Source organism: Thamnophis elegans, unplaced genomic scaffold, assembly GCF_009769535.1.
Source record: "Thamnophis elegans isolate rThaEle1 unplaced genomic scaffold, rThaEle1.pri scaffold_46_arrow_ctg1, whole genome shotgun sequence".
In the NCBI taxonomy this organism is placed as follows: Eukaryota; Metazoa; Chordata; class Lepidosauria; order Squamata; family Colubridae; genus Thamnophis; species Thamnophis elegans.
The window spans coordinates 1,180,417-1,324,595 of NW_022473897.1; the positions used below are offsets into that span (position 1 = coordinate 1,180,417).

General features: G+C 46.8%; 1 protein-coding gene across 1 annotated transcript; it reads right to left on the reverse strand.

The window, feature by feature from the left end:
• Positions 1 to 27,436: 27,436 nt before the first annotated feature.
• LOC116523571 (histone-lysine N-methyltransferase EZH2-like) lies at positions 27,437 to 120,902 on the reverse strand. Its single transcript, XM_032238675.1, has 6 exons — positions 120,786 to 120,902; positions 105,161 to 105,289; positions 103,362 to 103,478; positions 46,681 to 46,801; positions 28,399 to 28,563; positions 27,437 to 27,441 (listed from the first exon to the last, which is right to left on the reverse strand). The coding sequence occupies exons 1-6, from the start codon at positions 120,900 to 120,902 to the stop codon at positions 27,437 to 27,439; spliced, it is 654 nt and encodes a 217-aa protein (XP_032094566.1).
• Between the last annotated feature and the right edge of the window lie 23,277 nt (positions 120,903 to 144,179).

Sequence of the window (144,179 nt, forward strand, 5' to 3'; positions counted from 1 at the left end):
GCGGAAGTTTATCTGAAGATTTCTCACTGAAAACTCCCCTCAGGTCCCAATACACTTTTGGAATCTTCTCCTCTCCTTCAATCCTCTCCTGACCTCTGGCGGCCAAAACGGGGCTGCAGTCAGCAGGCTCTGGGGAAACGCCCTCCCCATCTGGAGGTGTGTTTGTGCGAATGCGCAGCCATCCCTCCCTCCAATTTATGCGAGGGTTCCATTTTCGAAGCCAGGGGAGGCCTAAAATGAGGGGTCTGTCCATTCCAGGAGCCACAATAAAAGAGATTAATTCTATGTGGGTGCCCATTTTCATTTCTAGAGGTTCAGTATAGAAATGGGCTGGGCCACCCCCTGCTATGGAACCATCTATTTGGCAAAAGACAATAGGGGTTTTCAAAGTTTTCAATTTGAGGCCTAGTTTCTCCACCATTGCAGGATTGATCATGCAGCGGGAACAGCCCGAGTCAAGGAGGGCGGGAAGCTGCTCTGACACCCCATCGGGCGGTACCCTTAATTCTATTGGGATCAGCATGGGGCCTTTGTTTGAACTCACCCAACGAGGCGAGGCGTCATCATCAGAGTCATCAGAGGAGCTGGTGGAGGCGTCAGCTTCTCCCTCCACGTTCTGCATGAACCGCGGGGGAGGGGGGGATGGTGTCAGCAGCGAAAGCAGCCTCTTTCTTCTTCTTGTCTGGGCCCTTGTTTGTTTTCCCTTCCCTCTTGGCAGGGGCTGGGGCGGTCGTGGGGAGCTTAGCGCGACACTCTGGAGTGCGGTGGCCCTCCCTCCCGCAACGGAAACAAGTGATTGTTTTGGCTTTGCTTGTAGAGGGTCCCTTTCCTTCATCCCTGATTCGGAAAGGGGGCTTTCGAGTTGGTGGGGGTGATTTCTCAGCTTTTTCTCTCTCTCTTTCATCTCTTGCACGTTGCAGTCTATTCAAATCAAGCTCAATGTCTGCTGCATTTTCATACCAAGCAGTAACGCGCTTGGGAAGGTGACGATTAACACACTGTTGATAAATGTCCTCATTTAATCCTAACGCAAATTGGTCCAGAAGTAATTGGAGAATCCAGGATTCAAGAGACCTGGTAATCTTGATAGATTTTAATAATTTTATTTTTTATTACATAGACAACATCACATAACAATAGAAAAAAAAAACAAAGGGAAAAGGAAAGGAAAAAAAAACAAAAAACCCATCATCCCATACAATATGTCATTTGATCACAGGTGCATCCCTACTACGTTTCCCCCCATACACACATCCCGTATCTCTCTGTTGTATATTTAATGGACACCACAATAACCTAGGGTTTAAAAAAAAAGGGGGGGGGGAAGACAAAAAAGAAAAAAAAAACATCATCACATACAGCATGTCGTTTGGTTACAAGTGTTTTAACATCTGCATCTTCAAATAATATTTACCGTCTCAAATATTTCATCTAATATAACTAAAAGCCTCATTTTCATTCTACAATATATATTCAGTTAACATTAGCATTATTATTCCCCAGAAAGTATATTTATATTTATTGTTAACCTTGCATTTCACACCTTCAAACAGAGATCTTATTCCTTCATTTTTCAACAAAGCATCGCTGCCTATATATACTAGTTTTCATTTGTTCCCCTATTAGAATTGCTTATCAGCAGCGAAATATCATTATAATAAGTTCTTAACCTTATACATTATATCCCCAGACCTTATATTAATACTTCATTGTGTCATTATTAGATTATTTCACAGCATAATTATATCATCATTTACTTTCTTCAATTAAGGCATAAGTATATCATTTTTCATTTCCAAAGTTTTTTTCCCCCCCTAGCCACCGATAAAACAAATCCCATATCTTATAAAATTGTTCATCCTCTTGCTCTCTAATTTCAAATGTCAATTTATTCATTTCAGCACAGTCCATTATTTTTCGGATAACTTCTTCCTGTTTTGGTATTGTTTCATTTTTCCAGTTTTTTGCAAATACAATTCTGGCTGCTGTTAACACATTGTCGGCACCTCTCCATTAGATAATTAGGAAAGAAAGACCACGAGACTCCATGTGTGGAAATCAAGTGTACTTTTACTAATTATAAACGATTAAAGGTATAGCGAAGCGAAATCTGAATATTTAGGCGCGAAAGCGATTGATATATAGAATAGCCCATTCCCCTCCCCTTGGCATCACAGTTACAGTCCAATCATAATTCTCTCAAGTGTCAGGTGCGAGATAACTTCAAAAGGCATCATGAAAATTGAAAGCATGCACAACTGGATGACGAAATATGAAGACAGGATTCAAAAAATTGAAGATAAAATCCAAGAAGGAGAGAAGAAAACCGAGAAGCTAGAGAACAGACTAAGTGATGTTGAAAGAGAGAGTAGTGGAATATTAAGATGGGAGATGGATAGGTCTGAATTTTTCTTAAGATTTCAAAACATAGAAGAAAAAGGAGAGAACTTAGTTCAGGTAATATCAAAGATTCTGATAGATGTACTGGAGACATCTCAGGAAAAAATAATAGAAATGATAGACGAAAGCTTTTGAGTATATACAAGATATGCAATGAGAAATGCTCTTCCAAGGGAAGTGCATGTAAGATTTACTAAGAAAACAACCAAATCACAAATCTTACAGAAAATGAGAGATAGAAAATTAGAATATAAAGGCAAGGACATTGTAGTTCTCAAACAAATTCCAAGAGAGGTGAGAGAGAGGAGAAGAGAATACCAATTTCTGACCAAAGTATTGATAAAAAAAGATGTTAATTACAGATGGCTCATACCGGAAGGTTTACTATGTACATGGCAAGGACAAAGACACAGGATAGATACAATCGAGAAGGCAGAAGCTTTTTACGCAGAATACTTTAGAGAAATGGCTGAGAAAACTGGGAAAGATGACTCGGTGGCGCAACTACTGGAACTACCCACAACCGCGACCGAAAAAATAGAAGGAGCAGTAGGTGGAATTCAGAAAGAAGAAGGTGCGGCGGGGGATGGAAGCTGTAAAGAAAAACGAGAACCCAGATCTACTAGAACGATAAACCCTGTATATAAAGTATAAACATGAAAGAAAGAAAAATGACTACAATTAACATTAATGGACTTAATTTGGTAACTAAAAGAAAGAAAACATTTCATAAATTAGAGAAGTTACAACTTGACATAATTTGCCTACAAGAAGTACATATCCAAAAGAAATATGAACATTTATTAATTCAACCAAAGCTTGGGAAAATGTTCTCAGCACTGGCGAACTGCAAGAAAAGAGGAGTGATCTTCTATATTAAAGGCAACATTCCAGCAAAATTAATCTATGCAGAGGAAGAGGGAAGAATTCTGATGGTGGAAATTATGGATACTAAAAAAACACTCCTAATTGGAATCTACGCTCCTAATGAAAAACAAGACGAATTCTACAAAAAATTACATAAAAATTTTTGGACTTAGACTATGTTGATATTTGTATGATGGGAGTTTAATGGCATTGTGAATCAAAATATGGACTATAAAACACACAAAACAAAAAAATTAAATAGAAAGCTTCTGCCGAAATCCTTCTTTAGGATGATAGATGAAGTAAATCTAAAAGATATATGGAGAGAAAGAAATGCTAAAAAAGAACAATACACTTTTTACTACAATAGACACTTATCATTTTCTAGAATAGATATGATATGGGCCTCAGCAGAGTTGAGCTGTAATATAAAAGAAATTGCGATTGGAGCAAGTACCTGGGCGGACCACAATCCAATTTCAATTAAATGGAAAGGCCAAAGGGCAAGATCTAGATGGACATTAAATAATACTATATTGAAAGAAAAAGATTTTGTACAAAAAATGGAAAAAGAGCTAGTCCTTTTCTTTAAAGAAAATAGGAAAGAAGATACATCACTCCAGAATCTTTGGGACACAATGAAGGCTGTTATTAGAGGTTTGATAATAGACTATACAAGGAAGAGAAACTTAAAGAAAAGACAAATGCATAAAGCTTTAGATAATGATTACAAAATACTTGAAAGAGAACTACAGAGAGTGCCACAAAAAAAAGATGTCAAAATAAAAATGGACATAATTAAACATAAAATGGACCTACTGGAAAAGGAAGCACTGGCACAAAAAATTAGAGGTGCTAAACAGAATTACTTTGAAAATGCGAACAAACCAGGCAGGTGGTTGGCATATAAGATGAAAAAAGAGAGAGAAACAAAGAAAATATTCCAATTAAGAGATAAACAAGGACAAATTCAGTATGGAAATATTGAGAAAAAAAGTATTATACAAGACTACTATGCTAAGCTCTATGAACAAGAGAAGGTGGAGGAGGGACGAGTCAAAAAGTACTTACAAGATGCTAATCTTCCCCAGATTTCAGATGAAATCAGAACAATGCTAGAAAGTAAAATAACAATGATGGAGCTAACAGATGCACTTAAAAAACAAAACAGTGGGAAAGCCCCAGGACCAGATGGACTACCTGTGGAATTTTACAGAACATTTGAAGAAACATTGACCCCTCCACTCCTACAAGTCATGAATGAATTGATGTTTGAGAGCAAAATACCGAAGTCATGGTCAGAAGCGTATATCACATTACTACCTAAGGAAGAGACCGATTTAACACAAATTAAGAATTATAGACCAATTTCTTTACTAAATTCAGATTACAAGCTATTTGCATTTATACTAGCTGAGAGACTTAAAAAATATTTAAGTGGCTTCATCCATTCAGATCAAAATGGCTTCTTACCTAAGAGACAAATTAAAGAGAACATGAGAATGATTTTGAATACTTTGGAATATTATGAGGCCCACCCCGAAAAACAAATGGCATTGATGTTTCTCGATGCGCAGAAGGCTTTTGACAATGTGAATTGGCAATTTATGTTTTTGCAACTGGAGCAGATGAATTTTGGTAAGAAATTTACTCAAACTATACGAATGATATATCAGAAACAAGCAGCAAAGATAATGGTAAATGGAGAATTAACAGATCCTATTGAAATAAAGAGAAGTACGAGGCAAGGTTGCCCATTATCACCACTACTCTTTGTCTTAACATTAGAGGTCCTAAACAGAAAGATCAGAGAAGAAGAAGAAATAAGAGGAATGAAAATTAAGGGAGAAGAGTATAAGCTACAAGCGTTTGCAGATGATCTAGTTTTTATCCTTGAAGATCCACTAGAAACAGCACCCAAACTGCTAGAAAGAATAGAGGAATATGGAAAAGTAGCAGGCTTGAAAATAAACAAAGATAAAACAAAGATTATGACAAAGAATATCCCAGCAACACAAAAGAAAGAGTTGTCAGAAACTTTGCAGATTCAAACTACAAGTAAGGTTAAATATTTGGGGATATACTTATCACCTAGATGTAGCACTCTTAAGAAGGACAACTATACTAGACTAAAACAACAAATAGCGACTGAGCTGATGAAATGGGAAAATCTGCACTTATCAATGATGGGAAGAATCTCTACAATTAAAATGAACATTTTACCTAGAATTCTATACCTGTTTCAGACAATCCCAATCAGATTGGGTAAGGATTTTTTTCAAGATTTAAATAAAATAGTTTTGAAGTTTATTTGGCAAGGGAAAAAAGCTAGAATAAAACTTAAATTGCTACAAGATGCTAGATCTAGAGGAGGATTTGGTCTACCTGATTGGGAGTTATATTATCAAGCAACAAACTTGATGTGGATTAAGGAGTGGATATCATTAAAAAACTCTATTGAATGTAGAAGGTAATGATTTATTGTTGGGATGGCATGCTTTCTTATGGTATAAGGGAACTAAAGCACATGGTTAGTTTCTGAAGAGAAGGCGTGGGAGGAGTAACACGTGGTATTACCAAAGCCTTCTTGCCTATTGGAGACTGAGGTATTAATCTTTTGGAGCCACACCTCCGTACCTCCTCCTACTCTCCAGTTTACCTCAGTCTGAAGCCTGAAAAGGAGTGTTTTTCCTTCTCTCCGGGGGGTAATCCAGAGCTGGGCCTGCCGGCAACTGCTTCAGAGTATCAGCAAAGGGCTTAAGGAGCAGATCCAGCCCCTGAGAGCAGAATCCGACCTTGCAGCCGGCTATAGGAGGAGGAGGTGGTGTGCATCTAACTGTGAGGAATGGCAGAGGCGACCAGGAGCAAGGGCACCAGGCCCAAGGCCCCAGGGGGTAAGGATCCCGGCGAGGGAACTTTCAGAGGTTTTTCCCCAGCACCCAGGGGGAGATCCCCACTGAGGAGGGATAAGGCCAGGGCCCCCAAACAGGCAGCCCCCAGGAAGGAGGCCAGAAACACCAGGGCCTCGGCCAGGGAATTCAGGGCGACCATCAGCCCTTCCCCTTCCAGGTCTCGTTCCTCTTGCAGGGCCCCAGCCCGGGTGGAGGCCCGGGCAGCATCTCCAGCCTCTCCAGGGGGCTCCTTTAGAAGGCATAGCTCTTTATCGCCCCCCCTTTTGCCTGCTCCCCCTGCGGACTCCAGAGCGGATCCCTTTGGGCGCAGAACCACCAGCCCAACCAGGCCTCGCCTGGCTCCACTTTCTCCAGAGCCCAGGGAATATCCCCAGCCTCCAGAACTACAGCCTGCTCTACCTGACTTAACTAACAGTTTCCAGGACATGCTAGCCAGGGCTCTGGCCCAGGTAATGGCTTCTAGCTTAGGTCAGCAACCTCAAGGTTCCAGGAGCAGGGCCCCACAGGATCCCCCTAGAATCCAGCAGGAACGTCCCAGCACCTCAGCTGCCAGGGAAGCCAGGTCTCCCTCCCCTTCCACGGCTAGCGAGGCCTCCGACCTAGAGGAAGGAGAATTAAAAGAGGTGGGGTTCTCAGAAGATGAGGATCCCCAGACAGAGGATGATTCCACCGTGGCAGGGTTTTTTCCCCCTTCCTTATTTAGCTCCTTACTTCGCAAGGCAGCGGCCACAGCCGATCTGGATCCTCTCCCGGATCCCAAACCGGCAGCAGAATCATCGGACAAGGGTAAGAGCAAAAAGAAAAAGGGGCCCTTCCATAGACCCCCCGTGGCCAAGGAGGAGATTCCCACTCCGGAGATGTTCATGGAAGTGCTTAAATCGCAGTGGGTAAAACCAGGGTCCTTTCCCACCCCAGGTGGAAATGAAAGAAAATTTTATAATCTTAATCAGACTTTTGCCCAGGCTCTCCAGGTACCGGAGGTGGACAACCCAGTGGCCACTCTGGCTTCATCCACAACAGTGGTTGCAGGAGACACTGCCAATTGCCTCAAACCCGAGGACAAGAAGGCAGACATTGTCCTGCGCAAAACCTTTCAAGCTATCACCTGGGCTATCAGGGCGGCTGCCTCCGCCTCTTTCTTTAACAGGTCCACAGTCCTATGGTTGGAGCAGCTGAGGGACAGGACTCCGGCCTCAGATGTGCGCCTGCTACAAGACATATCCAAGATGCTGGCGGCAACGCAGTTCTCAGCAGACGCCACGCTGGATGCGGTAAAGTATGCGGCCCGAGCTATGTCTTCCTCAGTTGCTTCTAGGCGCATGCTCTGGCTACGTCACTGGCAGGCGGAATCCCGGATGAAGTGGCACCTAACGGGCGCAGACTACACCGGGGAGAAGCTATTCGGGACGGCACTGGATCCTCTCCTCGTAGAGGATAAAAACAAGCGGAAGGTGCTCCCAACAACAACTAGGCGATCGGACTTCCGCCACACGCCATACCCCAGGAGGACCCCGTACCGACCACCCGACGGGGACAACCAGAATCAGAGGTACCAGACCCCTAGATTCCACAGGCAAGGGGATAGACAGTTCCAGAGGGACAGATTCAGGGGCCAGCAGCAGGGCAAGCGGCCCTTTCGAGGGGGAGGCGGTCGCCCCTTCCGCAGATTCAGGTAATCCGGGCCCGGATTTTCCCATCGGCGGTCGCCTCTCCCTGTTTGCGGATGCCTGGGAACGTGTCACCTCGGATGAGTGGGTTCTCCAGTCAGTAAGGCTCGGGCTTCACCTGGAGTTTCGTTCTCTTCCCCCCAGCAGATTCCGCACTTTCGCCCCCTCCAGGGACCCGGCCAAGCGGGCCCTTAAGGCCAAAGCCATTAAACATCTACTTGACATCAGGGCCATTGAAAGAGTCCCAGAAGGGGAGGAGGGATCCGGGTTCTACTCGAACCTCTTCTTAGTCCCTAAGAGCTCAGGGGGATGGAGGGCCATCCTGGACCTTAAGCTCCTGAATTCCAGGGTGGTATACCGCAAATTTAAAATGGCCTCCCTAAAATCCATTCTGGAGGGCATTCGACCGGGCGACTTCCTTGCCTCTATCGACCTCACAGAGGCATACTTACACATCAGGATTGCCCCGGAACACCGTAAATTCCTCAGGTTCTCACATGAGGGGCAACATTTCCAATACAGGGCCCTTCCCTTTGGGCTGGCTTCAGCCCCCAGGACTTTCACCAAGATCCTGGCGGCGGCAGCCGGTCACCTACGCTCACTCCCAGTCCGTCTGTTTTGTTATTTGGATGACATCCTCGTCTTAGCCAGGTCTCCCGGCTTGGCTGAACGAGACCTGAAAATCACCATAGACACCCTGAGGGCCCTGGGGTTCTCCATCAACTTGGAGAAGAGCCACCTGGTCCCTTCCACCAGGCTCCTTCACTTAGGGTCCATTATCGATTCGGTAGCTGGGGAGGTCTTCCTGTCCCAAGATCGCAAGGACAGCATCGTTAAGATGATTCTTGAGATTCGCAAGTTACGCTCTGTCCCTGTAGTTCTTCTTTCCAGGCTCCTGGGGAAGTTCATCTCGTGCATAGGAATCGTACCGTGGGCCCGACTGCACGCCAGGGAGCTCCAGTGGTTCCTGCTACCTCACCAGAGAGCCGGGACGAGTGATGCTACCTTCAGGATCAGAGTGTCCCCCCAGGTACGGCTATCCCTCCGTTGGTGGCTCTCCCCAGCACTGAACAGAGGATGCCTCTTCAGAGAACCGACGAGGAGGATCCTCACCACAGACGCAAGTCTCTTTGGCTGGGGGGCCCACCTGGAAAATCAGATCACCCAGGGCCGCTGGACCCCGCCAGATCTGCGAAACAACATCAACTGGCTGGAGCTCAGAGCCATCCATCTGGCCCTTCGACACTTCAAGGACTCGGTAGCCGGTCAACACATCCTGGTTCTGACTGACAACGTAGCGGCCAAGGCGCACGTGAACCGACAGGGCGGCACCCACTCCAGGGCCCTTCGCGACGAAGCCCTGCGGTTGGGGAACTGGGCAGAGAGGTACCTTCAGTCCATAAAAGCCGAACACATCTCCGGAATGGACAACCATCAAGCAGACTGGCTCAGCAGGGAGACGGTTGACAACGGAGAGTGGCAGCTCCATCCCTCGATCTTCTGTCAGATCTGCGAGAGGTTCGGTCATCCGACGGTGGACCTCTTCGCGACCCCGCAGAACGCCCAGCTGCCAGAGTTCGTTTTGAGGTTTCCGACCAGGGGAGCCATGGACACGGACGCCCTTCGTTGCAGATGGCCACCAGGTCTTCTTTATGCCTTTCCCCCCCTTCCCCTCATTCCCGGGGTCCTGAGGAGGGTGGTGGCGGAGGGAGCGGAGATGATAATGATGGCTCTCTTCTGGCCTCGTCGCCCCTGGTTGGCAGACCTCGTGGATCTGTCCACAGCCCTCTACTGGAGGATCCCAGCGGGGGTGCTGGCCCTCCGCCAGGGGTCTCTGGAGCATCCGAACCCGGAGTGGCTTCATCTGACCGCCTGGCGATTGAGCGGGAACAATTAAGGGAGGCCCAATATTCCGAAAAGGTCATCAGAACTGTGGAGGCATCCAGGAGACAGTCCACCACGCGCATCTACAATGCGTCTTGGGTGGCCTTTGTGGACTGGTGCCAAGCTAAGGGTCTCCGTCCAGCTGCCGCCTCAGTTCCACAGGTCCTGGACTTCCTCCAGGAGGGACACAAAAAGGGTCTAGCCACTAGCACGCTCAGGCGACAGGTCTCTGCCCTATCCACAGTCCTAGGGGGGGTGAATGCCCCTCCCTTGTCCCAACATCCGGTCCTAAAGCGCTTCCTCAAGGGGGCAGTGAATCTGAAACCCTCAGTGGTCCATCGATTCCCCACCTGGGACCTTCCCACGGTCCTTCAGGCCCTCACCGAGGCCCCGTTTGAGCCCCTGAGAGAGGTCTCCCTTCAGCTCCTAACCCTCAAGGTCGTCTTCCTGGTCGCCATCACCTCGGCCAGGAGGGTCTCCGAAATCAACGCCCTCTCTAGCAGGGCGGATCTCTGCACCTTCTTAGATAACCGGGTCATCCTCAGACTGGACCCCGCTTTCATGCCCAAGGTTAATTCCCCCTTCCACAGGGCTCTCGAGATTATTCTCCCGGACTTCTGTCCTCACCCCTCAGGTGACAGGGAGAAATCCTGGCACAAGCTGGATGTCAAGAGAGCCTTGCGCATATACCTGAAGCGCACGGCCTCCTTTAGACGCTCGGAGGCTCTGTTTGTGTCTTATCAGCCTTCCTCCCGGGGAGCCAAGGTCTCTCCGGCCACCATCAGTAGATGGATTAGGGCGGCCATCTCACAGGCCTACAGGGCCCAAGGACTTCCGGTTCCTGAAGGTATCATGGCTCATTCCACTAGAAGTGCAGCCACCTCTGCAGCCTGGTCCACCCAGGCCCCCATAGAGGAGATCTGCCGGGCGGCCGCCTGGGCTTCTCCTTCCCCCTTCATTAAACACTATAGACTGGACGCCTTCGGCAGGAGGGTTCTGCAGGGGGTTCTGGACTCCCCGGGGGGCTCAGGCCCAATGAATCCCTCCCAGGACATCTAGCTTTGGTATGTCCCACGTGTTACTCCTCCCATGCCTTCTCTTCGGAAACTGGCAGTTGGACTTGCCTGAACTGCATGTTTCGAAGAGTGGCGTGGGAGGAGTCACTTCCCTCCCGTTCTGGGCGCCCTGCGCCTAGGGGGGCCTGAGCAAGTCCAGGTTCAGCGTTAGCAATTAGGAAGGATATGTGTTGGCTGTTCTTTGTTTGTCCTTCCTTTTCAGTGTCTGCTACGATACATCGGTAAACTGGAGAGTAGGAGGAAGTACGGAGGTGTGGCTCCAAAAGATTAATACCTCAGTCTCCAATAGGCAAGAAGGCTTTGGTAATACCACGCGTTACTCCTCCCACGCCACTCTTCGAAACATGCAGTTCAGGTAAGTCCAACTGCCATTTTAGAAGACATTATATAAGGGAGGCGTTGTTATTAAACTGGGAAAAGGTAAAAAGATTACACTACTTAAAAATTCCAGTCTGGATATCAACAATTGAAGCATTTTCATATCCAATAATATATAAAAAGGAACAGTTAGATATGTTGAATTATTGAATGCAGAGGGTGAACTCAAATCTATTCAAGAGTTGAAACAAGAAGGGATAGAAATGAACTGGTATTCATATGTACAGATAAAATCTAGATATAATGAAGATAGAAAAACTAAAGGTTTTTACAATAAAATGACTGAGTTAGACAAAATTTTAACAGGTACTGATGAAAAAGTAATTAAAAAACTATATGGATATTTATTGGAGGTTAAATTGCAAGAAGAACAAGTTAAAGAAACTATGATAGCTTGGGGGGGGGGGGGAATTTAGGTATGGGATTGACTTAGAGAATTGGCAGAAATTGTGGTCCCAAAATTATAAAATGACAATGTCTACTGCATATAGAGAAAACTTGTATAAGATGTTTTACAGGTGGCATTTACCCCCAACTAGAATTGCAAGAATGTTCAAGAATAAATCAGAAAAGTGTTGGAAATTTCATCAGATACTGGGTTCATATTACCACATGTGGTGGACTTGCACTGAAGCTAAAAGATACTGGACTAAAATCCACATGTGGTTGGAGAAAATGACACACAAACAAATAGACTTTAAACCAGAGGTCTTTTTATTGGGGATCATACCAGAAATCTACAACAAAGACTTAAAATATCTGATTGTAAATGTGTTAACAGCAGCCAGAATTGTATTTGCAAAAAACTGGAAAAATGAAACAATACCAAAACAGGAAGAAGTTATCCGAAAAATAATGGACTGTGCTGAAATGAGTAAATTGACACTTGAAATTAGAGAACAAGAGGACGAGCAATTTTATAAGATATGGGATTTGTTTTATCGGTGGCTAGAGGAAAAAAAACAAACTTGGAAATGAAAAACGATATACTTATGCTTTAATTGAAGAAGTTAAATGATGATACAATTATGCTGTGAAATAAACTAACAATGATACAGTGGAAAATGAATATATATGAATTGAATATTTTAGAATCTTTTGCTTTAAAAAGGATAAGGATAATAATGATTTTATGTATAATTAATAGAGGACTGGTGATATAATGTACAATGTTAAGAACGTATTATAATGATATCCTGTTGCTGATAAATAATTTTAATAAGGGAATAATTGAAAATTGGTATATATATGTAGTGACTATTTAGGACGTTTTGTTGAAAAATGAAGGAATAAGACCTCTGTTTGAAAGTATGAAGTATAAGGATAATAATGAACATAAGTATACTTTCTGGGAAAAAATAATACTAATGGTAACTGAATATATATTGTAGAATGAAAGTGAAGCATTTAGTTATACTAGATGAAAAGTCTGAGATGGTAAATATTATTTGAGAATATGGATGTTAATTTTTTTTTTTTTAGTCATTTTATTGACATTTATAGGCCGCCCTTTTCCCTAAGGGGACTCAGGGCGGCTTACATTTCATAGGAGGGGGGGTGTGAGACAGGACACAAAAGAAATGTGAATAAAAGAAAATAACCAATAAAACACAACATTCATTCGACATTCGGGCGGGGCAAAATTAGGGACTTATCCCCAGGCCTGACGGGATAGCCAGATCTTGAGGGCTATGCGGAAGGTCTGGATGGTGGTGAGGGTGCGAATCTCCACGGGGAGATCGTTCCAAAGCATCGGAGCTGCAACCGAGAAGGCTCTCCTCCGCGTAGTCGCCAGTCGGCACTGACTGGCGGATGGAATTCGAAGGAGGCCTACTCTATGCGATCTGATGGGACGAAGGGAGGTAATTGGCAGGAGGCGGTCTCTCAAATAGTCAGATCCACTACCATGAAGGGCTTTATGAATGGTGAGTAGCACCTTGAAGCGCACCCGGAGATCAACAGGTAGCCAGCGCAGCTCACGGAGGATCGGTGTTATGTGGGTGAACCGCGGTGCGCCCACAATCACTCGCGCGGCTGTGTTCTGGACTAGCTGAAGTCGCCGGATGCTCTTCAAGGGCAGCCCCATGTAGAGCACATTGCAGTATTCCAGCCTAGAGATCACAAGGGCTCGAGTGACTGTTGCGAGAGCCTCCCGGTTCAGGTAGGGCCGCAACTGGCGTACCAGGCGAACCTGGGCAAATGCCCCCCTGGTCACAGCTGACAAATGATGGTCAAAAGTCAGCTGTGGGTCCAGGAGGACTCCCAAGTTGCGGACCCTGTCTGAGGGGTATAAATTTTGACCCCCCAGCCTGATTGATGGAACGTTGGCCAAATTGTTGGGAGGGAAACACAACAGCCACTCGGTCTTGTCTGGGTTGAGTACCAGTTTGTTAGCTCTCATCCAGTCCTTAACGGCCTCAAGACCCCGGTTCATCACGTCCACCGCTTCATTGAGTTGGCACGGGACGGACAGCTACAGCTGTGTATCGTCCGCGTATTGATGGTATTTTATCCCGTGCCTCCGAATGATCTCGCCCAGCGGTTTCATGTATATGTTGAATAGTAGGGGGGATAAGACCGAACCCTGCGGCACCCCATAAGTTAGGGGCCTCGGGGACGATCTCTGCCCCCCCACCAACACCGACTGCGACCTGTCCGAGAGGTAGGAGGAGAACCACAGCAGAACAGTGCCTCCCACTCCCACCTCCCGCAGTCGTCGCAGAAGGATACCATGGTCGATGGTATCGAAAGCCGCTGAGAGGTCGAGGAGAACCAGGATGGACGCATGGCCTCCATCTCTGGCTCTCCAGAGATCATCGGTCAATGCGACCAAAGCGGTTTCTGTGCTGTAACCGGGCCTGAAGCCGGACTGGAAGGGGTCAAGATAGTTAGCTTCCTCCGGTAGCCAAAATACCGGTAACCAAACGACATGCTGTATGTGATGATGGTTTTTTTCTTTTTGTGTTTTTTTTCCTCTCCTTTTGGGTGTTTTTTTATTATTATTGTTGTGTGTATTAAATATATATAGAACAGAGAGATACAAAGTGTGTGTGTGTGTGTGGGGAAATATAGTTAGGATAGATTAGCACAGGTAATGGAATAAGAAATGATACTAAATTATAACCTATTAAATGAAATAATAAATGTATAAGAATGATAAATGTTAAAACACCTGTAACCAAACGACATGCTTTATGTGATGATGTTTTTTTTTCTTTTTTGTGTTTTGTTTCCTTTTTGTTTTTGTTTTCTTTTTTGTTGTTGTGTGTACATGTTGTCTATGTAATAAAAATAAAAATAAAATTTATATTAAAAAAAAGACAAAATCAAAATGGTTGAAGTATTGAGCCCATCGGACTTGTTTGGGTGATAGTTTCCGTGGGGTCCTAAGTGCCTCCAGATATTTGTGGTCGGTCCAGACTTCGAACAGTTTCTGGCTCCCTTCCAAGAGGTGTCTCCAGGTTAGCAGTGCCCATCTCACTGCGAAAGCGTCCTTTTCCCATGCGGCCCATTGTCTTTCTGTGTCTGTGAGCTTGTGGGAGGTGTAGGCACAGGGTTGTAAGTTTCCTTGGTTGTTTCTTTGGAGTAGCACCGCTCCCACTGCCACATCGCTGGTGTCTGCCTGGATCACAAAAGGTTGCTCGGGGTCAGGATGCTTCAGCACTGGCTCCTTTGCAAACATTTCTTTTAGTGTCTCGAATGCCTCTTGGCAGGTTAGGTCCCATGATAGGGGTTGTCCAGGACGAGGTTTCATTCGTGGGCTCCCTGTCTTCAGGAGGTCTGTTAGGGGTTTGGCAATCTTCGCAAAGGAGGGGATGAATTGCCTGTAGAAGTTTGTGAACCCTAGGAAGCTTTGTAGCTGTCTGCAGGTGCGAGAGGGATGCCAGCTTAGGACGGCTTGCACTTTTGCTGGGTCCATCTCTATTCCCAGGTAGTCTAACCATGCATGGTGGAATTCGCATTTTGATACCTTGACGTATAGGTTGACTGCCAGAAGTTTTTCCAGTACTTGGCGGACCAGTGGTACGTGGTCGTCCATGGTCTTCGTGTAGATGAGGATGTTCTCTAGGTAGACAAGGACCCCCTTGTGCTCATGCAGCACCTCATTTATTAACTGCATGAATACCACTGGGGCCCCCTGCAGCCCGAAAGGCATCACTTTCAATTGAAAGCTCCCTAGGGGTCAGTTTAACGCTGTTTTCCACTCATCTCCCTCTCTGATACGTACTCGGTAGTATGCTTCTCTGAGGTGTAGTTTGGTGAAGACTTTTCCCTTGGCCAGATGAGACAGCATGTCCTTCATGAGGGGGAGAGTGTATAGGTTGTGTACAGGTTGTGTATGCACACCCCATTTATCCCTCGAAAGTCCACACACAATCTCATGGTTCCATCTTTTTTTTCTTTGAAGAGGCCTGGTGCCGCGACCCGTGGCTTGGCTGGCTCAATGAACTCCCTTGCTAGGTTTTTGTCTATGTATTTGTGCATCTCTTGCATTTCCCGGGGCGTCATGGCGTACGGTTTGGGCTTGGGTAGTTTTGCCTCGGGGATGATTTCGATGGCACAGTCTGTCTCCCAGTGGGGAGGGAGAACATCGCACTCGGCCTTGCTGAATACTTCTTCAAGGTCCTAATATTCTATTGGAATCAGTTTGGCCTCTGGGGTTTTGTCGGATGTGGTTGCCAGTTGTTCTTGTGGGTTCTCTTGGGGGGTTTCCAGCATGGGTGGTGTTTCTGCTGCTGATGTAGGAGTGGTGGAGGGCCCCTTGATATCCTAAGGGTACCCCCTTGCCACCAGATGGTTGGTCCCCACTTGTCTAGCCAGGAAAGTCCCAGTATGACTGCGTCTGTCATTTTAGGGGCTATTATGAATCGAATTACTTCCGCTAGTTCTAGCCTCTCTGGTTCAGTTAGGTGGGTGGCATAGGCTCCTCCCATTAGGGACTCGTTGACCTACTCGAACCAGATTGGGTGGGCCAGTCTTTTTGCCTTGATCCCCACTTTCAGGACTGTGGTTAGGTTGATCAAGCTGTGGGGCTGTGAGGCGTATTGGAAAAAGGAAAGGGTGAATTGATTCACTCACCATTGGGTCATTTTCTCCCTCGTCCTCGCTGTCATATGATTTGGGCAATTGGTTGTCGTTGCCTGGGGTTCCATCACTTTCGCCTGAGGTCCAAGGGCCCTTTGCACCCTGGAGGGCTTTCCTGGACATGTTGGTGGTCCGTTTGGGCCCTCGTTCTGGTCATGCCCTGGGTGGTGGGTCTGGCCTTGGTTTTGGGGCTGGGGTTGGGCATGCAGCTGCCATGTGGCCCATCCCCCCACATCTGTAGCATTTTAGTGGACTTCGAGGGAGGGCTGGTCTCAGAGCCTGCTGTGGTGCTGTGGTTCCCCGCTGGCTGGGTGGTTTCAGGTCTGGTTGACCTCTCTCTTGTGTGTCTGGTTGCTTTGTCATGTCGTTGCTGCGCAGCCTGCTGTTGACTTTTGTTGCTACTCGGAACCACTCAGAGAGTTGATTTGGGATGTCGCAGTATGCAGTTACCTGGGCAATTTGCTTGTCCAGGCTTCTTCTGAAAAAATGCACCAGCAGCCTCTCTGGTAAAGTGGGTAGCCTTCCTATGACCCTCCTAAATTCACGGATGTGCTCTTTGATGGGGCGGCCTCTCTGCTTTAGGTTGCTGAGTTCCTCTTCCGCATATGAGTCCTCCTCCACCTCCTCAAATCTGGCCTCTAGAAGTTGCAGGAAGTCATCTATGTCTTGCAGTTGGGGGGCTCTCCTCTTGTGGAGGGTGGCTAGCCATTCCCTTGCTTCTCCCTCTAGACCCTGTGCGATGGTATTCACCATGGCTTTGGGGGATGGGTAGAGGTGTCCATAGCATTCTAGGTGGATATCAGCTGAATCAAGGAATAGGGCTAGCTGGTCTGAGTCTCCCTCAATATTTCCCCTGAATTGGGGTGGGTCATTCAGCCCTAATCCCCCAGCCTCCTGTCGGCCTTGGAATGCTTGCGCCTGATATGGCTGGTCATCTTCTTCACCCCTAGTTTGGAGAGAGGGAGGGGGTTGTCTGCTCTTGGCAGCCTGCCTGCTGCGTGGGAGAGGCACTGGTTGCCATTTTGGGCTTCTTCTCCTTCTATCAGGAGGGGGAGGGGGGCTGCGCTCCAGTCTGCATCTCTTCCCTTCAACAGGATCAGATGTCCCTCCCCTCCCTTTTGGGTGGCATGATGGCCCCTCATCATGAAGGGTGGCCTGGTCAAACTCCTCCCACAATTGATCAGGGATTCCATCTGGGGCTTTGGGAGCCTGGCTTGTTTCCAGTCCCACCTCCAGTTCACCCTTGCCAGCTTGCTTGACACCCTTCCCTGTATCTGAGGACTAGAGCAAAGGGATTTCCACCAGTACTTATCTTCTCTTGCTTCAGCTTCTGAGAAAGGCATCACTGCTTGGCATTACTGCATACCTCCAGCTGCAATCAATCTCCTGTTGCCTGATTTTCCCTCCAAGCAGCCCAAACATTGGGGGAGTGCTTGGAGAGCCCGGGCTTCAGGAAACCCAGAATTTTTTTTTTATTTTAAAAGTCAGTTTTGGCTCTCTGTGAAGTTCCCAGAAGACGACCTAATTAATTTACGAGCCTCCAGACAAAGTTCAAAAGAAATCCAATCATTTATTAGGATCAACATTCTGGCGTGGACTCCTGTGGAGCCAAAACTGCTTTCGCTTAATTGCGTTTGAACTTTACCCCTGAACTTTACCCCCTCCCTTCTGTCCTGCGTCATAATTCATATTCTCCAACTAGGCTGTAGACATGAGATCTGACTCTGGCCAAAGGCATGTATGTAATTTCCCCTTCCATGCCAGCCTGATAATAGTCATGGCAACACTTTAGAAGTTGACAACATTACTTGACCACAAGGCTGTGATATGTGTGAAAACCACAGACAGTTCATGTTTGTTTGTTCGTTCAATTTCTATATTATTTATTACATACTGTATATACCCACCCATACAGGAGCACAGTGGCTCATGTGGTTAGGATGCTGGGCTGACAACTGGTACGTTCACATTCAAGACCCAGTTGCTGAAAGCAGGTGACTGTGAGTAGATAGATGGGTACCACTCAGAGGTGAGTTGCTCCCAGTTCGGAATGGTTTGGGCGAACTGGTAGTGGTAATTGAGCATGGGTTACCAAACCGGTAGTGACGGCTGGCTGGCCATGCCCCCGAACTGGCCTGCGGTGGCAGGAGAGGGCAGTGGCGGCGGGAAATGTCCAGGCTTAGTTTGGATCTGGCCAAGGAGCCCCTCGGCTTCATCAAATTCCTGCAATGGGTAAGTTGAGCGGTGGTGATGGAAAGCGCCCAGACAAGCAGGGCCCAGGCGGGCTGTGGAGCACGGAGCCAGGAAAAACCATAAGTTTCCTAGAAGGAATCGAAGCATTCAACTTTGCAGCATGGAGGCCACGCCAGTGTTTATAAGTCCAGCAGGTAAGGGGGGGGGGAGAACAACGGGAAGGAAATGGGGGGGGGGATAGGAAAAAATGCAGACAGAGGTGCTGGACTGTGCAAGCAGGGCGGGAGGAAGGAGGAATGTCCACCCGATCCTGGCTCGGGACAAGAGGGGAAGGAGGAACCAGATGCAACTGGTACCTCTTCCTCTTGCAAGTTTGCCTTGGCTGGACTGAGCTCTTGCTCGCTTTTGCTGCTGTTCATTGTCTCTGCTGCCGGCCCAAAATGCCCTCTTCGCCTTGCCCCTCCACGGCACGTCTAGGCTGAGGGGTCACAAACAGGCAGGCACGGCGAGGGAGGCACGGCGAGGGAGGGGGAAAGCAGCGAGGCTCACCCACTGGCTACCACCAGCTGCCCTCAGCAGCATGCAGAGGGTTCTGGTGCCCTCACCCCACTCCGGCTTCTTCCTATTGTATTCCAGTTTTGTGCCTTTGGGTGGAGGGAAGTGGGCCCTGTGCGGCATCCTGGCTCTGTGTTCTGCAGCCCGCCTGGGCCCTGCTTGGCTGGACGCCTCCCGTCACCACCACTCAGCTTACCCATTGCAAGAATTTGATAAAGCCGAGGAGATCCTCTGCAACACCTGCACCTGGGGATGTTTTGGGGGGGTTGCAGACGGTTCCTCCTCCCCCCTGCCCTTGTCCCGAGCCAGGATCGGGTGAACTTTCCTCACTCCCGCCCTGCTTGCACAGTCCTGTGCCTCCGCCTGCATTTTTTCCTATCTCCCACCCTTTCCTTCCCGTTGTTCTCTTTCCCCCCCTCCACTTGCCCACCAGATTTATAAACAAAGGCGTGGCCTCCGGGCTGCAAAGTTGAATGCTTCTATTCCTTTTAGGAAACGTATGTTTTTTCCACACCCTAAATCCTCCAGCAGTCTATTTTTGAGAGTTTTTCCCCTCCCCCCCCTCCATCAGGAGTCCCAAAAATTTTCACCACTGTTTTGGTGGGCGTAGCTTGGTGGTGGTGGTGGTGGGTCATGTGACTGTGTGTGAGTGACGTCAAGTTGGCCATGCCCACTTAGTCACATGCCCCCCACCTGGCCACGCCCACAGAACCGGTAGTAAAAAAAATTAGAACCCATCACTGGTACCACTTTGGTGGGCTATTTAATGGGGAAATGAAAGGAGCCCTTAACTGGACATTCCCTGGGCAACGGTGACATCACCATTCAATCTTTTCAACACGGAAGCGCTTTTGTGCTCCCAACAAAACTGTAGTAGTACTAGCCACTCATCTCAATCCAATTGACTCCTTTCCCACCAACCTTGACTACCAAGGCAATTATAACTTATAAAACTAGGTGCATTTTATAAAGCACTGAGTTTAATCCCCAGTAGAGTTTTGAACCACATAAAATCTATACTAATTACAACAGCTGCAGTGTAGAGTACCAATAATGATGAAACCAGTTGTATACTGCCTCCTGGTGGTCAAGTAATGCATAAGAAACCAATAATCCCATGTTTTCAGATCAAAGTTCTCTTTGATGAGTTTCAGACATGAATTCATTCTTATTAATCAATCTAAATTAGCATTAGTTTTTCCCTACCTCAGAAATTAGAGAAGGATGTTTTAGAATGCTACACTTTAAAAAAAATATAGAACAAAAAAGCTATTAGGAAGAAGCTGCTGGTTATTTGGTGTATGTTAAGAAATGCACTGAAGAGAGTGGGAAACTAGAAACACACTGAGAGTCAACAAAGAAATAATGACCAATGGAGCTGATATGAAGAAAAGCTGTAACTGACCATAGCACGGAAAGGAGAATCAGCTTTTTAGCTATAGTGTAAGGTAGCAAGTTGACAGTGATGATATCCCGTACCCAAACTAAAGTTATTGCTTTTCAATGGTAAACATTTCTGGTAAAGCATCTTTTACTCAGTATTTAACCCTGGATTAAAATGTTGATGTGGGATGTATCACAAAAGCCTGGGTGAGAGAAAACAATGACTCCATATTTCCCAGCAATGACTGCTGTGTTACTGTATGGTACAATAGGTTAGGTGGAGAGGTAAAGTGATTGTGGTCTATAGGAATTCCAACATGCTGACCTGCTAGATAAACACAATATTCAGACCCTTTTGCACCTCCCTCTCTTACATGCCCTATGAAACAGGGTCCTCTAAATATAACACCTTTTATTATTTTTAGAAAGTTTCTTTTCAACATATTGGATCAAGGAGGTGCAGTTTTTAGAATGCAGTATTGCATTCTATTCAGATCACTGCCAGGAGTTCAAATCTCACCGGATCAAGGTTGACTCAGACTTCCATCTTTCCGAGGTCGATAAAATGAGGACCCAGATTGTTCGGGTCAATCAGCTGATGTTGTAAAGCACCAAGAGAGTGCTGTAAAGCAGCGTTTCCCAACTTTTCTGGGTTGGCAGCGCTGCGCAGGGGGACATGGGAAAGAGGGGATGGTTTTGTGTGAGAGGCAGGCACACGTGCGCTCGCACAGCTTCATTTGTGCGAGCAGTATGCATGTGGGCCACTGGCGCGAGTGGGGCTGTGAGTGCCAGCTGCTGGAATGAGTGGGACTGTGAGTGCCTTGTGGTGGCCCAAATGGGGCTGCGAGCACCAGTGCCCGCTGCTTGCCCAAGTCGGGCTGTGTGCACATGTGCCAGCTTGCCACTCACGTGGCCTGTTTGCAAATAGGCCGCAGCCCGGTAGTGGGCTGTGGCCCACAGGTTGGGGCCCCCTGCTGTAAAGCACTATGAAGGGATATATAAATCTAAGTACTATTGTTCTTGCTAAAAAATAATCATAGAAATATAGATGCAGTAAATGCAATGTTAGCATTATTTTATTTACACTGATATTACTACTGAGCCTCCTACTTTTGGACTATGTCCACCTGCCCTTTGTTTTTCTAACAGCCAGACATGCTATTATGTTTCTCTTGTCTATGAGAGTACCAACTCCCCCATTATTCCAGCTTGTACTAGCTACACACATGCATCAGGGAACATATTCATTTAGGTACTCCCTTCATGGAGACATGGTGACTTCTGCTGATATTCATATAGCTTTCTGTTGTGGCCCAGCAGGATCCGGTTGAACTGCTGATGGACACGGATAGTGAGGAACCATATGAGTCTGCCATGGAAGATGTGGAGGATTCTGTGCAGGGTTCAGACTCAGAGCAGGGCCCAGAGAGGCTGGTTGGCCACCAGGAGGCACCTGAGGCATGGAGCAGTGGAGAAGATCAAAGGCAGTTTGTCCCTGATGCTCGATTGAGAAGGGCTGAGAAACGCAAGCAGCAACTCCGTAGGCAGTCTCATAGATGATAATTACGCACAGGTGGTTGTGGATGGGCCCCTCCCAAGAGGGTTTATAAGTGAGGCGTTGGGAGGGGACATTTGCAGGAAACAACCGTTCGAACTAGTATTGAATAAATCTGTCTGTATTCTAGCCGTGTCGTGTGGATTATCTGCGTTGCTCCATTTGAACTTTCTGGGTTGCTGCCAACCTATTATCTTGAACGTGAGTTGCCTGGGCCCTCAGCCAAAGGATTTCTTATCGCATTAATTAAATAGTGGCAAACAGCCAAGCCTGTGTTCTGGTTTATTCACAGGCTGGGGGGTGGGTGGGTGTCAGAACACTTTCTTGGCAACAATACAGAAGTAGTTTATCATTAGCTTCTTGAGATTTTTTTTCAATTTACTAGACTTGTTCTGACATACCTTGGGAATCTCCCATCCAAGTATTAAACAAGCTGTCCCTGCTTAGCTTTTTGAGATCAGCCACGATCCCCACTGTACTGCTATGTATTGGTCTGTCCAGCTTTAAGTAGTTTTGAAATAATGATAACCATATCATAATATTGTGTTGTCCATGAGTAATGTTTCACAAACATTAATCATCACTCAATGTTATAATAATCAAAAGGTGATGCTTGTTGGCATTCAACTTAAAACAAAAACAAAAACCTCAAAACATTACATAACTGAAAGTAGGTATTTTGATCAGGGTGGATACAAATCGATGCTTTTTTAAATTTAAATCGGATTTTTTAAATCAAATTTATTTTAATAAGATGCTTTGGGAGTAAAAATCTATCTAAAGATAATTTTCTATTTAAGATACATTAATAATGCAGTTTATTCAGCATGAAATGGAGCTTAGTTATGTGTTCTGACCCCCCCGGCCTGTGAATACACCAGAACACAGGCTTGGCTGTTTGCCACTGTGCAATTACTGAGATAACGGATCCTTTGGCTGAGGGCCCAGGCAACTCACGTTCAATACAGTAGTTCTGCAGCAACCCAGATAATTCAAACGAAGCAAAACAGATAATCCAAACGAACCAACACGACTAGAATACACGGATAGATTTTATTAACTACTAATTCGAACGGTTGTTTCCTGCAAATGTCCCCTCCCAACGCCTCGCCTATAATCTCTCTTGGGAGGGGCCAATCACCAACCACCTGTGCTTAATCATCTTCTGTGAGTCTCCCTACGGAGTCGATGCTTCCGTTTCTCAGCCCTTCTCAATCGAGCATCAGGGACAAACTACCTTTGATCCTCCCCACTGCTCCATGCCTCAGGTGCCTCCTGGTGGCCAACCAGCCTAGAACCAGTAACTGAGTGAGCATTTAAAAACAAGATTTAAAAAAGCAAATGGGACAAGCACTGTCTCCAGCTCATTTTCTCGCAAACACTGTCAATATGTGGTACCAGGGTCAAACCTTAAGTGCTGAAGAAGAGGAGTTAGCCATGTTACGGGTATCCAGCAATCATCCATCTCTATAATGAACTTCAGATCTAAGGGGGAACCATTCAAGAAATATGTTTGCTGGATTCACCAATTGGCATCACAGAGGGACGGATATGGGATAGCAAAGCTCCAGAGCATCGCAAAACCCAGCTGATACCTCCTTGCCAGGGGACTCTACAGCAGTGATGGCGAACCTTTTAGGGACCAAGTTCCCAAACTGCAACCTAAAACCCACTTATTTATTACAAAGTGACTACATGGCAATTTAACCTGAATAATGAGGTTTTGTGAGGAATTTCAATCACTCTTTCACAACTTGACTTCTCCTTGGTGGCACTGGATTTCTTTAACAGCACAACTCAGGAATGATGGGAGGGTCGTGCAGTAGCCTCTGGAGGGCCATCACATCCTTATTCCTCCTTCCTTCTTTCCTTCCCTCCCCCCTCCTCTGATTTCACCTTCCTTCCTTTAATCCTGTATATTATGGTTCATTATTGTTAGTATTTATTAAAGAATGCTGTGTAGCTTAGAAACTCTCAGCAATAATAACAGCAGCTGTTGTTTGTGGCCGAAGCTATCCTGGGCTTTTCCACACACACACACACACAGACACACACACATACCTATTTTTATTCCACTTTCCCTGGGTCCTTGGGAAAGGAATGGCATCTTTTCCCCATCCCCATCTTTAATAAACCCTAACCCCCCTCGCAGCCCTTTAGCTTACTATTGTCCCACATTGCTTCCCCCTCCCCTTAAAACGAGGCTAGAGAAAAAGGCCAGGAGAGAATCTAAGGGGGAGGGGAGAAGAGACCCAGGCAGATCCCTCTCTGAATAGCCTGCCGCCCAGAATTCAACTGATTTCCTCTCTGATCCTCCAACGGACAGACCCCACCCTCCTTTTTGGACTCTGGACCACCGGCCCTTTATTTTCCCCATTTATTGGGGAAAATTTGTTTTTTATTGGGTCTTCACCCCGCCGCATGACAAAAGAAAAGCCAGCTGGGCTTCTCCTCCTGTTCCCTCCCCCCACCCCCACTCAATCCCACTTCGGGACAGAGGAGCGTGCACTGGAAATGCATGTTGGGGCGACATGGGAGCACGCATTCTGACCCTCCAGTGCACAACTCTCCATACTCCACTCTCCACCCGGCTTGCTGAGGAGGGGGGGAGCAGCCATGATGCCTCTGCTGCCCGCCCCCCCCCAGTCATCACTGCCTGGCTTCCTCAAACGCGCAGCACGTTTCAAAGGCAGCAGCTTGCGCCTGGAGGTGCTGATCAGGGTCCCGCTGCAAGAACTGGGCCAGGCCTCTCCACTGTCTGACTTGCCAATGGGGGCACTTCTGTTGGGTCAGCCACCACCCTCCCAGGGTTTTGTGCTCAGCCAGGGGAAGGGAGCACTTTCCCATGCTGCCCCCTTCTTTCTCTTGGCCAGGCTGATGAGGGAGGAGGAAGGCCAGGCATGGGGGATGGCCCCCACCCTGCAAGACCTGCCCCTGCTGTTCTCTCCCAGTCCGCTTTGCTGGCGGCAACAGCAAATGTACCACGATGAAGGCGGAATGCTGTTGCCATGTAAAGGCAAGTGCAGGGGCACTTCGCTCCCACTCTAAGGCTCCACCCATCACCACCGCCATGACAGCTCTTTCATCCCTCTGCTGCAACAGTGTGACAGGGAGCTACAGCAGAGGGGTGAAAGAGTCACATGGGTCGCATTGTGGCTCCATGTCATAATGGGGACCCTGCCTCCCTCATTCTGAAGCACGTGAGTGAAAAAGTTCACTCAATCAATTCCAAGTTTGTGAGATCGTTTTCTTTCACGAGAAGTTGGAATTGATTGAGTGAAACACAATGGAGCAACGTGATTGGAGCTCGGATGGGGCAATGGTGTGCATGCCCACAGAGAGGGTTCTGCATGCCACGTCTGGCACGCGTGCCATACGTTTGCCATCATGGCCCTACGGGGTCAAAGCCACCCTGGAGGGATTGTGAAGAAAGGCGGGATGCTTTGTAGATTGCGAGGAAACAATTTCCTCGCTCGATCAAAAGAAACCCTCCTGATTGGCAGTAGAGATGACGGCCATTTTTGCAAGACCAAACCTGTGACAACCGGGATAAGAAGATTATGAGCTGGAGTGGTTTGTAGACAGAGGATTGGAACTGGGTGAGATGACTTTCAACTTCTATAGTAGAGATTTAAACCGAAATAAAAAAACTCTTTTGAAAAAATATTCTCCAAAACGCTGACAAAGCGGCGATTTAACACACGGAGAAAGATTACAGACCCAAAAGGGAGATACTGTTAATGGAGGACTATGAAGCTTTAAAATATAGACAACCCAGGCTGGAACTTGTAGTAGTGTGAAAAGCGACTTAATTTGCAGATAACACTGTTTGATTAATGGACGAAATTGTATAAAGAAAAGGAATCTCCCCCACCTTGATCTGTTTGACAGTCAGCTGTTTTTTGCTTTGTTTAATGCTGGAACTTAGAGCGGGGGTGCCACCTACTACTGAAAGAAGATATTATACTAGTACACGGTGGGAAACTACCTTGACAAATGAGAATTAATTGATAACACAAGAAAAACAAAAAGGAAAAGAAAGGAAATAGTGAAAAACAAACAACACCTGCAAGACCTTTTATTTTGGTTCCATATCTACTGGCGTTTTGGCTGCTTGGAAGTATTTAGTGAGCCTTTTGAAGATTTTTGAGGCAAGGTGGACTATAATTAACAAGAAACATCCTTGAAACTGAATGTTTGATTTTGTGGATTAAAGACATTTGGGGAAATCTGGTGGGCCAATTTGGATTATTAATACTATTTGATAGAATACTTAACCAGGCAAAAGAAGAAAAATAAAACAAGACTTAAAATTTTGAATAATTTAGAGGGTGTAAATTTGAAAATCTTAAGGTCTATAAATTTAGAGGATTTGGAGGAACAGTCTCGGGACTGAGTAAACTTTATTAATATTGTCGGTTTTGGTGCTTCTGGGCAATTGGGATATTGGAATTTTGGTGGAATATTGAGCAACTATCAGCCTATTAAATTATTATAAAATGTTTCAACAGGGGAAAACAATTGTAGTCTATAAAGAAATATTATTGATGTTTCAATGTATTCAGGAAGATATGACAAAGAATCATAGGGAGATGATGGAACTGACGCAGGGAATAGAGGTGATACTAGAAAACCCCCAGCAAATGACAATAAAAGATGAACAAAAAATTCAGAAAATAGAGGAGAAACCAGAAGGAGTTGAGGAAAGAATAGAGGAGATAAACCAAAAAATGATACAAGCAGATAAAGATATGGAAGAGATAGTAATAATTGTTAAAACGAAACAGACAGATTACTCTTTAAGAGTTCAAAATATAGAAGAGAATAAAGAGAAAGATCTCCCAAAAATAATGAAAGAATTATGGATGGGTACTCTAGAGATCCAACAGTAAGAGATAGGTGTTGAGGCAGATGAAATATTTAGATTAAATAAATGTGATGTAAGGAATTACAAGATCCCAAGGGAGAAGCATGAAAGAATTACCAAAAATTCAATGAGTTGAAATTCTAAAAAGGGCAAGAGATGATGGATAGACATAGAATACTTCTTAATATGATGGTTATTTTATTAAGAGTTAGAAAAGAGGTAGAAAGTAGAAATTGGGAAAAGAGTATTATGCATATTAATATATAATAGAATACATTATAATTACCATGTATATGCAAATGTTAAAAGTTGAAAGATTATGATTACGATTCTAAATATTATTATTATTAGCATTGTGTATAAATTATAATGACCCAGACAATACACTGTTCGCTAAGCACTTATGGATGTTAGAGAAAAAACTATAAATAAAATTATATTAAAAAAAAGAAATATATGTTTGCTAATTAGATTTTAAAGAAAGTTTCACCAGTGAACTGGTGGAAGTCACTTAAGCACTAGGATTCAGAAAGTGTTGAAGTAATGATTTCACTTTTAACCACAGTGGCCTCTTCTGCTGGCGTTGAAAGAATATTCTCTTCCTTTGGACTTGTTCACTCTAAATTGAGAAATTTTTGGGGGCATGATAAAGTAGGAAAGCTTGTTTTTCTTTTCCAGATCATGAACAAACAAAAGAACGAAGATGAAAATGGGTGAGCTGCAGAAGACCGTGTTTGAAGGTTTTTTTTTAAAGTGGACCCAGTTGATATATTCAGTTTAAGTTATTTTGTTTGCTTTTTCAAAGATATTTTGTTTATGCACTTCAGTTTGCTAAACATTGAGGTTTAAGCAAATACAAGAATATGTAATATAATGTTATTGTTTCAATTAAATAAAAGAATTTGAGTAGTTCTCCAACTATGTGAGATTAACCTATTAACCTAAAATTGGTTCTGATATCGCTGTTTTACTAACCTGACAGCTTATTATTCTAAGCAGGAAACCTTCATTTTGTTTGCAAATAATAATATTAAAGATTCTAACTACCAGCAAGAACGAATCCTTACATTTGAAGTTTGAAGTTTTATTTTATTTATATGCCGCCCTATTCCCTATAGGGACTCAGGGCGGCGAACAACTCAAACGGGAAAGGGAACATACAAATACAAAACAGGCATTTAAAATAACCAACAACCACACCTGTCGAGAGGGGAAGGGAGCTCATCAATTTAAAGAGTACCTGTCATTTCATATCCATCATGGCAGCACCTGTTAGCAGGCATCCACTCACCTGCTGCCCACAACGTCCTTCACCTTGTTGTGTCACTGCCGCATCACCAGCCATCCCATTAAAGTGAATGGGACTGTTGATGAGTCAACAGCGGGTCAGAGGAGGAGCCGCTGCAGAAGAGAGATGACAGCTGCTCTTTAAAAATTATGATTTAAATCGAGTTGAATTAAATCAAGCCTTTTTACTAGTGATTTAAATGATTTAAATTGTGATTTAAATCAACTTGATTTAAATCAAATCCACCCTGATTTCGATCATCAGACTTTGCTTGTGATGCCAGCATACCACAAAGATCTCTAAATCCTACTAACATATCCATTTTGTTGGTCTCCTGAGTTTTCTGTTTTTCACTCCTCCCATCAAAATTGTCACCATCATCATCATCTTCACTGTACTGGCCAAGTGCATTGACTAGCTCCACAAATATTTCATCATTGATAAATCCACACTCTGAAAATTAAGCATAAATGAACACCAGATGAGGTACATATTTATTACAAAGCTGTGTATAACTGAGGAAATGTAGTCTACCATACAGTAAAGAAAAAGCAATTTCTTAAGCCTGAAGCAAAATAAACTTAAATAACATGAACCTTACAACACAGAGATCTACAAATATCCATGTATAAATAAATCTATTAGTGAAGAGAGTAATCCTCACCAGTACTTTTTCCATTTTGTAGTTACTATTTTTCAATTCTATTTATTTATTCTATTGTTTTATTTTATTGTTAACTAAGAATTGAAAGATCTATGCAAAATTCAGGCCTAGACAACAGCCTAAAATTCTTTCTATTAAGGAAACTTAAGGCTTATTTGAATACTAGTTATAAACATAATATTCAGTAAAGTATCATTGCATTAAAACTCAGTGTCAAAAAGTGGCATCAGTACAAGCAAGTGGATTTCCTGTATTTGGCAGAAAGAACTATCCATCTGTAAAGAGAGGATACAAAAATGGAATCACAAACAATGGCAATCACATTATTTGATGCAAAGAACGTTTTCTCAGAAACAATGCATGATATTATAATTGGGTGAGGAGAGATTGAACCCTAGGTTCCTGCAGTGTGGGGTGTCTCAGGGCTTACGTTTCTCACCTCTCCTTTCTACGATCTACTTGGAACTGCTGGGTGAGAGCATCCGAAGGGGTGGGGGTGGGGGTGGGGTGTAACAGTACCCTCAGTATGCTGAGGAGACTGTTACAAGCATGCTCCCAGGTTCAGCTTATGGTCACTCACTCAACCCTGGAAAATAGCCACACTCAAATTACTTTCAACCAAAGCAAAACTTTACTGGTTACAATATGTACAGTATATATGGTGGTTAAGTGTAGATGGGTGTGTGTGCGGGTATGTGTGCATGTGCGCGCCAGGAAGATGATCTCTGGCACGTGCATGTGCCAGCCACCTGGTCTTTTGGTTTCTGGTGTGCATGCGTGCGCGAAGACCATGTGGTCGGCATGCCGGAACCCAGAAGAGCAAGGGGAGCAGAGCTGCCAGCCAGGACGGGCAGGACGGGGCTTCCCTTCCTCCCCGCCTGAATGGGCTTCTTCCGCGGCTCCAGCCCTCCAGACCGCTGCCTGGCCAGCTCGGGCACATGGGCCAGAATTTGCTGGCTGGGTGGCTGCCCACCCCGTCCACTGCTCCTGCCACTGTGAGGGGGCGGCAGCTGTTCTCACACTGCTGCTCCCAGCTGGGATGCTGGAGCAGCCAGGAGGAAAAGGAGCCGCCGTTGGGGAGGCGAGCTGACCCAGGAGGGCCGGAGGAGAGCACAGCATGGAGACGCCACTGAGGGGTAAGAGGCGCTCCGGCCGAGAAGCGACTGGGAGGGGGGGCTGCGCTGGTGTATGTAATTTATCATAAAATTCCCCCTGGTTAGTATTTGGTGCATAGATAACTGCCAATAAAATCCGTTTTTGTCTTATTTTTATTTCAATTAATAGAATTCTCCCTTCATCGTCTTCGTAAATTTGTCTCAGTTGTAACCAATCTTTCACATAAACTGCTACCCCTCTCTCTCTCTCTCTCTTTTTTTTTTTTTGATGCAAGAGCTGAATAAAGGTTCCCTAATTTAGGTGCTTCTAAAATGTGTCCTTGCTGTCTTCTAATATGTACTTCTTGCAGACACGTAATGTCCATATTTTGCTTCTGAAGTTTGGATAGAACTTGCCTCTTTTTAGCCAGAGAGTTTAAACCATTTATATTGATCAAAATTAATTTGATTTCCTCTTCCATATTATTTTTTACTAATAGTCCTCATTCCTTTCCTTAGACTTATTTCTTATTGTGTCCTCAACCTTGCCCCCTCTCTTTCCTGTTGTTCTCTTTCGGTCCTCTCTCGTACTTCTGTTTCCGAACTTAGTACCTTCTTATCTATCTCCTGAAAGGATCCTTTTAGACAAGATTCCTGGATATCCACCCTGCTTACATGCCTGCTTCATCTTTAGGTATAGCAGCTTCAGTCTAGTCCAGGGGTTTGCAACCTTAAAAACTCAAAGAGCCACGTGGGCCTATTTCCCACAGAAACCAAAACACGGGGAGCCACAAAACCTGGGTGGGCGTGGCCAACTCAAATGTCACTCACTCCCACCCAGTCACATGACCCCCCAGCCACACCTACCCAGGTTTTGTGGCTCTCCATGTTTTCTATGGGAAATAGGTATCTCCCTCTCTCTCCCTCCCTCTCAAATTTCTCCGTCTATCTCCCTTTCTCTCATCTCACTTTCTCTCTCATCTCTTGCTCTCTTTCTCTATGTCCCTCTCCCTCTCATCTTTCTTTTATCTTTCTTTTTCTCAATGTCCCTCTCTATCACCCTTTCTCTCCCCCTCTCATTCCTCTCTTTTCCCTTTCTCTCTCTTCATTTCCCTCCCTCATGTTTCTTTTTCTGTCTCCCTCTCCCTCCCTCCCTCCCTCGATCTCATCTCTCTCTTTTTCTCTCTTTCTTTCTCCCCCTCTCTGTCTCTGTCTCTGTGTGTGTGTGTATCTCTTGCTCTCTCTCGCTCCCTGTCTCTGTGTCCCTTCTCACTCTCTCCGAAAGCCCTGCGTGCTCTCCTTGGGGCTTTTCATTACCCATTTTTCTTTCTTCCTTTTGGAAATCCAGGCTGGGTGAGAAATTTAGTCATTTAGTCATTTATTTGACATTTATAGGCCGCCCTTTTCCCTGAGGGGACTCAGGGCGGCTTACAATTAATAGGAAGGGGGTGCAAGACAAAACACAAGAAAAAAAAATGTGTGAATAAAAAAAATAAACCAGTAAAACACAACATTCATTCAGCATTCGGGTGGGGCGAGGTTAGGGTCTTATACCCAGGCCTGACGGGATAGCCAGATCTTGAGGGCTGTGCGGAAGGTCTGGACGGTGGTGAGGGTGCGAATCTCCACGGGGAGATCGTTCCAAAGCGTCGGAGCTGCAACTGAGAAGGCTCTCCTCCGCGTAGTCGCCAGTTGGCACTGACTGGCGGATGGAATTCGGAGGAGGCCTACTCTATGCGATCTGATGGGACGAAGGGAGGTAATTGGCAGAAGGCGGTCTCTCAAATAGTCAGATCCACTACCATGGAGGGCTTTATGAATGGTGAGTAGCACCTTGAAGCGCACCCGGAGATCAACAGGTAGCCAGCGCAGCTCACGGAGGATCGGTGTTATGTGGGCGAACCGTGGTGCGCCCACGATCACTCGTGCGGCCGCATTCTGGACTAGCTGAAGTCGCCGGATGCTCTTCAAGGGCAGCCCCATGTAGAGCACATTGCAGTATTCCAGCCTGGAGATCACAAGGGCTCGAGTGACTGTTGTGAGGGCCTCCCGATTCAGGTAGGGCCGCAACTGGCGTACCAGGCGAACCTGGGCAAATGCCCCCCTGGTCACAGCTGACAAATGATGGTCAAAAGTCAGCTGTGGGTCCAGGAGGACTCCCAAGTTGCGGACCCTGTCTGAGGGGTATAAATTTTGACCCCCCAGCCTGAGTGATGGGACGTTGGCCAAATTGTTGGGAGGGAAACACAACAGCCACTCGGTCTTGTCTGGGTTGAGTACCAGTTTGTTAGCTCTCATCCAGTCCTGCGGCTTCCCTCCTCCTCCCCCTCCTTCTCCTCTTGCGACCCCCCTGGCCAGTGAGGGTGCGCATGAGAGGAGAAGGGAGGAGGAGGAGGGGGAGGAGGAGAGACGCCTCCACTGTGGGTTCGCTCATTCCTCACCCAGCAGAGGACCTCCCGTCTAGTCTCACAATACCTACTGTTTCCCTGAAAATAAGACCTACCCAGAAAATAAGCCACTGCATGATTTTACATGCTGCTCACAATGAGCCCTAACCCCAAAATAAGCCCTTGTTAAGAACATCATCAGCGGGAGGTGGGACGGTGGGTGTGGCCAGCTGTCGCTCACATTGGAGGGGGTGCCAGTGGGGGGATGAAGATTTCTTCACATACACCCTTACATTCTTTTCTCAATTACCACTTGGCTCTTTCAGCACTTGCAGAAGGGACTGAAAGGGAAGAAGCCATCTGTTCTTCTCTGGATTGATTTAAGAAGCCTGACCTTCTGAAATCTGCCACCTGGCTGACCCCAAGTCCTGGCTGCTTGGCTTCTTCCCTTTCAGTCAAATCAAAGGGTAATTTTATGAATGAGGTGTGAATGATGTGACTGTTGCTGTATGTGCCCACTTTTTAACCCCTATTGTTGTTGTAATTTTTTCTGTGTTTTAAATTGTTAGTGGGGAGTGAATGGTTCTGTGATTGTGTATGTCTGAGTAGGCTGGGACCTTATCCAGGTACCCCCTGTGCTGAGTGCTCTGCAGAAGTATCAGGGGGGCCTGGGTCAATCCCAGCCTCAGGATGTTTGATTCGAAGGGCCTGCCGGAGCACGCAGGGGTTATGGGGGTGGGTAGGGGGACCACGGACACGGGAGTGGGCCGGAGCATTACGGTCTTAACAGGGAGGGGCAGATACGGCGGGGACTTTAGGGCAGGCCATTACCGGGGAAGGAGGGCTTGCTACGTTACAGAGATCCCTCCTTCCGGCCCTACGAGTCCCACTCCAAGGCCAGATGGTGTGAGTAACCAGGACCCTGGTCTCAGGCTGCTGTCGCTAAATGCCAGGTCTGTAGTTCATAAGGCTCCTCTCGTTCGGGACTTAATTTTAGACGAGAGGGCAGACCTGGCATGTATTACTGAAACCTGGCTGGGCCCGGAGGGAGGAGTCCCCCTCGTAGAGATGTGCCCAGAGGGTTTTCAGGTGCTTCATCAGCCGCGGGCCCAGGGAAGGGGTGGGTGTGTGGCCATTGTCATCCGAGAGTCTTTAGCACCTCGTAGGATCCCTGCTCCGGAGCTTGTCGGGTGTGAGTCCCTGCTGGTGAAGTTGGACCTCAAGGGTCAAGTGGGTTTGCTGCTAACGTACCTGCCTCCCAACAGCGTTGCAGCAGCCCTCCCCTCGCTCCTCGAGTCGGTAGCCGAGCTGGCAGTTGAGTTCCCCAGGCTTATGGTTCTGGGGGATTTCAATTTGCCTTCGCTCGGTGAACACTCTGATGGAGCGCAGGAGTTCATGGCATCCATGACAGCCATGGGCTTGACCCAAGTAATTCGGGGCCCAACCCACTTGGCGGGTCACATGCTCGACATCGTATTTCTCTTGGAGCAGTGGAGTTGTGATCTTGGTCTGAGGGGTAGTGAGACCTTACCCTTGTCGTGGTCAGACCACTACCTACTGAGGCTTGACTTTCGGAGACCAAACCCCCACTGTAGGGAGGAGGAACCGACCAGGTGGTTCCGCCCCAGGTGACTTATGGACCCCTTGGGGTTCCAGATGGAGCTTGGGGTTATTCCTGATACTCTCGCCCGCAGTCCGGCGGAGACTCTGGTTGCCGCTTGGAACTCGGCAGCGACGGAGTCTCTTAACCGGATTGCGCCTCTACAGCCGCTCCGAGGCAGTTGATCCAGGAGGGACCCTTGGTTTACCGAGGAACTCCGGGAGATGAAGTGCCGAAAGAGACGCCTAGAGCACCAATGGAGATCCAGTAAATCCGCATCGAACCGAGCACTTTTAACATCCTGCATCAGAGAGTACATCCGGGCAATCAGGACGTCAAAAAGAACTTATATTGCCACTCTGATTGCTTCCGCTGAGTCGCGCCCAGCCGCCCTGTTTAGGATAACCCGTTCCCTCCTAAATAGGAGGGATACGGGTGATACTTTGCAGGGCAGGGCTGAGGACTACGTCCAGTTTCTCGCGGATAAAGTTGCTCGGCTTCGGGCGGACCTGGACTCCAATCTTGCAGAACCAGCTGAGGCACTAGGGGATAATCTTGTAGGTCATCGCTGGATTGATTTTCAAGCTGTTACCCCTGAGGACGTGGACAAGGCCATGAGAGCTGTAGGTGCCTCCACATGTGTACTGGACCCGTGCCCCTCCTGGCTGGTTGTTAACAGCAGGGAGGTGACTCGGGGCTGGATCCAGGTGGTTGTTGCCGCCTCCCTGTGGGAGGGGGTCTTTCCCCCCACTTTAAAGGCGGCGGTGGTGAGACCCCTCCTGAAGAAACCATCCTTGGATCCAGCCGTTCTCAACAACTATCGTCCAGTCTCCAACCTCCCATTTGTAGGGAAGGTTGTCAAGAAGGTGGTGGCCTTTCAGCTCCAGCGGTCCTTGGAGGAAGCCAGTTATCTTGATCCATTCCAGTCAGGCTTCAGGCCTGGCTACAGCACAGAAACTGCTTTGGTCGCATTGACCAATGATCTCTGGAGAGCCAGGGATGGAGGCACTGTCTTACGGTGGTTCTCCTCTTACCTCTCGGACAGGTCGCAGTCGGTGTTAGTTGGAGGGCAGAGATCGACCCCTAGGCCCCTAACATATGTGGTGCCGCAGGGCTCAGTCCTGTCCCCCCTTCTTTTTAATATCTACATGAAACCGCTGGGCGAGATCATCCGACGGCACGGGATAAAAGACCACCAGTATGCGGACGATACACAGTTGTATCTGTCCGCCCCGTGCCAACTCAATGAAGCGATGGACGTGATGAGCCAGGGCCTTGAGGCTGTTAGAGACTGGATGGGGGTTAACAAGCTTGTACTCAATCCAGATAAGACCGAGTGGCTGCTGTGCTTCCCTCCCACAAATTGGCCAAGTGTTCCATCTCTCAGGCTGGGGGGTCAAATAATACGCCCCTCAGATAGGGTCCGCAACTTGGGAGTCCTCCTGGACCCACAGCTGACTTTTGAACACCATTTGTCAGGTGTGACCAGGGGGGCATTTGCCCAGGTTCGCCTGGTGCACCAGTTGCGTCCCTACCTGAACCGGGAGGCTCTCACAACAGTCACTCATGCCCTTGTGACCTCTAGGCTGGAGTACTGCAATGTGCTCTACATGGGGCTGCCCTTGAAGAGTATTCGGAGACTTCAACTGGTGCAGAATGCAGCCGCGCGAGCGATCGTGGGTGCACCTCGTTTCACCCACATAACACCTATCCTCCGCGAGCTGCACTGGCTGCCTGTTGATCTCCGGGTGCGCTTCAAGGTGCTAGTTGTCACCTACAAAGCCCTTCATGGTATTGGATCTGGGTACTTGAGAGACCGCCTACTGCCAATTACCTCCACTAGGCCAATAAGATCCCATAGATTAGGCCTCCTCCGAATTCCATCGGCCGGCCAATGTCGGCTGGCAACTACCCGGAGGAGAGCCTTCTCGGTGGCTGCTCCGACCCTCTGGAACGAACTCCCCGTGGGGATTCGTACCCTCACCACCCTCCAGACCTTCCGCGCAGCCCTTAAAACCTGGCTGTTCTGACAGGCCTGGGGCTAGAGACCTCAACCCCGCTCGAATAGTATGATTGTTGCGTTTTAATGATGTATTGTTTTTTATGTTTGTAACTTGTTTGTCTTCCCTCCCCCTGAATTCAAAGACATGGAGAAGGGAGGTTCTCTAGGCAGCTCAGGCATGGAAACAAATTCCATGTCACTGGTAATCTGGAAAACCGTTAATCCCGTGCTGCTATGCACCGCATCGTTGTACGCCACTTCAGCGAAAGGTAGCAAGTCTGACCAGTTGTCTTGCTGATAGTCCACATAACACCGGATGTATTGTCCACCAACGCATTGGCTCTCTCTGCTGCACAGTTCATGCTGGGATGAACCTCTGAGCTCAGTTCTTGTGTGGACCCAATGGATCTCAGGACCTCTGTCCAGAACTTGGCTGTGAACTGGACTCCGCGGTCTAAAATGATCCTCTTGGGCAATTCGTGGAGGCAATAAATGTGTTTCACAAACATTTTTGCTAATTCCTTTGCAGACGGTAACCCTGAGCAAGCGATGAAGTGTGCCTGCTTGGAAACCAAATCAATAACTGTCCAGATTACTCTGTTCCCACTGGTCTGGGAGGTCCATTGCGACCTCTTCCCATGGTCAGTTAGGACCTGCCATTCGTTGTAGTAGTCCAGGGGACTTCTCCGGCAGTGGTTTCATCATTGCGCAAGTAGCACAGCTTTTTCAATAATCTTCCACCTCCGATTCCATCTTTAGCCACCAAAATTGACGCCTGGCGAGGTGGAGCATTTTTAGGAATCCAAAGTGGCCTCATAGTTCCGCCTCATGGCTTTGCTGTAGAACTTCCAGCCTCAACCCCGCGGGGACGTACAGTTTGGACCCCTTCCAGGCTAAACCATTTTCCATTGTTAGGATTTCCTGGTTGTTGTTGAGACACTGGTCTGTTGGGAACGCCAATTTCATAGCTGTCATCAGCTTATCCTGGCTTCCATTAGTGTCATACTGCGGTTTTGTCGACAAAACATCCCCCAACAAGGTTTTTGGTACTTGTTGGACCCCTGGGGTTTTTGTCTCTGCTGCAGGTGCTGCAGGTTTCGGGCTCTTGGATTCAATCATCCCTAGCTGGCCCTTTTCCTCCACCGGTGGTAGCGGCCCAAACACAATCATCAATTTCCTACCACCATCTTCCCACTTTATCATAGGCTTCCACTTGTCAAGCCATGCAAGACCCAAGATTATTTTTTCCGGCATCTCTGGAGCCACAATGAATCGGAGAAACTCATAGTGGCGGCCCACTTGTAACTTCACCAGTTCAGTTACTAGTGTGGCTTCGGCCCCTCAAATTAGCGTTCCATCTACCTGCTCAACCCGAATGGGACAGGCTAGAGGTCTTGTGCTTATGCCTAGTTGCTTGACAATTGATAAGCTGATTAAGCATCGAGTGCAACTGGTCTCCATAACTGCTTCAACTTCCCCTTCCATCCCCCGTCTCAGGTACTTGGAGGTTGACTTGGAAGACGAAGGGGCGGATGGGTGCATTCACCAATGGGTCATCTTCAGCATTTTCCTCCTCCGAGGCCTTCCCATTGGTAGGACTCTTTGTCACCTTAAGTTGGGGATCCTCTTCCAGAGGTTGTTGGCCCAGATGACTCTTCTGTGGTGGCATCTGGGGCCTTCTCTTTATCGCCATGGTGATTGGTACACACGTTTGTTCTTCGGCATTTTCCTCCTCTGAGGCCTCCTCATTGGTAGGACTCTTCGTCACCTTAAGTTGGGGATCCTCTTCCAGAGGTTGTTTGCCCTTTTCCTCCTCCGAGGCCTCTCCCTTGGTAGGACTCTTCATCACCTTAAGTTGTGGATCCTCTTCCAGAGGTTGTTGGCCCAGATGAGTCTTTTCTGGTGGCATTTGGGACCTTCTCTTTACCGCCATGGCGGTTGGTGCGCACGTTTGTGGCATTGGGGCTGGAGCCAAACACTCTGATGCTTTGTGGCCAAGTTGACAGCACTGAATTTCCCATTTTGATAGGGATTCTGTCTTCAACTCAGTTGCAGGGTATTGGTTCATTTCATTTATCGCTATTTGGAAAAAGTCAAAATCTCCACTCCAGTTTTTTTTTTCCTTGGCTGGGGGGAAGGAGGGGGAGCATGCACTCATGTTTAGTTGTCCAAAATGGTCTGGGAAGCCCATCAGAGATGACTGCGTGAGGGTGGCTGGGATCTCCATTCATCAGATCTTCTGGCCATCCTCTAGTCCCGTGTCATCTCAGCTTCTTATCTCAAAAGGCTTTCTCATAATTGTTCGCTGATATTTTACACTGACCAGGTCAGTCAGCGTTGGGAATCAGCACCCCTCACCAGCCCCCGTTCCGGGGTGCTGGTGATTTATTTTGAAGGGAGAATTGGGATAATGTCAGCGTTCCAAGTATCATGTAGAATTAAATCAGAGTCCAAGGCAAAATGATCCTTAAAGTTCCAATTTAATAAATCAGACATCTTAGCACATCTGTGGAATCCCAAATCTGGAAGTTACATCAGATTCCCACCCAGTTGAAAGTTCATGATCTTGTCACCACACCCACAAATCCATCACATGGTCCAATCTTCTTCTTCCATGCTGGCATCTCCACCCAGCTGCTTCCGGTCACTTGCCGAGGTGCGGAGACAAAAGATGACCTTGGGCTTCTAGAAAAGAATGACAACAACACATTCCACAATTCTACTCCTTTCTATTCCCCACTCCAAAATACTACACTAATAAAACAGCATAATGAAATAAGAGAGAGTGTGGCAGGCCAAAGATCCTAAAAGGGATATAACTGCAGGCCTGACATGGCGTCTACCTCACACCTGTGACTGGTCTGCTGCCGCCTCACCTTCCACCCAGTCTGCCAAGTCCTGGCTGCTACCCAGCAGCCTCCACTACCTCCCACTGGAGCTACGCCACGTACCCCAAAGGCTGAACCCTGCCCTGCGCAGCTTCAGTGGGTGGCTGGCAGGTGGAGGGAAGCAGCTCCACCCCCCCCCCCCAAACACCTGCCTTGTTTCATGCTATGGCGGCGGCAGCAGCCCGCCAGACGAGCCAGGAGGAAGGTGAGGCAGCAGCAGAGCAGCCGCAGGTCAGGGGCAACACAACAGCCACCTCATACAGCTGGCATGAGAGCTGCAGCGCCCACCAGAGAGAGAGCCTGAAGAGAGCCAGGCTCAGTATAGCCGTACCTCAGTAGCTGTAGCAACGACTAGGCGTGTAGGCCAGCATTCAGCAACCCAAAGGCGGCAGCGGGCAAGGAGTGATGGGTGGTGTGGTTCCACCAGCAGCTGGCAAAGAGGCCCTAGAAGGCTGGTTGAGGAGGGGTTTTGTGCAAGTCGTAGATCTGGGACGACATGCCCCACACCAGGCAAGAGCAGCTCAGCAGCACTGCCAGGAGGATAAAGAACCCCCGTGAGACGAGCAGCAACATGGGCAGCCACTCGGTGACTAGCACAGTGCCCGCCACAGTGTGCCAGCAGGCAGGGCAGGCAGAGGCTGGGGTGCGCTGAGAATTTGGGGTGTTGCAGCTGCAGGCAAACAGATGGTGTAATGGAAAGGGCAGGGCCAATGGTAGCAGCGCTCCCACTCCCGTCGGCCCCCGCACTTGCCGCCTTCTGTACATCAAAAAAAAAAAAACTTCTCCTGAAAATAAATGCTAGTGCTTATTTTGAAGCCCCCCCCCCCCCCAATATAGCACCTGATCTTATTTGTGGGGAAACATGGTAGCTGTTGTGGCCCAGCAGGAGCCGTTGGAGCTGCAAACAGACTCCGACAGCGAGGGGCCCTATGAGTTGGCTCTGGAAGATGTGGAGGACCCTGGACAGGGTTCAGACTCTGAGCAGGGACCAGAGAGGCTGGTTGGCCACAAGGAGGAGCCTGAGGCGTGGAGCAGCAGTGAAAGCCAAAGGGAGTTGGTCCCGGACACCAGGCAAAGGCGGGCTCCTCCCAAGAGAGTATATAAGGAGAGACTTTGGGAGGAGGCTGTTTACCAACGCTGGAGAAGCTCTCGTGTGTATTTCTTATCTTGGAAGTCTGGATTGCTGCCAAAGTCTTGTTGGTGTGTTAATTTACTGTAAATAAATTGTCTAGCAGTAATCTTGTCTTGGAGTGTCTTGGCGTACGGCGTGGTGGTGGTGGTCAGAACAGATTGAATCCTGCCCCAAACAAACAAAGCTCCATTAAGCTACAATGGAGCAATTACGTGCTGAGAATGCCCAGCTGGCACAACAGATTGCTCTGCTGGTTGGTCAGGTAGCTCAGCTGCAGGGGCCTGCTATTCCCCCCCCCCCCAGCCACGGAGGAAATGTCCAGTGGCTGTGCCAGACAAGTTTGACGGCAGACAAGCTATGTTTCCAGCATTCTTGGGACAATGCCAGCTGTTTATCAGCTTGAGAGCGGAGGACTTTCCCACCGACCAGGCTAAGGTGGGCTTTATTATTAGCTTGCTCTCAGGCACAGCAGCTCGTTGGGCTACTCCGTTGATATCCCAGGCTAGCCCTCTGCTGGATGATTTCGGGGGCTTTTGTCATCATACATCACCTCTGGCTGATGTATGATGATCCCATTAAGGGGGAAACAGCCATCAGACTACTCAAATCGCTGCAGCAAGGGCCGTGGCTCCTTGCAGGCTTATGTCAGCGAATTCCGGCTGCTTAGTCAGGATTCAGCCTGGAATGAGCCAGCCCTCATGGACACTTTTCAGGACGGGCAGTCGGATGACCTGCAGGATGAGCTGGTGTGGGTGGACAGGCCACCGATGTTCAACGTGTTGGTCCACTTGTGCCTCCGGATAGACGCTCGGTTGCAGAGACGGGGGCCCCGCCGCGCACCCCTGGAGACCAGTAGGGTGCCGGTCCCTCAGGAGACTACAGTTGCACGGGAGGAGCCCATGGAGTTGGGAGCCGCCAAACCGCGCTTGCCGCGCACAGAGATGGACAGACGGCGTGCAGAGGGGTTGTGTTTCTACTGTGGGGATCCTAGACACCTGGCTTTGGTTTGCCCCAAAAAGAGTAGAGGGGCTGCGAGGTCTGAGACCTCCCCTCGGCTACAAAACAACGTGTCAGGAAATGGGCGGGGCCCGATCTGAGGGGGACTTTAGGTCGGGCGCACGCCAAAACAGAGGTGGATGGGCCTCCACGGCACATGATCTTAGCAGCACACATCCTCTTGTCAGGTAGTCTGCAGGGAATTCCGGCCCATGCCTTGGTTGGTTCTGGGGCTACCACGAACTTTATGGATGCAGCGTTTGCTACAAAGTATGACGTCCCTCTGTGTCCGGTGGACCCACCGATGCAGGTCGAGACCATAGACGGCCGGGTGCTTCTGTCTGTACCTATCAAGGCTGCCATGCAGCCCTTGGGCCTGGTCCTCGGGGAGCACAAGGAGGCCATCCAATTTTATGTTGCTTCGGACCTGCATGTCCCTGTGGTCCTGGGCTTGGCTTGGCTGCAGGCGCACAACCCTCAGATTTACTGGTCTCAGAACCTGATCACGTTCCCATCCCTGCAATGTGTCGACCACACCCGTCACGTCTGTGCAGGCCAGGTGCTCAGTTCGCCCAGGGTGGCCATGCCGCCGGATTTAGTGGAGTTCGTGGACGTCTTCAGTGAGCAGAAGGCAGATCAACTGCCACCGCACCGGCCTTATGACTGTCCCATCGACTTGGTACCGGATGCGAAGCTCCCTACGGGTTGCCTGTACTCCATGTCCGAGCCAGAGTTGGCCGCATTGCGGGACTTTCTAGACAAGAACCTTGCCCAGGGTTTTATCCGTCCCTCGTCTTCACCACTGTCTGCCCCGGTTTTGTTTGTTAAAAAGAAGACCGGGGATCTGAGACTTTGTTGCGATTACCGTCGCCTGAATGCCATCACGGTGCGTAACCGTTACCCGCTATCCCTGATTCCTGAGTTGTTGGAGTGGCTCCGGGAGGCGACGGTGTTCACGAAACTGGACTTGCATGGGGATTATAACCTGGTTTAAGTCAGGGTCGGGGACGAATGGAAGACGGCCTTTGGCACCCGGTACGGACATTTCGAGTACACGGTCATGCCGTTTGGGTTGACCAATGCCCCAGCAGTCTTCCAGCACTTCATGAATGATATCTTTCGGGACCTCTTGGATCAGTTTGTCGTCATTTACCTGGACGACATCTTGATCTACTCGACGTCTCGGAAGGATCATCAGCAACATTTACGCCTGGTCTTGCAACGACTCCATGAGCATCATTTGTTCGCAAAGCTGGAGAAGTGTCAGTTCTGGCAGACTACCATTGAGTTCCTGGGGCACCGTATCTCCCCTGAAGGAATTGCGATGAAGCTGGGCAAGGTGGAGGCGTTGTGCAGTTGGCAACCTCCTCAGAGTATGAAGGATGTTCAGAGACTCCTCGGGTTTGCCAACTATTACCGGACCTTCATCCCCAGCTTTGCTTTCCTGACCTCGCCCCTCACTCAGCTCCTGCAGAATAAAGTGCCGTTTCGCTGGGGGCCCACGGAGCAGCAGGCATTTGTGGCCCTGAAGCATGCCTTCATGAAGGAGCCGATCCTGAAGCACCCTGATCCCCATCATCCATTTGTGGTGGAGGTGGACGCGTCTGACATCGGGGTGGGTGCGGTGTTACTGCAGGCTCACACCCCTGATGGTACCCTTTTCCCTTGCGCCTATTACTCATGGAAACTCAATCCTTCTGAGCGCAATTACACCATCTGGGAGAAGGAGATGCTGGCTATCAAGGTGTCATTTGAGGCCTGGAGGCATTACCTGGAGGGGGCCAGGGGCCAGGCATCAACTTGAGGTACGGATGGACCATAGGAATCTAGAGTTCCTGACAACGGCACGCAAGTTGAACCAGCGCCAGATCTGGTGGTCTCTGTTCTTTGCCCGGTTCAATTTCAAAGTGACTTACATTCCTAGTGCACAAAATCAAAGGGCGGATGTCCTGTCCAGGAAACCGGAGTACTCTGACCCTGCAGACTCGCTTCCACCCCGGACCGTTCTACCAGTCAAATCCTTCACTGCAGTTCACGAGCCCGTGGACTTACGGTCTCTGATATGGGAGGCGCAGCAGGGCGACGAGTGGGTGGAGCAACGGAGGGCAGAGGTAGGGCTGGCCTCCCCATGGACCTTCGACGATGACCTTTTGAGGTACCGGGACTGGCTCTATGTGCCCGCAGGGCCCCTCCGTGGACTTGTTTTCTCCCAGTGTCATGACAATCCAGCGGCGGGACATTTTGGCCTTTTCAAGACTTTGAACCTGGTCTCCCATACTTTCTGGTGGCCCCGCTTATGACACGACGTGCAGATGTACGTCACTTTGTGTGTACAGTGTCGACAGGCCAAGCCAGCGATGGGAGCTCCTCCAGGCTTGTTGCAGCCATTGCCAACCCCGGACAGACCCTGGGGAGCCATGTCCATGGACTTTCTGACGGAACTGCCTCCATCTTTGGGGTTTACCATGGTTCTCGTGGTAGTGGACATGCTCACCAAGATGGCATATTTCGTCCCCTGTTGCAGATTGCCGACAGCCCGTGCCACTGCCCGCATGTTCATCCAGCACGTCTTCTGGCTGCACGGCCTACCCGACCGGGTGGTGTCGGACCGTGGGACGCAATTCATGGCCCAGTTCTGGAAAGGGCTGATAGAGGCTCTAGACGTCCAGGTTTGTCCTCGGCGCACCACCCCAAGACCGATGGGGGTATGTAGAAGGTGATTGGGATCTTGGAACAGTACCTGCGCTGCTTCGTGAATCAGCAGCAGAACAACAGGGTGGAGTACCTGGCCGTGGCGGAGTTTGCGTATAACAACTCGCAACATACCTCCAAATGGACAATGCCCTTCATGGCTAACATCGGGTATCACCCTTGCTTTTTCCCTCTTACCCCAGTGGACTCCCCGGTCCCCGCAGCGCATGACTTCCTCTCGGAGCTCCAGGCGGTCCACCAAGTGGTACGCCGCTATTTAAATCAAGCAAAGGAGGACTACAAGAGGGTGGCCAATAGGTCTCGGCGTGCGGTGCCGGAGTTGGCTGTGGGAGATCGCTGTCCACGCGGCATCTTCCATCCCACCGGCTGCCTAAAAAGTTGGACCACTGTTATCTTGGGCCGTTCCCCGTGGAGGCCATCATCAACCCGGTGGCCTATCGCCTGACCCTACCACACTCAATGAGGGTGCACCCGGTGTTCCATCGCTCGCTCCTGATCCCTGAGCGGTCAGTTTGCCCTCTCCACCAACCGTCTCCCCCTCAGCTGTCACCGCATGAGGTGGAGACGCGGCTACTGCACGAAGTGGCCCGGATCTGAGAGTCGAGATGACTAAAGGGCCGTTTCCAGTACTTGGTAGACTGGAAGGAAGAGGGGTTGGACGGGGGGACCTGGACCGATGCGATGGATGTGCATACCCCTGCTTTGGTGCGAGCCTATCATGCGCAATATCCCTTGAGGCCGCAGCCCAAGTGTCAAACCTGGGGGAAGGGCCCTGCGGTGAGGGATAGTGTGGTGGCCCAGCAGGAGCCGTCGGAGCTGCAAACAGACTCCGACAGCGAGGGGCCCTATGAGTCGGCTCTGGAAGATGTGGAGGACCCTGGACAGGGTTCAGACTCCGAGCAGGGACCAGAGTTGTTGGTTGGCCACCAGGAGGCGCCTGAGGTGTGCAGCAGCGTTGAAAGCCAAAGGGAGTTGGTCCCGGATGCCAGGCAAAGGCGGGCAGATATACGCAGAGAGCAACTACGTGGATACAGAAGATAATTGGACCCAGGTGATTGTAATATATAAGGAGAGACTTTGGAACGAGGCTGTTTGCAGGATTCAACTAATATACCAACGCTGGAGAAGCTCTCATGTGTATTTCTTATCTTGGAAGTCTGGATTGGTGCCAAAGTCTTGTCGGTGTGTTAATTTACTGTAAATAAATTGTCTAGCAGAAATCTTGTCTTGGAATGCCTCGGCGTACGGGGGGGGGGGGGGCAGAACAGGTAGCTATACCTCTCTACCTCTGGATGGGCAAATGATGCTGTTGCTGTGTTGTCCAAGTGCCTGGAGCCTGAAAGGGTGTGGATGGGGATGAATCAACTTTGGGTCAACCCTGGCAAGACTATGATGGTCCCTTCAGAAGTCTTCACCTCTCTGGTTGCCAGCTCAGAGGAGGATGAGCTGGTCCCAGGAATATTGGGGGGGGGGGAGGTGGCAGCATGTCCGAAGGCAGCTGGTGGCCCTGAACCAAGTGCAACGGAGCAGTCGCAGGGTGAATAACTGGACAAGCAGGTGGCTGAGCATGGGATGGTTGAGACACAGCTGCAGCAGGACAACCCTGAGGCCTTGGGCAGAGAGAATGTGGAGCTGCAGCCAGCCAGCGCAGATGAGGAGGAATTGCCTCTCCTCTGCCTGATCCGAGAGTATGTAGAGCGGAGAAGAGGCAGGAGCAACGGAGGTCAGGCCAGTCCCTTAAGCAAGAACAACCCTTGACTCCATTCGGTGTGAAAGGTTTACTTTACTAAAGGCCAAGTGGATTACAGTATAGCAAAGCCAGAACTGAGGTTTGCACGCAAAACTTTTCACAGTTAACTTTTCCCCCTTTGTCACTTCCCATTGTTGATCTCTCATTGCCCAATCATATTCAAATAAAAAATTTTGGGAACAGTTTCTTCAACTGTAGACTGGGCGGTGTGGAGGTGCATGCCTTTCCCAGCTGGCAGCTTGAGAATGTGAAGCACAGGTGTAAGATGGCAGTTCTCATAGTATTTTTTCTATGGCTGATCCTACCTTGTGGAACACTCTCCTACCAGTGATTCAACAGGCCCCCACCTTTCTATCCTTTTTGAAGGCCATTAAAAGCTAGCTTCTTATGGAGGTGCTGGGATAGGATTGTCTAAGTATAGTATGGAAGGTGGGCAACTGAGCCTACTGTGGGACATTTCAAGGGGACAATTAAGGCAATGTTTTTGCTTTATTGTTTTACTGTTTTTACGGTCCTATGATTGTTTGGAGCGGCACTGTGGCGCTTAGTGGTGAAGACACTTGCCTCCCACTCGGAAGGTTCAGAGTTCAATCCTAGGTAGCAGCAGATGTTTTTCTCCTAGGGCACAAAGAAAAAATATCTGCTGTGAACTCCACATGGTGTCAGGAAGGGCATCTGGCCAGTAAATGCTCAGTTCCATCCAGTCACCTTGAATTAAGGGATTACAGCAGTGGTGGGTTTCAAAAATTTTTTGAACCTACTCTGTGGGTATGGCCTCCTTTGTGGGAGTGGCTTGCCGGCCATGTGACCTGGTGGGAGTGGCTTGCTGGCCATGTGTTTTCTTTCTCTCTCTCTCTCTCTCTCTCTCTCTCTCCTTCCTTTTGTCTCTCTGTCCCTTTTTCCTTTTTTTCTTTCATCTCTCACTTTTTCTTTCTTTTTTATTTTTTTTCTTTCTTTCTTTCTTCCTTTCTTTCTCTTTCTCTTTCTCTCTCTCTGTGTGTGTGTGTGTGTGTGTGTGTGTGTGTGTGTGTGTGAGTGGTGGGTTTCAAAAATTTTTGGAACCTCTTCTGTAGATGTGGCCTGCTTTCTGGGTCCACTGGTGGAACCTCTTCTAACCGGTTCGGTAGATTTGACGAACCGGTTCTACTGAACTGGTACGAACTGGTAGGAACCCACCTCTGGATTACAGGGTCGTAAAAAGGAGGGGTTTTTGTGAGTGACCTAGAGTTGCTTAAGATGGGCAGCTGTATAAATCTTTTAAATAAATGATAAATAAATTATATTTAACAGACAGACCATATCAACTATCTGAAGCAAATGCTTTAGAAAAAGGCACATAACTTACCTCTATCTCCATGTACCTTTCCATCATAGTTTTTTATTAGTTCTTCAATAAATGTTCCATCCTGATCAAGCACTTCATCACCCATATAAGGAATGTTATGTAAAACTGTCTCATCCTCTACCTAAAAAAAAATAGAAGTATGACAAAGTAAAATATTTTGTGCTTCTGTGAACAAAGGTAACATCTCTTACACAGTAGCACAAAGGCAAATAATAGGACAAACTACACAGTCATTGATATCTCAGCTGGTCTGCAGAAAAATTGCATCACAGATTGAACAAAGGTCAGTTGCCAGCGGTTGGACAGATAAAAGGCAGTGTACTATGGTCTTCTGATTAAACAGAGAACAAGGGTCAAAAATTGCTTTGAAACCAAAAGGCCAAGAAAAGAATATCAACTTGATCAGTATTAGATATAAATACTTGGGACTTCAGAATTAATTTTCCTCCTCCATTCCAAAGTTTGCACTCAATTTCTTTTATGTGTATATTTTAAATTGCTTGATGGCAAGGTTTTTCTCTCTTTAACATTTCAGCTGCTCTGAGAGACAACTGTTGTCTGAAAAGCAAGATAAGTAAACAGCAAATAAATCATACACAAAAAACAAAATGATACCCTATCCTACAAACTACTATTGACAACAAAATGCCACATGCTAATCCATATTTCTTATCAGTGTGGCAGTTGTCATATGCTCAAGGATCTCTCTCTCTCTCCCCCTTCCTCTCTCAGAAAGGCTGCTGACCCTAAAAACAAAACAATTCAACATAATCCCCTATATATTTATGACGGTTGCAGTGTCCCAGGGTCATGTGATCATCTTTTGTGACCTTCTGACAAACAAAGTCAATGGGGAAGCCAGATTCACTTAACAACCATGTTACTAACTGCAGTGATTCACTTAACAATGGTGGCAAGAAAGGTCATAAAATGGGCAAAACTCACTTACCGTATTTGTCGGAGTATAAGACGCACCTTTTTCCATCAAAAAAGAGGCTGAAAATCTGGGTGTGTCTCATACACTGAATACAGCATTTTTTGCCTCCCGAAACCCCACCCCCTTCACTAAAATGGCCATGCATAGCCTTTAGGAGGCTTCCAGAGTGCTCCTGGGGGCTGGAGAGGGCATAAATGAGCAAAAAACGGGCTGTTTTTTTGCTCAATTTCCCCCCCCCCCAGCCCCCAGGAACACTCTATAAGCCTCCTAAAGGCTATGCATGCTCTTTTTTTTGACAAAAAATGGGCCCATTTTTGTAAAAAAACGGGCCATTTTTTGCTCATTTTTGGCCCTCCCAACCCCCCAGGAGCACTCTACAAGCCTCCTAAAGGCTATTCATGCTATTCAAATGGGCTGTTTTGGGGATGTCTGCAGAGTGCAAAAACTTTTTTTTTTAATTTGCCTCTTCAAAATCTTGGTGCGTCATATAGTCCGAAAAATACGGTAACTGTCTCACATAGCATATGGGGTTCAATTGTGGTCGTAAGTCGAGGACTATCTGCAATTGCTATTAGAAACTAAGATAAACCTGTGAATGTCAGAGTTTTCTAAATGTATGCACTAACAACCTATGTGTTGTGGCACCAGCAGGAGCCGTTGGAGCTGCCACCAGACTCCAATGGCGAGGGGTCTTATGAGTCGGCCCTGGAGGAGGTGGAGGACCCTGGAGAAAGTTCCGACTCCGAGCAGGGCGCAGAGAGACTGGTTGGCCACCAGGTGGCGCCTGAGCCTTGGATCAGTGGGGAGGAGACAAGAATGAGTGATCCAGAAAACACCTGTGAGTTGTTCTGGGATGCACGCCGTTGAAGGGCTACTCGGCATCAAGAACAACTGATGCTCATTAGGATCCTCTCCTGATTATAAAAGAGACTGCTTGTGCCACGCCTTTCTGCAGAAGTCAATGTTAACGATTAACAAGTAACAAACTTGGCAGGCTGGATTGCTGCCAGAGTTTGTTTGCATTACTGCCAAGTTTTGTAGGACTTGTTGCCGGAATGCTTATCTCTTTGTTTATGTGGCTTGCAGCCAATGAGAGTCTGGACTGATTAAAAGAAACATTCTCATTAACGATGGTTTCGGCGTTCGTTCCTGGATGGAGAAGGGGGGGTCAGAACAGATTGACTTCTGCCCAAGACAAACCTCCATTTAGCTACAATGGAGCAACTCCGTGCTGAGAATGCTCAGTTGGCTCAACAGCTTGCTTTGCTGACTGGTCAAGTCTCTCAGCTTCTGGGACTTGCTAACCACCCCACCACCACCCAGCCAAGGAGGAAGTGTCCAGTGGCTACACCAGACAAGTTTGATGGCAATCAAGCTATGTTTGCAGCGTTCCTGGGACAATGCCAGTTGTTTATCAGCTTGAGAGCGGAGGACTTTCCCACCGACCGGACGAAGGTGGGATTTATCATTAGCTTGCTCTCAGGCACAGCTGCCCATTGGGCTACTCCGTTGCTATCTCAGTCTAGCCCTCTGCTGGATGATTTCCAGGGCTTTTGTAATCATCTCTGGCTGATGTTTGAGGATCCTATTAAGGAAGAAACAGCCACCAGATGACTCAGGGCACTGCAGTAGGGCAATGGCTCCTTGCAGGATTATGTCAGCGAATTCCGGCTGCTTAGTCAGGACTCTGCTTGGAATGAGCCAGCCCTTATGGATACTTTTCAGGACGGACTGTCCGATGACTTACAGGATGAACTGGTGAGGTTGGACAGGCCACCGACATTCAACGCGTTGGTCCACTTGTGCCTCCAGATAGATGCCCGGCTGCAGAGGCGGAGGCCTCGCCGTGCATCCCAGGAGAGCACTAGTGTGCCGGTTCCTCAGGAGACTGCAGTTGCCAGGGTGAAGCCCATGGAGTTGGGTGCTGCCACACCCCGAGTGGCACTCACGGTGATGGACAGACGGCACGCGAGGGGGTTGTGTTTTTCTTGTGGGGCTCTTGGACACTTAGCTACAGCTTGCCCTAAGAAGAGTAGGGGGAGACCAACCCCTCAGCTCCAGAGCCACGTGTCAGGACTAGGGCCGGGCCCAATCCACAGGAAACGGTGGGTCGGGTGCAGTCCGAAACAGAGGTGGACGGGCCACCGCGGCACATGGTTCTAGCAGCACACATCCTCTTGTCGGGTAGTCTGCAGGGAATTTCGCTCCATGCCTTGATTGATTCCGGGGCTACCACGAACTTAATGGATGCGGCGTTTGTTAACGCGTACAACGTCCCTCTGTGTCCGGTGGACCCACCAATGCCGGTCGAGACTATTGACGGACGGTTGCTTCTGTCTGGGCCTATCAAGGGCGCCACGCAACCTTTGCGATTGATCCGCAGGGAGCATGAGGAGGCCATCCAATTTTACGTGACTTTGGGCCTGCATTTCCCCGTGGTCTTGGGCTTGGCTTGGCTGCGGATGCACGATCCTCAGATCTACTGGTCGCAATCTACTGGTCACGTTCCTGTCCCTGCAATGCGTCGACCACATCCGGCAGGTCTGTGCGGCCCAGGTACCCAGCCCGCCCAAGTTGCAAGTGCCACCGGATTTAGCGGAATTTGCGGATGTCTTCAGTGAACAGGAGGCGGATCAACTGCCACCGCATCGGCCTTATGACTGTCCCATCAACCTGATGCGAAGCTCCCTACGGGTCGTCTATACTCCATGTCTGAGCCGGAGTTGGCCGCGTTGCGGGACTTTCTTGATAAAAACCTTGCCCGGGGGTTTATCCGGCCTTTGTCCTCGCCCTTGTCTGCCCCAGTTTTGTTCGTGAAAAAGAAGACCGGGTATCTGAGACTTTGTTGCGATTACCGGCGCCTGAATGCCATCACGGTACGTAACCGGTACCCACTGCCCCTGATTTCTGAGTTGTTGGAGCGGCTCCGGGAGGCAACGGTATTCACGAAGTTGGATTTGCGTGGCGTCTACAACCTGGTGCGAGTCAGGGCGGGGGACGAATGGAAGACGGCCTTTGGCACCCGGTACAGACATTTCGAGTACACGGTCATGCCATACTTCCAGCATTTTATGAACAATATCTTATGGGACCTGTTGGATCAGTTTGTCGTCATTTACCTGGACAACATCTTGATCTACTCGAAGTCCTGGAAGGATCATCAACGTCATTTGCGTCTGGTCTTGCAGCAACTCCGAGAACATCATTTCTTCGCAAAGCTGGAGAAGTGTCAGTTTTGGCAGACTACCATCGAGTTCCTGGGGCACCGTATCTCCCCTGAAGGAATTGAGATGGAGCTGGGCAAGGTGGACACGATGCGTAGTTGGCAACCTCCTCGACGTATGAAGGATGTGCAGAGACTTCTTGGGTTTGCCAACTACTACCAGACCTTCAGCCCCAGCTTTGCTTCCTTGACCGCGCCCCTCACTCGGCTCCTGGAAAAGAAAGTGCCGTTTCACTGGGGTGCCACAGAGCAGCGAGCGTTCGTGGCCCTGAAGCAGGCTTTTACGAAGTAGCCGATCTTGAAGCACCCTGATCCCCATCGTCCATTTGTCGTGGAGGAGGACACGTCTGACTTCACAGTGGGTGCGGTGTTACTGCAGGCTCACGCCCCTGATGGTACCCTTTTCCCTTGCGCTTACTACTCGCGGAAACTCAATCCTTCTGAGCGCAATTACACCATATGGGAGAAGGAGTTGTTGGCTATCAAGGTGGCGTTCGAGGCCTGGAGTCATCACCTGGAGGGGGCCAGGCATGAGGTCGCGGTCCGGATGGATCATCGGAATTTGGAGTTTCTGACCACGGCACATAAGCTGAACCAACGCCAGATCCGGTTGTCTCTGTTCTTTGCCCAGTTCAACTTTAAGGTGACTTACATCCCTAGTGGGTTGAATCAAAGGGCGGATGCCCTGTCTAGAAAACCAAAGTATTCGGACCCTGCGGACTCGCTTCCACCCCGGACTGTTCTACCTGTCGAATCCTTCACTGCAGTTCATAAACCTGTGGACGTACGGTCTCTGATACGGGAGGCGCAGAGGGGCGACGAGTGGGTGGAGCAAAGAAAGGCGGAAGTAGAGCCGGCTTCCCCGTGGACCTTTGATGAGGACCTTTTGAAGTATCGGGACCGGCTCTATGTGCCCGCAGGGCCCATCAATGGACTGGTTCTCTCCCAGTGTCATGACACTCCAGCAGCAGGACATTTTGGTCTTTTCAAGACATTGCACCTGGTCTCCCGTACATTCTGGTGGCCCCGCTTACGAGACGATGTGCAGAAGTAGGTGATGTCATGCGTCCAGTGTCGACAGGCCAAGTCAGCAACAGGGGCTCCTCCAGGGTTATTGCAGCCCTTGCCGACCCCGGACAAACCCTGGGGAGCCTTGTACATGGACGTCTTGACCGAGTTGCCTCCATCGTCAGGGTTTACCACGGTCCTCGTTGTGGTGGACATGCTCACCAAGATGACGCATTTCATCCTCTGTCGGAAATTGCTGACAGCCCGCGCCACAGCCCGCATGTTCATCCAACACGTGGTCCGCTTGCACGGCCAACCTGACCGGGTCGTGTCGGACCGTGGGACACAATTCAGGGCCCAGTTTTGGAAAGGGCTGATGGAAGCTCTAGATATACAAGTATGTTTGTCCTTGGCGCACCATCCCGAAACTGATGGGGGTATGGAAAAGGTGATTGGGATTCTAGAACAGTACCTGCGCTGTTTTGTGAATCAGCAGCAGAACAACTGGGCGGAGTACCTGGCCGTGGCGGAGTTTGCATTCAACAACTCCCAGCATACCTCCACATGGACGACGCCCTTCATGGCTAATTTCGGGTACCACCCTCGTTTTTTTCCTCTCACCCTGGTGGACTCCCCAGTCCCCGCAGCACAGGACTTCCTCTCTGAGCTCCAGGCGATCCACCAAGTGGTGCGCCGCTATCGGAACCAGGTGAAGGAAGATTACAAAAGGGTGGCAGATAAGTCTCGGCGTGCGGTGCCGGAGTTGGCTGTAGGAGATTGCGTGTGGCTGTCCACACAGCATCTTTCATCCCAACGGCCAGCTAAGAAGTTAGACCACCGGTATCTTGGACCGTTCCCTGTGGAGGCCGTCATCAACCCGGTGGCTTATCCCCTGATCCTCCCATGCTCGATGCGAGTGCACCTGGTGTTCCATCACTCTTTCTTGATCCCTGAACAATCGGCTTGTCCTCTCTGCCGACCCTTTTCCCCTCAACCACTGTCGCGTGCAGTGGACACGCGGCCATCGCACGAAGTGGCCCGGATCCGTGACTCTAGATGGCTCAAGGGACGGTTCCAGTATTTGGTAGACTGAGCGGACGAGGGGTCGGACGGGGGGAACCTGGACCGATGCAACAGCCGTGCATGCCCTTGCCCTGGTGCGCACCTATCATACAGACAACCCCTCCCGGCCGCATCCCAAGCGTCAGACCCGGGGGAAGGGCCCTGCGGTGAGGGATAGTGGTGTGGCCCGGCAGGAGCCATTGGAGCTGCCACCAGACTCCAACGGCGAGGGGTCTTATGAGTCGGCCCTGGAGGAGGTGGAGGACCCTGGACAGAGTTCCGACTCCGAGCAGGGCGCAGAGAGACTGGTTGGCCACCAGGTGGCACCTGAGCCTTGGATCAGTGGGGAGGAGACAAGAATGAGTGTTCCAGAAAACACCTGTGAGTTGTTCCGGGATGCACGCCATCGAAGGGCTACTTGGCGTCAAGAACAACTGCGTAATCACCAATGGTGATTACGCTCAGCTGATGCTCATTAGGATCCTCTCCTGATTATAAAAGAGACTGCTTGTGCCATGCCTTTCTGCAGAAGTCAACCTTAACAATTAACAAGAAACAAACTTGGCAGGCTAGATTGCTGCCAGAGTTTGTAGGACTTGTTGCCGGAGTGCTTATCTCTTTGTTTATGTGGCTTGCAGCCAACGAGAGTCTGGGCTGATTAAAAGAAACATTCTCATTTACGTTGGTTTTGGCGTTCATTCCTGGACAGAGAAGGAGGGGGGGTCAGAACACCTATGTATCCAAAGGACTAGAACAGTTGCTGATATTTAAGAAGCCCCACAGCAAACACTGATAAGAGATATATGTCAGCCCTGGAGGCCATCTTTTACTTTGGATCTTCAGGGCTGCCACACTTGGTGGAAGGGTATGCTGTGGGAAACAGGAGGGTGGTGGTGGATGGAGACAGGATGAGAAGGATAGCCTAACAACATTCTTTTCCCTGGGAGTCAAGGATGTTCAGCCTGGACCTGGAAAGCCATGACTGGGAAGCAACTCCAGTTGGAATAGGGATGAGATTGGACCATGTGATGGACATGTGGGCGCAGGGGAAGGGACTTTGATTTTCATTTGGGTGGGGAAAACCCGAGGACCTTTCAAATTCAGGTTTTTCCCGATGTGCCAATATGAAATCTCTAATAAAAAGGAACTCTGAGGAAAATGCCTGCCGTGGAGTCTTACTCCTGTTGGGGGTGTTACTTGGAACCCTGACATTAAGCCGAATCTGCTTTTAAGAAATCTATCCAGCTCCCTGCTCCGTGGGGGGCTGTCCGGGATCATGAGTCCCGGGCGCTGGCCTGATTGCTGGATGGGGTAAAGACTCAGGAAATATGGAGGAGAAGACAGCAAACATAGAAGAAGCTACAGGGACTAGCTCAGAGGTCATCCTCGAAACCATCTACTCCCCCGCAAAGAGCGTGATGGCAGCAGTGGAGGCCACAGAGGCTGAGTGTCAGCGAGGCACCTGGCCCAAAGATCTGGTGCCCTGGAAGATCGCTTATCTGGATCCTTCCCAATGGGGCGAAGCCGCGGGGGTCACACTGTCTATGGAGTTGGCGGTCAGGGCGATGCTCCAGGAGCCTTGGATTGCAACAACCAGAGCAGAGCGCACCAGGGTCTTCAAGTGGAGAACGATGAGACCTCCTGAGCCCAGCGATTCTAGGGAATGGGGTCTCCTGCTGCCATCGCAGAGCTAGTCACTAGCGGGTCTTCTGGAACTGTTTGACCAACTCAGCATGGGCAGCATCGCCCAGCACCCCCCAAGTGGCCAGCCCGCCTGGGACCTGGCCCAACCCATGTTCACTTTCCCAGACCAAGGAGTCACAACCATCCCAAGGGGAGCATTGGCTTTGTTTCACTTGGCACAAAGCAAGTTGTGCCTTAGCCTCCCTCGCTGGGTTCGGACCACTGGGATGACAGCTCCTGCAGGAATCGCCACTGTGCAGCAGCAAGGGCCTCTGGGCCAATCCAGCCTGGGATTGCGGGGGGGACTGTTGGGGCTGCAGAGACCTTACACCCCTCCTTGCCAGCTGGCTGTCAGACTGCCTCTCGCCGATCAAATCCCCCCTGGCTGGGCCTTTTACCCCAGCCAGGGGTAGGTGCAGTACCAGTGAATGCCAGCTCCAGCCCCACAACCCATGCAAGCCCCACAGCCTGCACCACCAGCCGCCCCTTCCCCACAGTTCAGAGTGACATTTGATGGAACCCTGGGGAAGCTGACCAATTTCCTGAACCGGATTTGGTCCCACCTCAACCGCTATGGGGACCAGTACCAAACTGATGAGGACATAGTTTTGGCAATTGCTGACAACATGATGGAGGGAGAAGCAGCAGAGTGGATAGCCCAATTACATGATGGAGCCCCAGAACTAAAAACCACTGACAAGTTTGTGCAACTGATCCGGGTCCGATTTGAAGATACGGCCCACAGAGAGGAAGCTGAAGCTCAAATCAAAAGCTTGAAGCAGGCGGGCCAACCCCCAAAACAATTTGTCTGGTAATTCCGAAGGTTGGCTGGAAAATTGAGAGACTGACCTGAACACCTTTTCGTCTACCACTTCAAAGAGGCACTGAACCAGGACCTCAGGCAAGCTTGTGGTTACAGTGGTGTCACGGACCGCATACAGGACTGGTACTGGATGGCCATACCCATGGACCTAGAGATCCACCTGCACTGGAAGCCCACCCCAGAGAAACCAGCTAAGAGGGCTCTGAGTTGCCAAACCCCTGCAAAGCTGGCTGAAGTGCCACAACCGGCACCACCAGGAATGACCAAGTGCTTCCAATGTGGCCAACACTGCCACCGGGCATCTGAGTGCCTGGCTCCAGCCCCGGTCCCTCAACTGCAGACTCCATCGGCGCCCTGGGGAAGGAAAACCCCAAGGAAACCGCCAGACAAGGGAAATGCGAGTTGACAGGAAGGATCGCTCAACAAGCCGTTGAGGTTCCTCCCATTTCTGCAGGGAGACGGAGAGGTCATCATAGCTACCCGCTGCACCAGGTGTCTAATCAGCCTCCCAACTGTCCAACAGTTAGGGATAAGCACGAAACCCCTGCTGCACCCCATACGCTTTGAGCCAGTAGATGGAACATTAATAAGCAGAGCCCCAGCCACTTTAGTCACGGACTTCGTTAGACTAGAGATGGGATACCACCGGGAGTTCATACGTTTCATAGTAGCCCCCCAAAATGACTAAATCGATCATACTAGGTCTCACTTGGCTGGACAAGTGGGGCCCGACCATCATGTGGGAAGATGGCTACCAAAAGCTAAAAATAGGCATTGGCCCACTGCCGCCAATTTCTCCAAATAAATGCCAACAGGCAACGACCTGTGGCAGCCCTAGCCGGCTCGAAAATGCTGCAGCTGCCACAGATGGCCTCCCCAGCTGTCCCCAGGTGCCCCGGGAATATCAGGATTTGATGGCCGCCTTTTGTGAGAGCAACTGCAACTTCCTCCCCCCTCCTTCTCACCCTATTGACTGTGCGATTGAGTTCGTACCAGGAACCAAGTTGGCAAAGCCCAAAATGTATTCTATGACCCCTAAGGAAATGACTGAATTGAGAAAATACATCAACGCCAACCTAGCTAGGGGCTTCATTCAACCTGCCAAATCCAAAGTGGTGGCCCTGGTGCTGTTCAAAGAAAAAAAAGATGACGGGATGAGGCTTTGCATGGATTTTTGCAGAATTAATGCCGTGTGCATGGAGAACACCTACCCCCTCCCCTTAATGAAAGATATGCTAAGCCATTTAGCAAAGGGCAAGGTGTTCACCAAGCTGGACCTAAGAGAAGCCTATTACCAGGTACAGATTAAGGAAGGAGATGAATGGAAGACAGTATTCAACTGCCCACTGGTCAGCTTCCAATTTAAGGTCACACAGTTTGGGCTCCAGCCCCCCCCCTTTCATGCAGCTAATCAACGAGGTGCTGCATGAACATCTGTACAAGGGGGTCCTAGTCTACCTGATTGACATATTTAGTGAGACACTGGAAGAACACGTTAAACTAGTGCAGCAGAAATGCTGAAAAAACTCCTAGCTGTGAAGCTCTATGCGAAGCTTTCTAAATGTGAATTCCATAAGACCTCCCTAAACTACCTGGGCTACTGAGTGTCAAATGAAGGGATTGAGATGGATCCAGGGAAAGTGGTGCTGGACTGGCAACCCTCACACACCTGTAAGCAACTCCAGAGCTTCCTGGGGTTCACAAACTTCTATAGGCAATTCATTCCAGCTTTTGCAGAAATAGCCTTAACCCTGATGGAGCTCCTGAAAACAGCCCCCCCCCCCCTCACGAAACCACATCCAACCCAACCGCTGCAGGCTACAGTGCCAAAAAGCATTTGAAAAATTAAAGAGACTCTTCGCTGAGGAGCTGATTTTCCAGCACCCTGATCCTGAGCGACAGTTCATTGTTCAAGCTGACACCAGAGACGTAACTGTGGCAGTGGTGCTTTACCAGAAGGACCCACAAGGTTGGCTCTTGCCCTGTGCGTATGTGTCCAAAAAACTCATTGACACCAAGAGGCAGTGGGCAATATGGGAGGAGGCTTACACAGTCCACTGGGCTCTCCTTTCCTGGAGGCACTTCTTAGAAGGTAGTTAAGTGCCTTTCGAGGTCTGGACTGATCATAAAAACCTCAAGGCCATAAAGACCGCCCGAAAGCTCTCCCCCAAACAAGTCCACTTGGCGCAGTACTTCCAACGATTCAACTTTGAGCTGAAATGCATCACAGGGGGGAAAAACCTGCTAGCAGATGCACTATCCAGAAAACCACAATTCAATAGTCAGAGGGAGGGAGTAGTCCATACGATCATCCCCCCCCTTCTCAACAAGTGGCACAAGTCACCACCAGGAGCCAAACCAAATGCCAAAATGACCTCAGAGCAGAGCAACTAACAGCCGTGCTAAATTGGTTTAAAGTGGTTTAATGAAAACCGGGACATCCTGACTAAGAGAGAGGAACTAGCTTGGAAAGGGTCCAAACTATACATCCCCACCAGCTTGAGGCTGCAATTCTTGCAGCGCAGCCCTGACTCCTGACTGGCTGGTCACTTCGGTTTCCTAAAAACCGTACACTTAGCCCGGAGGCAATTCTGGTGGCTGAAGATGAAAGCCGATGTGGAGGACTATATAAAACATTGTGCTACCTGCGCCACTATGAAGATGAGGCCAGGAAAATCTCCTGGGCTTCTCCAACACATAGCTAACCCCAGCTGGCCCTGGGAGGAGATCGCTATGGACTTTATAGTCGAGCTCCCAGACAGCAGGGGAAATACAGTCATCTGGACTGTGATTGACTTATTCTCTAAGCAGGTCCACTTTACTGCCTACTCCGGGTTACCCTCGGCCAGGAAACTGGCCAAAAAGTTCATCAAGCAGATCTACCAACTGTCAACTCGCAAAGTCTGCTTGAGTTGCCATGAGCAGAAGGGAGGAGCACATTCCACGCATACCTTCTTCCAGGGGTGGATCTCAGATTACTTGTGAGGTGTGGATTTTTACAGCTGACTGGAGTGCCTTGTTGGATAATGTGATTTATGACACAGATTGAGGGGAGGGGGGAAACAGGGGCAAAGTTCAGCCGTAACTCATGTGCAGCAGAGCTAACCTCACTTGAGTAGATGCCAGACATCTACTAATAATAAATAACTGGCTTTCTTTTGAAACTTGGCTCGAGACTCATGAGTTAACTGGGGCATCTGTCGGAACCTTGACAGTGACTGCATGGAGTGCCCCAGCAGGTAATCTCAGACCGAGGCATTCAGTTCACCACTAAATTCTGGAAAGAATTCCTGAAATCCATCGGGTTGACTCAGGGACTTAGCTCAGCTTTTCATCTGAGCACAAACGGAGCCACGGAATGTCCAAACGCCATTGTAGAGCAGTACATAAGATGCTATGTGGATTACCAACAAGAAATAACAATAGCAATAGCAGTTAGACTTATATACCGCTTCATAGGGCTTTCAGCCCTCTCTAAGCGGTTTACAGAGTCAGCATATTGCCCCCAACAATAATCCGGGTCCTCATTTTACCCACCTCGGAAGGATGGAAGGCTGAGTCAACCCTGAGCCGGTGTCAGATGCTACTTCATTTAATAATCAGGAAAGAAACCACTCAACTCCATTTGCTTGAAATTAAGTGTACTTTTACTAATTACAAACAAATAGTAGCGAAGCAAAGCTGAATTTGGTTAATTAGGCACAAAAGCAAAGAATATCATGTATAGTTCAATCCCCTCCCCTTGGCACCCCAGTCCATAGCCCAATTATAATTCACCCAACTGTCAGGTGGGAAATATCTTCAGAAAACATCACCAGGATGGAATGCTGGACAGTTAACCTTGGTGGGAAACTCCCTTCCTCCGCATGCGCAATGAGATAGTCAGGCCAGCGTCTAGAATCTTCCTCCAGCACATAATGATTCCCTTCCCAAATACCATGCCCCCCCTCCCCGTTTCAACGGCAGCCGAAGCAGCAGCAAAGCAGAAGCTGACATCTGGCCCTCCTCCAGAAAAGGGCGGTCAGACCTGCAGAAACGAAAAGAACACAAACAAACAGACAGACAACAAGACACGAAAGAGAGAAAGGGGAAGGGAGAAAAAAAAACAACAAAAAAAGGAAAATTAGCAGACTGTCCAAGAATCAGGGCTTGTCAGGATAGGCAGAGTAGAACTTGCGGAGCAGACGAGGAGCTCGAACATGGGACTTGTCAACCCATTCAGCGTGAGATGGGGGAAAATGCTTCCAAGCCACCAGGTACTGGACACGGTTCCACTGCTTACGAGAGTCCAAAATCTCACGGATCTCGAAATGCTGCTCCCCCTCTATCAAAAGTGGGGCAGGTGGAGGAGGAAGAGGTGCTCTCAAGGAAGAAGTGAGTTGAGGCTTCAGGAGATTAACATGAAAAACAGGGTAAACTCGGTTGAGATGCTTAGGTAACTGGAGATGGACGGAGACAGGGTTGATGATCTTGACAATTGGAAACAGGCCAACATACTTGGGGCCCAACTTCTTCGACTTCTGCGTCATTTGAAGAAATCTAGTGGATAAATAAACTTGATCACCAACCTTATATTCATGGGGTTTAGTCCGTTTCTTATCAGTCTGTTTCTTATGAGCGCGGTGCGCAGCATCTAGAGTCTGTAGTGCCAAAGGCCAGATGTCCCGAAGGCGATCACTCCACTCGGACAGCAAAGATACTTGCGGCTACTCGCGAGGAATCTCAGGAATGGGCACAAAATCCTGGCCGTACACCACACGAAAAGGGGTAAAGCCAGTGCTGCTGTGCACGGAATTGTTGTAAGCCACCTCAGCGTGAGGCAACAATTCCACCCAATCATCTTGTTGGTAGTTGATGAAACAACGTAAATATTGCTCCAGCACAGAATTAGTCCTCTCGCAGGCCCCATTAGTTTGAGGGTGGTGGGAGGAGCTTAATCCATGGGCGGAGCCAATCCGCTTCAGGAATTCTTTCCAGAATAGGGAGGTGAACTGAACACCCCGTCCGAAATGATGTGGTCGGGTACCCCATGTAAGCAATATATATGTGAGATGAACATCTTAGCGAGAGATTTAGCGGAAGGGATCTTAGAGTAAGGGATGAAATGAACTTGCTTGGAGAATAAGTCAGTAACAACCCAGATTACTGTGTTTCCTTGACTTTCTGGAAGTTCCACAATGAACTCCATGGAGATCTCCTTCCACGGGGCTACTGGGTGGACCACCGCCTGGAGCAACCCCTGGGGCTTACCCGGAGGGCGTTTAGCCGCAGCACAAACTGGACAACTACCTACATAAGCCTCAATGTCTTTTTTCAGTGATGGCCACCAAAATTGCCTCTTAACAAGGTGCAGGGTCTTAACGAACCCAAAGTGTCCAGCCATCCGGGAGTCATGAGCCCGTTGAAGTACAATGGTCCTAATGCGCACAGGGATGTATAACTTTGCTCCAATCCAAGCCAATCCATCTTTTATAGTGCATTCATCCATGTGTTGCTGGAACCAGTCATCCTCAGTAAGGGCCTTTTTTAGGTTAGATAGAAAGTCCTCAGTGACTTCCAATTTGGAAGTTGTTTGACTTCTAGTAACAACAGGAGCAGCTAGGCTCTTTGTGGGAATGACAGGCTGGACCACACTGAGCTTTGAACAGTTGTACTGAGGGAGTCTGGACAAAGCATCAGCCATAAAATGTTTCCCACCCGGAATGTATTTCAAGGTAAAATTGAATCTATTGAAATGCTGAGCCCAGTGCATCTGCTTAGGAGAAAGTTTTCTGGGGGTTCTCAATGCCTCCAAGTTTTTATGGTCAGTCCACACCTCGAAAGGGTGCTTGGCGCCCTCTAGAAAATGGCACCAGGTTGATAAAGCCCAACAAACAGCAAAAGCCTCTTTCGCCCAAATAGCCCAACGTCTTTCTGTGTCGGTCAGTTTGCGAGAGGTGTAAGCGCAGGGTTGTAATTTACCTTGGCTATTTGCTTGAAGTAGTACAGCTCCCACTGCGACATCACTGGCGTCAGCCTGGACCACAAAAGGTGTGTCCATGTCAGGGTGCTTGAGGACCGGTTCCTTCGCAAAGAGGCGTTTCAACTTCTCGAAAGCAGCTTGACAATCCATAGTCCAGTCCAACGGTTTGCTAGGTTTAGGCTTAGCCCCACCTTTCGATTTAAGGAGGTTAGTTATAGGGAGAGCTATCTTAGTGAAGGAGGGAATAAATTGACGATAGAATTTAGCAAATCCCAAAAATCTCTGTAATTGCTTACATGTACGTGGGGCCTCCCACTCGGTGACAGCCCTGACCTTAGCGGGGTCAATTTCTATCCCCTTGTGGGAGATCCGATAGCCCAGGTAATCAACTTTTTCCTGATGAAATTCGCACTTGGACAACTTGGCGTACAGTTCTGCCGCTCGGAGTTTCTTCAGAACCATGCGAAGAAGCTTCACGTGTTCTTCACGTGTTTCCGTGTAAATAAGGATATCGTCTAAATAGACCATTACGCCTTTGTAAAGATGGTCATGTAAAACCTCATTAATCAATTGCATGAAGACTGCTGGCGCCCCCTGGAGGCCAAATGGCATTACTCAAAATTGGAAGCAACCAAGGGGGCAGTTGAAAGCAGTTTTCCATTCGTCCCCCTCTTTAATTCTGACCCTATAGTACGCTTCCCTTAGGTCCAATTTAGTGAAAATCCGGCCCTTCCCCAGTTGGGCCAGCATGTCCTTCATCAGTGGTAAGGGGTAGAGGTTCTGAGCAGAGATGCAGTTTAAGTTTTTGAAATTAATACATAATCTGAAGGAGCCATCTTTCTTTTCTCTGAACAATACTGGAGCCGCTACCTTGGCTCTTGCTGGTTCAATGAATCCCCTTTCCAAGTTTTTATCAATGAATTTCCTCATTTCCTCCATCTCTCTAGGGGTCATTGAATATATTTGGGGCTTTGGAAGCTTTACTCCAGGTAAAATATCAATGGTGCAATCTGTGGGTCTGTGACGGGGTAATTTATCAGAAGATTTTTCACTAAAAACATCCTTGAGGTCCCAATATTCCCTTGGAACTCTTTCCTCTCCCTCAATTTTCTCCTGCCCCCTGGCTGCCAGTGTGGTGGTAGTAGTATCAGAGTCTGGAGCTTCAACTTCCCCTCAGGGGGTGTGGCTGTCCGAATTCACAACCACCCCTCTCTCCAGTTAATGCGTGGGTTCCATCTACGGAGCCAGGGGAGTCCTAAAATAAGGGGACGGTCCATCCCAGGCGCTACAATAAAAGTTATTATTTCTTGGTGGGTACCCATCCTCATTTCTATGGGTTCAGTGGAAAAATGAGCAGGACCGCCCCCCGCAATAGAGCCATCTATTTGGCAAAAAGCAATAGGGATTTTTAAAGTTTTTAGTTTCAAGCCCAGCTTCTCAACCATTTCAGGGCTTATCATGCAACGGGAACACCCAGAATCTAATAGAGCCATAAGTTTTTCTTTTGCGCCAGAAGAGGGCACTCTAAGCTCGAATGGAATAAGCATGGGGCCAGAGTGCGAACTTACCCAGTGATGAGAATCCTCATAATCACTGTCGTCAGACAAGCTGGGACTTCCATTTCCCCCCTCCTCTGGCTCGAAGCGTCGAGAAACATCTTCGCCAGCAAAGGCGGCCTCCTTTCTCTTGCCTGGAGGCTTCTCAGGTTTCCTCTCCCTCCGGTGGGGTGGAGCAGAGTGGGTCAGCTTCACTCGGCAATTTACAGCACGATGCCCCTCCTTTCCACAGCGGAAACAAGCAGAGGGCTTGGGCTTGCCTGAAAAACCTCCCCTACCCCCTTTTTCACTCCTTGGGAGGGTTTTTTTAGGGGGGGTGGAGGGGATTTCTCAACTTCTCCCTCATCCATGCAACAAAGCCTGGTTAAGTCCAGCTCAATATCTGCAGCACTCTCATACCAAGGCTCCAAACGGTGGGGAATGCGCCTGTTTATGCATTGTTGGTAAACATCTTTATTCAAGCCATCAGCGAATCAATCCAACAAGGCCTCTTCCGACCTCATATAGGCCGACAACTCCCGGAATTCCTGCACATATTCAGGCACAGTTTTCTTTCCCTGTCTGAGGGTCGTGAATTTTAATCTAGCTCGACGCTCGGTCAGGGGGTCGTCAAACCTTCTCCTCATTGCTGCCATAAAGTCATCAAAATTCCTCAAGAGAGGGGAGTTACTATTATGTAATCCGACCATTCAGTCGGCTGCTTTCTTCTCCAAGGCCATTAACACTATTCTCACTTTAGATTCATCAGTAACCAAATCAGGCCCATATATTTCCATATAATTCCAGACCTGAATAATAAACAACCCGAGGCCACTGGGTTCTCCATCATATTTTACGCTTAAGGGTGGGACCTTAGCCATTCAGCGTCGCCTGCCCCCCCCCCCCCCGCTCTCTGAAAGTCTCTAGTTGCAGGGGGGGAGGTCGGTGCTGGGTTTTCTTGCGCACATCCCCCTTCGGCCCCTCCAGTCTCCCTTAAGCTATGCAGCGGGTACCTTTTTTCCAGTTCCTCTGCTGGTTCCCTTTCCACAGCTCTCTCTCGAATCCGGCGTTCACTCCATGCCTCTTCGAGGAGTCTCATGGCTTGGGACATTTTGTAGTCTTCCTATCCAGAGCCACTCCAGTCAGCAGATGGGGTTTTTCTTGGCCTCCTTCTCGTGACTCCAGTTTGTAATTCCTCAGGCTCCTCTTTCTGTCCCACACCCCAAGTCCATCTGGGTCGAACAGCAGGTTCCTCCACTCTCAGGTCAGCTAGCATTTCTGTTGAAGATGGTGCTGCCGTTGCACCCATGTCTTCTTCCTGGTCGCTTTCATGTAAAGACATTTTTCTTTTCCTTCTATGAGGGCACCCCCCTCGGAAGCTGTTCGCTCCGGATTGGGTGCGAGGTGAGATTCAGCTTATTGTCAGATGCTACTTCATTTAATAATCAGGAAAGAAACCACTCAACTCCATTTGCTTGAAATTAAGTGTACTTTTACTAATTACAAACAAATAGTAGCGAAGCAAAGCTGAATCTGGTTAATTAGGTGCGAAAGCAAAGAATATCATGTATAGTTCAATCCCCTCCCCTTGGCACCCCAGTCCATAGTCCAATTATAATTCACCCAACTGTCAGGTGGGAGATATCTTCAAAAAACATCACTAGGATGGAATGCTGGACAGTTAACCTTGGCGGGAAACTCCATTCCTCCGCATGCGCAATGAGATGGTCAGGCCAGCATCTAGAATCTTCTTCCAGCACATAATGATTCCCTTCCCAAATACCATGCCCCCACTCCCCGTTTCAATAGCAGCCGAAGCAGCAGCAAAGCAGAGGCTGACAGCCGGTGAGATTTGAACAGCTGAACTGCAGAACTGCAGAAAACTGGGCAGACCTGCTGCCTTTCGCGGAAGTGGCTCACAACAACGCAGTGCATAGCAGCACTGGACTAACCCCCTTTCAAGTCATAAGCAGCATGGAATTTGTTCCCATGCCTGAGTTGCCAAAACAGCCTGCCTCCTCCATGACTCTAGCCAAATGGACGGAGTCACTCAAGAGATGTTGGGAAAACACCAAGAAAGCACTAGTGGAGGCAGCAGAAACATACAAAAAACAAGCAGATAAATGCCAATCCCTTCAACCCCCCACTTTTAAGTGGGAGATCGTGTTTACCTGTCCACCATATACATTAAATTGAAATTGCCCAGCAGAAAGCTAGGACCTAAGTTCTTAGGACCATTTTCAATAGTGAAAGTAATTAACCCAGTAACAGTTCAACTTAACCTCCCACGCCTATTAGGGAAAGTGTATCCAGTCTTCCACAGCAGTTTGCTGAAGCCTGCTGTTAGTTTGAGACTGAGACCACGGGACTGCCCAGCGCCTAAACCAATGGAAGTACAAGGGGAAACCCATTATGAGGTTAAGAAAATTTTGGAGCTTAAATTGCATAGGGGTCGTTTGCAGTATTTGGTCCATTGGAAAGGATACCCTTTGTCTGAAGCTACAGTACCTGGGTTAAGAGCTGGGATGTGAAGGCAGATAGGCTAATAAAAGAATTCCATGATAAATTCCCCCTAATAAGCCAAAGGGTCCTCCTTGGGGGGGGGAGGCGGTTAGGGAGTGACTGACATATGAAATTATAACAGTGCTAAATGAAGGAACTTATGACCCATGACCAAAGTTATAGCCGTTGCAACACCCCCGTGGAAAAGTCATTGCAACCTGGGCACTTGGCAACCTGTTGGCATTTATGACCGGTTGCCAAGTGCCCCATGATAATGTGGTACCCATTTGCAATCTTCTCTGCTGGCTTCCCCAGAAAGTCAATGGGAAGCCAACAGGGAAGGTTACAAGCTGCTGCCACCTGCTGAGAGGACTCCCTCTAGACTCTGGGGGTTATTTGAAAATGGTCTGTGGCAAAATCAAAGCAGGATTTTCAGCAATGGAGAATTTTCAGCCGCAAAGTGGAGAAAATTCAGAAGCCTCTTGACTCTGAGGCTGAAAGTCCAAGCAGCTTATGAGGCTCTTGCACACCCTTACTGACCCTCCCATGTACCTCCTCCCTCTTTCCAGTACCCGGCAGCGCCTGGGGCTTGAACGTCCTGCTGACTTTCCCATTGACTTGATTGTGGGAAGCCAACAGGAAGTTACCTCACCTAATGACCGTGGCATTCACTTAATAATGGCAACCAAGACTACCTGCATTGCTGTCACTAAGCAAAGTAGTCACATTTTACAACTGCATCACTTAGCATCAGAAAATTCCCATCCCAATTGTGGGTATAAGTCGAGGACTATCTGTAATTACAAAACTATGTCAAAAAAAGGGACAACCAGTAATTTTACAGCCTAATGACTGAAAAAGGACAGTGTTCATCTTAATCCCAAAGAAGAGTGACACACACATCTGCTCAACTACTACACAATAGTTCTGATACGACATGCTAGCAAAACGTTGAAAATCATACAATATCAACTGGGCCCAATCATGGAAAGAGAGCCATTTATGGAACTTGCTGGTTTTGGAAGAAAAAGAGGCACTTAAGACTACACTGTAAATATTCAGTGGATCATGGAACAAGCGCATGAAATTCAAATTAATATTTATGCTTCATTGGCTTTAGCAAAGCCTTTGATTGCACTGAACATGAAAAATTATGGGAAAAAAACTGAAAGAAATGGCCATTCCACAGCAGGTAATTATTTAATAAAATCACTGTATAACTAAGCCACTACCAGGAATACTAGAAACATGTTTCAAGAGTGGAACAGGTGTGCAGTGGGGCTGTATTCTATCATCACTTCTACTTAATTTAATATATACAGTGTTGATAAATCTTATAGAGAGGCAGGGGTAGTTATTGTAAGACATATCTTAGATGAACTGGAAATTGGAATGACGATTGGTGGCAGAAATATTAACAGTCTATGATATGCAGATAACACCACTCTATTGTCACAAAATGAAGAGGCTATAAAACAACTTATCCCAAAAGTGAAAGCAGAAAGGGAAAAGGCTGGATTGCATTTAAATATCACTTAAGCAATGACAACGGGAAGCGGCGACAGAAAGATAAAAATCAGCAACAAAAAACTGAGTTAGTCCAGGACTTTATTTTCTTCTGTTTTAAAACTGATCAAACAGGAGACACTGGACCTGAAATTAAAAGTAGAATATCACTGGGGTGCAGTGCAATGACTAGCATAGAAATTAGAATTTTTTTATATATAGCTGCCTAAATTTGTGAAACTTGGAAAATGACAAAAGCAGGTGACCTGAACCCTAAGTTCTTTTTAGTTATGGGTTTGGAAACAATTCCTGCACATACGTTGAAAAGCAAAATTATGAACAAGGACATTTTAGACTGCATCAAAATATGGTTTAAACCATGGATGTCCAACATTTTGGCTTGCCTGAGACACACTGAGTGAAGAGGAATTGTCTTGGACTGCACATAAAATATATAAGGAATCACTGCACAGTCAGCCAGATGTTCAAACAGGATTTTTAATTTTTCTCCTCCTATTGAGTCTCTCCCAAGGACCTGAGATAGGCAGATGTTGTTTGATGGTGTTAGACCAGGGGTGTCAAACTCACGTTGTCACGGTGGCATCATGTGATGTATTGGGACTTCCTCACCTTCACTAAACCAGGTGGGGGCGTGGCCAGTGTGTTCATCATTCATCATTCATCATTCATCATTTATTAAATTTATAGGCCGCCCAATCCCGGAGGATTCCGGGCGGCTTACAATGAAAGAAGAAAAAGAAAAAAGAAAAAAAATAAGTAAAAAAAAATAGTTTAAAATACACAACACACATACATTCTAATCGGGGCTGGACCTTAACACTAAGGTCAACAGCCCCAGGCCTGCCGGAACAGCCAGGTTTTAATGGCTTTCCTGAAGGCCATGAGAGTGGGTAAGGTCCGGACCTCTGGGGGTAGCTGATTCCACAGGGTCAGAGCAGCCACAGAGAAGGCTCTCCTCCGGGGGCCCGCCAGCCGACACTGACCGGCTGACGGTATCCGAAGGAGGCCCACCCTGTGGGATCTTATCGGCCGTTGGGAGGTGTATGGCAGTAGGCGGTCTCGCAGATAGGCTTTTCCTAAGCCATGTAGGGCTTTAAAGGTAATAACCAAAACCTTGAATTGCGTCCGGAGACCAATTGGCAGCCAGTGCAGCTCGTGGAGGACAGGTGTAATATGGGTATATCTCGGTACACCCAATATTGCTCATGCGGCTGCATTCTGGACTAGCTGTAGTCTCCGAACGCTTTTCAAGGGTAGCACCATGTAGAGCGCATTGCAATAATCGAGACTTGAGGTGACAAGGGCCTGAGTGACCATCTGAAGTGCCCCCCTGTCCAAGTAGGGCCGCAATTGGTGTACCAGGCAAACCTGGGCAAAGGCCCCCCTGGTCACAGCCAACAGATGGTGTTCAAGTGTCAGCTGCGAATCCAGGAGGACCCCCAAATTGCGAGCCTTCTCTGAGGGGTGTAACTTTTCACCCCCCAGGATCAAGGACGGACTGTCTGAACTGTCCCTCGGGGGCAACATCCAAAGCCACTCGGTCTTGTCGGGATTGAGTACCAATTTGTTCATCCCCATCCAGATCCTGACAGCTTCCAGGCATCGGCACATCACATCCGCCGCTACACTGAGCTGGCATGGGGCAGATAGATACAATTGAGTATCATCTGCATATTGATGGTACTTTATCCCGTGCCGTCGTATGATCTCACCCAGCAGCTTCATGTAGATGTTGAATAGGAGAGGGGACAGGACCGAGCCCTGCGGCACCCCACATTTGAGGGGCCTGGAGGTCGACCTCTGTCCCCCGACCAACACCGACTGCGACCTACCAGAGAGGTAAGAGGAGAACCACCGTAGAACGGTGCCTCCCACTCCCACCTCCTCCAGACGTCGCAGAAGGATACCATGGTCGATGGTATCAAAAGCCGCTGAGAGGTCAAGAAGCACCAGGACAGAGGAATGCCCTCTATCCCTGGCCCGCCAGAGATCATCGATCAGTGCGACCAAAGCAGTTTCAGTGCTGTACCCAGGCCTGAAACCAGACTGAAAGGAATCCAGATAATCCGCTTCATTCAAGGTCCATTGGAGTTGAAGCGCCACCACCTTCTCAACAACCTTCCCCAGAAAAGGAAGGTTGGAGACAGGACGGTAGTTTTTCAGGACGGCTGGATCCAGGGAAGGCTTCTTGAGGAGGGGTCTCACCACCGCTTCCTTTAGTGGTTGCAGGAAAGACCCCTCCTGCAAAGATGCGTTGTTAATCGCCTGGAGCCAGCCTCGTGTCACCTCCCTGCTGGTCGAGACCAGCCAGGAGGGGCACAGGTCCAGTAAGCAGGTGGAGGCGCTCATCGCTCCCATGGCCTTGTCCACTTCCTCAGGGGTGACAAACTCGAACTCATCCCAGGAAGTCCGACTTAGACCTACCCTCGGCATCTCGGCTGGTATTGCCCAAGCGGAATCAAGGTCTGTCCGAAACTGAGTGATTTTATCCGACAGAAACTGAACAAATTCCTCAGCTCTTCCCTGCAGGGGTTCCCCCACCCCCTCACCTTTCAGGAGGGAGAGGGTCACCCTGAACAGGGCGGCTGGGCGGGATTCTGCGGACACAATAAGAGCGGAAAAATGCGTGCATTTTGCCACCCGTATCGCCACTAGGTAAGTCCTAATAAAGGCTCTTAGTAGTGTTCGATCAGATTCAGAGTTACTTGTCCTCCAACGTCGCTCTAGGCGTCTCTTTTGGCACTTCATCTCCCGGAGTTCCTCGGTAAACCAAGGTGCCCTCCTGGATCCACTGCCACGGAGAGGCCTCAAAGGCGCAATCCAGTCCAGTGCCTCAGTCGCCGCAACATTCCAGGCAGCGACTAAGGATTCGGTCAGATTGCGGGCAAGGAAGTCAGGTATCTCTCCAAGCTCCCTCTGAAATCCCATCGGGTCCACCTGGCGCCTGGGGCGGAACCACTTAATCGGCTCCACCTCCCTGCAATGAGGGAGTAGTGTCCTGAAGTCAAACCTCAGCAAGGAGTGATCTGACCATGACAAGGGTGAGGTCTCTATTCCCCTTAATTCCAGATCACATCTCCACTGCCCCGAGAGAAACACAAGGTCGAGTGTATGTCCAGCTCTATGAGTTGGACCCTGAAGTACTTGGGTCAAGTTCATGGTTGTCATGGAGGCCATGAACTCCTGTGCCCCCTCAGAGTGTTCACCGAGAGATGGTAGATTAAAGTCCCCCAGCACCATTAGCCTGGGGAACTCCACCGCCAACCCGGCTACTGCCTCTAGTAGCACAGGCAGGGCTGTCGTGACGCAGCTGGGAGGTAGGTACGTCAGGAACAAGCCCACTTGAACCCCTAGGTCCAACTTCAAGAGAAGAGACTCACACCCCACAATCTCCGGGGCAGGGATCCTGCGAGGGACTAACGACTCCCGGACAACCACTGCTACTCCCCCACCCCTTTCTCCTGTGTCGTGGTTGGTGGAGCACCTGGAACCCATCTGGGCACATTTCTGAGAGGGGGACTCCTCCCTCTTGGCCCAGCCAGGTTTCAATTATACATGTCAGGTCTGCCCTCTCGTCTAATATTAAGTCCCGGACGAGGGGAGCCTTATTCTCAACAGACCTGGCATTTAGCAGCAGCAACCTGAGACCAGGGCCCTGATCTCCTCTGCCACCAGGTTCTTGAGGTGATCCTGAGGGGCCGGAAAAAGGAATCGCTGTAATGTAGTGAGTCCTTCTTCCCCGCAAAACAAAGGCGGTCCAGCTCCTGCAGGGCTTTGATGGCTGAAATGTAGAGGGTGATGATGTCCAAGTGTTCACCCCGAGATGGAGCATGCCCAAAGCCTGTTCAATGTTGTAGCCGTGCTTTTCCTTGGCCATGGCGATGTATTTGTCCAATTTAGCGTGTTACATATCCGGCCTGTGGGCTGGGAGTTTGACAGCCCTGTCTTAGACGCATTGTTACAGGATATAAGCTGTTCAAAGATCCCCTTTGCAATTGACTGACGATGAATTTGTCAATGCCGATGGTGTACAAGTGATGCTCCAGTTGTTTTGGGATTACACCCAAGGTGTGTCTATAACTACTGGTACTACCTTTGCTTTCTTTTGCCACAGTAGTTCTATTTATATTTGCAGGGCTTTGTATTTTGTTATCTTCTCCAGTTCTTTCTCTTTTATTCTGCTATCTCCAGCTACTGCCATGTCCACTATACAGACTTTTTTGCCTTGCTAATCAACAATTGTTAAGTCTGGGGTGCTATGTGGCAGGTGCTTGTTCTTTTGAATTCTAAAGTCCCAGAATAATTTTGCTTCTTCATTTTCTATGACTTTCTCCACTTTATTGTCCCACCAGTTCTTGCTTGCAGGCAAATTATATTTCTTGCAGATCTTCCAATGCACCATTGTTACTACCTTTGTCATGCTGTTGTTGGTAGTAAATCTGTGCAATTTTCTTGCAGCAGCTAACTAGTCAGGGGTCTGCAACCTTAAACACTCAAAGAGCCATTTGGACCCGTTTCCCAAAGAAAACACTGGGAGCCACAAAACCTGGGTGGGCGTGGCCAACTTGACATCACTCGCTCCCACTCAGTCACATGACACACACCCCAACCACACCTACCCAGGTTTTGTGGCTCCTGGTTTTTCTTTTGTGGGAAACAGGTATCCCTTTCTCTGTGTGTCTCCCTATTTTTCTCTCTCTCTCTTTCTCCCTCTCTGTCTCTCTCTCTCTGTCTGTCTCATGTGTGTGTGTCTGTGTGTTCCCTCTTGAATCATTTCCAAAAACAGGCGAGGGTTGATGGTTATTGTTTTTGCTGATGATGTTCTTCTTCTTTGGGTGCTTTTTACCATATGATTTAAATCAAGAGTCATTTCAGGTTCCCAGATAAATGAAGCTCTTTTGTCCCTTTGCTGTGGCTTCCTGTCAGGTGAACCCACCACTGGCTGCACCTGCCCCTTGCCCTTTCCTCCCAGTCACTCCTTCCCTGGCCTGATAAGGTAAGGGCGGGGGCAGGGGATGGAGACTCGCTCCATATTCCAGAGCGGAAGTGAAGCACTCCTGTACTTGCCATATCTTCACAGGTGATTCTTCCGGCCCTTGTTGGTGCTGCGTGCACCTCACTCAGGGAGGCGTGCGACTTGCTCTCTGCCCCGAAACACTGGCCCAGCCTGGCTGCAGCCAACGCTGCTGCTGTTGCCACCTCAATAGCCTGTGCAGCACAGTTAAATTTAGTGTCAACTTGTAAAGCGTTGCCATGACTATTATCAAGTTGGCATTCGAGGGAGGATTCCATGCATACCTTCGGACAGAGTCGGATCTCATATTTCTACAACCTAGTTCGTGAATATGATTTATGATGCATGACAGAAAGGAGAAAATAGAGGGGTAAAGTTCAAATGCAATTAAGCGGAAGCCAGTTATGGCTCCACAGAAGATCATGCCAAGATGTTGATCCTAATAAATGAATGGTTATTTTTTTAACTTTGTCTCGAGGCTCGTAAATTAATTAGGTCATTCCTTGGGAACTTCACAGAGAGCCGTAACAGACTTTTATAAATCTATCAAGATTTCCGGGTTTCCTGAATCCCGGGGTCTCCGAGCACTCCCCCAATACAGTATTTGGGGTGCTTGGAGGGAAAATCAGGCAACAGGAGGCTGAAGAAAGAGACTGATTGCAGCTGGAGGTATGCGGCAATGCAAAGCAGCGATGCCTTTCTCAGCAGCAGAAGCAAGAAAGGATGAGTACTGGTGTAAATTAGCCCCTAAGGCAGCTGAAGTAGAGCTCCCTTACCCGAGTCCCCAGATAAAGGGAAGGGTCTCAAGCAAGCTGGCAAGGGTGGACTGGAGGTGGGACTGGGCATGAGCCAGGCTCCCAAAGCCCCAGATGGAATCCCTGGACAGTGCAATAGAGCAACAGAGGGAGGATTTTGACCGGACCACCCTTGCTGATCAGGGGCCATCATGCCACCCAAAAGAGAGGGGAGGGACATCTGATCCTATTGAGGGGAAGAGACGCAGAGTGGAGCGCAGCCCCCCTCCTCCACCCAATAGAAGGAAAAGGAGCCTGAAAATGCAACCAGTGCCTCTCCCATGCAGCAGGCAGGCTGCCCAGGGAAGACAAACCCACCCTCCCTCCGAACTAGAGGTGAAGAAGACGGCCAGCCATATCAGGCGCAAGCATAAAGAGGCCGACAGGAGGTTGGGCGAGTAGTGCTGAATGACCCACCCCAATTCAGGGGAAAGTTTGACGGGGACTCAGACCAGCTAGCCGTATTCTTCGATTCAGCTGAAATCCACCTAGAATGCTATAGGCACCTCTACCCATCCCCCAGGGCCATGGTGAATACCATCACAGAGGTGCTAGAGGGAGAAGCAAGGGAATGGTTAGCAGCCCTCCACAAGAGGAGAGCCCCCCAACTGCAACACATAAATGACTTCCTGAAACTGCTAGAGGCCAGATTTGAGGAGGTGGAGGAGGACCCATATGCGTAAGAGGCACATCCGTGAATTTAGGAGGGTCATAGGAAGGCTACCCCCTTTACCAGAGCGGCTTCTGGTGCATTTTTTCAGAACAAGCCTGGACAAGCAAATTGCCCAGGTAACTGCATACTGCGACATCCCAAATCAACTCTCTGAGTGGTTCCGAGTAGCAACAAAAATCGACAGCGGACTGCGCAGCAACGACATGACAAAGCAACCAGACACACAAGAGAGAGGTCAACCTGACCTGAAACCACCCAGCCGACGGGGAACCACAGCACCACAGCCGGCCCTGAGACCAGCCCTCCCTCTAAGTCCACTGAAATGCTAGAGATGCAGGGGGATGGGCCACATGGCAGCTGTATGCCCAACCCCAGCCCCAAACCCAAGGCCAGACCCACCACCCAGGGCACGACCAGAACGAGGGCCCAAACGGACCACCAACACATCCGGGAAAGCCCTCCAGGTTGCAGAGGCCCCTTCCTCCTCAGGTGAAAGTGGTGGAACCCCAGGCAACGACAACCAGTCGCCCGAATCATATGACAGCGAGGACGAGGGAGAAAATGACCCAATGGTGAGTGAACCAATTCACCCTTTCCTTTTTCCAAATACGCCTCACAGCCCCAAAAACAGGTAACCAGGGGGATTTTCAAGCCCTAATAGACTCAGGCTGCACAAGGTGCTTGATCAACCTAACCACAGTCCCGAAACTCGGGATCAAAGAAAAAGACTGGCCCACCCAATCCTGTTCGAGTAGGTCGATGGGTCCCTAATGGGAGAAACCTATGCCACCCACCTGACCGAACCAGTGAGGCTAGAGCTAGCGGATCACTGGGAAGTAATGCAATTCGTAATAGCTCCCAAAATGACAGACGCAGTCATACTGGGACTTTCCTGGCTAGAAAAGTGGGGACTGCCAATCTGGTGGAAAGGGGGTACCTGCAGACTTAGAATATCAAGGGGCCCCCAACCCCTCCCACACCAGCTAGCAGAAACACCACCCGCACAGGACCCCCCCCCCAAAAAAAAAGAGCCCACAAGAAGAACTGGCAACCACATACGACAAAATCCCAGAGGCTGAACTGATTCCGACAGAATATCAGGACCTCACAGACGTATTCAGCGAGGCTGAGTGTGATGTTCTGCCTCCTCAACGTGAGACAGACTGTGCAATCAAAATCGTCCCTGGGGCAAAACTACCCAAGCCCAAACTGTAGGCCATAACGCCCCGGAAAATGCAAGAGATGCGCAAATACATAGACAAAAACCTAGCAAGGGGGTTCATTGAGCCAGCCAAGCCACGGGTCGCTGCGCCAGTCCCCTTCAAAGAAAAAAAAGATGGAACTATGAGGTTGTGCGTGGACTTTCAAGGGATAAATGGTGTGTGTGTGTACACAACCTATACCCGATCCCCCTCATGAAGGACATGCTATCTCATCTGGCCAAGGGAAAAGTCTTCACCAAACTAGACCTCAGAGAAGTATACTACCAAGTACGTATCAGAGAGGGAGATGAGTGGAAAACAGCGTTCAACTGCCCCCTAGGGAGCTTTCAATTCAAAGTGATGCCTTTCAGACTGCAGGGGGCCAAAGTGGTATTCATGCAGTTAATAAACGAGGTGCTGCATGAGCACCCCTACAAGGGGTTCCTTGTCTACCTGATTGACATCCTCATCTACACAAAGACCATGGACGACTACATACCCCTGGTCCACCAAGTACTGGAAAAACTTCTGGCAGCCAACCTATACGTCAAGGTATCAAAATGCGAATTCCACCGTGCACGGTTGGACTACCTAGGTTACCAAGTGTCAAACGAGGGAATAGAGATGGACCCAGCCAAAGAACAAGCTGTCTTAGGCTGGCAACCCCCTCGCACCTGCACACAGCTACAAAGTTTCCTAGGGTTTGCGAACTTCTACAGGCAATTCATCCCCTCCTTTGCGAAAATTGCCAAACCCCTAACAGACCTCCTGAAGACAGGGAGCCCAGGAATGAAACCTCATCCGGGACAACCCCTACAGTGGGACCTAACCTGCCAAGAGGCGTTTGAAACACTAAAAGAAATGTTTGCAAAGGAGACGGTGCTGAAGCATCCTGACCCCGAGCAACCTTTCGTGATCCAGGCAGACGCCAGCAACATGGCAGTGGGAGCGGTACTACTCCAAAGAAACAACCAAGGAAACTTACAACCCTGAGCCTACACTTCCTACAAGCTCACAGACACAGAGAGACAATGGGCCATGTGGGAAAAGGAGGCTTTCGCAGTGAGATGGGCACTGCTAACCTGGAGAGACCTGTTGAAAGGGGGGCAGAGACCGTTCAAAGTCTCAACCGCCCACAAAAATCTGGAGGCGCTTAGGACCCCACGGAAACTATCACCCAAAAAAGTCCGATGGGCTCCATACTTCAACCGCTTTGATTTTGTTTTAAAGCACATTGCAGGGGGAGGAACTTTCTAGTTGATGCCCTCTCCAGCATGCCTCAGTACAAATGCAAACGGGAGCATGTAGTGGACCCCAATCATTCCCTCTACTAAAAGCGCTGCCCAAGTGACCACCAGGCGGCAACGCCGTGACCGGCAAGACCAACCCGCAAGCGACCTAACCACGAGGCTCAAAACTGAACTGCTAGAGGAGGAGGAGCCAACGTCACGATAACACAACGTGCGGTCTCGACAGTCCGAGACCGCCGTTGACATTTTTGCCACTGGACGGTCCAGCAGGACCTAAACCGTCCTGTAGAGATGGTGAAAAGGAAGACAAAGCCTTGATGATCCCAGGGACATCGCAAAGTCCCTGATTGACCCAAGGGAAGCACTTCAAGCCGGTGGCAAACAGGCAGCCCCCAGGCTGACGAAGTCGGAGATGGCTCTGGAAGGAAGGAAGTGAAAGTGAGTTCATTGGGTGAGGTTTTTTTTTTTACTCTGAGAAAGATTGCCCCAAAAAACTTTTTTTTAAAGATAAATTAGTCCTTTAAGTAAAAGAATAAAGCTGTGAATTTAATTCTTATTGGACTGCCTTGGAAAGTTTTTGTTTTTTCTTGTAACGATATTTTGTGGATTGAAGTGATTGTAACATTTCCTGTTTCTCCGCTTGAAGTGAATGGATTGATTTTTTTTCCTCTATTTTTTATCACCTTATTTTTTGGCTTGAATTAAAACCCTCTTTTTTATTTTAACAAATTCTTCCTACTATCTGTTATTAAATTCCACCAAAGACAATTAAAGATTTTTGTTTTCCATAAGCTTGAGACAAGTATGAAAAAGTCAAATCTGCCATTCGGAAGCCAGAGTCTGAAGTTCTTTCTTTGAAACAATGTATCTTTTGTTCATTCCTATTTGATCTTACTGACTTTGTAACTGAAGGGTTTGCAACTTGCTTACAAAATCTGATAAAGAGTGAAGGGCACAAATTGTTTTTTGCAGGAGCTCTTGGAAAATATTTTGGCAAGAGAAGGAAAAGGAAAGAAAAAGATAAGAACCCTTCTCTTTTGAAGAGTACAAAAGAACTTGTGCTCAAGTTAACTTAAAATAAATATATATAGATATATACACAAAAGAGGCTTGGAAGGCTTGAGTGGTAGTGGCTATCAGACTCCTTTTTTCTTTTTTTTCTCCTTCATTTTTTTTTGGGGGGGCGGGGAGAAATGGATCAATATCCAGATGAGGAAACCTTAAAATTTTGAAATATCCTGGCTGGAATTCAAAATATTCTGGAAGGATTTGGGAGATTTGAGAAGAAGTTGGATAGACTATTGTTTCTCACAGCAAAAGATGATGGGGTTGGAGCCCCAAAAATTAAAGAAGAGAATGAAAATATAGAAGAGAAAGACAAGACAATAGATGAACTTATTAATGGAGCAAACATGGGTGAAAGTGGAAAGAAGAGAAGATGGAAAAGTGAATTTGACAATTTGGAGCTTTATCCCAGATTTCAAGATACAGGAGAAAAAAAGGTGATAATGATGGAGTTAAGAAGAGAAATCTTTTCAGAAATAAATGTGACAATCAATGACAAGCTAATGTTAATAACAATTCAAGGGCAACAAGACTATTTGAGAGATCTTTTAAGCAGTAAAGTGCGGAGAGAAGTTTATAAAAACTTTATAAAGGAGCTGAAAAGAGAATTGACACAACAACTGGCAAGAGAGATAAGACTGTTTTGCCACTGGAAAGATACAGGTTGATAATGAAAGTTGATGATAAAAAGTTAGTTAATTTTTGGTGATTAATAAGTAGGAATTCAGTATTTTGTAGATTGTTTTAGATTATCATTGAATGTTTATTTGTTAACATATAATTAACTATGACAACAATAATGAAATGATAACCTCAATTTGTATAAGTAACTTGGTTATAAATTGTAAATTGGGACTTGGCGAAAAGACCTATAAATTTTATTAATAATTTTTTGTTTAGATCTTGTTATAAAGGTATAATTCCTTTGGGTCTGAAGAGAGGACATGTGATATAAACAGTAAATGACTTTTTGTTAACCACAATAATAACAAGGAAATGTTAATGGATATTTTTGGTGATTAATAAGTAGGAATGTTAGTATTTTGTAGATTGTTTTAGATTGTTATTAAATGTACATTCGTTAACATATAATTAACTACAATAATAATGAAATGATAACCTTAATTAGTAAAAATAACTTGGATATAAATTGTAAATTGGGACTTAGGGAAAATAAATTTTATTAATAAGTTCTTGTTTAGATCTCGCTATAAAGGTATAATTTCTTTTGGGCCTGATGAGTGGAGAGGTGATATAAATAGTAAATAATTTTTAGTTAACTACAATAATAACAAGGAAATGTTAATGGATAATATGTGTGTGTGTGTGTGTGCGTGTGTTGTATTAGTAAAAGCAAATTGGATATAAGCTTTAAATTGTGAGTTGGGGGAGGAAAAGGGGGGGGAATCTTATTAACTGATTTTGTTTCAGAATATGTTATAAAGGTGTAATGTTATTGGAGGTTTATTGAAATTGCGAATGAATGCCAGTAGGTGGTTGTGTCTTTAAATACAAATGATTTCAGATAAAAGCACGTTTAAATAATTGTAATTAAATGAGAATTGTGGTACAGTGATAGTAAAATACATAAATTTTTTTCATTTAAAATGTACAATTCAATTTGAATGAAGTATATGTAATGATTGTGGAAGAAATGCACGAAATGTATTTGTAACCAATTGACTCGCTTTCTACAAGATGTAACGAAGGATGATTCTTTTTTTGTGTTTTTGTTTCATTAAAACAATAAAACTTAAAAAAAAAATGAACTGCTAGCAGACCCCTGGTTCCAAAACAACCAACACATCTTGACAAAAAGAGATGACCTTGCATGGAAGGGGATGAAACTCTACATCCCAGAATCCCTACGTACCCTAATTCTCCAGAGGAGCCACGACGCCAAACTGGCAGGCCACTTTGGGTTCCTAAAGACTTTACACTTAGCCTGGAGGCAATTCTGCTGGCCTGGCATGAGGAAAAATGTGGATAGTTACATGAAAAGTTGCACCATCTGCGCCACAATGAAGAGACGACCGGGGAAAAACCCCGGACTGCTGCAAACAGTAGCAGAGCCAACAAGGCCGTGGGAGGAGATCACAATGGACTTTATAGTAGAGTTGCCAAAAAGTGGGGGAAACATGGTGATTTGGACTGTAATAGACCTGTTCTCCAAACAGGCACACTTCATACCCTGTAGCGGACTACCCTCGGCTCACAAGCTGGCTAAACTGTTCATGAAGCATATCTACTGACTGCATGGAGTACCTCGAAGAATTATCTCAGACAGAGGGGTCCAGTTCACAGCTAAGTTCTGGAGGGAGTTCCTGAGGTCCATTGGGTCATCTCAGGGTCTTAGTTCAGCTTTTCATCCAAGCACCAATGCAGAGAGACTGAACGCCATGGTAGAGCAGTACCTGAGGTGCTACGTGAACTATCAACTGTCCAGTTGGGCAGACCTTTTATCTTTTGCTGAGGTTGCGTACAATAATGCTGTTCACAGTAGCACAGGACTCACGCCGTTCAAAGTAGTGAGCGGCATGGATTTGTCCCAATGCCTGAGTATCCAAGGCATTCCCCCTTCTCAGTCAGCTTGACTGATTGGATGTTGATGCTGAAAGCAACCTGGGAAAATGTCAAAGAAGCACTGGCTAAAGCGGCACAAACCTATAAGAAACAGACAGATAAACACCAGGCTCCGCAACAGCCATTCCGGGTGGGAGAGAAGGTTTACCTCTTCAAAAAATATTTGAGATTAAAACTGCCTAGCAAAAAACTGGGGCCAAAATTTATGGGACCATTCTCAATAGTAAAGATCATCAACCCAGTCACAGTGCAATTGAAACTGCCTTGATTCTTGGGGAATATACACCCAGCATTTCATAGTAGCCTCTTAAAACCTGTGATCAGATCCACTCTAAGACCACTACCCCGGGAGCCCCCGGGCCCTATTGTCACAGGGGGCCAAACCCATTATGAAGTTCAACGAGTCCTTGATTCGAGGTGGCACAGGAGACAACTCCAATACTTAATCAAGTGGAAGGGCTATCCCTTACCAGAGGCATCTTGGATAAAGAGTAGGAATATCCAGGCTGATCAGCTTATAGCAAAATTCCATGCAGAAAATCCAGGCAAGCTTGGGGGTGGAACACATCCCTAAATTATATACCTGTACTCAAATTGTTTTTGTGTCACACAGGTCGCTTTCGGGAAGTGAGGGGAGCCGGATGTCAACTGGTAAAGCATTGCCTTGAATATTATCAGGTTGGCATTCGAGGGAGGATTCCATGCATACCTTCGGCCAGAGTCGGATCTCATATTTCTACAACCAAGTTCATGAATATGATTTATGATGCATGACAGAAGGGAGGAGATAGAGGGGTAAAGTTCAAATGCAATTAAGCAGAAGCCAGTTACCGCTCCACAGAAGATCATGCCAAGATGTTGATCCTAATAAATGAATGGATTTTTTTGAACTTTGTCTTGAGGCTCGTAAATTAATTAGGTCATCCCTTGGGAACTTCACATTTAGCATGCTTCACATTGGAGGAGACGGCATCCCCTCCTCCTCCTGGAGACCATTAAAATGCGGAACATCGGCCGCAGCCGGGCCGGGCCAGTGTCTTGGGGTGGAGACCAAGTTGTTCGTCTCCCCCGAGTGACCAAGGTGCACACAGCACCAACAAGGGCCGGAAGAAGCACCCACGAGATATGGCAAGTACAGGGGCACTTTGCTCCCACTCTGGAATATAGAGTGAGTCTCCATCCCTTGCCGTCACCCTTACCTTCTCAGGTCAGGCGAGGAGTGACTGGGAGGGGAGGGTGAGGGGTGTAGGCTGAACCCAGTGGTGGGTTCAGCTGACAGGGAGCCACAGCAGGGGGACAAAAGAGCTGCATGCGGCTCTGGAGCCGCAGGTTGCAGACACCCGAACTAAGTGATGCACTGTTTCTTCAGCTTCTTTGCAGAGACAGCACTTGCTATTTTTTGCTGCCTTCTCAATCCTGGCTTTGTATGCATTTGCTCTTAAGGCTTGGTCTTGTGCAGCCAGATTCAGCCTCTCTGTCTCTTGCCAGGTCTTAGTATCTGTTTTCCCTATTTTTTAATGTACTGGCCATGTAATGCATTGTCGTCCCATGCTTCTTTTCTGTTCTTCATTTCGTCTTTCTTATAGGCCAGTTTGGTCTCTCCAACTACTCAGTAGGCCTTCCTAGTATACTAGCTTCAGTGCATCTTCTTCACTATCATTCAGATATTCTTCCAATTACCTTTTTTCTTCTTCAACCATCTGGTGTACTTGTAACATTCTGCACCCACCCATTTTCCTTGGTAAGTAGAGCCTGTCAAATTTGCTGCGTGGATGAAGGGCATGATTCATTGTCATTATTTTTCTAGTCTTCCTATCCAGGGCCTTCAGTTCTGTGTGAGACCAGTCCGCTATTCCATCTGTGTATCTAATGACTGGAATTGCCTTGGTGTTAACTGCTTTGATGGTATTTCCTCCACTGAGTTTGGACTTTAAGATCTTCTTCACTCTCTTGATGTATTCACTTCTAACCCTTTCCTTGACTTCAGGGTGCTTGATCTTGTCAGCTTGAAGGTATTTGTAGTGAAGGTCTTCATCCAGACTCTTGATGGTATTTCCATAGGGCATCTTGGTTGCCTCAGTTTTCACTATTTTTCCCCATTATACACACAGTGTTGAGCAGTGATTCTATTTCAGATGGTGTTTTTTCCATACACCTTCAGATCATCCATGTAAAGGAGGTGTCGACTGTCCAAATCTGCTGATGACACTTTTGCCCCTGGACGGTCCGGTCACAAGGGCACGAGTGACTGTTGTGAGAGCCTCCCGGTTCAGGTAGGGACGCAACTGGTGCACCAGGCGAACCTGGGCAAATGCCCCCCTGGTTACAGCTCACAAATGGTGTTCAAAAGTCAGCTGAGGGTCCAGGAGGACTCCCAAGTTGCGAGCCCTATCTGAGGGGCGTACAATTTGACCCCCCAGCCTGAGAGATGGAACACTTGGGCAATTAGTAGGAGGGAAGCACAACAGCCACTCGGTCTTATCTGGATTGAGTACAAGCTTGTTAACCCCCATCCAGTCCCTAACAGCCTCAAGGCCCTGGCTCATCACGTCCATCGCTTCATTGAGTTGGCACGGGACGGACAGATACAGCTGTGTATCGTCCGCATACTGGTGGTATTTTATCCCGTGCCGTCGAATGATCTCACCCAGCGGTTTCATGTAGATATTAAAGAGGAGGGGGGACAGGACCGAACCCTGCGGCACCCCATATGTTAGGGGCCTAGGGGTCGATCTCTGCCCTCCGACTAACACCGACTGCGACCTGTCCGAGAGGTAAGAGGAGAACCACCGTAAAACAGTGCCTCCCACCCCCACCTCCCGCGAAGGATACCATGGTCGATGGTATCGAAAGCTGCAGAGAGGTCAAGGAGTACTAGGATGGAGGCATGACCTCCATCCCTGGCTCTCCAGAGATCATCGGTCAATGCGACCAAAGCGGTTTCCGTGCTGTAGCCAGGCCTGAAGCCTGACTGGAATGGATCTAGATAACTGGTTTCCTCCAAGGACCGTTGGAGCTGAAAGGCCACCACCTTCTCAACAACCTTCCCCACAAAGGGGAGGTTGGAGACTGGACGATAGTTGTTTAGGACGGCTGGATCCAAAGATGATTTCTTCAGGAGGTGTCTCACCACCGCCGCCTTTAGTGCGGGGGGAAAGACCCCCTCCCGAAGGGAGGCGGTAATAACTGCCTGGATCCAGCCCCGTGTCACCACCCTGCTGTTAACAACCAGCCAGGAGGGGCACGGGTCCAGCACACATGTGGAGGTACCTACAGCTCTCATGGCCTTGTCCACGTCCTCAGGGGTAACAGCTTGAAAATCAATCCAGTGATGTTCTACCAGATTATCCCTTGGTGCCTCAGCTGGTTCTGCAGGATTGGAGTCCAGGTCCGCCCGAAACCGAGCAACTTTATCCGCGAGAAATTGGACGTAGTCCTCAGCTCTGCCCTGCAAAGGATCGCTCGTATCCCTCCTATTTAGGAGGGAGCGGGTTATCCTGAACAGGGCGCCTGGGCGCGACTCAGCGGAAGCAATCAGAGAGGCAATGTATGTTCTCTTTGACGTCCTAATTGCCCGGATGTAGGCTCTGATGCTGGATGTTAAAAGTGCTCGGTTCGACTCGGATTTACTGGATCTCCATCGGTGCTCTAGGCGTCTCTTTCGGCGCTTCATCTCCCAGAGTTCCTCAGTAAACCAAGGAGCCCTCCTGGATTCACTGCCTCGGAGCGGCCGTAAAGGCGCAATCCGGTTAAGAGACTCTGTCGCTGCCGAGTTCCAGGCAGCAACCAGAGTCTCCGCCGGACTGCGGGCGAGAGTATCAGGAATAACCCCAAGCTCCGTCTGGAAACCCAACGGGTCCATAAGTCGCCTGTGGCGGAACCACCTGGTCGGTTCCTCCTCCCTACAGTGGGGGTTTGGTCTCCGAAAGTTCAGCCTCAGTAGGTAGTTGTCCGACCATGACAGGGGTAAGATCTCACTACCCCTCAGACCAAGATCACAACTCCACTGCTCCGAGAGGAATACGAGGTCGAGCATGTGACCCGCCGAGTGGGTTGGGCCCCGGATTACTTGGGTCAAGCCCATGGCTGTCATGGAAGCCATGAACTCCTGCGCTCCATCAGAGTGTTCACCGAGCAAAGGCAAATTGAAATCCCCCAGAACCATAAGCCTGGGGAACTCAACTGCCAGCTCGGCTACCGACTCGAGGAGCGAGGGGAGGGCTGCTGCAACGCTGTTGGGAGGCAGGTACGTTAACAGCAAGCCCACTTGACCCTTGAGGTCCAACTTCACCAGCAAGGACTCACACCCGACAAGCTCCGGAGCAGGGATCCTACGAGGTACTAGAGACTCTCGGATAACAATAGCCACACCCCCACCCCTTCCCTGAGATCTCGGCTGATGCAGCACCTGAAAACCTTCTGGGCACATCTCTACGAGGGGGACTCCTCCCTCTGGGCCCAGCCAGCTTTCAGTAATACATGCCAGGTCTGCCCTCTCGTCTAAAATTAAGTCCCGAACGAGAGGAGCCTTATGAACTACAGACCTGGCATTTAGCGACAGCAGCCTGAGACCAGGGTCCTGAGTACTTGCGCCATCTGGCCTTGGAGTGGGACTCATAGGGCCAGAAGGAGGGATCTCTGTAACGTAGCGAGCCCTCCTTCCCCGGTAATGGCCAGCCCTAACGTCCCCGCCATATCTGCCCCTCCCTGTTAAGACCGTAATGCTCCGGCCCACTCCCGTGTCCGTAGTCCCGCCAACCACCGCTATGGCCCCCACATTTCCTGACAGGCCCTTCGAATCAGTCATCCTCTCACTCAAACACAGGAGCTCATCCATGCATTCCCCACATAAGTCAGTTTAAAAACATGCAAAATACAATGATAATAGGAATTAAAAAAGTGGGTACAGACATCAACAATCACACCATACACACCTCATACATACAACACGGAAGATTGCGATTGGCGCAGTTTGGAGATAAATAGTAATAGGACAAGAGAGGAAAAAGTCTTTACACTCGGGAGCTCCTCTTCCGCTGGATCATATAGAAGGGACAAAGTTCTTGTCAGCTTCTGCCTTGCTGTTGCTTCAGCTGTCATGAAACGGGGAGGGAGGGTTGGTACTTGGGAGGGGTAATTCGATGTGCTGGAGGAATCTTCTAGTATGTACCAGATGGTTGGATAGCGCATGCGTGAGTGCTTCCCGCCTGGACTAACGGCCTCGACATTCCATCTTCGTGATGACTTTGAAGTTATCTCACACCTGACATTTGAAGGACTTATGATTGGCCTGAGACTATGAGCCCAAGGGGTGGGGAATGGACTATTCTATATATCAATCGCTTTCGCGCCTAATTAAGCAGACTTTGCTTCGCAACTGCTCGCTTACCATTTGTAATTAGTAAAAGTACTTTTGATTTCCAACACATGGAATCTCTTAGTCTTTCTTTCTTAATTATATAATGGAGTGATGCTGACAAGAAGCAAAGTCTGCTTAAAACCCTTTCCAGGAGATTTACGTCTACCGTGAAGGGAGGAATGTCTTCACCGATCAGGGAAGAGGAGGGGGCCGCTTGCGATGTGGATACCAGCGGAGCCGGGCCTCCAGAAACTTTCGCTTCACGAGCCCAGCGGAGCCGGGCCTCCCGAACTTTCGCTTCACGAGCCCGGACCTCCCGACCTCTCACTTCATGAAGATTTGTTTCAACTACAAATATCCAGCCAGCCTGACCCACCCCCCCCACGATGGTCCACTTCGGTAGGACAAAGAGAGGAAGAGACAAGCTGGAATGCAGGGGTCACCCAAAGGCAACCCCGACAACGAACGCTGGAGACGGGAGCCGTGAGAAAACCTCAGAGGAGTGAATTACCTGATTATTGGGGACAAAGGTATTTTGGGGAAAGGAGTGGGGAAGATGAAAAAGACTGGAGGGGCTGGGAGCGACAGTACCCACGCGCGGCTTCACCCCCCCCCCTCGACCTGCTTCACCCCCTGTGGCTAGAGGTTTTGCTGGACCGGGGGCCCCACCTCCCCGAAGGCACAGGATGGCAAAAATCCCTCCCCTGCCTGTGCGATACAATGGTGATTCTGCTAGCCTGGCCTCTTTTATTATGCAAGTTTTTAATTACATGGAAATTTATGGCCGTGATTTTGAGACAGATGGCATGAGGGTGAGAATGGTGCTCCTATCCTTAGACGGCGAAGCAGCTACCTGGTCCACGGCTTTACATATGTCTGCCTCCCCCCTCTTGGGGGATTTCAATCGATTTATGGAGGCTTTCCGACAACGCTTTGATGACCCTTTGACTGAGAAGCGGAGCAAATTGAAATTTATAACCCTCGAGCAGGACGATAGACATGTCGCCCAATACATCCAGGAATTTCAGTGTCTGTCCCAATATATGAGAGGATGGGGAGAGGACGCCCTTTTGGACAAATTTGCTTCGGGCTTAGATGAAGACATTTATCAGCAATGTGTCAATCGTAACCTGCCCAGACGTTTGACCACTTGGTTTGAACACGCAGCTGATGCTGAGCTCGACTTAATCAGGCTCCGTTGTGCCAAGGAGGAAAGAAAGAAGAGGAAGGAGAAAGCTTCTAAGAGCACCCCCCCTCCAGGCGGCAGATCGCAATTCAAACGACGTGGCGAGGGGAGGGGGGCTCCTTCAGGGCTCTCCAGACCCATAACATGCTTCCGTTGCGGAAAGTTGGGGCACACCGCCCCCGACTGTCGTGCTAAATTACCCATCTCCGCCCAACCCCCACCCAAACGTGAGGAGAAGTCGGCCAAAGTCTCCGACAAGAAGAAGAAGGAAGCTGCCTTCGCTGTGGCCTCCAGGCCCCCCCGTTTCGCCCAGGCGTTGGGAGGGAGACGCGAACGCCAACTCCTCCTCTTCTGAGGACTCCGATGACAACACATTGCCTCACTGGGTGAGTTCAAACAAAGGGCCCCTGCTAATCCCCATAGAGTTAAAAGTTCCCCCTGAGGGGAAACCAGCAACCTTTCACGCCTTGCTCGATTCGGGCTGCTCCCGGTCCATGATAAATCCGGCCATGGTGGAAAAATTGGGCCTCAAATTGCGCACTTTGAAAACCCCGATTGTGTTTTGCCAGATAGATGGATCCATTGCGGGGGGGGGGGGGACCCGCCCATTTTTTTACGGAGCCCTTGGAGATGAAGATGGGTTCCCATACTGAACTAATTTCTTTTGTGGTTGCGCCTGGCATGGATAGGCCACTAATTTTAGGCCTCCCTTGGCTCCGGAAGTGGAACCCTCACATAAATTGGCGGACAGGCCGCTTGCGCATTCGCACAAAGGAGCCTCCAGAGGGGGAGGGCACTCTGGGGCAACCTATGACTGACACTCCTGAAGTGGCCGCTAGAGGGCAGGAGAGGATTGAAGGAGAGGAGAAAATTCCTAAAGAGTATTGGGACCTTAAGGAGGTCTTCAGCGAAAAGTCTTCCGACAAACTGCCTCCCCACAGGCCTACTGACTGCTCCATAGACATCTTACCCGGGGTTAAACTACCAAAACCCCAAATTTACTCCATGTCACCCAGGGAGATAGAGGAAATGCGGACTTTCATTGATAAAAATTTGAAACGTGGATTCATTGAACCGGCTCGCCCCAAAGTGGCTGCTCCTGTACTTTTTCGTGAAAAGAAAGATGGCTCTCTTAGATTATGTTGTAATTTTAAAAACCTGAACGCGATATCAACTCAGAATCTCTACCCACTCCCGTTGATGAAGGACATGTTGGCCCAGCTGGGGAAGGGCTGCATTTTTACTAAATTGGACCTCAGGGAAGCTTACTATAGGGTCCGCATAAAGGAGGGAGACGAATGGAAGACTGCTTTCAACTGCCCTCTTGGTTGCTTCCAGTTCCGGGTCATGCCTTTTGGCCTACAGGGGGCTCCTGCAGTCTTCATGCAATTAATCAATGAGATCTTGCACGACCACCTCTACAAAGGAGTTATCGTATATTTAGACGATATCCTTATCTATACTCGCACTTATGACCAACACGTCGCTCTTGTGCGCACTGTTTTGAAAAAACTCCGAGCCGCTGATCTTTATGCCAAATTGTCTAAGTGTGAGTTTCACCAAACTAAAATTGACTACCTTGGATATCGCATCTCACCAGACGGCATTGAAATGGACCCTGAGAAAGTGAGGGCGGTCACTGAATGGGACGCGCCCAAAACTCGTAAACAGTTACAAAAATTTTTGGGCTTTGCTAATTTCTACCGTCAGTTCATTCCTTCTTTTTCTAAAATTGCTCTTCCTATAACTAATTTGCTCAAGTCAAAGGGGGAGCCGAAACCTAAACCTAATAAGCCTCTGGACTGGAACATGGAATGCCAGGCGGCGTTCGAAAAACTAAAACGTCTGTTTGCCGCTGAGCCAGTGCTAAAGCATCCTGACCTAGACAGGCCTTTCGTCGTCCAGGCTGACGCCAGCGACGTCGCCGTGGGGGCCATTTTGCTGCAAGCCAACGACCAAGGTAACCTACAACCTTGCGCGTACACCTCCCGAAAGCTCACTGACACGGAGAGACGTTGGGCAGTTTGGGAGAAAGAGGCTTTCGCGGTCCGTTGGGCCCTCGCCACGTGGCGCCATTTCCTAGAGGGCGCTAAACACCCGTTTGAGGTGTGGACTGACCACAAGAATTTGGAAGCTTTGAGAATGCCACGGCGTCTCTCCCCCAAACAAATGCGGTGGGCCCAATATTTCAACCGTTTCAATTTCACACTTAAGTATATCCCGGGGGGAAAAAATTTCATGGCAGATGCCTTGTCCAGACTGCCTCAATATAATTGCTCTAAACTGAGTATCGTCCAACCGCTCCTAGCGGCTCCAGTGGTCACGCGCCAGCAGACCCGCGCTAAAAAGGATGTGCCTCAGGATCTTCTTTCTGACCTCAAACAAGCGCTTCCTCACGACGACTGGTTCCTGAACCATCGGGACGAGTGCACTATGAGGGATGATCTGCCGTGGATCGGCGCCAAATTGTACATCCCCGCATCCCTACGGCTCGTGGTCCTTCGTCGCGCACATGATTCCAGATTGGCGGGTCATTTTGGATTCGTCAAAACTTTGCATCTAGTGAAGAGGCAATTCTGGTGGCCCTCTTTAAAAAAGGACATTGAGCTTTATGTGGCCAGTTGCCCAGTTTGTGCAACCGCTAAAAGACCGCCGGGGAAACCACAAGGGCTGCTCCAGTCTGTCGCTTGCCCGGTTGCCCCTTGGAAGGAGATTTCTATGGACTTTATTGTTGAGCTCCCCGAGAGCCAGGGGCATACAGTCATATGGGTGGTCACCGACTTGTTTTCCAAGCAAGTTCATTTCGTGCCTTGCCACAAAATTCCTTCCGCTAAGGCATTGGCTAAACTTTTCATTTCCCACATTTACCGTTTGCATGGAGTGCCCGATCGCATTATCTCCGATTGTGGTGTCCAATTCACATCTAATTTCTGGAAGGAATTTCTCAAACGCATTGGCTCCGCCCAGGGCCTTAGCTCCGCCTACCATCCTCAGACTAATGGCGGCTGTGAACGTACTAATTCCGTTCTTGAGCAATATTTACGTTGTTTCATCAATTATCAACAGGATGATTGGGTAGACTTGTTACCACATGCTGAGGTGGCCTACAACAATTCTGTTCATTCCAGCACGGGTTTCACCCCTTTCCGGGTCGTTTACGGTCAGGATTTTGTTCCTATTCCTGAATTGCCTCGGGACCAACCGCAGGTTCCTTCAGTTGCGGACTGGAGTGAGCGTCTCAGTCGTGTTTGGCCGTTGACCCTCTCCACTTTGGACGCTGCACATAAGGCCCATAAGAAACAAGCGGATAAGAAACGCTCTCAGCCTTATGAATACCGGCCTGGCGATTTGGTTTATTTGTCAACAAAGTTCCTGCACACAACGCAGAAATCTAAGAAGTTGGGGCCCAAATATGTGGGGCCCTTCCCCATTATAAAGGTCATCAATCCTGTCTCTGTTCGTTTACAATTACCCAAACACCTCAACCGGATCCACCCGGTGTTCCACATTAACCTCATCAAGCCTGTTCGGGTTTCCCACTTGCGTCCCCCTGATGACCCTCCGCCTGCTCCGTTGCTAGTTGATGGGGAGCGTCACTTCGAAGTTCATGAAATTCTTGATTCCCGCAAGCACCGTAATCGCATCCAATACCTGGTGGCTTGGAAGCATTTTCCTCCCTCCCACACGGAGTGGGTTGATAAATCCCATCTTAGTGCTCCCCGACTGCTTCGGAAGTTTTATGCTGCTTACCCTGACAAGCCTTAATTTTCTCTTCCCCCCCTCCTTCTTTTTATGTTTTGTTGTTTGTCTGTTCATTTGTTTTTTTTTCCAGGCCTAAGAGCCTTTTTCCGGGGGATTGCTGTTGCTTCAGCTGTCATGAAACGGGGAGGGAGGGTTGGTATTTGGGAGGGGTAATTCGATGTGCTGGAGGAATCTTCTAGTATGTACCAGATGGTTGGATTGCGTATGCGTGAGTGCTTCCCGCCTGGACTAACGGCCTCGACATTCCATCTTCGTGATGTCTTTGAAGTTATCTCACACCTGACATTTGAAGGACTTATGATTGGCCTGAGACTATGAGCCCAAGGGGTGGGGAATGGACTATTCTATATATCAATCGCTTTCGCGCCTAATTAAGCAGACTTTGCTTCGCAACTGCTCGCTTACCATTTGTAATTAGTAAAAGTACTTTTGATTTCCAACACATGGAATCTCTTAGTCTTTCTTTCTTAATTATATAATGGAGTGATGCTGACAGTTCTACAGTTTAGAGCAGGTGGGGGGTTAATCCCGGTCACAAGGGGAGAGAGCAAATTCCCTACCCACGTCCTCTTTGTCCTCCGCTTTCCTTTTCTGCAAGAGTTGTAAATACGGAATGGCATGCAAAGCTCTCGGCGAAAACGGAGACCAAAGAACTCCATGGCCAAGCAGCAGCAGCCAGAGTGGCAGGGGGTGAGAGCGGTCGAAAGATGGAAACAGTTCAGGTGGGAACAGTTCAGGGAGGCAGCGTTGTCTGAAGAAGGCAAGCCAAGAACAATCACAGATGGTTACGGCAGTGGTAGTGGGAGTCGGAGGCAAAAAAGTCGGCCATGGGGATCACAAGCCAGGATTGTAAAAGCCGATCCGTGGCAACGATAATTAGATGATAATTAAAGTCAGGGGGGGGGGACGCACTAGGATCAACCACGGCGACGATGAGAAGGCCAGCCACACGGATCCGTAGTGCAGAGTAATGAATTCCCCAACCCTGCCCAACCCCCCAGGGCAGCAGATGGCCCAGCGGCGTCCCGCTGATGGAAAACAGGGCCACAGCACTCTGAACTCAAACCAAAGCAAACTGCCGCTGGATGGAAAAAGTCGTCGTTCATGGGGGGGGGCACCCACAGGTTGTTCACCAGCACCCCCAGAGACCATCCACAGCCGTCGAAGTACTGCCCCCAAGCAAGGTGTCCCTCCGCGGCCAAAGTCAGGCAGTGGATCTGGGTACTTGAGAGACCGCCTTCTGCCGATTACCTCCCTCCGACCGATTAGATCGCACAGACTGGGCCTCCTCCGAATCCCATCTGCCAGTCAATGCCGACTGGCGACTACACGGAGGAGAGCCTTTTCTGTTGCAGCTCCGACCCTGTGGAACGACCTCCCCGTCGAGATCCGCACCCTCACCACCGTCCAGACCTTCCGCATAGCCCTTAAGACCTGGCTATCCCATCAGGCCTGGGGATAGGTTCCCAATTTACCCGCCCGAGTGTTGACTGTTGAATGCAAGTTGTGTCTTATCATTTTATTTTGTTCACATATTGTTTGTTTTTGTATTGCACCCCCTTCCCTACGATTGTAAGCCGCCCTGAGTCCCCTCAGGGAAAAGGGCGGCCTATAAATCCCAATAAAATGTCAAAAAAAAAAAAAAATGCCGTCCCGAAATCAGTCGAGCTTGTTGATAGCCGCCCACGCAGCAAGATCGTTCAAGCCGCAAGATCGTTCAAGTCACAGCAGCACTTTCCAAGCACTTTCCAAGCACTGCTATCATGTCTCCCCTAGTCCTTCTTTTCATTAAACTAGACATACCCAGTTCCTGCAACCGTTCTTCATATGTTTTAGTCTCCAGTCCCCTAATCCAGTGTTTTTCAACCTTTTTGTGCAAAGGCACACTTTTTTCATGAAAAAAAATCACGAGGCACACCACCATTAGAAAATGTTAAAAAATTTTAACTCTGTGCCTATATTGACTATATATAAAGTGTTTTTCCCACGGCACACCTTACACTATGTCACGGCACACTAGTGTGCCGCGGCACAGTGGTTGAAAAACACTGCCCTAATCATCTTTGTTGCTCTTCTCTGCACTCTTTCTAGAGTCTCTACATCTTTTCTACATTGTGGCGACCAAAACTGAATGCAGTATTCCAAGTGTGGCCTTACCAAGGCATTATAAAGTGGTATTAACACTTCATGTGATCTTGATTCTATCCCTCTGTTTATGTAGCCTAGAACTGGGTGGCTTTTTTGGCAGCTGCTGCACAATGCTGGCTCATATTTAAATGGTTGTCCATTAGGACTCCAAGATCCCTCTCACAGTTACTACTATTGAGGAAGGTACCACCTATACTGTACCTGTGCATTTCATTTTTCTTGCCTAAATGTAGAACTTTACTCTTTTCACCATTGAATTTCATTTTGTTAGATAGCGCCCAATGTTCAAGTTTGTCAAGATCCTTCCGTATCTTAAGCCTATCTTCTGGAGTGTTGGCTATTCCTGCCAGCTTGGTGTCATCTGCAAATTTGATGAGTTCCCCATTTATTCCCTCATCCAAATCATTGATAAAGATGTTGAAGAGTACTGGGCCTAAAACACAGCCTTGGGGTACTCCACTGCATACTTCCCTCCATGTAGATGCAGTTCCATTGAGGACTACATGTTGAGTGCAGTTGGTCAGCCAGTTATGAATCCATCTGGTGGTGATGCTGTCCAACCCACATTCTTCTACTTTATCTAGTAGTAGGTTATGGTCTACCTTATCAAATGCCTTACTGAAGTCCAAGTAAACTATATCGACGGCATTCCTCTGGTCCACTAATTTTGTCACTTTGTCAAAGAATGCAATAAGATTAGTCTGCTGTGATTTTTTTTTGACAAACCCATGTTGGCTTTTGGCTATTACTTTGTTTACTTCTAGGTGTTCGCTAATTCATTGCTTGATTATCTTTTCCAGAATCTTTCCTGATATTGAGGTCAGGCTGATAGGTCTGTAGATTCCAGGATCTATTTTTTTTCCTTTTTTGAAGATAGGAACCACATCAGCTCTTTACCAGTCCTCTGGCTGTTCCCCGGTGCTCCAGGATCTCTAAAAGATATAGTTCAGTGGTTCTGAGATCTCGTCTGCCAGTTCCTTCAGAACCCTGGGGTGTAATCCATCTGGTCCTGGTGATTTGAACTCGTCTAGGGTAGACAGGTGCTCACTTACCATTTTCTTCCCTATTTCAATTTGTGTTCCTAATCTGATTTTTGTGGTGCTGTTTTTGATAGGTTGGACTGTTTTATCCCTTTGTGTAAAGACAGATGCAAAAAATGAGTTAAATAGTTCTGCTTTCTCCCTGTTGCTTGTCACCTTCTTGCCGCTTTCTCCCAGCAATGGACCAATTGTTTCCTTAACCTTTTTCTTGTTTTTAACATGTTGGAAGAAGCTTTTTTTCTTATTTTTTACTTTTGTGGCAAGTCTTTCTTCATTATGATCCTTAGCTTTCCTTACTTCATCTTTACAGGCTCAGGCTATTTGCTGATATTCTGCCTTAGTTATGTCCCCCCCTTTCCACTTTTTATACTTAACTTTTTTGTCTTTCAATTTGTCAGAGAGTTCTTTATGCAGCCATGCTGTTTTCTTTTGGGAGCTGTTATTTTTTTTCTTCATTTGTATTGTGCGAGACTGGGCTTTTGTAATCTCATTTTTCAAAATTTCCCAAGCTTCTTGAGTTGTTTTCCCCTGGAGGATTCTCATCCATGGAATTTTTCCCACGCTCTCTCTAAGTTTATTGAAATTAGCTCTCTTAAAATCCAAGACTCTAGTTTGACTTTGTTCTACTACTTGTGTTTGCATAATGTTGAATTCCAATACTGCATGGTCACTTGCCCCCAGGGTTCCTATGGCTTCAACACCTTCTATCATTTCCTCTCTGTTAGTGAGAATTAAGTCTAATATGGCCGATCCCCTTGTTCCCTTCTCTACTTTTTGGGAAACAAAGTTGTCTGCTAGGTTCGTTAGGAACCTGTTGGATCTTCCACTTGGTGCAGAGTTTGTTTCCCAGTTGATGTCAGGGTAGTTAAAATCCCCCATTACTATTGTGGTGTGCTTCCTACATACCTTAGTAGTTAGCTGACTAGCAAAAAGTTCATCTACTTCCTCTGCTTGGTTGGGTGGCCTGTAGTATAGACCTATGGCAATGTCATTTCCCCCCCAACCTTTAATATTGACCCAAATGCATTCAAGATAGTTCTCATCATTGTTGTGCTCTATTTCTGTAGAGATGTAGTTATTTCTTGTATATATTGCAACTCCACCTCCTCTTTTATTTGATCTATTTTTTTAAAATAATTTAAATCCTTCTAGCTGTATGTTCCATTTGTGGGTTTCATCCCACCAAGTTTCTATAATGGCAACAATATCGTATCTGCCCTCATTTACTTGAATTTGTAATTCACCCTGTTTATTCCTCATACGCTGTGCATTGGTGTATAGACATTTGAGTCCATTTTGATTGACCCTGTGTTTACTGTCTACGTAACCTGTGTTATGCCTGCCTGCCCCTATTTTCTTGCCACTTGTATGATTCATGCACATGGTATGGCACTCACTATTAAATGCTTGGTTTTACTTGACAGCAGGATTGATAATCTTACCTGCACAAACATCTATGTTACATGCACTGATAACCCTATTAGTTTTAGATTGCTGGGGACAGAAATGTTCTGTATCAATTCATTCTCTGTCCCCGCTGTTCAGTTTAAATGTTTATGCAGAAAATCTGTGAATTTAATGCCAAGTAACTCAGTCCCTTTCTTGGATGGGTGCAAACCATCTCTTTTGTACAGTTTTTCATTGGACCAGCTGCAGGCATCATGACTAATAAAACCAAAGCCTTCCCTTTTACACCACTCCTTTAGCCACACATTAAACTCTGCTACACGCTGGCCCTTCCCTTTTTGTTCCTTATATACTGGTAAAACCTCTGAAAAGATAAGCCTGCAACCTACACTACTAAGTTCATACCCCAAGCTCTGGAAATCATTCTTCACAGAAAGTACATCTTTTTGGGACAGATCATGTGTGCCAGGATGTATAATAGCATCAATGTCACAGTCCTTACTTGCATTACTGACTATCTTAAGAATATGCCTCTTGTCTCTGCTGGCAGTAGCACCTGGCAGACACTTGTCGGGTGTGAGTCCCTGCTGGTGAAGTTGGACCTCAAGGGTCAAGTGGGTGTGCTGCTAACGTACCTGCCTCCCAACTGCGTTGCAGCAGCCCTCCCCTTGCTCCTCGAGTCAATAGCCGAGCTGGCAGTTGAGTTCCCCAGACTTATGGTTCTGGGGGATTTCAACTTGCCTTCGCTCGGTGAACACTCTGATGGAGCGCAGGAGTTCATGGCTTCCATGACAACCATGGGCTTGACCCAAGTAATCCGGGGACCAACCCACTCAGCGGGTCACACGCTTGACCTTGTATTTCTCTCGGAGCAGTGCAATTGTGATCTTGGTCTGAGGGGTAGCGAGATCTTGCCCCTGTCATGGTCGGACCACTACCTATTGAGGCTTGACTTTCGGAGACCAAACCCCCACTGTAGGGAGGAGGAACCGACCAGGTGGTTCCGCCCCAGGCGACTTATGGACCCTTTGGGATTCCAGACGGAGCTTGGGGTTATTCCTGATACTCTCGCCCGCAGTCCAGCGGAGACTCTGGTTGCTGCCTGGAACTCGGCAGCGACAGAGTCTCTTAACCGGATTGCGCCTTTACGGCCGCTCCGAGGCAGTGGATCCCGGAGGGCTCCTTAGTTCACTGAGGAACTCCGGGAGATGAAGCGCCGGAAGAGACGCCTAGAGCACAATTGGAGGTCCAGTAAATCTGAATCGAGCCGAGCACTTTTAACAACCTGCATCAGAGAATACATTCGAGCAATCAGGACATCTAAGAGATCACATATTGCCTCTCTGATTGCGTCCGCTGAGTCACGCCCAGCCGCCCTGTTTAGGATAACCCGACACGGGCGATCCGCTGCAGGGCAGGGTTGAGGATTACGTCCAATTCCTCGCGGACAAGGTTGCCGGGCGGACCTGGACTCCAATCCTGCAGAACCAGCCGAGGCACTAAGGGATAATCTGGTAAGCCATCGCTGGATTGATTTTCAAGCTGTTACCCCTGAGGACGTGGACAAGGCGATGAGAGCTGTTGGCGCCTCCACATGTGTGCTGGACCCGTGCCCCTCCTGGCTGGTTGTAAACAGCAGAGAGGTGACACGAGGCTGGATCCAGGCGGTTCTTACCGCCTCCCGTCGGGAGGGGGTCTTTCCCCCCGCTTTAAAGGCGGCGGTGGTGAGACCCCTCCTGAAGAAACCATCCTTGGATCCAGCCATTTTAAACAACTATCGTCCAGTCTGCAACCTCCCCTTTGTGGGGAAGGTTGTTGAGAAGGTGGTGGCCTTTCAGCTCCAGCGATCCTTGGAGGAAGCCAGTTATCTCGATCCATTCCAGTCCGGCTTCAGACCTGGCTACAGCACAGAAACCGCTTTGGTCGCATTGACCGATGATCTCTGGAGAGCCAGGGATGGAGGCGATGCCTCCATCCTGGTGCTCCTTGACCTCTCGGCGGCTTTCGATACCATCGACCATGGTATCCTTCTGCGACGACTGCGGGAGGTGCGGGTGGGAGGCACTGTTTTACAGTGGTTCTCCTCCTACCTCTCGGACAGGTCGCAGTCGGTGTTAGTCGGAGGGCAGAGATCGACCCCTAGGCCCCTAACACATGGGGTGCCACAGGGTTCGGTCCTGCCCCCCTTCTTTTCAACATCTACATGAAACCGCTGGGTGAGATCATTCGACGGCATGGGATAAAATACCATCAATATGCGGACGATACACAGTTGTATCTGTCCGCCCCGTGCCAACTCAATGAAGCAATGGACGTGATGAGCCAGGGTCTTGAGGCTGTTAGAGACTGGATGGGGGTTAACAAGCTTGTTCTCAATCCAGATAAGACCGAGTGGCTGTTGTGCTTCCCTCCCACGAATTGGCCAAGTGTTCCATCTCTCAGGCTGGGGGGTCAAATTGTACGCCCCTCAGATAGGGCTCGCAACTTGGGAGTCCTCCTGGACCCTCAGCTGACTTTTGAACACCATTTGTGAGCTGTAACCAGGGGGGCATTTGCCCAGGTTCGCCTGGTGCACCAGTTGCGTCCCTACCTGAACCGGGAGGCCCTCACAACAGTCACTCGTGCCCTTGTGACCTCTAGGCTGGAGTACTGCAATGTGCTCTACATGGGGCTGCCCTTGAAGAGTATTCGGCGACTTCAGCTGGTCCAGAATGCAGCCGCGCGAGCGATCGTGGGTGCACCTCGATTCACCCACGTAACACCTATCCTCCGCGAGCTGCACTGGCTGCCTGTTGATCTCCAGGTGCGCTTCAAGGTGCTACTTGTCACCTACAAAGCCCTTCATGGTATTGGACCTGGGTACTTGAGAGACCGCCTACTGCCAATCACCTCCACTAGACCGATAAGATCGCATAGATTAGGCCTCCTCCGAATTCCATCAGCCAGCCAGTGTAGACTGGCAACTACTCGGAGGAGAGCCTTCTCGGTGGCTGCTCCGACCCTCTGGAACGAACTCCCCGTGGAGATCCGGACCCTCACCACCCTCCAGACCTTCCGCGCTGCACTTAAAATCTGGCTATCCCGGCTGGCCTGGGGTTAAAGATTCTAACCCCTACTCGAATTGTATGACTGTTGAGTTCTTAAATGATGTAGTGTTTTATGTTGTAAATTTTTTGTCCTGCCCCCCCCCCCCTTTTGAACTGTGAGCCGCCCTGAGTCCCCCCAGGGAAAAGGGCGGCATACAAATAAAGTGAACTGAACTGAACTGAACTGAACTTGACCTCTTTTAAAACCTCCATATCCTTTCCTAAATTTACATCCCTTACGATTGAATCACCAACCAGAAGGTGACTTCTCTTTTTACATACCTTGATCTTCTTGTGCGACTGATGTGTGATACCTGGGTCCCCATTTCGCCTTTCCAAAGAAAGTTCTTCATTTTGGACCACGATCCCCTGCTTATTTGAGTCATCATCATCATCATCATCATCATTATCACAACTACCTTGACCTGTCTCTTTAGTGTCCCCATTAAGGTCAGCAAGGGCGCTGTATCTGTTATGCTTGGTCACAGAAAAAGCTTTGTGTTTATGGTTCACAGCTCTCACCCTGCCAGATCCCACGGTTGTCCAGACTGCTCTTCTCCTGCAGGATCTTTGTGGTAGAGGGGGCTGATAGTGTGGCATCTCCATAGTATGGAATGGGCAAATTGGGCACCTAATTTCTGCTTGGAGAGCACAGATTAGAGATTCTAGATAGGTAATCTGTCTATGTAGACTAGTAATTTGTTTACAAAGGGGACAGTATCCAAATTTGAAAAGAGTACTGTGAAAGACAGGCGCAAAACAGCTGTTACATTGAACTAAGCTGGTCATTTTGAAATAAAATAAAATCACAATCTCAAGCACACTAATCCAGAATGTATTATTGTTATTTTGGTTTATAGATATATGATTTTGGTTTATAGATATATGATAATGGTGTGCAGGCTACTACCTAGTTCTCTTTGTCTCTCTGACTTCCCCTTGTAGAAAACAGCTCCAATCACCAGCCTCAGGGAAGTTCAAATGAAATGGAGTTAAAGGGCCCCTACCTTTGTCTCTCTTGCTCCCACCTTGTAGCCAGCAACTCCAATCACCAGCCTCAGGGAAGTTCAAATGAAATGGAGTTAAAGGGCCCCTACCTTTGTCTCTCTGACTCCCCCCTTGTAGAAAACAGCTCCAATCACCAGCCTCAGGGAAGTTCAAATTTTTGTTTATTATTTGTAATAAATAAACAATTTTGTAAATTATTTTTCTTTGGAATAGTTTGTATCCTTCCATCAGTACATTCCAGTTATGAGTTTCATCTGACCAAATCTCTGTGTTCCACCCACTCAGTGGTATAGGTACATGGACGTTACTTGGGTCAAGATCAAAACACAGGAATTGGAACCGTTCACAAAACATATCAACTCTGTGGACAGATACATCTAATTCACACGGGATGAAGTTAAGGAAAATAGTTTAGCCTTCCTGGACTGTGCAGTACACATTGAGGAAGACAGAAGCCTTAAGACTGAAGTTTACAGAAAACCCCCACACACAGATGAGCATTTACATTTTGATTCCCTCCACCCACTGGAGAACAAAATGGGAATCATCAGAACCCTACACCACTGAGCTGAAGCCTGCCTACCAGCAAAGATGGGAAAGAAAAAGAACTAAAACACATCAAGGAAGCCCTCAGAACGTGTGGCTATCCGAAGTGGGCATTCATCAAATCTCAAAAAAGACCCTACAGGAGCTCCTCTATAACAGACAATGACCAGAACAATAAACGAAGTAGCATTGTCATTCCGTACATTGCAGGCATATCGGAAAAGCTCAGGAGGATCTTCAGCCAAGATAACATACGTGTACACTTAAAACCCAAGAATGTACTAAGGCAGAAGCTTGTCCATCCCAAGGATAAAACACCCAGACAGAAACTGAGCAACGTGGTATATGCTGTACAGTGCAGTGAGCCATGTGCAGATCTGTACATTGGGGAAACGAAACCACCACTTCATAAACGTATGGCACAACATAGGAGAACAAACCCACCAGAACTAGATTTAGCAGTCCATCTGCATTTAAATGACAAAGGCCACTCTTTTGAAGACAGCAAAGTCCATATTTTGGACAGAGAGGAGCACTGGTTTGAAAGAGGGGTCAAAGAGGCCATCTATGTCAAAATTGAACAGCCCTCTCTCAACAGAGGGGATTTATTTATTTATTTATTTATTTATTTATTTATTTATTTATTTATTTGTTTGTTTGTTTGTCTTGTATGCCGCCCACTCCCGGAGGACTCCGGGCGGCTCACAAAAGACAAGGGAAAGGGGGGAACGAGACAAGGACAACATATTAAAAACAAAACCAACATTCACAATGTCCACTCATGGGTTAGCCATCCTCAAGAAATATCTGCATGTCAGCATCAAAAAGGGATTTATCCACCCTTCCAATTCACCAGTATTGGCACCAGGGGTGAAATGCTCTGGAGTCTACTACCGGATTGCTTTGTGTGCCAAATGCACATCGGAACTTTTAAAAAACTTTTTTTTAGCATTTTTTACTACCGGTTCGGGCAGTAGTATGACCCAGGTTGCCTAGGCTGAGGCAGCCTTGGATAGAGTCCTTTATTGCTAACAGAGCCAAGGTGGCGCAGTGGTTAAATGCAGCACTGCAGGCTACTGCTAGATCAGCAGGTCAGCGGTTCAAATCTCACCGGCTCAGGGTTGACTCAGCCTTCCATCCTTCCGAGGTGGGTAAAATGAGGACCCAGATTGTTGGGGGCAATATGCTGACTCTCTGTAAACCGCTTAGAGAGGCCTGAAAGGCCTATGAAGCGGTATATAAGTCTACTGCTATTGCTATTGCTATTGCTATTGCTCTGCTAATTCACTGACAAATGGTCCTCTAATGGCCAGTAAAGCTCTACCACAAACTTCCCTGAAGGCAGCCACCCACAGTCAGTGCAACACAGTCCCACAAACAAAAGCCAATAATCACCAACGCCAATTCACAAAGGCAGAGAGGAAGTCCAAAAACAAGGTGCAAGTCCACAAGACAAGGTCTATAAGTCATACACAAGATTCAAGGTCCACAAGGTGAGGTGCAGAATCCACAAGGTAAAAACACAAATTCAAAGCAGGGTTTTTCCAAGGCCAGGGAAGTGCATGCCCAAGCAAAACAATTGTTCCTGACAAAGGCACCCTCCCCCAGCCTCTGCTTAAAACAACTCAAGCCAGGTGTTTCTTGTTAGCAGGGGCAGAGCAGCTTCCTCACCAGCACCCTCGTAGACCTCCTTTGAGCTTGCCTCTGCTCCGCTCTCTGTGCCCTCAGATTGAGTGGGCAAGGCAGATGTTCCTCATCAGAGGGGATCTGCTGCTTCTCATCACCACTGCCTGTCTGCAGCCGATCCTCCCCTGTGTTTGTGAGGGCAGGCAGCTCCCCATCTGGTCATGCCAGAGGAGCCTGGGACAGCATCGTCCTCAGACCCTGGACTCTCCAAACATTACAGGGGAGACGTGCCATCCCCGTTGGATGGTCCCAATTCCAACTTCTCCTCCTCCAAACTGGGATCCGACAGGGCCATGACAGGCTACAAAAGGTATGCATCTTTACAAAACAAGACTTGAGAAGTGCTTACAATGTAATCAGAATGAAATAAGGGCATGAGTATTTAACAGCCTTTGATACAATCTACAGAATGTTTGATGTTTAATGTAGTCTTACAATAAAATACAATTAGTTCATCTAGTCATGCTTCCTGTCTGGTTTACCTGGGAGGCAGAGGTGGTATTCAGCCAGTTTGAACCAGTTCGTGTATACTAGTAGTGGAAATTTTAACTGGTTCGTCGAACCAGTAAGTACGACCTCTGGCTGGCCCCTCCCCTGCCTGCCCGCTTGCCACCGCCCACCCGCTCGCCTCGCCCGCCCACTTGCTCCACCCAGTCACTCCTCACCTCCCCGACAGCAAAACACACTGTGTGGCACTTGCTTGCGCATGCCCACAGTCTCTGCTCTGCAATTCCAAGCTGCACTCCCTCCACTGGGCTCGTGTGGCTGGTTCGCGACCTTACATTACTCTCACGGCTGGTGGCAGAGGGGAAGGCAAGCCAGCGCCCACGAGGAACCGTGGTTTGGAGCAGTTTTGATGCTTGTTAAGGAGGACCGCTCCTCCAACCCAGCCATGCGATTTCAAGCTATTGCAATAGCTTTTCACTCGAAGCAGCCCAGGCTTGAAAATGCATGGCTGGGGCAGAGGAGCAGTCCTCCTTAACAAGCTCCAAAACTGCTCTAAGTTTTGGTTCCTTGTGGGCTCTGAAAGTACTGGCCTTCAACCTGGTTATTTCTCTGTGCCTGGCTTTTCGGATGGGTCACCAAAGCACTGTGCTATGAAAGACACTCTTGTTCTCCCAGCAAGAGAGCAGTGGAAAGAAGAAGCAGCTTCTGATCACATGGAGCGTTGTTCTCCGGCGACTTGTTTTCTCTCCACCTTTGCTGTTGCTGGGAGAGTGAGACCATCTTTCACAGCACAGCGCTTTGGGTCCTGTAAGTGTAAGTCCCATCTAGAAAGCCAGGGAGCCAGGTTGAATCCTGTTTCTCTGTGGCACAGCGCTTTCCGAACTTACCAGGACACAAAGTGCTGTGCTGCGAAAGATGCTCTCACTCTCCCACCGTTCTCTTGCTGGGAGAGCTGTCACATCTTTCACAGCACAGCACTTTGGGTCCTGTAAGGAAATCCGGAAAACCAGGTAGAAATAAACTTTCTGGTCTTACAGAATGCCGGCTGAGAAGCCAGCGCGCTGGCCAGGAGAGATGCAGACAGCTGGGAGGATGCTTGCAGGGGCCGGGAAACTGCATGGCTATATGAGGTACTACAAGAGCAGCGAGCACTCATGGAGGCGGCGAAAGGAATATGGGGAGACATGTGACTTTCTCTCTGCCATAGACACCGGCTGGACCAGCTGCGGGTGATGCCGCTGCTCTTGCTGCCTCCATGGCTTCTTGCTGCTCTTCCAGCGCCTGCTGCAGCACTTAAACTTAGCATGCTTCACAATGGGGGAGATGGCGTTACCTCCTCCTCCTGGAGCTCATTACGACGTGAAGAGAGAGATGAGAGATAGAGAAAGGAAGAGAAAAAATGAGACAGATAAGGAGAAAGAAAGAGAAAAAGATGAGAGAGAAATGAGAGAAATAGGGAGAAAGAAAAAGAGAGAGGAGAGAGAGGAGATGAGAGAGAGAGAGGAGAAAGAGAGATAGGGAGAAAGAGAGATGAGAGAGAAATGAGAGAAATAGGGAGAAAGAGATGAGAGAGAAAGAGGGAGAAAGAGAAAGCGATGAGAGAGAGGGGGGAGAAAGAGAGATGAGTGAGAGGAGATGAGAGAGAGATAGTGATGAGAGAGGGGGAGAAAGAGAGAGGGGGAGTAAGAGAGAGATGAGAGAGAGAGGGGGCAGAAAGAAAGATGAGAGAAAGTGATGAGAGAGAGAGAAAGAGAGATGAGAAAGAGAAATGAGAGAAATAGGGAGATGAGAGAGAGGGAGGGAGAAAGAGAGAGATGAGGGAGAAAAAGAGAGAGAGAGGAGAGAGATACCTGTTTAAAAGAAAATACTGGGAGCCCCAAAGTTGGGTAGGCATGGCTGGTGTGTGTGTGTGTCATGTGACTGGGTGGGAGTGAGTAATGTCAAGTTGGCCACGCCCACCCAGTCACATGACCAAGCCACACCCACACAACCAGTAGTAAAAACATTTGAATCCCACCACTGCTGGGAGGGCTGACAAAAGGTGGATTTACAACATACTAAAAATCTGACTTTCATATTTCATATAATTCAACAGCTGTATTCTACAAAAAGTATTGATTTGGTTATTTTAATTACACAAGTTTTAAGGTCATAGTCACTTACCATAAAATTTTGCTGAAGGGGTGACCAAGAATACATTATGGGTACTGAGGCAACAGCATTCAGAGTTTTGAGAGGAATAACTTGTTTTGGAAAGTCTAAGTCACTGCTGACAGAACACTAAGAGAAAAGATAAATTATATAACTAGTAGTAAATTGTTTTCAAACTAGATATAGCAGTAACAAAACACTAATTTAAACAGAAAATCAATGTTTTTAAATGATAATTTGAACAGTCTTAAATCACTAAGAAACAATAACAGATATGCTGGAATATGCTGAACCAGATCTACCCTGTTTCCCTGAAAATAAGACCTCCCTGGATAATAAGCCCAATCAGGCTTTTGAGTGCATGCGCTAAAATAAGCCATCCTCCGAAAATAAGCCCTCCCCGAAAATATTGCAACACAGTAGCAGCCATGAGGTGACCACACTCATTGCCTCCTGCACCTCAAAAATAATAAGACCTGCCCGAAAATAACGCCGTGCTTATTTCAAGGGGGGGGGGGGTCAAAAGAAAATAAGACCCTGTAAGACCCTTATTTTGGGTAAAACATGGTATTGTTTTCATTTCAGTGGAGAATGTATTTTTCATATACTGTATATGAAATAGCTTTATAAATTCTTTCTCTATACATTGGTACCTCGGTAATCAACTGCTTCAAAACTTGTTGAATTTGGTGTTCGACACATTTTGCCATGAAAATGTTGTCCCAGTACTGTGTTTGTTTAGTACTCACACGCTGCAATAGGAAAAGGTTGATGGCTGTGGAGAACCATGCTGGGAAGGTTACTGCAAAAGGAAGGGGACAGCCACAGAAGGCGGACAGGAAGCCGGCCATGCTGGGAAGGTCACTGACATAGGAAAAGTGACAGACAAAAAGTTATTCCCGGCCGAAAATAGGGTCACGTGGTAAGTCATGTGATTTGTTTGGGACTGGTCCTTTTTAGTACTCGTCGCACCGCCTGGAACCAATTAACATGTACCAAGGTACCACTGTATATAAAATGGATAAATTTTAATCAGGGGTGATAAATATTTGTGTAATTTACAGTTTAACTGAATTGTATATATTATTTAAACCAATCTGTCTTCTGTGGAAGAGATGCCATAGTAAGACTTTCATACATATAGAGTAGTTTTAAAGAGGAGCCATATTTTGATGTGACAAAGGGCCAACTAACTATGTGTAACAGAGCCGAGGTGGCGCAGTGGTTAGGGTGCAGTACTGCAGGCCACTTCAGCTGACTGTTATCTGCAGTTCAGCGGTTCTAATCCCACCGGCTCAAGGTTGACTCAGCCTTCCATCCTTCCAAGGTGGGTAAAATGAGGACCCGGATTGTTGGGGGCAATATGCTGACTCTGTAAACCGCTTAGAGAGGGCTGAAAGCCCTATGAAGCGGTATATAAATCTAACTGCTATTGCTATTGCTATGTGTAAACTAGGACTGAGAAAGTTCCCATGAAGAAAATTCTTCCAAAGTTGAAGCTTTGTCTTTACCAGTTTTATGTGATACTTTAATTTTTTTCTAGCTAAGAGATAGATATCAGTAGTAAAAACAAAGAGGACAGCTGAAAAAAAAAATGTTAATTCTGGATTTTTCTTTCTTGGAGCAGTGGTGACATGATCCATGGTTGGGGGAATGTTAATATCAGCCTCTTGCGATGGACAGATCATGTAGAGATCATACTGTATATTATCATTTTGCAAAAAAAAAAAAGGCAAACCAATTTTTTCCCAATAAAACAAAGACATGTTGACAACTTTGTAACTGGATTTCTACAACACAGGTTAACCAACCTCCCTGGTCCCACGCAATGAGCTCACAAAAGTCATGATGTGTACAGGTTGTATCCGGCATTGTTTCCATTCTTGATTTAAGATTTCCGTTCTTTCTTGTATCTTCTGACGATTGCAATTAAGCATGCTCTGTAAATAAAAGTTAGAAACAGAGACTATACCTGCAGATATTTCTTGAATTATCTGGATTTCTAAAATAATCTCATGTCACTGTCAAAGATTAGTATTTTCACAGAAGCATATCACTGTGGGTTTCATATATATTTATATACAGTCACAGAATTTAGTTTTGAAAATACACTATATTTCACTCTTGCAGTTATCCAATGTGAAACAGATTGTGGTTTTTCTGCTGCTAAGGAAAAAAAACATCTTGCCCAGAATGTCAGTGATGTGAGAGACATTGATATTAACTGTCCCCCTCCTAGCCATCCTTTGCAAGATCACTATTTTTTTTATTTGAATCAGGAAATAGTAATCTTATTAAAGATTGCTGGAGGATGGTGTGAAAGAAAGAAAATAGTTGATTAATCTATTAGAGTAGACAAAGGCCTATATAAATGTAACAGGCTTAAAGAAAACAGGTATGAACCAACATCCTCATCCAGTAATAGAAGTGTCTGTAATTTTCCTAAACCGTTGCAATTTGTGAAATATTTAGGACCAGAAGAAAACCGTGAGAAATGAGGAACTAAAAGTAACAGATGGCTGGAAGTTTCAGTTGTACACAGGTACATGGAAACAGATGGTCATCAAGAAAGGAAATAACTTCGCTTAATCTCCTTAAATATAAATGGTTTGAATTCACTAAGAAAGAGAAATAAAATACTAAATGCTTTACGGAAAAAGAATTGTGATTTGACATGCTTGCAAGAAGTACATATAGCGAACCACCAGCAAAATGTGTTGTATTACCCTCGGCTGGGTATAATGTATACAAGCTTAGCAGATGAAAAGAAAAGGGGTATTGTGTTGTATGTTAAAGACCATATCGATTCTAAATTGGTGTATATGGATGGGGAGGGTAGAATCTTAATGGTCGAATTGAAATTTGGTCGATATAAAATCTTGCTGGTGGCCATATACGCACCGAATGACAACCTTCTTTAGAAGGTTGCATTTAAAAATTGCAGAGTTAGGCTATGATCATATTTGTGTGGTGGGTGACTATAACGCGGTGGCAGATAGGACAATGGATTACAACCCAGGAAACATCCAAAAGGGGGGGAAATTAAGAGAAAGGAGGAGAGTTCTCCCCAAAACCTTTGAAGACATGAGGGAGGAATATGAATTAAAGGATGTATGGCGTGAACTCCACCCACAGAAACAACAATTTACTTTCTTTTCACATAGACACCAATCCTGTTCTAGGATCGACATGGCCTGGTTGACACCAGAAATTGGGGACTTGATTAAGGAAGCAGCAATTGAGGTCAACACCTGGGCCGATCACAATCCACTCTTATTGGTGTGGAAAGGAGTAAGGCAGGGGAGGAAGAGAAGGTGGATGATGAATACAGAGATAGTGAAAGAACAAGAATTTCAGCAAATGTTTAAAAGGGAAATGAGGTTTTTTTTTTGAAGAAAATAGGAAAGGAGTAACCCCACAAATACTTTGGGATACGGCCAAGGCTTATATGAGAGGCCTAGCTATTAAACATACAATAGGTACCCACAGGAAAAAATTAGAAGAGAGGGTAAAATGGGTAACTAAACTGGAGGTGGTAGAAAAAGCCTTGCAACAGAACCCACTAGACGACAGGAAAAAAGAAGAAATGGCTAGAATTAAGCATGGGATCTCTCTTTTAGACCAGGAGGATGTCGCTCGAAAACTTAGGGGGATTAAGCAAAACTTTTTTGAGCATGCTAACAAACCGGGTCGCTGGCTCTCTTATAGACGTCGAAAAGAAAGAGAGAGCAGACGTATAGCTCAACTGCAGAATAGTAAAGGGGAATTAGTAGAAACCAAGGGGGAGAAACAGGAAATTATCCAAGGCTTTTTTCAGCAACTATATAGTAGGGAAGAAGTTTCTGAGGTCCAAATTAAGGAATTTTTAGATAAGGCAAATCTACCCAAGATCTCAAATGAAGCAAAAGGGGTACTGAACCAAAAGATAACATTAGAGGAACTAGAAAAGGCAGTTAAAAAAATGGGAAACAACAAAACCCCTGGCATGGATGGTTTGCCAGTTGAAATCTATAAATCTTTTTTGGAAATTTTAGGACAAGAGATGATAGCAATATTTAATGCTGTCTTGACGGATTCTATTGCACCGAAATCATGGGCCGAGGCTTATATAACCCTTTTGCCTAAAGTCGGAGCTGACCGTACCCAAATTAAAAACTATAGGCCCATTTCACTTTTGAATGTGGATTATAAAATCTTTGCAGCTATATTGGCAGATAGACTCAAATTTTTCCTTAACAAATTTATACACTCTGATCAGAATGGCTTCCTGCCGTCAAGGCATTTGAAAGACAATGTCAGAATTATTTTGGATGCCTTAGAATATTATGAAGCTCGGCCAGATAAACAAGCGGCCTTTATGTTTCTTGACGCACAAAAGGCTTTTGATCGGGTAAATTGGAATTTTATGTTGTCACAACTAGAAAACATGAAGTTTGGAGAAAGTTTTTTAAATGCAATTCGGGCAATTTATGTACGACAAACCGCGACAATATTGGTAAACGGAGAAGAGGCGGGTGACATTGTGATTGGTAAAGGCACAAGACAAGGATGCCCGCTATCCCCCGTACTGTTTATCCTCACATTAGAACCCCTTCTTAGAATAGTGAGAAGCGATACACAAATTAAAGGGTTACGAGTTAAAGCTCAGGAATTCAAGGTCCAGGCTTTCGCCGATGACCTTGTTTTTATCCTGGAGGACCCTATGGCGTCTGGGATACAACTTTTATGTAAAATAGAAGAGTACGGTAGGATAGCGGGGCTACGTATAAACAAAGAGAAGACAAAACTGTTAATTAAAAATATGACTCTGAACCAGAAAAGGGAAGTACAAAGCCTGTTAGGGATCAACATGGCCCACAAAGTACAATATTTGGGAATTTGGCTGACGGAGAGATGTTCCTCTATCAAGGTAGATAACTATATGAAATTGCTACAACAGGTATCCAAAGATATGACTAATTGGAGTAGCAAACAATTGTCTCTGATGGGCAGGATCGCGACAGTCAAGACATATGTATTACCAAAATTTTTGTTTTTGTTTCAAACTGCACCAACTAAATTGGACAAATTTTTTTTAAAATCCTTGGAGACAATAGTGACACAGTTTATATGGCAAGGCAAGAAAGCACGAATTAAAGCCCAAACTTTACAAAAACGCAGAGAACTGGGACGCTTCGGAGTACCCAACTGGGAAGCATACTATAACGCAGCAATCATGACATGGGTGAAAGATTGGGTGATGTTGAATAGAAGGCGCCTATTGGCTATAGAGGGACATGACCTCCCCCAGGGATGGCATGCCTCCCTCTGGCAAGAAAGAGACACCCCCCATAGGTACTTCATGGGACATTATATTCGGAAGATTTTGATGGGGGTCTGGGAAAAAATGAGGAAAAAATATTATCTTAGGGTTCCGTGTTGGTTGGCACCATTAGAGGCCTTAACGCATCCGAGTTTATTTAATTGGACAAGAAACATAACATATAAAGATATCATGACAGAAGAGGGCAACATAAAAACAAAGATGGAATTAGAGCAACAGGGCAGGAATTTGGAATGGTGGGAATATTTACAGGTTAGAAACAGGTTTAAAAGTGATAAGGCACGTTTCGGGATCTACCCAAACCCTCAGGGGCTAGATAAGATCTTGTTTGGTGGAGACAAAAAAATGTTATCGAAGATCTACCAATTTTTGACCTGCCAAGATACTAATGAAGAGATGGACAAAAGCCTTCTAACAGTATGGGAGAGAAACCTAGGTTATGAAATTGAAATGGGCAAATGGTGGGATCTATGGAGTAAGACCATTAAACTTACAACATCTACTGCATTCAAAGAAAACATATACAAGATGGTTTATAGGTGGCACTTCCCCCCAACGAGGTTAGCTAAGATGTTTCCTGGGTTATCTCCATTGTGTTGGAAATGTGGAAGAAAGGATGGCACATTCTACCATATTTGGTGGTCCTGTACTGAGGCCACGAAATATTGGAAAAGGATTAAAAAATGGTTAAAAGAGGTTACCGGGGCAAACATTGAATGGAGACCTGAGAACCTGTTACTAAGCATCAAACCAGATAACATAAGCAGTTCAATATGGCATTTGAGCCTGCATATAATTGTGGCCGCAAGAATAACCTATGCACAATTTTGGAAATCCACCACTATACCGCCGGAAGATGCTTTAATTAAAAAGATCTACGAATGTGCAGAAATGGACAGAATGACGGGTTGGCTGAGGGACAAAGGAGAAACAGAACATTATCTTAGCTGGAACCTATGGTATATGTGGGCGACTAGGAGAACAGCAGGGACTTAAAATGGGGAAAGTTAACATAGGTACCGTAATAGATCCCTGAATCTTGCAATGAGAAGATGTGGCTTAGAGACCTAATAATGAGGAAAGAAAGAAAAACTGGGCTGTGAATGACTGTCACCGTAGGGGGGGGAGGGGGGGGTTGTATGTCTAAAACGGCATTTGTATCTGTATGTTTTACTTTATATTGTTATGTATGATTTGTCTTGCTTATGTCGTTGTATTTATGTCGCTGTATTGTTTTTTCTGTTTTTTAAAGGTAATAATGTTTAATAAAAATTATATTTTTTTGAAAAACTCAAAAAAAAAGAAAGAAAGGAAATAGGGAAGTGGTTTTTGTGGTTAGAAGAAAAGTATAAAGAATAGGGTTTGAAATCGACTCAGGGCCCCTTTTTGGCTTTAGCTGTCCACAGGACTTGCTTAGCCGAAGGGACCCCATTGCAATGGATGACTAACGTAAGTGTATTATTGTTTTTATATCTATTCATTTCTGATGTTCCAAATTATTAGAAACAATAAACCTCTGATCTTAAAGTAAGAATTATTGCTTGTGTTGTTGCCTTTGTTTCCTATTGGAATTTTCTTATCACAAAGGGTATCTATACCTTCTTCTGTAGTAATCCTGACTGTGGTAGAGAATATACTCTTTTCCTTCATTTTGAAGTTTCTCTTATTCATCAAAACTTTTAAAAATATTTTTAAGATAGTCAGGAATGCCAATAAGGACTGTAATGTTGATGCTATTGTACATCTTGGCATGAATGATCTGTCCCAAAAAGATGTACTCTTTCTGTGCAGAATGATTTCCACAGCTTGGGGCACAAACTTAGTACTATAGGCTGTAGGCTTACCTTTTTAGAGGTTTTACCAGTATATAAGGAACAAAAAGGAAAAGGCCAGCGTATAGTGGAGTTTAAGAGAGTAAGTAAGTAAGATCTTTATTACGGTCAAAGACCAGCAATATACATTTGTTTTTACACTGTATTAAAAAATACTAACATTAAAATATAATTAAAAGTATTTACATTAAAAGTGGATAATAACATTATGGTCCAAAGATTGTTCTCGTAAATATGTTTTATTTTCATTTTCATTTTCATTTCATACAGTCACATATATACTGTGCATAACCGGGGCCATATAACATTGAGCAATAAACGCAGCCATCCTTGTCAACAATACTCCCCAAAATACAAACCCAATATACCACTTCAACCCTCCATACACCCTTTCTTTCACCCCCCTCCAACTTTCCTTTCTCCCCTACAACATTCCCCTCTACCCTACTTCCCCTCCCCCTCTATCACTCCTCTCTCCCAATACACTCCCTCCCTTCCATCTCACCCTCCTTCCGATCCTCTCTCCCACCCTCTCTACCCCTCTTTCTTCTTTCCCTCTGCTCCTCCCTTCGGTGTATTTCTACTATCTATCAATATATTCAGCTTCCTATTTTTACACTAGAATTAAAAAAGCAACAGTATACAAGTGCAATCATGTTACTTTAAAATCTAACACATAGTATATTTCCCCCCTCCCCCCTCCCCCCTAGGAACCCACCTCCCTCCCCCCCCGACTTCCCAGAGCCCGTACATGGTATAGCTTTTTATCAAACAGTCTAAAATATATTAAAACCAAGGAAATTAAAAAAAAAGAAAAAAGAAAAAAAAAAGTCAGTGAAATCTCTGCGTTAAACTCAGCTTCTTGCCGTTACACAAACTTTAAGCAGTTTACATTATTCCTAATCTTAGTTGTTTGATTACCTGCAGGATTTCCCCAGAGGTTATTTGTTGGTTCAACTTTTGCCTGTACTCTTCTCTAACTAGGGGTATTATCTCTTTATCTAAGTATCTGTCTATATCTAAACCCTTAATTTTGTCCCCTTTGTACAATTCTGTAAAAAAAAAAAAATTCCCGGAATGCCTTTTAAATCTCCTCCTGTTGAAACACCTCCTTCCCTCTATAACACAATTTGGATACATTTCAAATTTTTCTTTTAATTTCCTCTTCCAATTCTTTTCGTTTTTGCCCTTGTTTATGTCTATGTATTTTGTTTATATTCATCAGTACTCCTCTCATATACGCTTTACTTGCATCCCCTACAAATTCCATGAATGTACCTTTATTCGTATTCAGAACAAAGTATTCAGATGGCAATTTTTTACAATCATTAATATACTTTTCATATCTAAATAAACTCTCATTCGACCTCCAAGACCTTCTTGCCTGCACTACCCTTCCCAATTCCGTCCAGACTGGGTTATGATCCGAAAGGACCCTCGCCGCAATCTTTGTCTTCTTCACCCTAGAAAATAAATCATTAGTGATTTGTATAAAATCAATCCTTGAAAGGGATTGATGTCCATCAGAAAAAAGGGTGAAGTCATATGCCTCTGCGTTTCTTTCTCGCCAAACATTTCTCAATTCAAAGTTGTCCATCAAGTCTTTTTCCCTTCTAGAATTAGGTCTAATGCGATATATCTTCCAAAGGGATCTGCTTCAATTAGTTCAGCCTTAATGTCTTTTCTTAAGTATACAACTATACCATTTTTCTTTTCCGTAGCAGAGGTCACAAAATATTGACCAAGTTCGGGGTTGAACAAATATTTTTGATCAGTTGATTTGATATGAATTTCTTGCAGGCAAATTATATCGTTCTTGAACTGTTTGAGATAGTGAAATATTTTCTTTCTCTTCTGTAAAGAGTTCAGACCACAACTCCTTGGTCAATGGCCGGTGATTATTGAGGTTGTTGCAATGTACCTTTTTTTCCCATTTGTCTAGTAGTCATACGGCTAGATCTTTGTTCCCTGACCCCTTGCCCTTCCGGAAGGAGGAGATGGTGCTTTTTGTCTGGTAGTTGTGTGATTTGCTGTTTATCTTGTCCTTCTCGTGGTCTTTCTCCAAATCCAGATGATTCAGGGTGTCCCACCTTCAGAATCTTGTGATAGAAATCTCGGGCTTCCCATACAGAGTTGAGACGATATTTTTGCTTATCAAATGTAATTATAATACCAAATGGCACATCCCATCTATACTGTATCTGACGGTTTCTGAGTTCTTCCACTAGAAAAGCATAATCTCTCCTGGCTCTTAGCATTTGGGGTGGTATTTCTTTCAAGACAATCAAGTCCTGTCCGCCAATTTGAAGCCTGGTATTATAAGATTCTTGTAGTATCATGTTTCTGAACTCTCTTGTAGCAAAGTATATAATTACATCTTGGGGGAGTTGCTTCTGTTTTGCCACCCAAGAGTTAGCGCGATAAATTTTTTCGATCTGCCAGTCAAAGTTGGACCCCGGTCTTTCCACCAGACGGTTAAAAGCCTCTGAAAAAATCTGCTTCAAGTTCTCCTGTTTGTCTTCGCGCAGCCCCCTGACTCTTAATGCAAGCTCCATCTGTGTGTACTGTATCATAACAATTTGTTTTTCAGCGTTTTCAACTCTTTGTTGCACCACTTCAGTTTTGGAAGTCAAATTAGTGTTGGCTTCATCAAGAACCTGTAGCTTATCTTCCATTCCAGAAACATATTCTGTCAATTCAGTTACAAGTCCCAGCATATCATCATTTGTTTTGGCAATCTTAGTATCAAGCTTATCATATAAGTCTGCTTTAAGTTTCTTTATCTCCTCTCTGAATTCTCTGAAAGCTTTTGAATTCTGCTCTCTAAATTCTCTAAAAGTTTCAAAAAAAAGTTCTTTTGTTAGCAAATCTCCAGTAGGGGGCATAGAGGGTGGAAGCTGCGACTTTGTGCCAAGTGTGTGAGATGTACTCCTAAGAAGAGGTCTCCCCGGATTTAATTTTGATGCCATTATATCTTTTCTTCAAACAATTATTCAACAATTATTCAAACTCTACTGGCCCGCTGTGTAGCTTACGAGGAGAAAAAGTATTAAGTCCCCCCTTTATTTGTTCTTAGAGGTTTTTCAAAAGGTTTCAGAAAAGAGCATTGTAACAAAGCAGGTTTCAAAAGATTAGCATTGTAAGGAAACAGTTCAGCATATTCATCTCTGTTTGGAATGTTTCTATATTAACAAGGAGTCTTTTAAAACTTTTAAAAGTTGATAAGAAAAAAGTCTTGTAAGCTCTTCAGAGAAATGAAACTAATTAGTAAGAGACTGCTGGCTGGCTGTTCCTTTGATCTTTTTTATCACTGTTCTTTGCCGGATAGTTAGGAATGTGGCACAATCGCCATTTTAGGAGCTTATTTTTTAAGAAAAAAAAAAACCCGTGCACGAAGGAAGCTCTTGTAAAAATGAAGCTAGGATTTTTTTTTTTTTTAAAAAGGCAGATAAGGTTCTCAGGTACGGACTCTGCTTGTATTAATCTCAAATAAATATATCAAAAGTTGTCCTAAGTGGGGGGATCCTTACTTTGCGCCGTAATAAATACAGCCGGGGTTTCTGGCACGGAGATGTGATTCAGCCTTTGGTTGGGCCCCCCTTCCATTCGCAGCAAAAAAAAAAAAGCTGCAAACTTCAAAGAAAAGCTCTTACCAGCTGGATCTCTCTCTCACTCTTCTTTGCCTGAAGAATGAGGTATCTACCAGGTATTTAGGCAGATAACGCCACCAAAAACTTGGGGGCAGCTCGTTACGCTGCCGCCATCAGCAAGGTCCCGCCCCGGAAGCCATGGTCCAAAGATTGTTAAAGGTATGTCCAGATAATTGGTACAAGATGGTACTATACTGTAGCCAATTTTTTTCTTATGGACATTGCGGCAGCACAGAACTTTGCCACTGCATACGTGGTAACCGGGTTAGTGTCTTGGAGGAGAAAGCCTAGATAAAAATTGTCTGCCCTCCCTGGCAATCTCTCTAATAAGGGGAGAATATATGCAGACCTACAAGCTCTGTATAGCTCGCAGTGTAATAGTACATGTGAATTATCTTCCACTTCTCCTTTACCACATATAGAAACGCATTCGGCTATAGGTGTTCTCTTATACCTGCCCTGGAGGAGTGCTGAAGGAAGAATGTTAAATCTGGCTCTGAAGAAAGCTATTCTTTGTTTTGGAGAGATCAGGTCATTTAGATATCTTGCCGGTTCCCACACACCCTGTTTGATTCTGTCCCTACTGTGGAGAGGCAACCTATTTAGTTCTTCTTGGAACTCCATGTCCCTCATTCTATTGATTACTACTTGCTTTGCTTGCTCAAAGCCTAGGGACATTAAGAATAATGGTAAGAGCGCATAAGAGCCCAGCTTTTGATCAATTGCTTGTTTCCAGGGGGAAGGGAAATTGTCAGTCAACACTAGTGGGGACAGTCCCTCTGGAAAGAAATGCATTTTAAGCCAATAAATGACCATCATCTTCCAGGCTCTTACTTGAATTTGAGGCATGCCTGTCTCAATTTTTAACTGGGCATTTGGAGTTCCATTGGGAGCAGCTAAGATGGCTCGCAGGAATTTTGTTTGAATGGTTTCTAACGAGTCTCTCTTTGCAAGGATTCCTCTTTGTGCCCCGTAAAGAATTTGTGCCAATGTTTTGGCCTCAAAAAGTTTTAAGGCAGCAGGTACTAACTGACCTCCACCTGTATAAAAGAAATGTTTAATTGCATTTGAGGACCTAATGGCTACTTGCAATGTGTGATCCAGGTGTGCCTTCCATGTCCCTAGCGAGTGGAAAACCACACCAAGGTATCTAAATGTTCTAACCTGTTCCAAACTATATCCTTCTATTTGCCAGGAATATTGGCGTGGTCTTTTAGCAAAAACTAAAATTTTTGATTTATCGAAGTTAAGGACCAGCTTGTTTTGCCTGCAATAGCCGAGTGTTGCCCTAATTGCTCTCTTCAGTCCTATGGGGGTTTGTGAAATGATAGCGGCGTCATCAGCATATAAGAGAATTGGCACTTTGCGTTGTGCTAGGTTAGGAGGATGGAAATCCGGGTTCTGTAAAAGCTCAATCAGGGGATTAATATAGAAGTTGAAGAGGGAGGGGGACAGGATGCAACCCTGCCGTACCCCTTTTCGTACTCTTACTGAGCCAGTTAAACTCCCTTGCAGATTGCACCTCACTTTCAGGGTGGAATTGGCATACAATTTTTGTATGAGGAAGAGGAGGCGTTTATCGATAGTGGTGCATTTTAACTTCTCCCAGAGGGTGATCCTGGATATTGAATTGAAGGCCTGTTTAAAATCCAGGAAGGCCACAAAAGAGAGGATTTTTTTTTATGTGTGTATTTTTGTACTAAATGGTGGAGTACCAAGATATGATCCACCGTCGATCTTCCTTCTCTAAAACCGGCTTGTTCGTCTTTGATTATCCCCCCTGAAATTAGCCAATCTTGAAGTTTATAATTTAAGTGTTTGGCATACAGTTTACTAATAACGCTTAGAAGACTAATGGGTCTGTAGTTCCCTGGGTCATTTCTATTCCCTTTTTTATAAATTGGTATGATAATTGCTACTCCCTAATCTCTAGGCATATGGCCTGTATTGTCTATAAATGTAAACAGTGATGCTAAAAGTGGAGCCCACCAACTGGCGTTCTTTTTAATTATTTCTGGCAGGACATTATCAGCTCCGGGTGCCTTATTAGCCTTTAGGGCTCCGATCAACCGGGATATCTCTTCTGGTGTAACAGGGGGCCAGTGAGGAGTGTGGTCCAAACTAGTCTGGCTCTCCTTGGTTACATAGTCAGGATCTGTATAAAGCTCCCTAAAGTACTCTTCCCAGGCATGAATTGGAACCTGATTTGTTGGGGGTAGGGGAGGTTTTCCCAGTCTCCTGGTGATGTACCAAAAAAGGGAAGTATTTTTTGTCCTGACTGCCGTAATTAGTCTATGCCAAGACTCCTTCAGGGCCACATTTTTCTTTTCTTTTAGAAGGTTCTTATATTGTGCTTTCAGCTGCTTTAAGTAGTAAGTGTGCTCCTCGGAGGGGGCACTTTTACTTTTCTTGTATTCTTCATTATATATCTTTTTTAGTTGAACGCAATCTCTATCAAACCATTTTTTGTTTTTTGAAACTAGCATTTTGGGGTGAGCTAGTGATCTGTTACTGAGAACCAGATTCAAGTTTAAAATTAAGGATTCAAACCCCTCTAGGTAAGATCCCCCAAAGTTGTTTCTTAGTAGAGATGTACGTAACTCTATGGTTTCAGGGGCTAACATCCATTTGGTAACTTCCTTAGCGTTTTTCTCATTCCATTTAATTTTTACCTGGGTATTTTGAGTCTCTAACCTGGGTAGGTAGGCTGTGCCTGCCCTTAGAGAATTCTGGTGCAATGTGAGAGTAAGGAGTATTGTATTATGATCACTTTCCAATCGCGAGTCTACCTCTATCTTCTGTAAGAACTTCAGGAGGTCATATGATATTATCCAGTAGTCAACTGTGGATTTTCTTCCTGCTCCCCGGTAAGTATATTCTGCTGGGAAATCGCCCCATGGGAACCCGTTAAGGATACAAAGATCCAAACGTTCAGTCATTTTTCTTACACATAAGCCTGCCTGATTAGCTTTAGGGTCTTTAAATTGTCTGGCATGCAAAGATTCATCTGTTGCATTTTGATCATAGTGAATCTTAAAACTGCTTATATAATGCTTGATCATTTGGACCCATCCTAGCGTTTAAGCCCCCCCCCCCCCTATAATAATTGCAGCTTTGGGGAATTTGGCTGAGCAGCCAAGAATAAAATCTTCTATGCTGTCCCAAATCTTGTTAATCACATTATTCTTATTAAGTGGAGGAATATAGATATTGAATAGCAAAATCTCCACCTGTTTAAATAAGAGTAATGTAGTTACAACCCATGACTGGAAAGGTGGCAGTGGTACACATTTAAAATGCAAGGATGTATTAACTAATGTCACAATACCCCCTTTAGCTCTCCCCCACACCTTGCTTGGGACAGCCGGAATTGAGTTGACCCAATAGCCATCTAACTGAATCTCTGTGGAGGAATCTCCAGGTTTCCTGCAAGAAGAGGATGTCAAATTGTGATATATAGTCAAAAAAGAGTTGGTCTTTTGATGGGACGGACCAACCTGCTATATTCCAGGTTATAAGGGAGAGTGGGTCAACTTTTGGAGCTCATCAGGAAACTTGATTTATACAAAGGGAAGTTGTCTGGTTGTTACCATGGATTGAGGTGTCATCGCACACTGAATTGGTCTTCTTTAAAAATAGGGAGGACCCGTCTAGGTCATGTGTAGACTCTTGAGAAACTTGTTCAGGGTAAGAGGTTTTAGCACCAGCTAGCAGAGCTTGCCATTCCGAAGCCTCTTCTCTGGTTGTAGGACAAGGCATTATTAGGTCATCTTTCATTCTTTGCAATGGTGGCTCTGTCGTGAGTTGACTCTCAGTATCTTGGTTTGGAGCTGGCGGTGCTGAAGGTGTCATGGGATTTTCACACAGGGATGAAAACATCTCCATCTCAACTGGGGTCTCTAATACCCCCTTTGGGTCTTGGCTGCTATTTTCTATGATCTTGAATTCATGTAATCTCTTGTCCTCTGGGGGGGGGAAGTGAGAGGCTCAATTATTGGGGAAACCAGGTCTATAAGTGGCTCTGCTGTGTCTATTGTGACCAATAAGGATTTCTTTAAATTTTCTAGCTTGAATAATATATTGTCTTATTCTTTCCTTGGGAGAGCACTAAAAGCGTTAATGAGGCCAGCTTCTGTGCTGTTAAGTATCTCTTCTCCGGGCAAGACTGGTTGACTCCCACTATCATTCTCTTTCTTTTCCAAGGTTGAAAATGAGGTGGTGTCATTCACCTTGGAGGCTCTCATGTTAGCTATTAACGGAATAACCCTTTCCTCACCAAAGACTCTGATGGGAAAGATTTGGAAGGAGGCTAAAAATGCCTTCATCTTGAATAACATCTGTGGTATGGTGGGCTGTTTGAAAGACAGAAGGGTCCGCTTCCAATTTGGGGCCTCAGGTAACCACTCCACAGCACGGAGATCAATCATGCCCCTGTGACAGTGAAGAAGCTGGCTTAGGGAATTTAATATTGCACTTCTGGATTTCCAACGTCCATAATTAAGTCCGTTCAAATGGATTCTAAAAGCTATCCTTTGTGTTTGTAGTGAGCGATGTGATTGTTGTAATTGAGGGAGGGATTCTTTCCTGATTTCTTCTTTATTGATACCTTTTCCTCTCGTTGCCTTCTCTGGGGGGGGGACTGTTTTTCTGAGAGGACTGCCTCCTTTTATCTGTCTCTTTAACTGTTTCTCTGGCTCTTTGCTCTATTTCCTTTTCCTTATCCTGTGAATGGGAGTTAATCAAATCTTCTGCCAGAACTTTAGTGGGGGTGCCTGGGGCCCGATATTGTATTTGAAGAAAAACAGCTAAATCTTTTTTCAATGACTCTACATCATGTTGGATGGCAATTAATTATTCAAATACTGAGACCACCGTTTGCGCTGTGAGAAGGCATTGCTTTGCCATAAACTCGGTTGAATTTTCCCAGGGTAAACTCTCCATACTCTGAATTATCTGGTTGTTCTTTGCCTTTTTAGTCTTTAGCTTAGACTCCATAAAGGAAGTTATTGGACTAGTTGTTTGTGATAAGAGCTGGCTTTCATTTTGTTCCTCCCCCCCAGATCAGAAAAGTCTAGTAAATGCTGATTTGCCATATCTTTTTGCCGGTCCTGTTCTAATCTCTCGAGATTGTTGGAGATGGGGCGGGGGGGGTTAGTTTTACTTACAGATCTCTTGCCAACAAAGAACTCCTCAATTCTTGGTTGTTTTGCTGTCTTCACTGGAGGGAGAGATCCTGGGCTGGTGCCATAGCGTTTCTTTCTTTTTCCCATGCTTATTTAATTCTTCAGCAGCAACAAAGGTTTTTGTTTGTATTATGTTCTACGCTGTTATCTCCACCAAAAAATGTTAATTAAATAAAAAAGAATCCAGCAGGAGTACTAAAAATTGATAAAATAAAATAAAACCAGGAGGCACTACTGCAAACACGCTCCAGCTGCACCGGCTGCAGCTCCGCCCCCTGGAGTTTAAGAGATGGTATGCACCCATCCAAGAAAGGGACTGAGTTACTTGGCATTAAATTCACAGATTTTCTGGATAAACATTTAAACTAAATAGTGGGGATAGAGAATTAATTGATACAGAACATTTCTGTCCCCAGCAATCTAAAATTAATAGGGTTATCAGAGCATGTAAGATAGAGGTTTGTGCTGGTAAAAAAATCAACCTTGCTGTCAAACAAAATCAAACATTTAATAGTGAGTGCCATACTTTGTGCACTAATCAAACAGGTGGTAAGGAAGTAGGGGAAGTCAGGCACAACACAGTTATGTAGAAAGTAAACACAGGGTCAGTCAAAATGGACTCAAATGTCTATACAGGAATGCACAGAGTATGAGGAATAAACAGGATGAATTAGAAATTCAAGTAAATGAGGGCAGATATAATATTGTTGCCATTACGGAAACTTTGTGGGATGAAATCCACAAATGGAACATACAGCTAGATGGATTTAAATTATTTAAAAGAAATAGACCAAATAAAAGAGGAGTTGCGCTATATATAAGAAATAACTACATCTCAACAGAAATAGAGCACAATGATGAAAACTGCCTTGAATGCATTTGGGTCAATATAAAAAAAAGGGGGGGGGATGACATTGCCATAGGTATATACTATAGGCCACCCAACCAAACAGAGGAAATAAATGAACTTCATGCAAAGCGAACCAGTACCAACGCAAGTAGGAACCCACCCCTGTCACACATGGCTAGCTAATTCAGAAACTAAAGAGTGTTTCAATAGGAGTTTGCAACGTGACATGACCATCTCTACATAAAAGTTGTAAATCACTTTATTGGGCATTTTGGATTATAGCCATTCTGCTATAAAAACCCAAACTGTATGTTCAGAAAAATTAAAATTAGGCACTTTGGATATATGTACATTATCTTTCTAGTAACAATATGGGAGTTTTTCTAAAAGAGACAAAAATATCAAATGGAAAACAGCTAAATAGCCCAACCAGGAGCAACTGCTAAGGCAGACTTATCTCATTACTGAATGTTGTCATTGTGACGTACCTTCAGAATCAGCATATATCAATCAATAGGCAATATGTAGCTACAAAAGTAGCAAAAAACAAATAGAAATAATCTTTAATTTTCTATCATTGGCATTAGAAATTACTTACCTTTACTTCATCTGCCCATCTGAACCTCTTGAGCTTTCTAAGCCTCATATATTCTGATTTTACACACTTTCTCCAACAAATTCGTCCTTTCTCAGATTTCTTTCCAGTCTTACCCATAGTTATCCCTGAAAAAAATAAAACATGGATGTAAAATCAAACACAATCAGCTTTCAGTGGCTGATGTACATGTATGTCACTGATTATGTAACTTTTAGCAGTAGACTTATATACCGCTTCATAGGCCTTCAGGCCTCTCTAAGCGGTTTACAGAGAGTCAGCATATTGCCCCCAACAATCTGGGTCCTCATTTTACCCACCTCGGAAGGATGGAAGGCTGAGTCAACCCTGAGCCGGTGAGATTTGAACCGCTGACCTGCTGATCTAGCAGTAGCCTGCAGTGCTGCATTTAACCACTGCGCCACCTTGGCTAATAATGTTTATATAAATAAGAAACTCCTGCGTAAATTAGGAGACATGGACATATCTTGTATACAGTTGCCAGCACTCTTTTCCTCCTTGTAAGTTCAAATCATACAATACTGTTCATATTCACCCCAAAAAGTTACTCCATTCTAATGATACTGGATTCAAGAAACCATATTAGTAGCAGACAACTTGTGATAGCTGATATTTGCAATTTTCAATGCTATCAACATTTGAATCATTTATGCTCTTACTATAAGAAAAGGCTGCCATTAAGCTTGCTATTATTAAATGTGGGTAGAATGGTAGTAAAAATGCTGCAGCTTCTGGTCATGGCAAGTAATTCAAACATCTCACTAACCATAAATATAGTTAAATCTGTCATGGGGGGACGCAGGGGGGAGCAAAAGCACAAATTGGGGTGGTGCTGCAGTGCAGGGTGAGCTCAGGGAAGCCAGGGAAAGAGGTTACATGGTGCATATCTGCACATTGGTGAGCATAGGGAGGCTGTGGAAAGAATACACTGTGGGCTTCTTGGTATGCTGCACCTCTGAGGCTGCAAGAAGCCCCTGAGCTGTAGGCAAAGCACAACTCTAGCCCAGCTGTGAGGTGCAAAAGGGCACCTTTTCTTGCCATCTCAGAGTTGCAGCGTACTAAAAAGCCAGACTGGGCTTCACAGTCCAAAGGAATTCACACTGTGCTGCAGATCAGGGAGCCTTGCAGCCCCAGTCCTGTGGCGCACCAAGAAACTCCTTTGCGCCATACTGCTGGGCTGGGGCTTTGCACTGCAAGAGCCCAAGCCACAGTGCAGTGCAAAGCCCTTCATAGCATGAAGCCCAGCACAGCAGCGGGACTTCTTGCCACCCCAGGAAGCCACAGCCACCCCAGCCCCAGCCAAGCTGCAAGCACCCTTGCCACCCTGCACTCCAGCTGCCCTTTGCCGTCTTCTTGCTCCCACTGCTGACGAGGCATCCCCGGCCTGGCCCTTTGTGTGGCAGCTGCTGGTCACATGAGGCCATCTTCCCCAGCTCTGGCAAGGAAACCACTGTTCATGATCTGGGGACGAAAGCCTCATAAGGCCCGGGGATCAGATTGGTGTGGATTCCATAAAATAGCTCTACTGTTCTTCAATAGATGTGCTCTACCAGTGGCTGTATTGCATGCATTTAATTGTTTTATTGTTTTTAATGTTTGCATTGTTCGTATGGCTGTTTTATTTTTTGGTACTGTTTATGTTTTAATTGTAAGCCACCCAGAGTCACAAATGTAAGATGGATGTCTATATAAATTGCATTATTTGCTAATTTAATGAAGGTTTGCTGCAGTCAGCCAGCTGTTTAGACAAGATTTAGTATTTTATCCAACTATCAAAAGTCCTTCCCAAGGACTAGTGATAAAACAAACGTTGATGTTTGATGGTGTTAAATGTATCGTTGCATGATGAAAGCTGTTCCAAGTAAAGCTACCTTTTCCAACTAACCAATTGTGATTTTGTCAATGCTGATGGTGTTCAAGTGCTGCTCCAGTTATTTTGGGATTGCACCCAAGGGGCCTACTACTATTGGTACTACTTTTGCTGTGTTCTTGTTGTATTTCTTTGGGTTATCCCATATCTGTGCTCAGAGCTGCACTGTTTCTTCCTTGTCAGGTGTTGATTGATTCACTGGGCCACAACACTATCCCTCACCGCAGGGCCCTTCCCCCGGGTCTGATGCTCAGGGTGCAGCCTCGAGGGATATGGTAGGCCCACAAAAAGCGGGGGCATGCACGTCCGTCGCATCGACCCAAGTCCCCCCGTCCGACCCATCGTCCTTCCAGTCCACCAAGTACTAGAATCGTCCCTTTAGCCATCTCGAGTCCTGAATCCGGGCCACTTCGTGTTAGCTGCTTCTCTGCCTCACAAGGTGACGGCTGGGGTGGAGACGGTTGGCGGAGAGGCCAAGCCGACTGCTCAGGGATCAGGAGCGAGTGATGGAACACCGGGTGCACTTGCATCAAGCGTGGCAGGGTCAGGCAATAGGCCACCGGGTTGATGACTGTCTCCACCGGGAACGGCCCAAGAAACCAGTGGTCCAACTTCTTAGCTGGCCGGTGGAACGGAAGATGCCGCATGGACAGCCACACGCGATCCCCCACAGCCAACTCTGGCACCGCACGCCAAGACCTATCTGCCACCCTCTTGTAGTCCTTCGCTTGCTTCAGATAGCAGCGCACCACTTGGTGGACCACCTGGAGCTCCAAGAGGAAGTCACTGCGGGGACCAGGGAGTCAACTGGGGTAAAAGGGAAAAAGCGATGGTGATACCCGATGTTAGCCATGAAGGGTGTCGTCTGTGTGGAGGTATGCTGCGAGTTGTTAAATGCAAACTCCGCCACGGCCAGGTACTCCGCCCAATTGTTCTGCTGCTGATTCACAAAGCAGCGCAGGTACTGCTCCATGATCCCAATCACCTTCTCCGTCCCCCCGTCGGTTTTGGGATGGAGCGCTGAGGACAAACAAACCTGGAAGTCCAGAGCCTCCATCAGCTCTTTCCAGAACTGGGCCATGAATTGCATCCCACAGTCCAACACGACCCGATCAGGTAGGCCGTGCAGCAGGAAGACGTACTGGATAAACATGCAGGCGGTGGCGCAGGCTGTTGGCAATCTCCAACATGGGATGAAATGTACCATCTTTGTGAGCATGTCTACCACCACAAGGACCGTTGTAAACCCTGAAGATGGAGGCAGTTCTGACAGAAAGTCCATGGACACGGCTCCCCATGGTCTGTCCGGTGTCAGCAATGGCTGAAGCAGGCCTGGAGGAGCTCCCGTCACTGACTTGGCCTGCTGACACTGTACACAAGAGGTTGCGTACATCTGTACATCGTGTCGCAAGCGGGGCCACCAGAAAGTACGGGAGACCAGGTTCAAAGTCTTGAAAAGGCCAAAATGTCCCGCCGCCAGATTGTCAAGACACTGGGAGAGAATAAGGCCCCAGGAGGGCCCTGCGGGCACATAGAGCCGGTCCCGGTACCTCAAAAGGTCATCGTCGAAGGTCCACGGGGAAGCCGGCCCTACCTCTGCCCTCCGTTGCTCCACCCACTCGTTGCACCGCTGCACATCCCGTATCTGAGACCGTAAGTCCACAGGCTCGTGAACTGCACCAAAGGATTTGACGGGCAAAACTGTCCGGGGTGGAAGCCAGTCTGCAGTGTCAGAGTACTCCTGTTTCCGGGACAGGGCATCCACCCTTTGGGTTTGCGCACTCAGAATGTAGGTCACTCTGAAGCTGAACCGGGCAAAGAACAGAGACCACCGGATCTGGCGCTGGTTCAACTTGCGCGCCGTTGTCAGGAACTCTAGATTCCTATGGTCCGTCTGGACCTCGACTTGATGCCTGGCCCCCTCCAGGTGATGCCTCCAGGCCTCAAATGCCACCTTAATGGCCAGTAACTCCTTCTCCCAGATGGTGTGATTGCGCTCGGAAGGATTGAGTTTCCGCGAGAAGAAAGCGCAAGGGAAATGGGTACTGCTAGGGGCATGAGCCTGCAGTAACATCGCATGCACTGCGATGTCAGACGCGTCCGCCTCCACCACAAGTGGACGATGGGGATCAGGGTGCTTCAGGATGGGCTCCTTCGTGAAGGCGTGCTTCAGGGCCTCGAACGTGTGTTGCTCCATGGGCCCCCAGCGAAACGGCACTTTCTTCTGCAGGAGCCAAGTGAGGGGGACGGTCAGGAAAGCGAAGCTAGGGATGAAATTCCGGTAGTAGTTGGCAAACCCGAGGAGTCGCTGGACCTCCTTCACTCACCGAGGAGGTTGCCAATTGCGCAATGCCTCTACCTTGCCCGGCTCCATCACAATTCCTTCAGGGTGGGTACAGTGCCCCAGGAACTCGATGGTAGTCTGCCAGAACTGACACTTCTCCAGTTTTGCGAACAAACGATGCTCCCGGAGTCGTTGCATGACCAGGCATAGGTGCTGCAGATGATCCTTCTGAGAAGTCGAGTAAATCAAAATGTCATCCAGGTAAATGACGACAAACTGATCCAAGAGGTCCCGGAAGATATCGTTCATAAATTGCTGGAAGACTGTTGGGGCATTGGTCAATCCAAACGACATGACTGTGTACTCAAAATGTCCGTACCGGGTGCCGAAGGCTGTCTTCCACTCGTCCCCCTCCCGGACTCGGACCAAGTTATAAGCGCCACGCAAGTCCAGTTTCGTGAACACCGTCGCCTCCCGGAGCCGCTCCAAAAACTCAGGAATCAGGGGCAGCGGGTAACAGTTGCGCACCGTGATGGCGTTCAAGCGACGATAATTGCAACAGTCTCAGATCCCTGGTCTTCTTTTTGACGAACATGACCGGGGCAGACAATGGTGAAGACGAGGGACGGATAAAACCCCGGGTGAGGTTCTTGTCCAGAAAGTCCTGCAATGTGGCCAACTCCGGTTCGGACATGGAGTACAGGCGACCCACAGGGAGCTTCGCGTCCAGTACCAAGTCAATGGGGCAGTCATAAGGTTGGTGCAGCGGCATTTGGTCTGCCCCCTGCTCACTGAAGACATCCATGAACTCCGCTAAGTCCGGCAGCAAGGACACCCCGGGCGAACTGAGCACCTGGCCTGCACAGACGTGACAGGTGTGGTCGACACATTGCAGGGACGGAAACGTCACCAGGTTCTGGGACCAATAAATCTGAGGGTCATGCGCCCGCAGCCAAGCCAAGCCCAGGACCACGGGGAAATGCAGGCCCGAAGCAATGTAAAACTGGATGTCCTCTTTGTGATCCCCGAGGACCAGGTGCAAGGGCTGCGTGGCGGCCTTGATAGGCCCAGACAGGAGCACCCGGCTGTCAATGGTCTTGACCAGTATCGGTGGGTCCACCGGACACAGTGGGAAAGCCTACTTGGTCGCAAACACCTCGTCCATGAAGTTTGTGGTAGCCCCAGAATCGACCAGGGTGTGGGCTGGAATCCCTGGTGGACTACCAGACAGGAGAATGTGTGCTGCCAAGATCATGTGCCGGGGGGGGGGGGGGGCTGTCCATCTCCGTTTCAGTGTGCGCCTGACCTAAGGTCTCCCTCAGATCGGGCTCTGCCCGTTTCCCGACAAGTTGTTCTGGAGCTAAGGGGTAGGCCCCAGACCTCGCAACCCCCCTACTCTTCTTGGGGCAAGCTGTGGCCAGGTGTCCAAGATCCCCACAATAAAGCGCAACCCCCCTGCACGCCGTCTGTCCATCTCTGTTCGCGACAAGCGGGGTTTGGTGGCACCCAAATCCATGGGCTCCTCCCATGGAGCTAGGGTCTCCTGTGGGATCGGTACCCCCCTGGTCTCCTGGGACGCACGGTGAGGCCCCCGCCTCTGCAACCGGGCATCTATCTGGAGGCACAGGTGGATCAGAACGTTGAACATCAGTGGCCGGTCCACCCGCACCAGCTCATCCTGCAGGTCGTCCGACAGCCCGTCTTGAAAGGTGTCCATGAGAGCTGCCTCATTCCAGGCCAAATCTTCACTAAGGAGGTGGAATTCACTGACATAATCCTGCAAGGAGCCCTGGCCCTGCGGCAGCGTCTTGAGACGTCTGGTGGCTGTTTCCTCCTTAATGAGGTCTTCATACATGAGTCTAAGGTGATCACAAAACCCCCTGAAATCATCCAGCAAAGGGCTAGCCTGGGACAACAAAAGAGTAGCCCAACGAGCTGCAGTGCCTGAGAGCAAGCTCTTGGCCCCTCCCAAGAGAGTATAAGTGAGAAATTGGGAGGGGTCCTTTTGTAGGACACAACCGTTCGTAACAGTCTTGTGGAACTCTTGTCTGGTCTGTTTTGTATTTCCGTTCTGTTTGGTTTGGGTTGCTGCCAACCCTTCTTGCATGAGAGTGTTGTCTGGGCTTTCAGCCAATGGAGTTGTAATTCCTGTGATTAAAGAATGGCAAATAGCCAAGCCTGTGTCTGCGTTACTCACAGGCCAGAGGGGGGGGTCAGAACAGTTTGTGTCCTGCCCCAAACAAACAAAGCTAAGCCACTATGGAGCAACTCCGTGCTGAGAACGCCCAATTAGCACAACAGGTGGCCTTGCTGGCTGGCCAGATAGCTCAGCTGCAGGGGCCTGTTATTCCCCCCCAGCCTTGGAGGAAATGTCCGGTTGCCGTCCCTGACAAGTTTGATGGCACCCAAGCCATGTTTCCAGCTTTCTTGGGACAATGCCAACTTTTTATCAGTCTGAGAGCAGAGGACTTTCCCACTGACTCTATGTCCTAAATACAAGGAAGTGAACTACCAATAATCTTTTCTGCCATCCTCACCACTCTCAGCACTGCCTTCCTTTCTGAAGCAGTAATGCTTCCAAACCAGACAGTAATGCAATATGACAGGATGCTCTTGAATCAACCCTCTATAGAAAGTGGTAAGGACAGGGGAAGGAAGACATACTTTTCTCATGCAACGCAGAAAATGCAGATGCTGCTGTGCCCGCTCCACCAGTGTCTCACTATTGAGGGACCAAGCTAGCCTACTCGTTAGATGCACACCCAGAAACTTGATGCTGCTAACCACCTCCACAGGTGAATCTATATATATAAAAGCGAAATGCCACTCACATGACATCACGGAATCTCCAGAACTGTAAAGCCTACAAACTTGAAATTTGGCATGTATGTTTCTCTTGGCTACTAGGTCCTCGCTAAGAAAGGATTTTTTGAAACAACCATCAGATCATTAGTATTTCTTAAATTATTATTAAGACACTCTGATGCTAAGGAGTTAGACATTCTACTCCCCCTCCCAACCTGAAAATAACTCTGTTCCAACTGCCACTTGGGTGTGGCCAGCGTGTGACTCATCTGGCCTGCAGGCTGGGAGTTTGGAGAGGAGCCTGAGGGAGATAAGGGGATAAGATAGGAGAGGCATCTGTGGGGCAAGCCTGAGGGAGAGAAGGGGAGAGGGGAGGATTAATGGGGCCAGCCTGAGGGGGAGAGGAGAGGCCTCTATGGGGCAAGCCTGAGGGAGAGAAGTGGAGAGGAGAGGGCGATCATAACTACTCATTAATTTTCAAGCTGTGTCGATTTATCAAGCCTGATCATAGTTTCGTAGTGGAGCACAGGTATTCAGGGGTGTGTGGGTGGTCCTGTCTTTTCTGAAATCGACAATGATCTCTTTAGTTTTTCCTACATTTAAAACAAGGCTGTTGTTGTTACACCAGTTCACCAAACCCTCTACTTCCTTGCAGTAAGCACCCTCATTGTCATCTTGAATAAGGTCCACTACTGTTGTATCATTCACATACTTCACAATATGGTTGGTGGCAAACCTAGCACAACAGTCATGGGTCAACAGGGCGAACAACAACAGACTTAGGACACAGCCCTGAGAAGAACCTGTGCTCAAGAAAATGGTGTTAGAAATATTATTCCCAACTCGCACATACTGGGGCCTATCAATAAGAAGACCAAGAATCCAGTTGCACAAAGGAGTATTAAAGCCTAAAAGGCCCAGTTTGTCTACTAGATGCTGAGGTAGAAGACTGTATTAAATGCTGAACTGAAGTTGACAAACAGCATTCACAAATGAGTGTTTCTTTCCTTTAAGTGTGCATGTTGCGGCCCGCCAGCGGCCAGCTGAGCTGGCAGCAGTGTCAGACAATGAGGAGGTTGGGGAGGAACATGGGCCAGTCCTGGAGGCCGAGGAAGGCTTGGACAAGGGCTCTGCACTGGAGGCAGAGATGGGGCCAAGGCCGTCTGGCAGTTCTCAGCTGCCTTCGGATCTAGACAGCAGTGAGGCAGAGGAACAGCTGGATCCTGTTTCCAGTGTGCACATGCACAGAGCTGCCAGAAGAAAAGAACAGCTAAGAAATCAGGGTTGACTTGGGAGTAAGGCCACAGGTGGATGGTGAATGGCCTCTCCCATAGGAAATAAAGAGGAGCGAAATGGGAGTGGACTTTTGCAGGAAACAGTTAGTTCGTTCATTCGTTTCAGGAGTGTGAAGATCTGTCCATGAATCTCAGAGACTCTGTGCCAAGTCTTTCCTTGCACAACACTGAGTTAGGAAAATATTTATATGGCAGCTTTCCAAGCTAGATAAGGTCTATGGTCATAAATTCACCTTTGAAAGACTGTTTACCAGGCCTTTGCTGTGAATGAGAGGAATTCACGTTCATCTAATAAAAGGGTTTTGTTGGGACCAGGAATCTGCCTCATGCTTTTTGGGGAAGCCTAGGTCAGAACAGTGCCAAACTCAGATGGAGAACAGAAGAAATAGCATCCTCTGTATAATGAATTGGATGGTAAACAACTGAAGCGAGTCAAATGCTGGAGGGAGGATAGATACGATAATGTCCTATATCAGCCTCTCAAACATTTCATAATGATGGATGTAAGTGCAACTGAGCAGTCACAGCGAGACCCGCAATTGTAGACTTTTTTGGCACTGGCAAAATAATCGCAGTCATTGGACTTCCTGGGAGGAGCCTACTGGTGGAGGCAGCAAAAAAATCAGCTGCCTCCGAATTCCTGGCTACGTACCTGTTTAGAGGATCTTCCATCTGACGTCTTATCAGGTTTTCTTAATCCTTCAGGCAAGAAGGAAAGAAGAAACTGTTTTGCTGGCAGATGCTCTTTCGATTTTTGCAGCTTTTGTGCTTGCAGGAAAGGGGGCTAGCCCAAGGCAGAACGGCTATCCGTGCTGGGAACTTCAAACTGCCTTGTGCAGGACAAAGTAGGTCTCTCCACTCTGCTCTAAGCTTTGTTTGATTTATTCTTATCACGAGCTGGATCCGTTTACTGTGGACAATAATTGCTTATCAACATTTTAGCTTCTTTTCTTTTTCTCCTCCGAAAAATTATTTACTCAGAGGCTTCTAAAATGGCGCCGAGCAGGCTGGCCTCTCCGGTAATAACGAACACTTTTTGCTAACTCTCACAAAAATTCAAAACAAAAGAGATTGCTTATCATTGTTTTGGTTTCACAATAGAAGAATTTTACTCCTTCATTAACCTTGCTTATTTGGAAGTTAAATGGTGATGAATCTGCTGAATGGTCTTGTTACAATGTTTACTCACTGAAAGTTTTGCCAAGCCTTAAACTTCAAAATAAAAGCCTCTTTACTTAAAGCTGCCAATTCAGGCAATAGAGTTTTATTAACTACAGGCAGATAAATTTTGAAATGGCTTCAAAACCAAATATTAACTTGAAGTCGTCACCCTCTACTTCCAGGGGCACATCCTCAGTGCCTGGCACAAAGCTGCAGCCTCCGCTTCCTACAACCCCTGCTGGGGATGTGTTAACGAAAGAATTTTTCCTGAGTAATCTAAGCGAGGCTCTCAATGCACAGACAATTAAAATGGAAGATAAGTTTAGAGATAATAGAGAGGTGGTAAAGCAGGAGAGAAAAGAGGAAATGAAAGAAATGAAAAGAAGAAATTAAAAGTGAAATAAATGGACTTAAACAGGAGCTGTATGAGAAATTTGATGCTAAGATTGATAAAATTAGAGACGACATGCTGAGTCTTGTAACTTTATTAACAGAACATATTTCTGGAGTGGAAGATACTCTAGAGGTTCTTAATGATGCCAATGCTAACTTGACATTGAAAACAGAGGTGGTGGAACAAAAAGTGGAAAAAGCTGAAAAAGAAATTATTATGATACAGTACCGACAAATGGAGTTCGCATTAAGAGTAAGGGGGGCTGCGTGAGGAGAAACAGGAGAACCTGAAACAGATCCTATCGGAAGCTTTTGACCGCCTGATGGGAAGACCAGGGACCAATCAAGACTGGCGAATTGACAAAGCTTACCGCGTTAACCTCCTGGCTGGCAAAGCAGAAGCAGCTTCCTCGAGACATCGTTATATATTTTACTACAAGAGAGTTTAGAAATATGGTACTGCAAGCATCTTATAATACTAAGCTTCAATTGGTGGTCAAGACCTGGCTGTTTTGAAAGAGATACCACCTCAAATGTTAAGAGCCAGGAGGGACTACACTTTTTGGTCGAAGAACTCAGAAATCGTCAGATACAGTATAGATGGGATGCACCATTTGGCATCATATTTACATTTGATAAGCAAAGATACCGCCTCAACTCTGTATGGAAAGCCCGAGATTTTTATTATAATATATTGAAGGCCGGACACCCTGCACCATCTGGACCTAGAGAAAGACCAACAAGAAGGACAGGATAGACAGCAAACTACACAACCACCAGACAAGATGGAGCATTTCTCTTCTCTAGAAGTGCAAGGTGCTATGGAACCAAGACCTAGCCGCATGACTACTAGAACGTATGGAGAAACAAGCTAAAAAGCACAGCATCAACAATCATCGCCATCGATCAAGGATCTACAACAACAAATCTGGAAGCAATGGGAGGAGCTAGACCTAAGGTTAAACAGGCCGTGCAGGAAGCTCTAAAAATGCTTCAACCAACCAAAGATGACAACTAAGATTTTAACATGGAATGTCAACGGACTGAACTCTCCACAGAAGAGGAAGAAAATATTTCATTATCTCAAACAGTTTAAGAACGATGTAATTTGTTTGCAAGAAACTCATATCAAATCAACTGATCAAAAATATTTGATCAACTCAAAACTTGGTCAACATTTTGTAGCTTCTGCTATGGAAAAGAAGAATGGTATAGTTGTATACTTAAGAAAAGACATGAAAGCTGAATTAATAGAAGCAGATCCCTTCGGAAGATATATTGCTTTAGACTTAATCTTAGAAGGAAAAAGACATTACTTTTGGGAATTTATGCTCCCAATCAACAGCAAGATAGATTCTATAGAAATCTTCATGCTAAATTAGTACAATGGGACTATAGTTCCTGTATACTATTGGGTGACTGGAATGGAGTGATAGACACTAGAAAGAGAAGAAGATTTCCCGCCTAAATACCAAGATGCGAGCAAAAGTTACCCAAATCTTTCTTTGACATTATGGATGATTTTGAATTGAGAGATATTTGGCGAGAAAGAAATGCAGAGGAATGTGACTTCACTTTCTTCTCGGACAGGCATCAATCCCTCTCAAGGATTGATTTTATTCTAACCACTAATGATTTGCTTTCTAGGGTCAAGAACACAAAGATTGCGGCTAGGGTCCTTTCGGACCATAATCCAGTTTGGATGGAGTTGGGAAGGGTAGTGCAGGCAAGAAGGTCTTGGAGATTGAATGAAAACTTATTTAGATATGAAAAGTATATTAATGATTGTAAAAAATTATTATCTGAATATTTGTTTGAATATGAATAAGGGTACATCTATGGAATTGTATGGGACGCAAGCAAAGCGTATATGAGAGGAGTTTTGATGAATATAATAAAACACATAGAAATAATCAAGGGTTAAAACGAACAGAACTGGAAGAGGAAATTAAGAGAAAAGAGCTGGAGTTTAACAATGAACCCAGACGATACAAAGGTTAAGGAAGCTATTAACATATTAAAATCTCAATTTGACATGTTGATCTCTGACCAGGTGGCTACTAATCTATTATATGCAAAACACAATACTTTTTGTAATGCAAAACAAACCTGGCAGATGGTTAGCTTATCAGATTAGGAAAAAAGGAAACTCGAAATATATCTAAACTGATTATAGGGAAGGAGGTGTTTCAACAGGAAGAGATTCAAAGGCTTTCTGGGAATTTTTACAGAACTGTATAAAGGGATAAATTAATGGTTTAGACATAGACAATATTTAGACAAAGAGAAATACCTTCAGTTAGAGAAGAACACAGGCAAAAATTGAATCAACCAATAACCTCGGGGGAAATCCTGCAGGTAATTAAGCAATTAAAGTCAGGGAAAGCACCAGGTACAGATGGCTTGACAGCGGTTTACTATAAAAACTTACAGTTAGAAATGGTAGAACCTCTTAGAGAATTATTTAATATGATTCAAACGGAAGGTAAAGTCCCTCCATCTTGGAAGACAGCGTTTATATCTTTGATACCCAAAGAAGATCAAGATACTACTCAACCCAAAAATTATAGACCTATTCATTACTGAATGTAGATTATAAAATTTTTACTAAATATTAGCAAACAGGTTATGTTTGGTCATTCAACAATTGATACATACGGACCAAACAGGTTTTATACAAGGGAGACAGATGAAAAGTAATGTTAGATTAATTATTAATGCATTAGAATATTTGGGAAGAACAACCAGATCCCTGCTGCGTTTATATTTTGGATGCTGAGAAGGCCTTTGATCGAGTTAACTGGCAATTTCTGTTGATGATACTCCAAAAAATGCAGATAGGAGATAATTTTTTACAGTCAATTAAAGCAATATACCAACAGCAAACAGCACAAATCATAGTCAATGGAAGTCTAACAGACTCTTTTCAAATTGGAAAAGGTACAAGACAGGGCTGGTCCTTTGTCCCCATTATTGTTTATTATACTTTGGAAGTATTGTTGAATAAAATACGGGGCTTGGATGGTTTAAAAGGGATCAAGATTAGGCAGCAAGAATATAGAGTCCGCGCTTTTGCAGATGATTTGGTTATAATATTGGAACAACCGCAGGAATCCAGTATGGTTTTAATGAATATGATTAATCAATATGGTCAAGTGTCGGGCTTTAAAATAAACTTAGGAAAAACCAAAATATTAGCTATAAATAGGAATATAAACAAAAGGAAGATTAGGAGTGATGCTAGGATGTGAGGTAGTTAAAAAAGTCAAATATCTTGGAGTTAACATTTTAACTTCAAATGGGAAATTATATAAGCATAATTATGAACCACTTGGCATAGCATACAGACAGAGATGAAAAAATGGGAGAAATTGCAACTATCTTTGCTGGTAGGATAGCGGCAGTGAAAATTGAACATTCTACCAAAATTTTTATTCCTCCTTCCAAATGTTACCTATACTAAAAAAAGATGCGAACCTTTTAGAATGGCAGAAGGGTATTAACAAATTTGTGTGGCAGAAAGAAGCCGAGGGTAAGATGAAAATAATGCAAGATGCACGTGAGAGAGGAGGATGAAACTACCTAATTAAAACATATTATGATGCAGTGGCATTATCTGTAATTAGTGATTGGATTCACTTAACCATGATAGAATATTGAACATAGAGGGACACGATCTGTTATTTGGGTTGGCATGCTTACCTGTTATTCAACAAAAAAATTGGATAAGAACTTTAAAAGTCTATTTTAAGAATGCTTTATTGCGGGTCTGGAAGAAATACCAATATAAATTAAATGACAAGATACCCATGTGGGCAATTCCTAGACACGCAATTGAAATATGAATACAGCACAAAAACAGGACAGAATTACTTACAGACAGCTTCTTACCTCGGAAGGGGGGTATTACAATTAAATCTTTAGAGGTATTAAAAGAGGACAGGTAGTTCAAACATGGTTCCAGTATGGGCAATTACAGGCTAGGTGGAAAATAGATCAAAAATTGGTTTTATTCAAGTTGAGGATAATCTGTTTAAAACAAATAAGAGATCAAGCTTAATGCATATAAAGAGGATATATAATGTATTAATACAGATGGATTCAGAAAACAGAATTAGTTAAAGATTGTATGATAAAAGGGGCTCAAAATATTGAGGAACCAATAATGTTGGATACATGGGAAAGAATCTGGGTAAGAAATGTGGAAATTTACACAAGCTCAAAATCTGAGAGAAAATTTTTACAAGATGTTCTATAGATGGCATTTAGATCCTAAAAAGTTGGCTTCTATGTATCCGAATGTACAGCCTAAATGTTGGAGGTGTGGTTCTCTCGATGCTACATATTATCATATATGGTGGACTTGCCAAAAGGTTAAGGCATTTTGGATAAAAATATGGTGGGTCATGCAAAAATGTTTTTAAAAGAAGGATAAAGTTTAGTCCTCAGTTATTTTTACTAGGTATATGTACTGACTTTACAGTGGTAGAGACCAATTTGACTTTGCACCTGATAACTGCAGCAAGACTGTTGGTGGCGCAATATTGGAAGAAGGAAGACTTGCCTACAATCCAAGAATGGACATTGAAAGTAACAAACTTAGCGGAAATGGCTAAATATCGGCATATCTCAAAGATCATTCAAATGAGAGATATAACGAGACTGGACAAAAATGGATTGACTATATACAAATAAATACGGGACTAAGAAATTCCAGTTAGCCTATGCTTAAGATCAGAAATGATTTAAAACTGTTAAAAGTTAGTTCAGTAAGAAGAAGCTAAGGTCAATCTAGAATGTCATTAATTTCTTTATTTCTTTTTTCTCAATAGATTTTAGACTGTGTTAGTTAAAAATCCATACCGGGTACGGGTTCTGGGAAGTCGGGGGGGGGGAAGGAGGAGGGGGGGGTGGGGGGGTGGAGGGAGGGAGGGGTACACACAACAAAAAAAAATTGTACTTCAATGTTTAATGATTGACAAATGACATATTTGTGTTTTTTTTTCCAAAGAAAAAATAAAAAAGTTCTGTTCATACAAAATAATCGCAGTCTTAAAAACACCGATGGGACCAGTGCCTGCTGCAGTGAAATATTGAAAATATCTGTATGAACACAACTCATCTACACATTCCCTAAGAACACACCCAGGGATATTATCTGGGGCTGCTGCTTTCTGAATAGTAACTTTCCACAATGTTCTCCAGACAGAGGTAATATCAAAGCTAAGTACTTGCTTACCAGGATGGGGCACAGCTTTCCTTGCAGTGGTGCTATTTGATGCCTTGAATCTACCAAAAACGGCCTCCACCAGACCTCCGGAGGGCATTCCGGGGGATGCTATTTTTGCCCTCCCTACACTTCAGGAAAGCCGCCGTAGCCTGGGGAGGGCAAAAACAGGCCCAACGGACCAACCGAAGTTCGGAAATAAACTTACAGTTGGCCCATTGGGCCTCTTTTTAGCCCTCTCTAGGCTCGAGAGGCTTTCCTGAAGCCTGGGCAGGGCAAAAATGGCCTCCCCCGGCCCTCCAGAAGGCTGAAAAATCAGCTAGCCTGCACGCACATGCGCGCATGAGGTGACGGCTACAAGGGCTGCCATGCTGGCAAATATGGCTCCACATGCCATCTGTGACACACGTGTCATAGGTTCACCATCACGGTTATAGTCTATAATGGCCTGGATGCCCTGCCACATAGACCTGGTGCTCGTAGGTCCTGTGCTTTCACATCTTGTGAACCTCATATGTCATCCATAGTTTCAGAGGTGGCATTCAGCCGGTTCGCACCGTTCAGGCAAACCAGTAGTGGAATTTAACCTGGTTCACTGAACAGGTAAATACAACCTATGCCTGGCCCCGCCCCCACTCACCTGGTCTCCGCTCTCCCCCACCCACCCGCTCTCCCTGCCCACCCCCACCCTATATATTTTGCCTTCACTTCATCACACAGCCCAGCTAATTGCCTGGTGTCGTCAGTCACTCCTCGTGAACTGACCTGAAGCCACCAGCACTTCAGGACGCGTGTCTGCAGCCTTGTGTCAGGCCTGCAGCGGTTCCTTTAAGAATCTTTGGCCTGCCACACTCTCATTAAGGGGGGGGATAGCAAGGGGTGGAATGTGTTGTTTTCCAAAATAAAAAATTCCTTTCTAGAAGCTCAAGGTTATTCTTTGTCTCCGCACCTTGCACCTGACCGGAAGAAGCTGGGTGGAGTCCTAGTGAGGAGAAGATGATTGGGACCATGTGATGGATTTGTGGGTGTGGGGACAAGATCATGAACTTTAAATTGGGTGGAATTCCAGGAAGTTTTAGAATTGGGATTTCATAGCATGATGCCAACAAGTCTGTTTTATTAAATTGGAACTTTAAGGATGACTCTGCCTTGGACTGATTTAATCCTGCATGATATTTGGAACGCTGACATGATCCCAATTCTCCCTTAAGATTAAATTATCAGCATCCCAAGCTGGGAAGCTGTCAGGGGTACTGAATCCCAGTTCTGACCCAACCCTGGGCAGTACAAAATTTCATTGAAGATGGAGGAAGGAAAAAATGCAGCTGACAAGGCCAAAGATAATGGATCGCTTGTATTTGTTGAGACTAACTATGTGCCTTCGAAAGAAATAGTTGAAGCTGCAGAGGCTAAGTAAAGGTAATCCCGGCTGGGAGCCCGGCGAAAGGAATTGCGAGATGAAGCCTCAGAATTTATGACTTCTACGGAATGCCTGCTAGAAGGAGAGGGGGGTACCAGGGAAGCTCCAACAGACAACTGGATGATGGCCAGAAGGTCTGATGAATGGAGATCTCAGCCACCCTCACGCAGTCATTCTCTAATGGGCCTCCCAGACCAATTCCTACAGCTAAACGCGAGTGGAATAAACCCCCTCCCCACTTCAGGACCACCTAAGTGGAACCTGGCACCGCCACATTCTCCTTTCCCAGCAGAGAATTTGCTACGCAGTGGAGTGGAGATCTTGGCTCCTTCCACACAGCAACTAATGAATCAACCCACACCCTTGCTGCTGGGGTAATGCCAGAATCAGTCACATCAGCACCCCTTCCTCCTTCTGGAGTGCAACCAGACCCCCACCAAATCGGGGAGTTCTATCCAGCTGGCAGAAATGTTCTCCAATATGGTGGTACCCTTCTTCCCAATTGTATTTTACTAAATAGTTCCTTAGAGGTTCTACCATTTCTAGTTGTAAATTTCATAGTAGCCACTGTCAATCCATCTGTACCAGGGGCTTTACCAACTTTAACTGCTTGATTACCAGGATAATTTCCTCCGTGGTTTTCGGTTGATTCAATCTTTCCCTTTGCCTCATCTGTACTATGGGGGATATTCTCCTTCTCCAAATATCTATCTATATCTATACCTTGTATTTTGTCACCAACATACAGTCTCGTATAAAATTCTAAAAAGGCCTTTTTAATCATATGCTGTTGGTACACTTCTTTACCTTTGTACTCTATTTTCTCTATGGTACGAGACTTTTGTTTTTTCCTTAACAGATATGCTAACCATCTACCTGGTTTATTTGCATTGCAAAAATTATTGTGTTTAGCATATAGCAAGTTAGTTGCTGCCTGGTGTGACGTCAACATGTTAAATTGCCCTCGCAGTAAAGTAATTGCTTCTTTTGTATTTTTATCATCTGGGTTAGATATTAGCTCCTGCTCTTTCTTTTTTATCTCCTCTTCTAGTTCCCTCCATTTTCCCCCCGTCTACGTCTGTGTAAGTTATTCAAATTTATAGAACACCTCTCATATATGCTTACTTGCATCCCAAACCATTTCCATGGGTATTCCCTTATGCATGTTAAAAACAAAATATTCTTTCAATAGTTTTTTACATTCTATTACATTTCCTCATATCTAAATAAATTTTCATTTAACTTCCAAGACCTCCTAGACCCCTCTCCATATTCCAGTTCCATCCACAACCGGATTATGATCTGTTAGAGTTCTTGGGGCATATCTTCGTCTTCTTCACCCTGGAAAGAAAATCAATCGTAATTAATATAAGTCAATTCTAGAAAAGGATTGGTGCCTATCGGAAAAAAAATGTAAAGTCTTGTTCTTAACATTCCGTTCACGCCAAATATCTCTCAGTTCCATATCATCCATCATGTCGAAAAAAAAGGTTTAGGCAATCTTGCTCATGTCTGAATATTTTGCAAAAGTCCCTTCTTGTCTTTCATAGTATCTAATACTCCATTCCAGTCACCCAATAATATACACGATCTATATCCCATTGTATTAATTTAGTATGGCAGCAGAGGGGGATTCGGGGGCTATGAATAGGTGGCTGCCGGAGGGTTACGGCTCTCTGAACGGCCCCTGGGCTGCTCGATCGCCCCTGGTAGTCCTCCGACTTCCCAACGACAGAGGAAATGGCGGCACGCTGACAGCGCTTCTCCCTGGCGGTTTCCAACGCGCCCAGCGTCTTTTGACTCTGCTACAAAGTTTTCGATCGGGAGAGGCCCCGAAATTGGATTTTTGGTGGACAGTGGTGCTAGAGAGGGGGTGGCTGAAAGCGGACGGCACTGAGGAGCTTGGGTGGCTGGCGGTGTTTGTTTTTCCCGCCGCTGCCGCGGCGTTCCTCCTAGAGGCCCCCCCCCCCACCGCCTTACCAGCTGGCGACGATCAGGATACATCTCAGCCTTTCCCTGGCCTTTTCCAAGCTTTCGGTTTTGCTATCTATGACGGAGAGGAGCCTGAAGGAGCCCCTGGACTTTCTACAAGCTTACCTGTTAAGGTCTGAATTGAACTGGGAGTTAAAGTGGGAACTGTCGTGTCAGAGAGAGGGTAGCAGCCTTGGATACCAACAGAGGGGATTGTTTAGCAGGCTTGGTGCCGCCATTACGCCCCCCCCCCCAGGTATCTACCCCTCTTTCATACCATCATAACGACTATGGAGATTACTTCCCTTTATTTGGTCACCTTTACCATCTGTCTCTCCCCTGGTGCCCTTTGTTGGTCACCTGGTATTCCCTATTGAGGCACCCTATCATCTGGCCGCCTCTAACTGTGGACTTTGGACCTTTCGGCCTGCTGTGACAGCTGCTTTTGACTAGTACTTTCCATCATTGTCTTGGGGGCTCTATCTGGAATACAATGTATAGAAAAGTCATCTGTTGCTCCCAATTATCTTGACCTTTGGCCGTTAAGAGGAGGACCTAACCTATCCCCCCCGAATACCCACCCGGGTTATAGCTGGACTTCAGCCATCGTGAACATTAAGACCTATCAAGCCTTGGCAGGCGTCGCACTTTAATTTTAATTTTAGCGCAATTTTTTTCTATCTTTTTTTTCTTCTCTTTCTTTCTTTTCTGTGTTTGGGAATATGTCTGGTAGATGTGTATGACTGTGTGAATGTGCCCACTTTTATTGCCCTATATTTGCTGTATTCTGTGTTTTAACTATCACGTGGGGATTGATTGAGTGAACGAATGAGTGTGTCTGATTCGGAGGGCCTGGCATGGAACGCGGGAGCTATAGGTGTGGGTGGGGGACCACAGACATGGGAGTGGGTCGAGCATTACGGTCGTAACGGGGAGGGGCAGATATGGCGGGGACTTTAGGCTGGCCATTACCGGGGAAGGAGGGATCGTACGTAATAGAGATCCCTCCTTCCGGCCCTATGAGTCCCACTCCGAGACCAGATGGCGCGAGTAACAAGGACCCTGGTCTCCGGCTGTTGTCGCTAAACACCAGGTCTGTTGTCCACAAGCTCCCCTCGTCCGGGACTTAATTTTAGACGAGGGGGCAGACCTGGCGTGTATTACTGAACCCTGGCTGGGCCCGGAGGGAGGAGTCCCCCTCGTAGAAATGTGCCCAGAAGGATTTCAGGTGCTTCATCAGCCGAGAGCTCAGGGAAGGGGTGGGGGGTGTGGCTATTGTTATTCGGGAGTCTTTTGTTCCTCGTAGGATCCCTGCTCCGGAGCTTGTCGGGTGTGAGTCCCTGCTGGTGAAGTTGGACCTCAAGGGTCAGTGGGCCTGCTGTTAACGTACCTGCCTCCCAACTGCGTTGCAGCAGCCCTCCCCTCGCTCCTCGAGTCGGTAGCCGAGCTGGCAGTTGAGTTCCCCAGGCTTATGGTCCTGGGGGATTTCAACTTGCCTACGCTCGGTGAACACTCTGATGGGGCGCAGGAGTTCATGGCTTCCATGACAGCCATGGGCTTGACCCAGATAATTCGGGGCCCTACCCACTCAGCGGGTCACACGCTCGACCTCGTATTTCTCTCGGAGCAGTGGAGTTGTGATCTTGGTCTGAGGGGTAATGAGATCATACCCCTGTCGTGGTCAGACCACTGCCTACTGAGGCTTGACTTCCGGAGACCAAACCCCCACTGTAGGGAGGAGGAACCGACCAAGTGGTTCCGCCCCAAGCGACTTATGGACCCCTTGAGGTTCCAGACGGCGCTTGGGGTTATTCCTGACACTCTCGCCCACAATCCGGTAGAAACTCTGGTTGCTGCCTGGCACTCGGCAGCATCGGAGTCCCTTGACCGGATTGCGCCACTACGGCCACTCCGAGGTGGTGGATCCCGGAGGCCTCCTTGGTTCACCGAGGAGCTCCGGGAGAGGAAACGCCGAAGGAGACGCCTAGAGCACCTGTGGAGGTCCGATAGATCCGAATCGAACCGAGCACTTTTTTTTTTTTTTTAAATATATTTTATTCATTTTTCACATTCCATTTGCAATCACTTATATACAGGGTATTTACTATAAGAAAAGAAAAAAAAAGAAAAAGGGAATAAAACGAACAAATAAAAGGAAACACAACTCATCATTCACAACCCCACCTAACCCTTCCATCCTCCATACACCCCATCTACCCCCTCCAAACTTTCCTTTCTCCCTCTAACACTCCCCTCCTACTTCCTTTCCCCTCAAACCTTCCTTCTCCCCTTACTCCCCGGACACCCTCCTTACATTCCCCTTACTCCTTCCTTACTCCTCCCCTCTTCTTTCCCTCTACCTCCCTCCTTGGTGTATGCCTTTATTCGAGTGTTGTTTGATCTGATAAAATGAACCAAGGAAAAAAAAAAATAAATAAAAGAAAAAAAAAGAACCGCCGTATATAATACATTCTTGTTCTTATTAAGACTATGTGTAACACCCCCCACCCCACCCCCCACAAATCCCCATCCCTAATCCTCCCGACTTCCCAGGGCCCACACCTGGCACTACCTTCTGTCTAAAATATCTTGTATACATATGGATTAAAAAAATAAAAGTAATATATCAAAAGAAAGAAAAACAGAAAAAAAGAAGAGAGAAAAGAAAAGAGAAAAGAAAAAAAAAAGAGAAGAAAAAAAAGAAACCACGCTTTGTGTTGATCTCAGCCCCCCATCTTTATCTATGCTTAGATAGTATAAATCATTCTATCTATATTTTATTCTCGTCTCTACTTCTTTGCTATTTACCCCAACCTTCTGTAGATTCTCCCGTTCCTCTTCCTAAACCTCGTGATCCCTTCCGATAAAATTTAAGCAACGTGGTTCATGCCAATATATTCAAATATAACTTTACAGACGAGTAATCAAACTTTCCCTTCTAGTAAAATTTAAACAGCGTAAATGATCTTTCTTAACCCCCTTTTCAAACAGTAATTCAAAATAATCTAGCCAAGCTTCCCCTTCTTAGTAAAATTAAGCAGCGTAGATCAAATATTACTTTACACAGGAATCAATTTCTATCTTAAGATAATTCCAACCGACTTCCTCTTCTAATAGGATTTAAATAACGTAGTTCATTCCACATGCATTTTACCCTCTCCCTTACTTGTCTGATATTTACCACTATCAATTTATACTAGCATTTGTTTAAAATGTAACTCAGAGCGATTTCAACCAACTTTCCCTTCAAATAAAAGTTAAATAGCATGGATCATTCCACACATTCAAATAATACTTTCAGCAAGAGTCAGTTAACCTTCTATTTTTAAAGTAGTCCCTTCTAACAAAGTTTAAACAACATAAATCATTCCGCATTCTTTTTACACTTATCTTAAGATAATCCCAACCAGCTTTCTGTTCTAATAAGCTTTAAACAACGTAAATTTACCCTCGTCCCTTGCTTGTCTGATGTTTACCACTATCAAATTTATGCTAACGTAATTTAAAATCTAGCTCAAAGTAGTTTCACCCAGCTTTCCCTTCTGATAAAAATTAGTCCGCTTTTTCTACCGGAGAGGGGTCTCAAACCCCCATTCAGTCCTCAACTTTAGCAAGCATTTTGAAATGTCTAAATTCTCGATCTCCGTTTTTCTGCTTCTCCGAGGGAGGAGGGGCTACCCCCTCCATCTTGCAGCCACATGGCCGGCCCGCTTGCCTTCTCCTTCCGCTTGTCTCTCCTCTCTTCCAAGCGCGTCAGGAAGTCCCGCCTTCAGAGTCCTACAATAGAAATCTTGAGCCTTCCGAAACAGAGTTAAGACGAAATCTTGATTCTCAAATGTAACCGTGATACCGGCAGGGGCCTCCCATCTGTATCGAATCTGTTGACCTCCTAAGCTTCTAGTTAAAAAAGGTGTAGTCCCTTCTTGCTTTCAGCATCTGAAAAGGAATATCTTTGAAACAATCAGGTCCTGGCCGTCAACTCGGAGGACTGTTATTATGAAACTTTTGTACAATCGCATTTCTAGATTCTTTTGTAGAGAAATGTATAATTATGTCCCTCGGGAGCTGTCGCTGTTCCGCTATCAATGAGTTCTGGCGATAGATTTTCCGAATCTGCCAATCAAAGTTAAGTCCCGGGCTTCCCAGCGCATGGCTGAAGGCTTCAGCAAAGGTCTGTTTCAAATTCTCTTGCTCCTTTTCACGGAATCCTCTGACTCTTATTGCAAATGCCTTCCTATTAAAATTTATCATCATAAGCTGTTCTTCATTGTCTCTAATTTTTTGTTGTAAAATTTGAATATGGTAGTCAAATTAAAATTAGCCGTCTCCAGAACTTTCCAATTTGTTCTCTATTTTCAGCAGAGTATCTGACAGGGCAGACACGGCTGCAAACGTATTCGCCTTCATTGATTAACTTTAGACTTTAAATCATCATATAGTTCCAATACAAATTCTTAATTTCTAGTTTAAAGGCATTAAACCTTTTAAAGAGATATTCCTGTGTTAAAAATTCTCCAGTAGAGGGCATAGGAGACAAAGGCTGTGATTCCGTAAAAATTCTTTAAATTCTTTAAACACATTTGTAGCAAGACGCTTCTTTGAACTGGGTGCCATAATAAATAACAAGTAAGCAGCGCTTCGCTCCCTCTATTTCCAAAGAAGAAGAGTTTATTTTGTTAAGGAGCGGTCTGCAGGAAGATAAAACCGGCTAAGTACATCCAGTATCAATCATCCACGGAGAGAAATCGCCATTTTGAAGTCCATTTAGACAAAGAACAAAGACGTCTCTAAGACAAATGGTGCTGGTATTTAAGATAGTAATAAAAGCATAAATCTCACAGGGGTGGGACCCGCCCGTATCAATTCTAGCTTGAAAAACTTGTTTTGTCCTGGGGGGGCTAGCCTGTCTGGGGCTGCCTAAAAAAAAAAGGCAGCTGAGAAGAACTGGCT

Coding starts and splice junctions, on each gene's coding strand:
- LOC116523571 (XM_032238675.1), bottom strand. CDS start 120,902: ATGGGTAAGACTGGAAAGAAATCTGAGAAAGGACGAATTTGTTGGAGA. Junction 105,290..120,785: donor GATGGGCAGATGAAGTAAAG/GTAAGTAATTTC, acceptor TTTTATTTACAG/AGCATGCTTAATTGCAATCG. Junction 46,802..103,361: donor CCCTTCAGCAAAATTTTATG/GTAAGTGACTAT, acceptor ATTTTTTTTTAG/GTAGAGGATGAGACAGTTTT.